The 136,614-nt window shown below is 41.4% G+C and overlaps 3 protein-coding genes and 1 long non-coding RNA gene across 10 annotated transcripts; 1 reads left to right on the forward strand and 3 right to left on the reverse strand.

Moving 5' to 3' along the window:
• Positions 1-374: 374 nt before the first annotated feature.
• Positions 375-8,960, reverse strand: LOC125962670 (uncharacterized). Its single transcript, XR_007474184.1, has 2 exons — positions 7,828-8,960; positions 375-6,987 (listed from the first exon to the last, which is right to left on the reverse strand). It is a non-coding gene; the product is annotated as an uncharacterized LOC125962670 (long non-coding RNA).
• A 48-nt stretch (positions 8,961-9,008) lies between these two features.
• On the reverse strand, positions 9,009-70,172 carry ZNF599 (zinc finger protein 599). Of its 3 annotated transcripts, XM_033413844.2 has the most exons (7): positions 69,671-70,163; positions 67,609-67,735; positions 65,537-65,632; positions 13,373-13,424; positions 12,800-12,909; positions 11,177-11,272; positions 9,009-9,250 (listed from the first exon to the last, which is right to left on the reverse strand). In XM_033413844.2, exons 1-5 carry the CDS (start codon positions 69,920-69,922, stop codon positions 12,900-12,902), a joined length of 537 nt encoding a protein of 178 aa, XP_033269735.1. In that variant the 5' UTR covers positions 69,923-70,163; the 3' UTR covers positions 9,009-9,250; positions 11,177-11,272; positions 12,800-12,899. The 3 variants fall into 3 exon arrangements, with proteins under 3 accessions (XP_033269735.1, XP_033269731.1, XP_004284225.1); XM_033413840.2 differs by lacking the exons at positions 9,009-9,250; positions 11,177-11,272; positions 12,800-12,909; positions 13,373-13,424 and adding an exon at positions 50,311-56,557 and having other exon boundaries at positions 70,041-70,172; XM_004284177.4 differs by lacking the exons at positions 9,009-9,250; positions 11,177-11,272; positions 12,800-12,909; positions 13,373-13,424 and adding an exon at positions 50,311-56,557 and having other exon boundaries at positions 69,671-70,156.
• Positions 30,745-40,514, forward strand: LOC101281636 (zinc finger protein 181). 5 transcript variants are annotated; one of them, XM_033413853.2, is made up of 5 exons: positions 30,745-31,356; positions 31,968-32,043; positions 36,283-36,403; positions 36,647-36,745; positions 38,271-40,514. In XM_033413853.2, exons 2-5 carry the CDS (start codon positions 32,035-32,037, stop codon positions 39,755-39,757), a joined length of 1,716 nt encoding a protein of 571 aa, XP_033269744.1. In that variant the 5' UTR covers positions 30,745-31,356; positions 31,968-32,034; the 3' UTR covers positions 39,758-40,514. The 5 variants fall into 5 exon arrangements, with proteins under 5 accessions (XP_033269744.1, XP_049558927.1, XP_049558926.1 ...); XM_049702970.1 differs by having other exon boundaries at positions 36,650-36,745; XM_049702969.1 differs by lacking the exon at positions 30,745-31,356 and having other exon boundaries at positions 31,897-32,043.
• A 16,853-nt stretch (positions 70,173-87,025) lies between the features above and the next one.
• LOC125962664 (zinc finger protein 550-like) lies at positions 87,026-107,539 on the reverse strand. The gene is made up of 4 exons (XM_049703071.1): positions 105,792-107,539; positions 104,214-104,284; positions 89,286-89,412; positions 87,026-87,121 (listed from the first exon to the last, which is right to left on the reverse strand). The coding sequence occupies exons 1-4, from the start codon at positions 105,823-105,825 to the stop codon at positions 87,039-87,041; spliced, it is 315 nt and encodes a 104-aa protein (XP_049559028.1). The 5' UTR covers positions 105,826-107,539; the 3' UTR covers positions 87,026-87,038.
• Positions 107,540-136,614: the final 29,075 nt, after the last annotated feature.

The following is a 136,614-nucleotide window of genomic DNA, read 5'->3' on the forward strand; positions in this document are numbered from 1 at the left end:
AGGCACCAGCTATGAACCAGGAATAAGGCCCTCACCAGAATGTGACCATGCTGGCACCTTGATCCTGGGCTTCCCAGCTTCCAAAACTCTGAGAAACAAATTTCTGTTTGTAAGCTACCCAGACTGTGGTACGTTGTCACAGCAGCCTGAATGACTAAGACATTACTATAGTCTTCTGATATAAGCTTTTAAAAAAGTCAGTGTTAAATAAGAATCACAATGTGTGCACTATAGCTTTCTTTCTTCTTGAAATATTCTGTTACACCAGTATATCACAGTATATTTATCAATTTTTGTGGACATTCACCTGTTTCCATAATTACACCCATAAATTCTGACTATACTGTTCAGTTAAAGATACTCACTTGTTTCCTTTTTATTTATTTATTTATTTTCAGTTATTTTTTGTGGTTACCCACCTTGCTGTTATATGCAGATTCTTTTTTAAAAAATTTAATTTTTTATACAGCAGGTTCTTACTAGTTATCTATTTTATACACATTACTGTGTATATGTCAATCCCAATCTCCCAATTCATCCCACCACCGGCCCCCCCAACCCCTGCTTTCCCCCCTTGGTGTCCATATGTTTGTTCTCTACATCTGTGTCTCTATTTCTGCCTTGCAAACCAGTTCATCTGTACCATTTCTCTAGATCCCACATATATGTGTTAGTATATGATATTCGTTTTTCTCTTTCTGACTGACTTCACTCTGTATACAGAGTCTCTAGGTCCATCCACATCTCTACAAATGACCAAATTTTGTTCCTTGTTATGGCTGAGTAATATTCCATTGTATATATGTACCACATCTTCTTTATCCATTTGTCTGTCAGTGGGCATTTAGGTTGCTTCCATGACCTGGCTATTGTAAACAGTGCTGCAGTGAACATTGGGGTGCATGCGTCTTTTTGAATTATGGTTTTCTCTGGGTATATGCCTAGTAGTGGGATTGCTGGGTCATATGGTAATTCTATTTTTTAGTTTTTTAAGGAACCTCCATACTGTTCTCCATAGTATCGATTTACATTCCCACCAACAATGCAAGAAGGTTCCCTTCTCTCCACACCCTCTCCAGCATTTGTTGTTTCTAGATTTTCTGATGATGCCCGTTCTACCGGTGTGAGGTAACACCTCACTGTAGCTTTGATTTCCATTTCTCTAATAATTAATGATGTTGAGCAGCTTTTCATATGCCTCTTGGCCATCTGTATGTCTTCTTGGAAATGTCTATTTAGCTCTTCTGCCCATTTTTGGATTGGGTTGTTTGTTTTTTGATATTGAGCTGCATGAGCTGCTTGTATATTTTGGAGATTAATCCTTTGTCAGCTGCTTCGTTTGCAAATATTTTCTCCCATTCTGAGGGTTGTCTTTTCGTCTTGTTTATGGTTTCCTTTGCTGTGCAAAAGCTCTTAAGTTTCATTAGGTCCCATTTATTTATTTTTTTTATTTCCATTTCTCTAGGAGGTGGGTCAAAAGGGATCTTGCTGTGATTTATGTCATAGAGTGTTCTTCTTATGTTTTCCTCTAAGAGTTTTATAGTGTCCAGTCTTACATTTAGGTCTTTAATCCATTTTGACTTTATTTTTGTGTATGGTGTTAGGGAGTGTTCTAATTTCATTCTTTTACATGTAGCTGTCCAGTTTTCCCAGCACCACTTATTGAAGAGACTGTCTTTTCTCCATTGTATACCCTTGTCTTCTTTGTCATAGGTTAGTTGACAATAGGTGCATGGGTTTATCTCTGGGCTTTCTATCTTGTTCCATTGGTCAATATTTCTGTTTTTGTGAAACTACCATACTGTCTTGATTACTGTAGTTTTGTAGTATAGTCTGAAGTCAGGGAGTTTGATTTCTCCAGCTCCGCTTTTTTCCCTCAAGATTGCTTTGGCTATTCGGGGTGTTTTGCGTCTCCATACAAATTTAAAGGTTTTTTCTTCTGGTTTTGTAAAAAAAAGCCATTGGTAATTTGATAGGGATTGCATTGAATCTGTAGATTGCTTTGGGTAGTATAGTCATTTTCACAATATTGATTCTTCCAATCCAAGAACATGGTATATCGCTCCATCTGTTTGTGTCATCTTTGTTTTCTTTCATCAGTGTCTTATAGTCTTCTGAGTACAGGTCTTTTACCTCCTTAGGTAGGTTTATTCCTAGGTATTTTATTCTTTTTGTTGCAGTGGTGACTGGGAGTGTTTCCTTAACTTCTCTTTCTGATCTTTCATTGTTAGTGTATAGGAATGCAAGAGATTTCTGTGCATTAATTTTGTATCCTGCTACTTTACCAAATTCATTGATTAGCTCTATTAGTTTTCTGGTAGCATCTTTAGGATTCTCTATGTATAGTATCATGTTATCTGCAAACAGTGACAGCTTTACTTCTTCCTTTCCAATTTGGATTCCTTTTATTTCTTTTTCTTCTCTGATTGCCATGGCTAGGACTTCCAAACTATGTTGAGTAATAGTGGCAACAGTGGACATCCTTGTCTTGTTCCTGATCTTAGAGGAAATGCTTTCAGTTTTTCACCACTGAGAATGATGTTTGCTGTGGGTTTGTTGTTTATGGCATATGGCCTTACTATGTTGAAGTAGGTTCCCTCTATGCCCACTTTCTGGAGTGTTTTTGTCATAAATGGGTGTTGAATTTTCTCAAAAGTTTTTTTTGCATCTATTGAGAAAAGCATGGTTTTTATTCTTCAATTTGTTAATATGGTGTATCACACTGATTGATTTACGTATATTGAAGAATCCTTGCATCTCTGGGATAAATCCCACTTGATCATGGTGTATGATCCTTTTAATGTGCTGTTGGATTCTGTTTGCTAGTATTTTGTTGAGGATTTTTGCATCTAGGTTCATCAGTGATATCAGTCTGTAATTTTCTTTTTCTGTAGTATCTTTGTCTGGTTTTGGTATCAGGGTGATGGTGGCCTTGCAGAATGAGTTTGGGAGTGTTCCATCCTCTGCAATTTTTTGGAAGAGTTTGAGAAGGATGGGTGTTAGGTCTTCTCTCTCTAAATGTTTGATTGAATTCACCTATGAAGCCATCTGGTCCTGGACTTTCATTTGTTGGAATGTTTTTTTCCTTTTTTGTATAAATTATTTTTTCTTTTTATTCTGAAGAAGTTACATATTTAACATATTGTGTGTCCTCACTTATGAACACGATGACTTCTCTCTCCATTTGAGGACATAGCGAGAAGGTGGCTCTCTGCAAGCCAGGAAACTGAACCCCATAGGAATCTTGATCTTGGACTTTCCTAACTCCAGAACTGAATATAGAAAAAAGACACAATATGTGGCAAAAACAGGAAAGTAAACAACTAGTGACAGTGAGAGGAAACAAGATGGTGGAGAAGGACCTTGTGTTAACTCTTCTCATGAGCACACCAAAATCACAACTAACTGCTGAACGACCATCGATAAAGATGACTGGAACCTACCAAAAAAAATTCTACAGCCAAAGACATAAAGAGGAAACCAGAGCGAGATGGTAGGAGGGGCACACTCACAATATAATCAAATCCCATACCTCCCAGGTGGGTGACACACAAACTGGAGAATACTGGAGGATAATTATATCACAGAAGTTCTGCCACAGGAGAGTTCTTAGCCCCACGTCAGGCTCCCCAGCGTGAGGGTCCAGCATCAGGAGGAGGAGCCCCAGAGCATTTGACTTTTGAAGGCCAACAGGGCTTGAATGCAGGAGCTCCACAGGACTGGGGAAAACAGAAACTCCACTCTTGGAGTGCACACACAGTCTCATGTACACTGGGACCTAGGGCAAAAGCAGTGACTTCATCGGAGTGTAGACCAGACCTACCTGCTGGTCTTGGAGGGTCTCCTGGGGAGGCAGGGGGCAGCTGTATCTCACCCTGGGGACGTACACACTGGAGGCGGAGATATTGGTGAGTATTCATCTACATTAACTTGTCACTGAAGGCAGAAGTCTTTCTGGGGTCATTAGCACCAAGACCTAACCCTACCCAAAAGCCTGTAGGCTCCCATGCTGCGATGCTTTAGACCAAACAGCCAACTTGGTGGGAACACAGCCCCACCCATCGGCAGATAGGCTGCCTAAAGACTTCCTCAGTCCACAGCCACCTCTAGAGACATCCCTTGACATGGCCCTGTTCACCAGAAAGCCAAAACCCAGCTCTACCCTCCAGTGGGTAGGCATCAGCCCCTCCCACCAGGAAGCCTGCACAAGCCTCTTGACCAGCCTCACTCACCAGGGGGCAGTCCATAAGCAAGAAAACTATGATCCCTAAGCTTGTGTAACTAAGTCCTTAAACACAGGTCAGAAACTACTGTAGGACCAGCTGTCCTCTGCCCCTTGGGTGATGAGAGGGGAGTATACTGCTGGGACAAATAGTCCATCCCCTAGAGAGGGCCACTTCTCCAAGGTTGAAAAACATAATGAACCTAACACACATAAAAATGCAAATAGAAATTCAGACAAAATGAGACAGCAAAGGAATATGTTCCAGATGAAGCAACAAGAAATAAACCCACAAGAACAACTAAATGAAGTGGAGATGGGCAATCTACCCAAGAAGAGTTAAGAGTAATGATCGTAAAGATGACCCAAGAATTCGGGAAAAGAAAGGATGCAGAGAAGTTTAAGTTACAAGAAGTTTTTAGCAAAGAGTTAGAAAATATAAAGAACAACCAAACAGAGTTGAAGAATACAATAACTGAAATGAAAAATACACTATAAAGGGATCAACAGCAGAATAAATGAGGCAGAAGAATGGGTCAGTGAACTGGAAGACAGTGGTGGAAATCGCTGCCACAGAACAAAGAAGAAAGAAAAGAAATGAGGACAGTTTAGAGATATCTGCGACAATATCAAACACACTAACATTCACGTTATAGGGTCCCAGAAGGAGAAGAGAGAAAGGGCCAAGAAAATACTTGAAGAGATAATAGCTGAAAACTTCCTTAACACGGGAAAGGTAACAGTCACCCCAAGTTCACAGGAAGTGCAGAGTCCCATACGGGATTAATCCAAGGAGGAACATGCCAAGACACATGGTAAGAAAGAAAATATTAAAAGCAACAAATAACATACAAGGGAATTCCCATAATGCTATCAGCTGACTTTCAGTAGAAACTCTGCAGGTCAGAAGGGAATGGCATGATATATTTAAAGTGATGAAAGGGGGAAACCTACAACCAAGAATACTCTACCCAGCGAGACTCTAGTCAGATTTTATGGAGAAATCAAAAGCTTTATAGACAAGCAAAAGCTAAAAGAATTCAGCACCACCAAACCAGCTTTACAACAAATGCTAAAGGATCTTCTGTAGGCAGAAAAGAAAAGGCCACAACTAGAAACAAGAAAATTATGAAATGGGAAAGCTCACCAGTAAAGGCGAATGTAAGTATAGGTAGGAAATCATCTACACACAAACTATGGAGGTTAAAGACAAAAGACAAAAGTAGTGGGACTTCCCTGGTGGCACAGAGGTTAATCTGCTTGCCAGTGCAGGGGATATGGGTTCAGGCCCTGGTCTGGGAAGATCCCACATGCCGTGAAGCAACTGAGCCCGTGTGCCACAAATACTGAGCCTGCACTCTAGAGCCCTCAAGCCACAAATACTGAGCCTGCATGCCAAAACTACTGAAGCCCACACACCTAGAGCCTGTGCTCCACAACAAGAGAAGCCACTGCAATGAGAAGCCTGCGCACCACAATGAAGAGTAGCCCCCACTCACTGCAACTAGATGAAAGCCCACGTGCAGCAGCGAAGACCCAACACCCCCAAAAATAAATAAAATATAAAAACATATAAAAAACTCCTTTTAAAAAAATAAAGTTCTTGGTGAAAATGAAAAATGTGTCTTTTATTTTTACTTAAAAACCAAAGGCACTTTTTGGCCAACCCAATATATATAAAACAGGAACAAGACTCATAGAGAACAAACTAGTGGTTACCAGTAGGGAGAGGTAAAGGAGGAGGGGCAAGATAGCTGTATGGGATTAAGAGGTATAAACTACTATGTATGAAATAGATAAGCAACAAGGATATACTGTACAGCACAGGGAAATAGAGCCATTGTTTTGTAAGTACTTTAAATGGAGTATAATTTATAAAAATATGGAATCACTATGTTGTACACATGAAACTAATATAATATTGTAAATCATCTATACTTCAATTAAAAAGTGGCTACTTCTGGGCTCTCTATTCTATTCCACAAGAACATACACACTGGCCAAAAAACTTTTAATGAGGAGTTCAACCTCAGTGGTAATGAGGTAAATGCCAGTGAAGACCAGAGTAAGAAACCAGTTAGCACCTATTCAACTGGAAGAAATTATAGAGCCCAAAAATATCATATGTGGGACAGGATGTGGTGTATGAAATCTCACATTCATTGCTGGTGAAGTTAACAAACTGATAACGTCACTTTAGAAAACACTGGGCAACATCTTGTAAAGTTGTTTTCCATCAGTCATTCCACTCATAAGAAGAATTACAACTAAAACTCCTGCACGTGTGTGCAGCAAGGTGGATAACCACCAAATAAAAAAAGAAAGAAAAAGGAAACAAGTATCTTTCATTGAACAAGGTAGTATAGTGAGAATTTTTGGATATAATTATGGAAATAGGTGAATGTCCACAAAAATCGATAAATACATTGTGATATATTGACGTAACAGAATATTTTGAGAAGAAGGAAAAAAAAACACTACAGCTCACACACAGTGATTCTTAGTAATTTAACACTGAATTCTTTAAAAGCATGTATCAGAAAACTACATCAATGTCTTGGTCCATTTGGGCTGCTGTAACATACCAAAGCCTGGGTAGCTTACAAACAACAGAAATTTGTTTCTCACAGTTCTGGAGGCTGGGGAGTCCAGGATCAAGGCGCCAGCATGGTCACGTTTTGGTGAGGGCATTCTTTCTGGTTCATAGCCAGTGCCTTCTTACTGTGTCCCCACATGGTGGAAGGGATGAGGGATCTCTCTGGAGCCTGTTGGATAAGACACTGAACGCTCATGACTTCTGCACCTCCCAACGGCCCCAACTCCTAATACCATCATCTTTGGAGATGAAGATTTCAACAAATGAAATGTGAGGGGTACACATTCAAGCCATAGCAATCAAGTATGATAACCATTTATCAGAAATTAAAAAACAGAAAACCATATAATACGCTGTTTAAGTATGCTTACAAACAGGTATGATACGATTTTAATTAAACCAATGAATTGACAACTAGATGAAATAGACAAACTGCTTGAAAGATGCAAAATAACAAATCCAGCACAAGAAACAGAAAATCTGAAAGCCACCACATCTACAAAAGAAATTCTATTTATAATATAAAACACTCCCACATATAAAGTAATGAAATTATGAAGGCAAGTTCAAGACAGTGATTATCTTTGTCAGGAAGGGAGAGGATGGGAAAGGGAGAAATATATAGATCAAGGTAGGATATTGGTTGGTAATACTCCTGTTCTTGCATTGGTTGATGGCGTTCACTATAATTTTTTTTTTTTTTAATCTTTTGGCCACGCTGCGCGGCATGTGGGATCTTAGTTCCCTGACCAGGGGTTGAACCCACATCCCTTGCTTTGGAAGCATGGAGTCTTAACCAATGGACCACCAGGGAAATTCCCACTGTAATCTTTTTAGGGGAAATAAATAAATGACTGGGAAAAGTTTAAAAATAAATTAAACATGATAGTACATTGCCAGATGATGAGTGTGTCATAAACCAAGGTTTATGATTAATATAAACGTATACAACTGTAGTCAAATATAAATGTTAGAAGCCAACAGAGTATTGTGTTTGACATCATGGTACCTAGGGAGAATCAGCCCAGGCTCAAATCCCAGCAACACCCCCTTGCTAGTTTTCTGACCTTCAGCAAGCCGTTCAACTTCCACAAGCTTCTGCTTCCTCACCTACAAATCAGAGTACAAGTAGAGTCTCAAAAAATCACTGTGAGGATGAATTGAAACAGTGTATATACAGTGTTTACAAGCACCAAAAAGCAATGAATACCTGTTAACTATCCTGCCTATATTGCGGCATGGATATGGGACACAACATGCATGAGCTGAAGAACTAAGAGTAGAGGCGGATCATTCTGGGAGACTAATTACAATAAAAAGAAAGGGCCATGAGATGTCAGGCAAAGCCAATATTGAGGAGGCGATCAGAGTAAGAGGCAGAGAACAATCCAGTCAGAACTGGAAAAGAGGGACCACTGGGACTAAGTGCTACCAAAGCTGAGGCACAGAAAAGTGGAACAGGTTTCTGCTGCATCGAAAACCAGTACAGCGTGGTGGTGAAGAATGTCACTTCAGTTCAAACCCTGCCTCTATGAAGCAGTCATCTTGACAGTTATTAACCACCTGTAAATCACCATTTCCTAACCTGAAACACTGGGAGATGCCCAGTTCCTAATTCACCAGCTGCCATGAGGGTTAACAAGACCACACCTGTAAAGTACTTAGCATAGTGCCTGGCACAGGTTGAATGTTCAGTATATCGTGGGCCATTATTCACTATCGTTAGTGCTGTTGTTGCATTTGGCAATTAGGATAAAAGCTATGACCTCATCAAGAATGGTTTCAGTGCTGTGGTTCTGAGCCACCTCACCACTGGGCCTCAGAAAGGAAAGGGGAAGACACCAAGTGCTGATGGGAATGTAGCAATGGGCACTCTCACACATGGCTCGTGGGAGCGTGAAAGGGTGCAGCCACTCTGTAAAACTGTCTGGCAGTTTCTGTTCAAGCTACACATATACATAGCCTAAGACCCAGTCATTCCTCTCTCTGTATATTCCCCACAAAAATGAGTACTATATTACATATACATAGTATATATCTCCAAAAATAACACGAACAAGAATGTTCATAATATCAGAAATAGGAAAAGAAACGGCAATCACAGGAGAATGGACATCCTTACAATGAGATACTGCTGAGTACAGAGAACAGAGTTGAACTATACAGAACCACAAGAATGACTCTCACAGGCATAACGAAGATCAAAAGAAGACAGACATGACAGAATAAACTGTGGGACTCCATTTACATCAAGTCAAGACAGTCAAAGCTAATCTATGGTGACAGAGTCTAAATACCGGTATTTAGTCTAAATACTTTCTAGGAGGAAGCATGAGAAGCCTCCGAAGTTGCAGGAGAAGGTGTGGTTTAGTCTCTGGTGCAGGAAGTAGCTACGGCAGGGGCGAGACCTCTTCCAAAGTTGGGAAGGGAAGCTACAGGTATGAGACAGATAAGAGATGCTCTGTAAGGTTGAGCAGCAAGAAAGAAGGCAATGAAGTAGGTTGTATGCTGAGACATCAGTGGCTCAGGGAGTGGTGAATGTTTGGATCAACGCTTGTATGGATGGCAGAGCTGGTGCAGGAGAGAGCTGATCAGAAGAAACACAGAGCAGATGTGAGCCAACCAGTTAGGAGTGTCTTGGCATCGTCCTGGCAAAAGATGATGAGCGCTTAAAGCAGGATGTTCGTGGTGCAGCTCACAGAGGTGGCGGAGGTGGTGGCTTTATCCAATATGAAAACCATAAAATAAGCAGGATGATAATGGCTGAATGTTGGGTTAGATGGAGGCAGAGTACTATGAGTTTGTACAAGGTCGTTTCCCACCTTCTCAACTGTCTGAATGACAAGGCCATCCACTGATACTGTGGAGGATGGAGGAGTGGGCAAGATCATGATTTCCTTCTAAGGTATGAAGAATTTGATGGAACATGTGGAATGTAATTGAAAGGTGAGTATTTGGAAGAGACTCCATCGGGCTGTGAAGGGGGCTAGAGACACACATGAACTGGCTGGGGAGTGCAAGGAAGCAGGAGAGGGGCAAGACCGTGACTGCAGTGGCACCAATCAACACACTTTGTGACTCTAACTGTTCTCAGCAGCCCAGATGTGGGCCAAACAAAGCCAAATACCATCTTGAGGCTCTACAGTAAAGGAGGGCCAGGAAGACAATGCAGCTAGGGATTGCTTCTGTCTGACAAACGGAAGGATAGATGAACAGGTGGAAAAGGGTGGGATGCAGCCTACGGGCAGAGATGGTAACATAAACTCTTTTATTCTGAGTCTAGGAGGACATGTGAGGGATTATGCATTGTGATTGTTATTATTACATGAAAGATCCTAACAGCTTTTTTTGAGCTTGTAACTATAACTCAGGCATGGTGCTAACTAATTTCATGCATCAAATGATTACATCTTCAAACAGCCCAATGAGTTAGAAATTATTATCACTTTCATTTTTCAGGAGTAGGCTGAGTGCAGCAGACTGGTTTGATGTAAACAAAACCCAGAAACCCATCTGCTCTTCTCCTTGGACACAGAGCTAAACCTCAGTTCCAGCTGCATCGAAAGAGGGATACAGACTCACAGACATAGAGAACAAGCTTGTGGCTGCCAAGGGGGAGGGCGGGGTGGGGGAGGGATGGATTGGGAATTTGGGATTAGTAGACGTAATCTATTATATATATGTATGACTGAATTGCTTTTCTGTACACCAGAAACTAACACAACATTGTAAATCAACTATACTTCAATAAAATAAATGGAAAAAAAAAAGGGATGGCCAACTGCCGAGTTCTTGTCAAGAGTGTGAGGGGAAATAATGTAGGTGTGACTTCCATACTTCCTCTCATTTCCCCTCTGCCAGTAGAATGATGCCAAGGTAACCATAAAGCCAGACAGGCGATACCTGGGTCTCTGAATAACCGTGTGATACAATCTTACACACTGACCCACACGAGCCCTGCCACGAGTGAGAAAAATCCTTCATGTGTTGAGCCACTCAGCTTTTGGAGACTATCTGTTACTGCAGTGAACATTAACAGCCTAAATTAACTAAAGGAGGCCCGACAAAATCATGCAACTTCCCTATTGCCACTGGGCTGGTGACTGGCAAAGGCAGGTTTTAATACCAAGCAGTTGGAGCCCAGAGCCTTGCCCTTATACATAAAACAGGTTCTTTACCCTGTGGCAGAAAAGAATCTGTTGAGGTGGGAGGACAAAGGGACTTCGAGACGGAGAGCTCTATCCTGACCCAGGCACCCAAGGAGGCCACAACAAGAAGCTTCCCACGGAATTCCAGAGGCAGTGGTCCCCTCAGTTAAGGTTGCCATGACCCCTCCTGCCCAACACTTGGTCACCCACCTGGACAGGCACTTTGGGAGAGGCTTCTCTTCACCACCCACAGCTCCTGCCTGTGCTTCAGTGGGTGGATTAGATCTGGTTTGGGAACCGGATATCCTGTTTGTGGAGAAAGAAATAAGATATTCGTATTTTTAGCAAAGACAAAAAGAAATGTTTCAGTCCTGTCTGGGACTTTGAGATGGAGAGGAGACCTCGGAATGAGGCTGCTCTTGTCCAAACTGATCTGTGACCTGGGAACCAAAGCCAAGAACGTTATCATTAGGCCCTAAAGGCTGAGTAGGGTAGTGCTAGCTGTCTAGGGTGATCCATCTCCCTAGTCCTGGAGGACCCCCCAAAACTGTCCAGATGCAGTCATGGGACCCAGATGCACTAGTGTTCATGGAACATTAATTATGACCATTGCTAACAACTGCCTTCCTTGACACTGACCCACTTTTTATTTAACTTTAATACATGTCTTCATATAGGGAATCTTGTGTCCATATAAGAAATGGAAAAACCAGTTTCATTTGCCACAAATGCAAAGTTACTGCAAGAAAATCAAAACAGAACTATCAAGTCTCAATGAACTCATGCTGCCTGCTCAGGGCTCTGAGTCTGAGGCTGTCCCTTCTGTTGAAGAGAGAAATTGCCAGCAGTCAAAAGGGCATTAAAAGACAGCATGAAACAGCAACAGGAAAAACAAGAGAAAAAGGAACGGCCTTCTCTGATTGTCCATCATTGCCACTTGCCATGTTTGTGCACCCTCTAAAATGATCTCCCATACCAAGAGACGATCATGGCCCAGACTTAAGTACACGAGGGATGAGCATGTAGGCATCAGGGGCCAAAAAAGCCTTTTAAAGGAGATTCTGTTTTTCAGAATGACTGCCAGTAGGACTCACACAGATGCCTCCTGATGTCCTGTCTGCTTCACTCACTTGCTGAACAACATGCCATTACCCAGGGGTTCTGCTGACTGGGCTATAAACCAATCAAGCTTGGCCACTCAGTCTCCATCTTGTAGGAATCTGGAGAAGGAACAAATTAGGGCCAGCCTGTGCTGAGCACTGGAGTAAGAGGTAAAAAGAAGTGTGGGCTCGGGTGGCTGTTTCCTGCCACTAGAACACCCATGCAGAGACAGCCAGACATAGAAAAAGACAGATATATGAGGAAAAAAAAAAGTACAGCAAGAAGCAGAGACAAGGAATTGAGAGGTTTCTTAGATCAAGGGTAGGGGGTGACCATTTCTGGCTATCAGCTCCCTGCAGCAGAAAAAGCCAATCTGCTGAGAATGGCACAAGGAGACCCAGAAATAGATCAGAAGACACCAAGGCCAGTATCTAATCAGGATTTCTTCCATTTCCTGACTTTAGTCTCTCATGGTGCCTGACTGGACCTCCTACCCCTCAATATTATAAGACACCCATATTTCCTCCAACAAATCCTTCTCCTCTGCCATCTGAGCCGTTGAGGGGAACTAGGTTTCTTGCTCCAAATTCCTTGTGGCAGACACAGGAGCCTGAAAATAAACCAATACATGTCAGGGCCGTGGGGAGGAGGGAGAGTGTCCTCAGAAGCCTCCTGAAAAGGGCAGCATGAAAGAGGTTGCAGGTCCCCACAGAAAGAGCAGTGAGGCCTTACCCACAGGTCTCCAGCATCACCTCCCAGTACAGGCTCCTCTGGGCAGCATCCAGCTAACCCCACTCGTCCTAGGTAAAGGTCACTGCCACGTCCTTGAAGGTCACGGATGCCTGGAAAGTCAAACAGAGGTAGCTTTGTTGGCCCTGGGACAGACAGATGTGATTAGAGCTCAACGTTCAGTCGTTGGTAAAGGACCAGAGGGCCCCAAAGTCAATAACACTCAGCACTTCCTGGGAGCCCAGTTCTGTGTCAGGCTCCAAGGCGAGGCAGATTAGAGCCAAAGGTCTTCTATGCTGAAATCATTCACAAAAGACATAAAACGATGCCAAGGCCGTGTGGCCTAAGAGACATGCAAGCATTCTGGCAATGAAGGGGAGGGAACAGATGACAGTGATCATAATACTAATCGGCAGTTGAGCATAATACTAATCAGCTGGTCCTCACCATGTGCCTACACCATGGCCTCTAATTCCCTGTGTGAGCGGGACCAAGAAGGGCGGCAACCAAAACGGGTCCTGTGGGCTCCCTCTAACCCCCCCACAAGGTCTTACAAGGCGCAGAGGTGGTTCCTACCTCTTTATGGTGATTCTCTCGGAAGTTCTGAAAGGTCGCGGGCAAGGGAAGCCTGTGAACACAAAAGAAACACGTTTCAAAAGAACTAACGCCCCCAGGACGCCGGAAGTCCAAGCCAACAACACAGGAAACGCCCGTTTTACCGTCCCTATTGGCCCAATTCTTACTGCTTCCTCCCAGCACAGACTTCTGGGTAGTGTAGTTTCTCTCCTGCAGGCAGCCTGGCCAAGAACCGGAAAGCCTTCGGGGAACCCTAGGCGGGGTGCTAGGAAATGATGGCCTGAGGCTCTTAGGAAGGGGCCGGGCCTCGCACCTTCTTAAAGGGGAAGTACACAGATTTATCCGCCACCTGTCACAGATAACTTTAAAGATTTCAGATGCTCCAAAGGTTACAAACCTAATTGGATACACCACACCAAACTATGACTCAGAAAGTGTGTGTCTGTATCTAAGAGGAAACATATGATATCTAGCTACTCTTCAAATACATGGAGATTGAAGCCTTAGAGTTGGTCCTGTGGACCAAAAAAAATGCACAACAGGGAGTTGTGAGTTAAGTTTTATTCGGGGCAAAATGAGGACTTTAGCCTGGGACACAGCGGCTCAGATAGCTCTGAGGAACTGCTCCAAAGAGGTGTGTGCGTGCGTGCGTGCGTGCGTGTGTGTGTGTGTGTGTGTGTGTGTCAGTATATATGTGGTTTTGGTGAAGAGAGATACATGCAACCAAGCATACATTTTTGCAGAATGTTGCCACTAGTCCTGAGGAGCAGATGTCTCCATTAATGATTTTAGTGCTTTTCTAGATATGAGAAGATGTAAGAAATTGGGCTGATAAAACCTTCTCCTGAAAATATCTAACTATCTAAAGGCCTGTTCTGCCAGTTTTTCCTAGAGCACAGAGTGCCTTATTCCTGATCTCTGCTCTGAACTCCTCTCAAGGTGTGTTGAAAGTCAGCAACTGCAGTGGCTAGTAATCTAATCCTTGTAGAGGCAGATGGCTAGTGACAATTTTTATTTGGCAGTTTTGTAAATTTCAGTATGTTTTGTTAGGGATAAGTGAGAAAAGTCTCCAGCAGGGATGGAAAGATGGAGGGGAGGGGAGGACTTTCAGAGGCTCTGAAGCTGGTGAACATGGGTGGCACTCTGCCTCTGGTTGCCTCAGAAAACGTCTGTCCTGTTGGTATAATCAGTGATGTGTCCAACCCAGCAAGCAACATTATTTTATCCAGATACTGTTTCCTAATCCACATCCTAAAACACATTCAATTTCTTTTAGGAATCTGGAAAGGAAAGCCACTTACACAATGTCATTTCCTGCCGGGAAAGAAGCTGTCACAACCCCTGCAAGTGTGCCAAAGGGGCCTCTGAAACCTGAGACAAATATTTGTGACTTCAGGGTCTCAATTCCTTACTAAGAAGTGATTATCGCTTCACCTGTAATTTCACAAACAGTAGTAACTGCATGCAGAGTGAGAGTATCACTGAAACACACTTGTAAATTATTTAAATTCCTGAAAGTCATTAATAATAATTAAGAATTCATTCAAAGATAGTGGCAGAAATACCCCTGGGAAAGCACATTGTGAGAAGTGAAAAAAGTTAATATCTTAAGGAACTTTGAGCACAAGAAACTGAAGTCTGAGGAGTAATAGTGTGAGAAGTAATAGCCTGTGCTATCCTACAAGTTTTACCACACTTGAGGATTTCTCTTTTAAACGTGTGCCTTTTTTATTCTTAACACACTGAGGCAAAACCCACTAGAAGAAAGTGGTAAAGAGGACATTTGGAAGGATTTTCCAGAACGGTGAAAATGAACAGGAAGGGGGGTTGTTGTCATGTTTATTCACTGCTCTAACCAATGTTCAGTGAGCAAATAATGGATTTTTGGGCACTATCATCAGTGTATGGGAGACAAAGGAAAGAAGAGACACAAAGAAACCTGCCCTCATGATACGTACATTCCATTTGAGAACGACAGGCAGGAAAAATGAAAAAAAAATACTAAATTAAATAGTATGTAAAACATGGTAGACAAAATGGGGAAAAGGAGAGAAGGTGAGGGTGCCAAGAAGGTGGTGGAACAAATGTTGAGTCAGGGAGTAAAGGAAAATAATTTTTCAAGTAGAAAATATGAATTAATGATGCCGTTTTTAAAAAGAGCTTATGTAGGTGTAGATAGAGTAGGAAGCACCAGGATTTTCTCTCCTCACATAGACAATTTCAGCAGAATCTGTCTAGTGTAAGTATTTTGGAACTCTGTAGTCTACTGCAGTCAAATTCCATAAGAAGACTTGGGCAGTAAATTGTGGCTAATGTTAGTCAATTTCAGCCCTTAGCACAGTAGCAGCTACCAGTCCTCCACCTCCAGCCCTGTGACAGACCACTGTGCATGTGTTCCTGGAGCAAGCTATGTATAGCTTGTGCGAACCAGGGCAAAAAGAACCCTGTCCTCGAAACATCAGGGATCTGTTCTTTGATTTCTGTTCTTGATTAGAGAGGAGCAGACAACTGAGGGCTGTAAGGTGCATTGTTCTTGCACCTCCCCTCATTGTTGAGCCCCTCCCACTCTGGCTGATGTGACTTCTGGGAGGATTTAAAGGGCTAGAACCCTTTTTTTCCTCCCTTCAGTTTTCTCATTTTCCCACTTTGGGAGCTAGAAATCAAGGACTAGGACAGTGAAAAGCAACTTGCAAATATGAGAAAAATTAGAAAGTGATGAGGGAAAGGTGCAGGCCCAGAAAACACCTGAGAAGACTGAAAGTTTAAACCTCAGGAGATCCTTCCCACAGAGTTAGCCTACAAAATGAAAATAAAATAAGCAAAAATACCAAGCCCTGGAAAAAGGGGAGAGTCTGATTTCCAGAATTACCACATTATTAGATTTAAATGTCCAGTGTTCAACAACAACAAAATAAAACAAAAAAGAGAAAGAAAGAAAAAACAGAGCCAAAGAGAACTGCTAGATACCATGTAGAAGACTAACACACATTACAGGACTCCCAGAAAAGGAGAGAGAGAAAGGGGAAGCGAGAATATTTGAAGAAACGTGGCTGAAATCTTTCCTAATTTGGTGAAAGGCATAATTATAAATATCTCAGAAGTTCAACAAACTCCAAGTAAGATGACTGCAAGGAGACCCACTACAAGACACAATATAATCAAATTTTGAAAGACAAAGACAAAAGAGAGAGTTTTGAAAGTAGCAAGAGAGTAGCAACTTATCACATGCAAGGGATCAACATTAATATCATCAGTCTATTTCTCATTGGAAACTTTGAGGGCCAGGAGGCAGTGGGCCAATACATTAAAATGCTAAAACAAACCAACAACAACAACAAAACAAACACCCACACCATCAACCAAGAATCCTCTATTTGGCAAAACTTGGAGCCAAGAAATTAAGACATTCCTACATAAATAAAAGCTGTGGCAGTTTGTTACCACTAGAGCTGTCCTGTGCGAAATGCTCAAGGGAGTCCTGCAGTCCTGAAATAAAGGGAAACTACACAGTAACTTGAAGACACATGAAGGAGTAAAGATCTCAATAAAGGTAAATACATGGGAAATTATAAAATCTAGTATTATTGTAACACCAGTTTCTAACTCCACTTTTTGATTTCTACATTACTTTTTAAAATTATTAGTCTAAAACTAGTACGATTGTAACTTTGGTTTGTAACTCTGCATTTTGTATCCTACATATCTTAGATACTAATGCACTTTAAAGAATTATTAGTTTATATTTTTAGTCACACAATGTAAAAGATATAATTTTATGATATCAAACACCAGGGTTGGGGACGGAGTTGTAAAACAGAGTTTTTGTATGTTATTGGTTACGCTGGATAAATTCAAATTAGAATGTAATGACTTTAGTATGTTAAATGTAATCCCATGGTAACCACAAAGAAACAGCTATAAAATATATACAACAGAAAATGAGAAAAGAATTTAGATGTTTCACTACAAAAAATAGACCAAACACAAAAGAATACAGTAATGCAGGAAGTTAGGAATAAAAGAGCTACATCTTTGTTTTCTTTAAGTTATGTAGAAAACAAAAAGCAAAATGACAGAAGGAACAAGATAAAACCCTAGAAGAAGAAGTGGAGATATGCAATCTACCCCATAGAGAATTCAAGGTAATGATGGTAAATATGTTTAAAGAACTTGGGAAAAGATTGGATGAACAGAGTGAGAAGTTAGAAGGTTTTAATGAGTTAGAAAATATAAATAAGAACCAAGCAGAGATGAAGAATACAATAACTGATATGAAAAATACACTAGAAGGAAGAAACATTAGATTAAATGATACAGAGGAATGGATCAATGAGCTGGAAGACAGAGTAGTGGAAATCACTGAAGCTGAACAGAAAAAGAAAAGAGAATAAGAAGAAATGAGGACAATTTAAGAGACGTCTTGAACAACATCAAGCATACTAACGTTCTCATTATAGGGGTCCCAGAAGGAGAAGAGAGAGAGAAAGGGGCATAGAACATATGTGAAGATATCATAGTCAAAAACTTCCCTAACCTGGAAAAGGAAACAGACATCCAGGTCCAGGTAGCATAGAGAGTCCCAAAAAGGATCAACCCAAAAAGGACCAAACCAAGACACACTGTAACTAAAATGGCAAAAATTAAAGATAAAGAGAAAATATTAAAAGCAGTAAGGGAAAAGCAACAAGTTACATACAGGGAACTCCCATAATGTTAACATCTGACTTTTCAGCAGAAATTCTGCAGACAAGAAGAGAATGGCATGATATAGTTAAAATGATGAAAGGGGAAAACCTACAACCAAGAATACTCTGCCCAGCAAGGACTTCATTCATATTTGATGGAAAGATCAAAAATTTTACAGAGAAGCAAATGCTAAAAGTGTTCAGCACCACCAAACCAGCTTTACAAGAAATGTTAAAGGGACTTCTCTAACTAAAAAAGAAATGGCCACAACTAGAAACATGAAAATTATAAAAGGAAAAATCTCATTGTAAAGGCAAATATATAGAAAAGGTAGTAAATCAACCACTTATAAAGCTAGTAGGAAGGTTAAAGACAAAAGTAGTAAAATAATCTATATCCACAATAAGTAGTTAAGGGATACAAAAAAACCCACAAAAAGATGTAAAATATGATGTCAAAACATTAAAAGTGGTGGGGAGGGCTTCCCTGGTGGCACAGTGGATGAGAATCTGCCTGCTAATGCAGGGGACATGGGTTCGAGCCCTGGTCTGGGAAGATCCCACATGCCGCGGAGCAACTAGGCCCATGAGCCACATCTACTGAGCCTGCGCGTCTGGAGCCTGTGCTCCACGACAAGAGAGGCTGCGATAGTGAGAGGCCTGCACACTGCGATGAAGAGTGGCCGCCGCTTGCCACAACTAGAGAAAGCCCTCGCACGGAAGTGAAGACCCAACACAGCCAAAAATAAATTAATTAATTAATTAAAAGTGGTGGGGAGAGTAAAAATGCAGGTTTGTTAAAGTACATTTGAACTTAAGACATCAGCAACTTAAAATAATTACATATCTATATTGCTATCTAGTTATAGATAAAGATATGGATATAAATTGTTATATGTAAACATCACAGTAACCACAAGCCAAAAATCTAAAACCGATAATACATACAGAAAAAAAGAAAGGAATTCAAACATAACAATAAAGATGGTCATTAAAGCACAAGGGAAGAGAACGAAGAAGAAAGGAACAAAAATAACTGCAAAAAGAACCCAAAAAACAATTAATAAAATGGTTATAAGTACATACCTATCAATAATTACTTTAAATGTAAATGGACTAAATGTCCCCATCAAAAGACATAGAGTGGCTGCATGACCCGTATATAAGCTGCCAAGAAGAGACTCACTTCAGACCTAAGACACACACAGACTGAAAGGGCATAGAAAAAGGTATTCCATGCAAATGGAAATTAAAAGAAAGCCAGGGTAGCAATACTTATATCAGATAGTATTATATCAATACTTATATCAGAAAATAGACTTTAAAACAAAGACTATACAAAGACAAAGAGGATATTCCATAATGATCAAGGGATCAATCCAAGAAGAAGCCATAACAATTGTAAATATATATTCACACAACATAGGAGCATCCAAATACATAAAGCAAATATTAACAGACATAAGGGGAGAAATCAACAGTAACACAATACTAGTAGGGGACTTTAACACCCCACTTATATCAATGGACAGACCACCCAGACAGAAAATCAGTAAGGAAACACTGGCCTTAAATGACATGTTAGATCAGGTGAATGTAATAGCTATATGGAGAACATTCCATCCAAAATCAACAGAATATAAATTCAAGTGCCCATGGAACATTCTCCAGGGTAGATCACATTCTAGGCCACAAAACAAGCATTGGTACATTTAAGAAAACTGAAATCATATCAAGCATCTTTTCTGACCACAATGCTATGAGACTAGAAATCAACCATAACTAAAAAACCCCTGCAAAAACCACAAACACATGGAGGCTAAAAAGTATGCTACTAACAACCTATGGGTCACTGAAGAAATCAAAAAGGAACTAAAAAAATAGCTGGACACAAAGAAAATGAAAACACAACACAAAATCTATGAGACACAGCAAAAGGAGTTCCAAGAGGGAAGTTTATAATGACACAAACTTACATCAGGATACAAGAAAAATCTCAAATAAACCACCTAACCTTACACCTAGTGGAATTAGAAAAAGAACAGACAAAACACAAAGTTAAAGAAGGAAAGAAATCATACCTCTCAGAGCAGAAATAAATGAAATAGGGACTAAAAAACCCACAATAGAATACATCATTGTAACTAAGAGCTGATTCTTTGAAAAGATAACAAAAATGGTAAACCCTTAGCCAGTATCATCAAGAACAAATGAGAGAGGGCACAAATAAATGAAATCTGAAGTGAAAGAGGAGAAGTTACAAATGATACCACAGAAATACAAAGGATCATAAGAGATTACTACATTTATATATATTTATATATTTATATACTAAAATTATATGCCAGTAAAATGGATAACCTAGAAGAAATGGACAAATTCCTACAAACCTACAATCTCCCAAGACTGGATCAGGAAGAAATAGAAAATATGAAAGAACCAATTACCAGTAATGAGATTGAATCAGTAATAAAACAACTCCCAACAAACAAAAGTTCAGGTCCAGATGGCTTCACAGTTGAATTCTACCAAAAATTTAGAAGACAGTTAACACCTATCCTTCTCAAACTATTCCAAAAAATTTCAGAGGGTGGAACACTCCCAAACTCCTTCTATGACACCAGCATCACCCTGATACCAAAACTAGACAAAGATATCACACAAAAAGAAAATAACAGGCCAATATCATTGACAAACACATATGCAAAAATCCTCCACAAAATATTAGCAAATGGAATCCAACAGTATATTAAAGGATCGTACACCATGATCACTGGGATTTATCCCAGGGATGCAAGGATGGTTCAATATCCACATATCAATCAATGTGATAAAACACATTAGCAAACTGAAGAATAAAAACCATATGATCATCTCAGTAGATGCAGAAAAAGCTTTTGACAAAATTCAACATCAATTTATGATAAAAACTCTCAACAAAGTGGGCATAGAGGGAACATACCTTGACATTATAAAGGCCATATATGAAAAGTCCATAGCTAACATCATATTCAATGGTGAAAAGCTGAAAGCATTTCCTCTAAGACCTGGAACAAGACAAGGATGCCCACTCTCACCACTTTTATTCAACATAGTATTGAAATTTCTAGCCATAACAGTCAGACAAGAAAAATAAATAAACGGCATCCAAATTGAAAACGAAGAAGTAAAATTGTCACTGTCTGCAGATGACACAATACTACATAATACATAGAAAATACTAAATATGCCACCAAAAAGCTACTAAAACTCCTCAATTAATTTGGTAAAGTTGCAGGACACAAAATTAATATATAGAAATCTGTTGTGTTTCAATATACTGATAATGAACTATCAGAAAGAGAAATTTAAAAAAACAGTCCCATTCACAATCACATCAAAAAGAATAAAATACCTGGGAATAAATCTAGCTAAGGAGGTAAAATACATGTACTCAGAAAACAATAAGACACCGACGAAAGAAGTTTAGGTTGACAATGCATATGGAAAGATATATTGTGCTCATGGATTGGAAGAATTAATATTGTTAAAATTTCCATACTACACAAGGCAATATAAGATATAATGCAATCCCTATCAAAATACCAATGGCATTTTTCACAGAACTAGAACAAAATAGTCTAAAATTTGTATGGGGACTTCGCTGGTGGCAGAGCGGTTAAGACTCTGCGCTCCCAATGCAGGGGGTCCGGGTTCAATCCCTCGTCAGGGAACTAGATCCCACGTGCATGCCGTTAACAACTAAGAGTTCGCATGCCACAACTAAGGAGCCTACGTGCCACAACTAAGGATCTGGTGAGCCTCAACTAAGGAGCCCTGGAGATGCAACTAAGACCCCATGCAACCAAATAAATAAATATTTAAAAAAATGAAATTTGTTTGGAAACACAAAAGAACTCACAAAGCTAGAGGTATCAAGCTTTCTGATATCAAACTATACCACAGAACTACAGTAATCTAAACAGTATGATACTGGTACAAAAACAGACACAGAGATCAATGAAACAAGATAGAGAGCCTGGAAATGAACCCACACTTATAAAGGCAATTAATGAATGACAAAGGAGGCAGGAATATAAAATGGGGGAAAGATAGACTCTTCAATGAGCGGTGTTAGGAAAACTGGACAGCTACATGCAAAAGAATCAAACTGGACTACTTTCTCACACCATATAAAAGATAAATTCAACATGGATTAAAGACTTGAATGTAAGACCTGAAACCATAAAATTTCTAGAAGAAAACATAGGCAATATGCTTTTTTACATTGTTCTTAGCAATATTTTTTGTATATGTTTCCTCAGGCAAGGGAAATAAAAGCAAAAAAAATAAACAGTTGAGACTACATCAAACTAAAAAGCTTTCTCACAGCAAAGAAGCCATGGTAGAAGATACTTGCAAATGATATATCCAATAAGGGGTTGATATCCAAAATATATAAATAACTCATATAACTCAAAAACAACAACAAAAACAAACAACTCAAAAAATGGGCAGACGAGTTGATTTGACATTTTTCCAAAGAAGACATACAGATGGCCAACAGGCACATGAAAAGATGCTCAGCATCGCTAATCACCAGGGAAATGCAAATCAAAACCACAATGAGGGCTTCCCTGGTGGCGCAGTGGTTGAGAGTCCGCCTGCCGATGCAGGGGACACGGGTTCGTGCCCCTGTCCGGGAAGATCCCACATGCCGCGGAGTGGCTGGGCCCGTGAGCCATGGCCGCTGAGCCTGCGCGTCCGGAGCCTGTGCTCCGCAGCGGGAGAGGCCACAACAGTGAGAGGCCCGCGTACCGCAAAAAAAAAAAAAAAAAAAAAAAAAAACCACAATGAGATGTCACCTCACATCTGTCAGGATGGCTATTACCAAAAAGACAAGAAATGACAAGTACTGGAGAGAATGTGGAGAAAAGGGAACACTTCTGCACTGTTTGTAGAAATGTAAATTGGTGCAGCCACTATAGAAAACAGTATGGAGATTCCTCAGAAAAAATTAAGAATACTACCATATGAAACATCTACGTCACTTATGGGTATTTATCCAAAGAATGTGAGAACACTAATCAAAAAAGATATGCGAACCCCCATGTTCATTGCAGCATTATTTACAATAGCCAAGACATGGAAACAACCTAAGTGCCCATCAAAGGATGAATGGATAATGAAGATGTGAGATACACGCACACAATGGAATATTCATACTACTCAGCCATAAAAAGATGAGATCTTCCCATTTGGGACAACATGGATGGACCTTGAGGGTATTATGCCAAGTGAAATAAGTCAGACAGAGAAAGACAAATACTGTATGACTTCACTCCTATGTGGAATAAAAAAACTAATAAACAAACAAAAACATAATAAATGAACAAACCAAATCAAACAAAAACAAATACATAATACTTAGAGAACAGAATAGTGGTTACCAGAAGGCACAAGGGGGAGGAAGGGCAAAATTGGTAAAAGGGATCAACAGTATGGGGACAAAGGGAAAATAAATGATTGCATTTATATGAAATTCCCAAAATAGACAAATCTATAGAATCTTAAAGTAGATTAGGGTGGGGAGGATGGGAAGATTGGATAGACTGGAAAATGAAGAAGCATATAAGATGCCTTTCTTTCTTCCTTTCTTCCTTTCCTTCCTTCCTTCCTTCCTTCCTTCCTTCCTTCCTTCCTTCCTTCCTTCCTCCCTCCCTCCCTCCCTCCCTCCCTCCCTTCCTTTCTTACTTATAAAGTACCTTCAGTACCCCAGTACTGATCTTCATGTTGGAGGTGCATTGGTGAAAAGAGACCTGTATTCTTTCAGTAAGTGTCAATCAAGTGCTTGCTGACAAATAATAAACAAACCATAGTGAATTACCATAGGAGTAACAAAAATTGATGAGTGTTGGGTGAATAATTAAAATAGGATGGTATACAGAGGGACTAGATGGCACCTGCAGAGAGAGTGGTGAGGAACGACCCATTTGAGAAGGTGACAATAGAGCAAGGATCTAGAAGACAAGATAGAACAGCAGTGAGGTCATGAGGAGGAGCCTCCAGGCAAAAGGCTTGTTTAAAGGCTTAAAGATGTATAAATGTGGCTTGTGAGAGGTAAAGAAGGCAGGTCACTGAATTAACATGTGTGTCCTTGTGAGCAAGGAGAAGCATGGAAGGAGGCAGAACCAAGTCAGGTAGGCCTGTATAAGCCAACATAAAGAATTTGGATTATATTCTTTGAGAGATCAGAAGATATTAAAAGATGTTACAAAATGGAATTCTATTTATGTAGTTTAGAAATCATCTAATTTCTGTATAGAGAATGGACTATATGGATGCAAGCGTGAAAGCACAGGACTGGTTAAGCAGTCCTTGCAGTGCTTCAGGTGAGAACTGGATGCAAATAAATGAAGGCTGAGGCCCCATCACTTTGAGGCAGCATTGAAAACAACACTGTCTGCTGGAATGAATGTGCAGGGAGGGTAAGTGAGGACAAAAGAGGGATACAGGAAAATGTCTGGATGTTCAGCTTTGTCTGGTGGGTGGATGGCGATTCCATTTGCTAAGTGTGGGGGCTTGAAAGAGGAGGAGAATAAGGAGAAAATCAAGATGTCTGTGTGGGCCCCATGAAGCATGTGGAGTTTGAGTTGACAATGAACAACCAAAATGAGCTGGGAGGTAAAGAGCTAGAGGTATGGATAGGGAGTTCCAGGGAGAGGCAAGGCTGGGTTATAGATAGACTTGGGAGGCTTTTTTTAAAGGATGAGTTATAAACACATGGAAATGCAAAAGAAAACATGTAGGAAATGTGGAAATGGAGGCCAAATATGGTCTTGGGTCCCTTTAACATTTAGAGATCAAAGGAGAGATGAAGAACAAGCAAAAGAAACTGAGAAGCAGCAGCCATTAAAATAAAAATTAAGAAAAATGTAGTGTCATAGAATCAAGAGAAGAGACTGAAGAATGAGGAGGTTGTCAATTGTGTCAAATGCTAACAGGTCAAGAAACATAGTGACAGAAGAGGGGCTCAGATTTAGCAATGTGGAGATCACTTTGACCTAGAGAAAAGCAGTCTCAGGAAAATAATAGGAATGTTCTCTGATAGGACATAGTTATGGAGAGATTGTGGAGTGAAAATTAAAGAAAATTAATATAGAAAAAATTTCCAAGAAGCTTTTCTACTGAGAATAGAAGTGGTGTACTTGCTGGAGGGGGTTTTGGGAAAAGAGAGGGTTTTTAAAAGGGGAACTATTCTAGGTGAACTATTTTAAGCATATTTTTAAAAGGTGAACTATTCTAAGCATATCTGAAAGATGATGGAAAAGATCTAGTAAAGGCAGAAAAAAATGTTGATTAAAGAGAGAGAAGGGATAATGGCAGGAAGCACATGTGTTCCTATGGATATTATTGTCTCGGGGTCAATAAAGGTTATTCTTAAGAAAGAATTTTCTAATAGTGATGACCCAGAGTAGTAAAGCTTGAATTATCAGTAGAGCATGGTGACACTCCATAGAATAAGCTCAGTGAGATGGCAGCTGTGTTTGTCAGGATTCTCCAGTGAAAACAGAACCAATAAGGGGTGTGCGTGTTTGTGTGTTTGTGTGTGTGTGTGTGTGTGTGTGTGTGTGTGTGTGTGTGTGTGTGTAGATCAGATAGGTAGATACTTAGTTAGACAGACAGAGACAGAGATACTTATTTTAATGGACTGAGTTTCACAACTGGGGGGGATGGCAAGCCTTAATTCTTGCCAGCAGGCTGGAGACCCAGGGAAGAGTTGAAGTTGCAGTTTGAGTCTGAAGGCAGAAATCCTTCTTCCTCAGGGTATCTCAGTCTTTTTCTCTTTGGATCTTTGACTGGTTGGATGAGGCCCACCCACATTATAGAGGGTAATCTGCTTTACTCGAAGTCTACAGATTTAATGTTATATGTTAATCTCATCTAAAAAATATCTTCACAGCAACATCTAGACTAGTGTTTGACCAAAAATCTGGGCACCATAGCCTAACCAAGTTGACACATAAAATTAACCATCAGAGCAGGGTACATATAACATTTACTGAGTACCAACTTTATGTCTGTCACAGAGGACATAAGACAGATCAAAGAATGTTACTGGGATTCCTCCTTCACTGAACACTGACGAAGGTGCTGTGGCAGAGAGGGTTCTGGAAATAGGACTGAGTTTAAGTTGGCAGGATCCTCTGACAGTGGAACCAAACGGGGGGTCCTCTAAAACTTGGACCAGGGCAGCTTCTCAAGGGCACTGATGAAGAACATTATGCTCAACTTCTTTCTGACAATGTCCTTGTGTCCTTTTCCCCACTTAAGGAATGTGCTGAACCAAAAGATGCCTCAGTCCCCCCTAGTGGGTACAGATCACTACAGCCTCAAAAGATGCACCAGAGGAATCTTTCATGCCTTTAGAATTGCCTTCAGAAGCACTTCTTAAATGACGGGACCCACTGGCAGCTCACAGGAAACACCCTTATTTCTGTTTGTGGCCCTAAATCCCCACTCAGTACAGGTAGCCCAGAGCCCCACATGCCCTTTCCCTCCTACAGTTTGGATGGAAGAGAATACACCGAAAAGGGGTTCCAGAAACAGGTAGGTCCCTTCACCAGTTACCTGAAATCTTGGAACTAGATTCTAAAAAGCTCCAGACTTCCTCCTAAGGCCAAAACATGGAATAGAATAGCCTTCATAGAGGCACTCTGTTGGTATGTATTAAAGAAGCCTAGAGACAGGTAAATTCTTTGACCAGTAGCATAGAATCTAGGGATTTACCACTTAAAAAAACCAAGTACATATGCAATGATGTATGTACAAGGATATTCTTCACAAATTTAAGTAAAAACTTGAGCACAAAGCAAATGTTCATCAAGGGGAGGGCACTTAAATCTATTACTGTTATGATTCCTGATATGGAACTGTGGACATTCTAATGATAATGTAGGTTGTATGTTGTTAGTATTGTAAGACATTCACAATGGATTGAGTGAAAAAGAATATGAGCGTACACGTAAAATAAATCTGTATTTTAAAATAAATGATACCTTTCAATAGATTAGCATGGTAAGTCACTTTCTATGGGTAAATAGAATGAGTTAAAATTTTCTTTTTCTAAATTTTGCAATAGTGTTTATTGAAGTTTTATAAAAAGAACAGTGACACTTTACTTCCATCCACATACTTTCCCAGACTAACATACATATTGGACTTCACCTCCCATAAGCCATTTTTTTTTGAGAAATCATGCAAAATCAATAGGAAAAACTTGAGCTCTCTACCTAGTAAGCCCCCGAGGGTATTCTCAGCCTTAAAGTCTAAATGAAACCCCTTCTTATGGAGCTAAAGCAAGACTTATTCCAATTCCTCCATAATCTAAGAGGGAGGAAAGGAAGTGAGATGGGCACCCTCCTCCCCATCATACCCAGACAGTACCCTTGATAGCCGTCCTTAGTTTTCCTCAGGGAACCCAGCCAACCTATCAAGCAAAGTCTTTATACTATTGTCAAACATATGCGCACCTGACACTTCATACTGAAGTGTCTGGTGTTACCTGATATTAGTCACATAAATAATCAGAGATGTGGGATATCAGAGGTCCTCTTGGACAGAAGGAGAGAACACAAACGTATTGTTGGAGGCTCTGCACAGGTTCTACATTGGGCATTCCAGGGTCAGGCTTAGGCCAGACTGGGAATGGATAGGTCTTCAAACCAGTGACAGGAGAACTAGGACTAGGCTCTTGGATTTACAACTTTGGTCCATAGTGGGATGTGTAGGCTTATTACAAAGTGATAGATGGAGAATGAGCCAGGAACAAGGACAAAGATTTCTAGCAGAGGTCTCAGCAGGAGTTTCTCCCTATGGCAAATACATATAATTTTTTTTTGATGTCTCTGGAAGCTTAGAGTTCCAAACTTCCTTATCACCCTGAGTCTTGGAACAGTTTCAGCATCAACATGAACTGGCTTTTCTTCTCCCAGTTCATATTCTTTTTTTTTTTAAATAAATTTTATTTATTTATTGGCAGCATTGGGTCTTCGTTGCTGTGCGTGGGCTTTCTCTAGTTGCAGTGAGTGGGGGCTACTCTTCGCTGTGGTGTGCAGGCTTCTCATTGCTGTGGCTTCTCTTGTTGCGGAGCATGGGCTCTAGGCACAAGGGCTTCAGTAGTTGTGGCACATGGGCTCAGTAGTTGTGGCTCATGGGCTGTAGAGCACAGGCTTAGTAGTTGTGGCGCATGGGCTTAGATGCTCCACAGCATGTGGGATCTCCCCGGACCAGGGATGGAACCCTTGTCCCCTGCATTGGCAGGCAGATTCTCAACCACTGTGCCACCAGGGAAGTCTCTCCCAGTTCATATTCTAAAATGCGCCCTTGAACAGATAAATTCCAATAGCAAAATCATTTATTGTAAATATTGCCTAATAGAAAAGGGAACGAAGGCAGCTCAGGGCTAGTGGAAGGGGGAGGGTTCAGCATGGCATGTAAAGTATTTTCCTGTCTCCTTATTGATCTCTCTTGGCCCTATTTTCTTTCTCAAGTGACTGGCGTATTTGTTTAAAACTGGTTTACTTATGCCCGAGTCCCCAGTCCATCTGCCCCTGGATTTCTTTTTCTTAGTCTTGCTATTCATCAGAGTGCCTCTATCCTTTCTGTTAAAAATGCAAATCATAAAGCACTCACATGTTAGGGGTTCAGCTTTGAAGTAATGTTCCTTAAGCACTGGTCATAAATAGCTACTGAAATAGAAGCTATTGAAATAGCTTCTCACCTCTGCCCCCAGTCACATCTAGTCCTTTAATGTTAACCCCCCTTCCCCATGAACTTAATTTATGTCCCAGACATCTGAGGACCCATAATGGGAAGGCGTCATAATTCTTCCAAGAAGCTCATGAGGAAAAGCAGCAACAATGAGGAATTCCTATATAAGATTTTCTGGAAGGACTAAGCAGGGACTTTATGTCTTGGATTTAGTTTAAAGTGGTTCCAGAGTGGTAGTAATCCCAGATCTTGTCTGAAAATAAAACTATATAATTTCTAGAAAAGAGAGGCACTTTCATCCAAGGATATTGGGGAGCCCAGTAAAATCTCTTTTCAAGACTGAGTGGCACACAGATAACCAACCAAAAAAGGAAACAAAGCAAACTGAGTAAAGAAATTAAAAAATAAATTTACAAAGGTTCATAAGATCCTCAATTATTGGTATTATCAAATGCATATTATGAATCAACTGTGCCTACCATGTTACAAAAATCTTTGAAAAACTGAAAATTAAAAAAAAAAATCCCCTGGAAAGGGAATTATGAATGTTAGATAAATAAGAATAAATCATCCAGATTGCAATACAGAGACTGAAAGATGGAAATTACAGAGGATAGAATGGAAAAACCTACCTAACAGCTAATTGGAGTTCACAAGAAGAGGAGGGGAGTAGAGGCAATGTATGGAGAAGAAAAATTTGCTGAGCACAAGAAGATGCCACTTCACAGATTCAAACTGCTCAACAATCCCAAGCAGGAGAAAAATCAAAGAATTTCACACTCAGAAACATTATGCAAAAACTGTAGAAAACATATTTGGTTACCGAATCCAGTTCAATGCCCAGGGTTCTCAGGGGAAAAATTTTAGTATCCTAGTCTCTGCATTCTCCCTTTAAAATCTTGCATTTTTCTGTGTAACTTGTATTTTAATATTAAAAAGGTCATTGTTCTAAAAGAACATTGACCAAGAGATGTGCAATTCTCAGAGAAGGAAATACTAAAGCCAACAGACACGTGAAAAGATTCTCAATCTTATTAACAATAAAAGAAATGCAAATTTAAGCCACAATGAGTTATAATTTGACACCTAGCAGATTTGTAAAATTTGAAAGTTTCACAAAAATCAAGTGCTGGCACTAACAGTTGCCAACCAAAATAACTATAAACTATGGCAGGAGTACAAATTGGTACAACTTTGAAAAAAATGTCACTGTTTAATAAAGACATAAAAAGACATAAATGGGAATATACTTTGCACTGGCAAACCTTTCCTTGTTACATACTCTAAGCCTTGAGAGGAATCCAGCTGATGCCACAATGTTTTTAAAAACCACTGCTGCTATAGGGACTGAATACCACACTCACAAGATATACCAAGGTGGAAGCATTACCTCGTGAATCTTATGCATATAAGTACTTGATATATGCAAGAAAATTCATAGTGATACTATTTATAATTTTTTAAAAATAAGTAAAATTTAACTTACTTAAAAAAAAAAGTAAAGGCAACAACACAAACTCACAACAGTAGAATGCTCTGGCCTAGATACATCTTTGTCCAGGGCCCGTGTGGGTGGGCTGGGCAGTCAGAGACTAAGAAGCGCTTCTGGGGCCGGAGGTCAGAGGAGTGTTTTTTCCCAGGATTGAGGGTCTTGGTCCTCAGTGCCCTCACTCGAGTCTGATAATCCTGAGTCCTTCGAGGACGTGTAATGCACATCACAGCGGCAGTCACTGTCGTAGCGAAGACGTGACCCCTCGAACTTCTGGGAAGTGTCACTGGTCCGCAGACACCTAATGTAACAGCCCGGACACAGGGCATTTGGGAAAATACAGTCCTGGGCAAGTGGGCGCCAAATACTCAAGACCTATACGAGCTGGACAGCGTGGCAGCAAAGTTTTGGATGAGAGGAGACCTTCGGCTGGTAGAGGCCACTTCGCGTCCCGCACTAGCAAGGCTGCCCTTCTCCGCGCCGGACAACATCTGTGCGAGCAGAGGAATGACCCGAAAGACGTTTCGCGGCCGCATAATATTCTGGGAAGTGTAGTTTCGCGGTTCGGGCGCCATTGTCTTCACAGTGCATGTAGACGGCTGCCGTTGGCTCCGGGAAGCAGAGTTCGCCAGAAACGACTGTTGTCCTCCCGGTACTTAGCGTGTGTGTCCGGTGGAGCAGCCCGACTGTGTAATTTCTCACACAGCCCAGGCTGTGGTCTCGCGGTGCGCCGAGATCGCGCGGTCGCAGTGCCTCCTGGGAAGTGTGGTTTTTTGGGAGGCGACCGTGCGACGCACCGGCAACTTTTGTATGTGACGCGTAGGAGTCTGAGAAGTGCAGCCGGCCGTGGACTCCGCTTTTGGCCCGCCCCACGGTCGTCTCCGGCCCTGCAGCGGAATTCTCGGTCCTGGAATCGCGGAGGACTCTGGGCAGCGCAGTTCCCGCAAGGCGGGGGGCAATTGTCCGCTGCAGCGATCCGGCGCGTTAGGTACAAGGAGGTGCCCACTGTGGACGGCCGCGCACGGCTTCGGTGCCGGCGGGCTCCGCTGAGGTTTAAGGCAAGTGTGGGTCCCGGGAGGGCCGCCGCAGGCCTCGGGCTGATGGCACCCGGGCGCTGGGCATGGCAGCCACAACGTCGCTGGTCCCAGGGCCTGCCCCGCGGTGTGAGCCCAAATAGGCCCCTAGCTTCTCTGGGCCTCTGTCATGCTTTGTAAAAGGGGAGTAAGGATGGCGCTTACCTCAGAGCTGTTGTGAAAAGGAAAAGGGAGAGCCAGTGTGCGTTGTACGCACTGAAAGAAAACGCCATCTACATTAAAAAAAAATCCAGTGTGTAAACCTTGAACAAATGGCTTTAATATCGCCGAGTTTCAGTTTTCTCAGAGTTTAAAAAAAGAAATCTGGAATAATGTGGATGCCTACTATGCATAGTGGTGAAGATCGAAAGAGCTCTTATTTAACAGTGTTATTACTGTTGTTTTATGAGTTTGTCACTTATGTATATGATAGTTGATTTACACGCAAATGGCACCTGGTTACCTCTTGCCTAGGGAAAGGTTAGAGCCCTAGAAAGTGATTCCCAGTGTGATTCTCCATGCAGGTGTGTCCAGAGCTGCAAGATAAGCCTGATTTTTCATGACTGCTTTTTCCTGTCCTTGATCTGCCTTTTCAGGCACTGCCCTTCTATAAGAAGAGAGCCTGGAAAGAGGACTGTGTTGACTTTTGGAAATTGCAGAGTCATGTTTCAGGTAAGTTGGTATGTCCCCAAATCTTCCTGAAACACCTACTTATCAGGACTCTTGAGTGTTTGCTTTGCCTTTCCTACCAGTTCCCACCTCACAGAGTCCTTTTAGGGACTGGATCTATGATTCCTTTCATTATAGCACAGGATGTAGACTGCAGAACTCCAAAGTACTGTCTTCTCTCAGTGCTTCTGTTTTCTACCAGTTTCCTGCTAGAAGCCTCTGAAGAGTCTTGAGCAAAACTTTTTTTTAAAATTACAATTCAAAGTTCAAGTTTGGAATTATTTGCTTTGTAGTTGTCCAAACTGTATCATGTGGTCTCAGTTAATGGTGTATGTCAGTCCTTTCAGTCGTTCAAGTCGAGAGGTTTGGAGTCATCCTTGAGATCTCCCTTTCTCTTATAACTAACATTCAGACACTCTAGTTGGATCTAAAATATACACAGTCTATCTACACAATCTGACCATTAGTTACCCCATCACTGCCACTACCACTGCCACCCTGGTACAAGCCACTTGTATTTTGCAGTAGTCACCTTGCTGGATTCCCTTCTTCTGCCCTTGACCCTCTTCAGTCTCTTCTCAATACAGCTGTCATAGAGATCCTCTTGTTATATAATATCCTGTCATTCCTCAGCTTAAAACTCTTTGGTGGCCCTAACTCATAATAGAAGTCAGAGTTGGGTCGTGACATAAAAAGCTTTGTACAGTTAGGCTCTCTTATTACCTCCCTGATCTCATCTTCCTTCTCTGTCTCTTTGTTCCCTGTGAGCTCCAGCCACACTGGCTACTGCCTCTAGGCCTTGGAATCTGCTGTACCATCTACTTGGAATATTCTTTCCCTGGATATACACAAGCTTGCATTCTTACCTCTGTATCTCTGCTCAGGGGTTACTTTCTCGGTAAAGCCTCCCTGAACACCTGTTTAAAATTGCAGTCACCTTCTCTCGACTGTCACTTCCACTCCTCCATCACTGTGTTTTCACAGCACCTATCACTCACTAGCTGATACACTGTGTGTTTAGTATATGCATACACTCATCGTTTGTCTCCTCCCACTGGAAGAGATTTTTTTTCTTTTTTGTTGACGGTTTTATCTTCAGTGTCCAGAGTGGTATCTGGCATAAAACAGATGCTTAGTAAATAGCTATTGAGTGAAAGAGTGATGAGAAAATGATGGGACAGAATCATGGCGTGGAAGTGAAGCCTGCACAGGAGAAGGTATGAGTGGCAGATGTGCGTGTTGGGCAGAGTCTGTTTCTTGGGTATATTAGATAATTAGAATTGAAAGAACTTTTTTTTTTTAAGTAAAAGCTAAAGTGAACTAATTGCCAAAATCACTCATGGATTCATTTTCTAAACACTTAATGAAGTACCTGTTAGGAAGACTCTTACATAGGTTTGGGTGTACACTGACATGCAGGATTTCATGATCTCGTGCAGTACTGTCCAAGAGAACTTTCTACAGTGGGGGTAGTGTTCTATTTGTGTACTGTCCAATGTGGTAGCCACCAGTGCCGTATGACTATTGAGTGCTACAGTGACTGAGGAACTGAATTTTTAATTTTATTTAAATTTTATTTTAATTAATTTAAATTTATATAGCCAAATATGGTGGCTACTGTACTGAGCAGTACAGGACTGGTAGAAAAGTAAGAAAGCATAAGAAATTAAGGTATTTATTTAATATCCTAAGTTCTGGGGACAAAGGTGAATTAACATCCCAGGCTGCTCAGGCAAATTGAAGGGGAAGAAAGAGTTGAAGCATCCCTGGGGAAGCAAGGCTGGAGTTGTTTCAGTGTCTCATAGTACCAGGGCGGCAGAGGTAGAAGTGAAGTTATACCAAACAGAAAACACCTTGCATGTAGGTAGAGAGGCCCAAGAGTCTTTCAAAGAAGTGCAAAAATTTTGTACAGCAGTGGTTTTCAAAATAGGGTGACTTTATCCCCCTTAGTCCCACTCATAAGGGACATTTGATAATGTCTAGAGACATTTTCAGTTGTTATAACTGGGGGTGGGGGTGGTTAAGGGGAGTTGCTACTGGCATCTAAAGGGTGGAGGCTAGGGATCCTACTAAACATCCTAAAATGCACAGGACAGCTCGCACAATAAAGAATTGTCCAGCCTAAAATGTCAGTAGTGCCAAGATTGAGAAACTCTGATTTAAATAAAGATCAAAGAGTATCTATTAGATTATGTGAGGTTTCTTCTCTAGACTATTAATACAATGATATTCATTAATATCAAAACTTAAAATGTAAAATATCTTTGCATTGGTGGAGTAAAACATAGTGTTTTATTCATTTAATGTAGTGTTGATTTTTTAATTTGGCTTATCATTTGGGATTTTTAAAAGCTAATCATTTAAAGACCACTGTGGGGGGCTTCCCTGGTGGTCCAGTGGTTAACTTCACCTTCCAGTGCAGGGGGTATGGGTTCAATCCCTGGTCAGCGAGCTAAGATCCCACATGCCTTGCGGCCAAAAAACCAAAACATAAAACAGAAGCAATATTATAACAAATTCAATAAAGACTTTAAAAATGGTCCACGTCAAAAAAAAAAATCTTAAAAAAGAAAAAGACCACTGTGGAAAATAGGAAAAGATGGAAATTTTCTCAGTTCATATGATAAGGCTAGCGTAACCCTAATACCTGGCTAAGAGTAAATACAAGTGGAAAAAAGAATTTTCCCTGGTGCCAAAAGAGAGACCTTCTCCCCCTCCCTTTTCTTAGAGTGTTTCCTTGAGAAAAATCTGTAATTGTATATCCTTTCCCTCTCCCTTTGAGATGCTTGTTCATCTTTTTCAAAGCTAAATAAGCCTCTGCCAGTTTTGCAAAGCATTAAAGTCTTTCTTAAGGGCCTTGGAGCCATCTCTTCAAAATGGAAACATGAAGGAAGATGCACCCCTATCTCCCTATCTGTATGGGAGTTTAGCCTAGACTCCTGGCTGCAGATTCTAACTACTTGCTTGTCATAAAGATATGAGTTTTAAAATTTTTCTTTGGGGTAAAGGCAGTTAACACAGATGACTACCCCAATTACCAGGTGAATTTAGGATGAACTATGTGTAGCAAATGATGCTGTCAAGTCCTTTTACTTAAGGACAAGTTATCATTTACTTTGAAAACATGTGTAATGGATTGTATCTGCCTGAGTTTATAAAAGGGTGAAATTTCTTTCTGTCCTTGGAGTCTCATTAGTGGTTACCTGTGAAGTGCATTATAGTCTGGTTTAATGCTTATTCAGTAATAAAACTGTTTTTTTTTTTTTACACTGTAGAGAGGATTTTCTGCTTGGTAGATTTGATTTTTAATTATTTCCCTAACACCTGATGAAGGTAAATTCCCTCTTTAAAACCAAAGACCAGTGTCACTGGTGAACATGTGTATTAATAAAATATCCAAATAAAGTAACAGAATATTGAATCTACACTTGGAGTGAAAAATTTACAATAGCCAAACAATGCCTATTTCACCAGTGAAAGGTAATAATAATGACATTTTAAATGCATACTTTGTTTGCACATATTTTAATTTGACTAACCAGTAAGCTATTATTAAACATTAAAAATTTTTCTAAAATTTTGCTATTTTAAATAATACTGTGAATGAGTACTATTGGGAAGAAATCTATTTTCTTAGAATATTTTCCTTGAAATGTGTCTTTTTTTTTTTTTCTTTGCCCTTCCTTTAAGGTTCTATTCAAGGACTACCTATGGCATGAAACCATCCTTCAGTCTTCTTGCCCAGGGGTCTCAAATTATTTTAATTATAGATTATGAATATGAGGTTTAATTATGTACCATAAATATTTTTGCTTTTTGTTTATAAATTGGTTATGAATGTGTCTATCTGTAATATAAAGGTGTCTTTTTATTATGAACCTATTGGATTCTTCTTTTTTTTTGAACCTTAATTCATGTTCTTTTACCTGGCACGTAAACTATAAAAAACAGAGCTAAGCACTTGACTATATGCCAAAAGTTGAATGCTGATTTTGAAAAATTTTATAATTCTATTCCTTACTCTCCTGAAGCAGAGCTTTTATATTTATCTCTTATCCTTATTGTATAACAATGCCAAGCACATAATTATCCAATTATTACTTAACTTAGATCAGATTCCTGATCATTGTCACAGCTGCTGAATCTTGTTCCCTTTCTTCCACCCCAGGGTAATTTTACCTCTTAACCAGTGACAAAAGAGGCCAGGGCTATGGTTGAGCCTAAATGTGTTTGCTATTTCAGGTGACATTTAGTGATGTGGCCATAGACTTCTCTCATGAAGAGTGGGGATGGCTAGATCCTACTCAGAGGAATTTATACAAGGATGTGATGGTACAGAATTATGAGAACCTGGTATCTCTAGGTAAGCATATCTCTGCCTCCACCCCAGTGAGGGAGATCTTTCTTCTGCCACTCCAAATTGCTAGAGATCCTCCTTAGTAAATGTTCTGAGGAAATGTATAGCTCTGTTGTGTCCTGCCTGAAGCTTATCTTCCCGTTTCAGTGAACATCCTTCAGACCTTTCTTCGGTCCCTTTTTTGATGATAGTCTCTCCTCCATGAAGGCCACAGCTTAAACAATGTTTGTTCTATATTTTTCCTGTAAGCAGGTCTTTCCATACCTAAGCCATACGTGATTGCTTTATTGGAGGATGGCAAAGAACCTTGGATGGTGGAGAAAAAGCTGTCAAAAAGTTTGTTTCCAGGTAAGTCATGGTGAATCAGGCAAAGGAGATCTTTGTTTAAAGATGCTTGTAGAAAGTATGGAGGCATTTTAGTATATTTTAGGGATACTGTCATCAGAGATTCCAAATGTAACAAAATTGAGGGATCCTTAGCTTAGATTTCAAAACAACCATTCCTCTATCCTAAATTATTATTTTTCTGTATTACTCATGTCATCTCATCAAAAGTGGAGGGTTTTGGCATCATAATAATTCAAATTGTGGGCTTCCCTGGTGGCGCAGTGTTTGAGAGTCCGCCTGCCAGTGCAGGGGATGCGGGTTCGTGCCCCGGTCCGGGAGGATCCCACATGCCGCGGAGCGGTTGAGCCCGTGAGCCATGGCCGCTGAGCCTGCGTGTCCGGAGCCTGTGCTCTGCAGCGGGAGAGGCCACAACGGTGAGAGGCCCACGTATGGCAAAAAAAAAAAAAAAAAAAAATAATAATAATAATAATTCAAATTGTTATTTATTTGAAATGAAAATAAGGCAATTATTCTTTTTGAGTCCACTTAAGGAAAAATATACAAATGGTTTTAGGCTGAAAAAGCAGAACTTCAAAGAACAAATATGAACATAAGTGTTAGAGGAAGTAAGGGATATATAAGAAGGTTTCTGAGAACAGTATTTTCTTTATTTTTTCTTCTGGCTGCTTTGGGTCTTCATTGCTGCATGTGGGCTTTTTCTAGTTGCGGTGAGCAGGGGCTACTCTTTGTTGTGGTGCACGGGCTTCTCATTGCGGTGGCTCCCCTTGTTGGGGAGCACAGGCTCTAGGGCATGCGGGCTTCAGTAGTTGTAGCGCACAGGCTGTAGAGCGCAGGTTCAGTAGTTGTGGTGCAAGGGTTAGTTGTTCTGCGGCATGTGGGATCTTCCCAGACCAGGGCTCGAACCTGTGTCCCCTGTATTGGCAGGTGGATTCTTAACCACTGTGCCACCAGGGAAGTCCAGAACAGTATTTTTTAATGTCAATAAATATGATTTCACACAGATCCTACATAAACTCACAAAGCTTAAATCTTTCTGAGCCATAAAGAGTATTTAGATTATTTTGTTTTCATTGTAGCTGTTTAGCACAGTGCTATATATTCTTCATATTAAGCATACTAATCTGACAGCAAATTTAGATTAATCAAAAGTTGGAGAACCAAGGCTGTGTGAGATAAAATGTAGTCTTTCAGATAAGTATAGCCACAAAATGTTGGCTTGGGATCCAGAATGCCTTCTGCATTTTCTTTCTGATAGTTTCCTTTTTTCCCCAAAAACTGATTGCCTATGTTAACCCATTTCCCTTATTATACTCTGTTCCTGCCCCTGTGAGCTGTCTGTATTCTCTGTGCTGCATTTGAACTTTGTTCAGAAATCATTGAATATATGAGAGTTGTCAGAGCCATGTGTCTTGGGGGTTAGAGGGGAATGACTTTATTTTTTATCCAGTTCTCCTATTTCTACCATAGACGTTTCTTTTCAAGAAGTTCAGTAAAAGCAGTGTTTTGCTGTCTTGATATATTACAGATTGGAAATCAAGATGGGAAAGCAAAGAATTATCAACGAAGGAAGATATTTATGATGAAGATTTTCCCCAAATGGTAATAATGGAAAAAACTATAAAACAAAGTCATGAATTTTCAAATTTTAACAAGGACTTGGATTATATAGAGAAGTTGGAGGGGAAGTGTGAAAATCAGGTAGAACATTTCAGACCAGTGACCCTCACCTTTAGAGAAAGTCCCACCAGGGAAAGTGTTTACAAATGTAGTAAGTTTAAAAGCATCTTGCCTTTAAAGTCTATTCTTTCTGAACCACAGAGAATTTCTGCTGAAGGGAAGTCACATAAACGTGATATATTTAAGAAGAGCTTACCAGCAAATTCAGTTATAAAAAATGAGAATATCAATGATGGAAAGAAACTTTTGAATTCTGATGAAAGTGTGGCAGCCTTCAGCCAAAGCAAATCTCTTACCCTTCACCAGACTTTTAATAGAGAGAAAATCTATACATGTAGTGAATGTGGGAAAGCCTTTGGGAAACAATCAATCCTTAATCGCCATTGGAGAATTCACACAGGAGAGAAACCCTATGAATGTCATGAATGTGGGAAGACTTTTAGCCATGGCTCATCCCTTACTCGACATCAAATTAGCCACAGTGGAGAGAAACCTTACAAATGTATTGAATGTGGGAAGGCCTTTAGCCATGTCTCATCACTTACTAATCATCAAAGCACTCACACTGGAGAGAAACCATATGAATGTATGAACTGTGGAAAGGCTTTTAGTCGTGTTTCACATCTCATTGAACATCTGAGAATTCATACTCAAGAAAAACTCTATGAATGTCGAATATGTGGGAAGGCCTTTATTCACAGGTCATCTCTCATTCACCATCAGAAAATTCACACTGGAGAGAAACCTTATGAATGTAGTGAATGTGGAAAAGCCTTTTGCTGTAGCTCACACCTTACTCGACATCAAAGAATTCACAGTATAGAGAAACAATTTGAATGCAACAAATGTCTGAAAGTCTTTAGCAGTCTCTCATTTCTTATTCAGCATCAGAGTATTCATACTGAAGAAAAACCCTTCGAATGTCAAAAATGCAGGAAATCCTTCAGCCAGCCTGAATCACTGAATATGCATTTGAGAAACCACACTAGATTGAAACCTTATGAATGTAGTATATGTGGGAAAGCCTTCAGTCATAGGGCATCCCTGTTTCAACATCACAGAATTCATACTGGAGAGAAACCCTATGAATGTATTAAATGTGGGAAGACCTTCAGCTGTAGTTCAAACCTTACTGTACATCAGAGAATTCATACTGGAGAAAAGCCATATAAATGTAATGAGTGTGGGAAAGCATTTAGCAAAGGCTCAAATCTTACTGCCCATCAAAGAGTACATAATGGAGAGAAACCCAGTAGTACAATAAGTGTGGAAAAGCCTTTAGGCCATATAAATCACTATACATGTGAAAGATCATATAAGAGAGAAACTGCATAAATGTAGAATGTGTCGTAATATACTGTAGCCATAGATCCTCCCTGATTCAAAATCAGAAAATCTATACTGGAGAAAATTCTTATGAATGTAATGAATATGGGAAACTCTTTAGCAATGATACAAGCCTTATTGTCTATCACAATTCACTCTGTAGAGAGACTATATGAAGGCAGTAAATGTGGGAAAGACTTTAGCCAGCATTAATCCCTTAATTGACATAAGTAAATCCACACTGGGGAAAAACCCTTTACATGTTACAAGTATGGGAAAGACATTAGGTGATATGAATCTCTTAAAAAACATTAAACACATACAGGAGAGAAGCAATATGAATATAAAAATTGTGGGAAGTCCAGTTAAAATGCATCCCTCATTTTACATCAAAGAACTCACACTGGAAAGACAGCTTATGTAAGAAATGTAGCAAAGTGTTCACTAAGCATTCTTAGCTTGCTAGACATCAGAAGATTAATGTTAGAAAAACCTGAAGGATTTAGGAATTATGTGTAAGTCTTTCTTTGCAATGATGCTAATTTGTAAACAATTCTACAGGAGAGCAAACAAGCATATTATAAATGAATATGCATATCTTATAGTAGCAGCATGCATTTTACTCAAGAGTCCTACATAGAAATTATCTTTAGCTAATGGGCATGTGAAGATATTTAGTCACCCAGTGGATCCAATAAATGTTATAATTGAAAATTAAAGTTGCAACAGAAGCAAAAAGTGGTGTGAATAAAATTTTTGGTCTCTAGTAAAATCATTTTGTATATATTGGACTCTTTCACTGACACACTGATATTTCTTACAAAATTTTCCACTACTTTCCTCTTGAAGAATTAGGATCAGCTTTCCTATATAGCCTTCAGTGGGAGACTAACAAACCTAGAAAAAAATGGCCTGATCTCTGAGCTAAGAATGTCTCTATTTTGATAAGGATAATCCACAGTCCATTTCCAGTTGGCTTAATTGACACATTTTAATTTTTATAAGTGCTGTGAGAACATAACCAAGAAACTATACATACTATGAGGGATTAGAGCAGAGAGGATGTGCTTTTTAATCCAAATCTAAGGAATGAGTCCTAATTACAGTGATCCTCCATAACTGCAGATTCTGCATCTGAAGATTCAACCACTCGCAGTTGGAAAATGTTAAAAAAAGTTTTTATCCAGAAAGTTCTAAAAAGAAAAACTTGAACTTACCGGCTGCAGGCAGTTATTTACATGGTATGTACATTGTGTTTACAACTACATGGCATTTACATTGTATTAGGTATTATAAGTAACCTAGGGATAATTTAAAGTATACAGGAGGATGTGTCTAGGTTATAGCAAATACTATGCCATTTTATGTAAGGGATTTGGAGCACCTGCAGATTTTTGTATCCATAGGGGGTGAGGGAGTATGTTGGTCCTGGAAACAGTCCCTCACAGATGCTGAGGACAACTGTATGTAAGGCACACACGCTCTTGGAGTTCATTCTAGGCAAAGCAGACAAGCAAGTTCTATCATGTTTTCTGCATCCGGAATACATTATTCAGTGTCTAGTTTCAAGTTTTGTGGCTTAGAGGTACTACTGTTGGCAGCAACACTAGTAACAGCAGCAGTCATTTCCCCAGCCCTTGGTCATTGTTATGGGAGGTTGGAATTTACTAGTCCAGAGCTGTTCCCATTACTTCTCCAGCCTGCTCACCAATTTTGAGAGCACTAGTATCCTGCAACATATCTTCTTAAAATAGTTTTTGTTTTCTACACTGAACCTTGACAGATAATTATAAGGGGGATGGCTTCAAATATAAGTTTCAGATAAGAAATGGAATAGCCTTACGGGCTTCACAGTTTCCTTTCTTGTGACTGGAAAGGTGATACAGATCAGTGATTAGGATTGTATGGACACAGTTGCAAGTAAAGGGCAGTTGTATAATTTATATTTCAGATTATGTTCTCTATGGCGTTTGATAGTTGTAAGACATTATTTTAAGGAAGAATATTATATTGCTGATATAATTCTGGTATGGAATGAGTAATAGGGTTTCCAACTTTAGACAAAATATTCCACTCTGGTACATATGCTACTTTTAACAGAAAGCTAAGAGGTGAAGGCACATAGCAATTCTCACCAGGTATAGTGGGTTTGGAATGGGATGGTGAAGTTTTAATATTAAGCAGAAATTTATCTTTCCTTTGATTTAGTTTTAGTTATAAGATTTATTTCAACATTCTATGGCATGTTGAAGGATCTTCAAGAGATTTATAATTAAAGGAGTATGGGATGGTATCAAACAAGGATAAGAACATTTATAATTATGGATAGACTGGCCCCTAGAAGTATATTTAGTTGTGCAATAATGGCGGTAGCTTTTTGTTTCTCCCGTGCTCTGTCCTCTGCTCTCCTAAGCACTGACACAGCAAAGATGAAGTAGTCCTTTAATCCCCCAGATTTTATTCGCTTTCACTACACATAGTTTTATGCCATCTTGTTATTTTGTTATGAGGATTCATCCAAATACTCATACTTTGTCATTTAAAAAGCATGAGCATACACGATAATGTTTTACTTTTCTTGATTTAAAGTGCCTTCACAATAATACTGAACTAGGAAAAGAAAGCCAGAGACTTAAATATTTGAGATAGTGACGGTTTTAAGAAAGCAGTAAGAGTATATACCTGAGATCATAATGATGTTATAATGTCACCAATGGAGAATCATGCTCAGTCTTATCTCTTAACCATTTCTTGATGTGTATGAAGAGCACAGGCTCTGGAGTCATGTTACCTGGGTATAAAACCAAGTTACGTGTATACTGGCTTTGTATGACCTTGGACAAATTACTTTGCTGCACCATGCCTAAGTTTCTCCATCTGTAAAATGATGATAATAAGATCTCAGGATTATTATGAAGATTAAGTGGGTTAATTGATGTAAGATGCTTATAATGCCTGGTACCTCAAAAGCACTAAAATAAATATTAGCTATTAATTTCATCATCATTATCATCACATGGCTGCTTCATCATTCTGGTCTCAAATGTCACATCTTCTAGTGGGTCTTCCTAATCACCTGTCACCCATCTACTTACTGTTTCACCTTTTGGGGGGCTCTTACAAGACACTCCCATTTGCTTCCAACAAATCTTCCTTTGGTATTTGAACCATCTTGCAGGGGAATATATTTATTATCCAAAATACTCTGAGGAGACACAAAGGACACTGGATAGGAAAAAGTGAGACAAGAACACAGCAGGGCTGCAGGAAGATGGGAGGGTGTACTACACATGTGTTTTGGAGAAAGAGCAGAATGAAGGAGGCTCCAGGTCCCTGTGGAGACGAAGTGAGGCTTTGCCCAGTGAGACCAGAAGCCTAAAGGTCTTCAGCATCACCTCTCAGTACAGGGTCCTTTGAAATGAGTGCAACTGCCCTCAGTGTTCCTGAATAGAGTTTACAACCATGTTATTGAAGGTCACTGATGCCTGGAAAGTTGGAGTAGCTTCAGTAGCCTTGGGCTAGTCATATGTTGCTGGAGACAATTGTGCAGTCATTCGTAAAAATCCTGAAAGAACCAAGGCACACATCACTGAGCACTTTGTGGGAGACTAGCTCTGTGTTGGGCACCGAAGGGGAGTCAGATGCTACCTTTTAAACAGGATGCAACTGTGTTAGAGAAAAAAATGCCTATGATTTCGTTGATGAAAGAATGACAAGGCTGTGTGGCTTGAGGGGCACAGAAAGTAAGTTCTGGCATTAAAGATGAATAGGGAAAAAATTATAATGGTAACAAACAATATCGCTAGCAGCAGTATTTTAGTCTCATGGCTGTATACAGTGCACTGTATACCTGCACTGTGTGCTGAGAACTTTGTATGCAGCATTCAAGCAGTTAAATATTCCCAGCTCTGGACCCAAATTCCCAGGTTTGAATCAGCCTATTGGTACTGACACTTGCTTTTCATTAATCTTAGAAAAGTTACTTCATTTCTCAAGCTTTGATTTCAGCATCAAAACAAAAATAATTCCCACTTCACCAGGTGGTTGTGAGAATTTATTTATTCATAAAGCAAACAACGGAGTGATTGGCACATGTAAGTTGTTTGGTGTGTTTTTCTTTTATTAATCCTCCCACAAATGCTATAATCTTTTCTATGGCACAGTCAGCAACCTGAGACTCAGGCAGCACTAGCAAATCTCCCAGAGTCACACATCTCAGGAACACAGGCTGAATTTGAACATCCAGTGAAAGACATACAGTTGCCTCCTGGCAATATTGTCTCTCAGAAGATCAAGTTTCTCTTTGCAATCTCACATGTCCTCTCATGCCTCCTTGAACAAAAAATATTCCCTTTGACCATGTGGTTCGTTCAGCCTAGAGTGTTTCCAATATCTATCAAGTTCACCTGCCAGAAGGACTACTGCCTACCTTACAAAGTTCACTTTAGGTGTCTGACAATAATTCCTCAGGCAAAAATGGAGAAAATGAGAGATTAAAAAAAAGTAATAAGGCACTTGGAAAACAAAGAGCAAGTTGACAGAAGTTCCTCCTTTCCAGTAATTACTTTAAATGTAAATGGATGAAACTCTCCAATCAAAAGACAGAGACTGGCAGAATGGATTAAAAAGCCAAACATTATCCAGCTACATGCTGTCTATAAGTGACTCACATTAGATCCAAAGACACAAATAGGTTGAAAGTGAAACAGTGGAAAAAGCTATTTTATGCAAATAGTAACAAAAAAAAGGAGCGGTGGTGTCTATACTAATACAAGACAAAACAGACTTTAAATCCAAGATTACAAGTGACAGGGCTTCCCTGGTGGCGCAGTGGTTGAGGGTCCGCCTGCCGATGCAGGGGACACGGGTTCGTGCCCCGGTCTGGGAAGATCCCATATGCCGTGGAGCGGCTGGGCCTGTGGGGCATGGCCGCTGGGCCTGCGCGTCCGGAGCCTGTGCTCCGCAGAGGGTTGAGGCCACAGCGACGAGAGGCCCGCGTACCGCAAAAAACAAAACAAAAAAAAAAAACAACCCCAAAAAAAAAACAAGTGACAAAGAAGGTCATTATATATTAATAAAATGGCAACACAGCAAGAAGATATCGCAATTATAAGCATTTACACATCTAATAACAGATCCATCAAAATATATAAAGCAAACATGGAAAGAATTGAATGGAGAAACAGTTCTACATTAATAATGGGAGATTTCAATACCCCACCTTCAATAATGGATAGATCAACCACATGGAAGGTAGGTAAAGAGACAGAGAACTCAAACAATACACGAACTACATCTAACAGATAAATGACACTCCACCCCCAAAGTGCAAAACACACATTCTTCTCAAGTGCATGTGAAACATTCTCCCAGGATAGATTATACATTAGGCCACAAAACAAGTATCAATAGATTTTAAATGATTGATATCATCATACAAAGTAACTTCCTTGACTACAGCCAAATGAAATTAGAAATTAATAGGAAAATTGGAAAATTCACAAATATGTGGAAATTAAACTGCACACTCTTAAACAACTGCTATGGTCTGAAAATTCGTATGTTGAAATCCTACTGCCCAATGTGATGGTATTAGGAGGTGGGGCATTTGAGAGTTGCTTAGGTTAGGAGGGTGGGGCCCTCATGAATTGGATTAGTGCTCTTATGAATGAGAGCCCACAGAACTTCCTAGCCCATTTTGCCATGTGAGGACTCAGTGAGAAGTCTGCAACCAGGAAGACAGCCTGACAATTCTGGCACCCTGATCTCAGACTTTCAGCCTCAAGAACTGTGAAAAATAAATTTCTGTTGCTTATAAGCTACCCATTCTCTTGTATTTTGTATAGCAGGCTGAATGGACTAAGACAAAAATCCATGTGTCAAAGAAGAAATCACAAATTGAATCAGAAAATACTTAGACTTATGAAAATGAAAACACAACATACCAAAATTTATGGTACACAGCAAAAACAGTGCTAGGAGGGAAATTTATAGCAGCAATCACCTACATAAAAAAGAGATCTGAAATCAATAATCTAACTTCACACCTTCACAAACTACAAAAAGGACAAACTAAACCAAAAGCTACAGAAAGTAAGAAATAACAAAAAACAGGGTAGAGATAAGCGAAATGGAAAAAAGAAAAACAACAGAGAAAATCAATGAAACCAAACGTTGGCTCTTTGAAAAGATCAACAAAATTATTAAACCTTTACCTAGACTAACAAAGAGGAAAAGAGAAAACACAAATAACCAAAATCAGAAATGAAATTAGAGATGTTACCACCAACCTTACAGAGATAAAGAGGATTATAGTACAATATTGTGAACAACTATACACCAACAAATTAGATAACCAAGCGAAAATGGAAAAATTCCTTGGAACAGAAATTACCTATACTGACTCAAGAAGAAATAAAATATTTCAAAAGACCTATAAGAAGTAAAGAGATTAAATCAATAATCAAAAACCTCCTGACAAAGAACAGTTCTGTACCAGACTGCTGCACCAGTGAATTCCACCAAACATTTAATGAAGAATTAACACCAGCCTTTCTCAAACTTCCAAGAAATTGAAGAGGAGGAAACACTCCATAACTTATTCTATGAGGCCAGTATTTTTCTGATACCAAAGCCAGATAAAGACATCACAGGGAAAGAAAATTACAGACCAATATCCTTTATGAATACAGATGTAAAAATCCTCAACAAAATATTAGCAAATTGAATCCAACAGCATATTAAAAGGTTTACTCCCCACGACCCAGCAATACAAGGGTGGTTCAACATAAGAAAATCAATGTAATCCTTCCCACTAATAAAATGAAGGAAAAAGCCCCCACATGATCATCTCAATTTATGCAGAAAAGGCATTTGACAAGATCCAACGAACTTTCAGGATAAAAATGCTCAGAAAACTAGGAATAGAGGGAAAATTCCTCAATATGATAAAGTTATTTGTGAAAAACCTACAGCTAACATCATACTCAAAGGTGAAAGACCGAAAAATCAGAAAAAGACAAGGAAGGAGACCTGCTTTCACAGTTGCTATTAAGCATTGTACTTGAAGTTCTACCCAGAGCTATAAGACCAGAAAAAAAAGTCATCCAAAGTGGAAAGGAAGTTGTAAAATGATCTCTTTTTTTTTTTTTGCAGATGACATTATCCTCCTATACATTAAAAATCCCCAAGAACTCACAAAAAATAATAAAGCTAGTAAATGGATTCAGCAAAGTTGCAGGGAAAATCAATACCCCAAAATCATTTGTGTATCTATAGTAGTGAACAACCCAAAAAGGAAATTAGGAAGCTCCTTCTATTTACAACAGTACCTACAAGGATAAAATATGTAGTAATAAATCTAACCAAGAAGGTGAAAGATTTGAATGCTGGAAACTAAAAATACACTGCTGAATGAAATTAAAGACCTAAATAAATGGAAAGATGTCTCATGTTCAAAATAAAATAGGAAGACTTAGCATTGTTAAGATATCAATATTACCCAAAGAGATAACAGATTTAATGCAATTCTTATCAAAATTCCAACAGCCCTTATTGCAGAAATGGGAAAGCCAATCCCCAAATTCATATGAAATTGCAAAGGCCCCCAAATAGCCAAAACAATCCTTTAAAAGAATAAAGTTGGAGGACTCATATTATCCAACTTCAAAACTTAACTGTGTGGCACTAATATAAGGACAGACATACAGACCAATGAAATAGATTAGAGATCCCAGAAATAAACTCTCACATATATGGTCAATTGATTTTCAACAAGGATGATAGGACCATTCAAGGGGAAAGGACAATCTCTGAAAAAACTGCAGAGGAGAAAACGCTTCCTCATTCTATAATGACAGAATTGCCTTGATACCAAAATCAGACAAAGACACCATAAGAACACAAAACCAAAACCAAAACTATAGACCAATATCCATTATGAATATGGATGCAAACATACTCAGAATACTAGCAATAGACACTTCTCCAAAGAATATAAATAAATGGCTAATAAGCACATGAAAAAATGGTTAGCATAATTAGTCATTAGAGAAATGCAAATCAAAACCTCAGTGAATTGCTTCTTGGCCTTTTGGCTAAGATCGAATGCAAAACCACGAGATACAAGTTAACACTGCCAGGATGGCTATAGTAGGAAAAAAAAAAGAAAAAGAAAAAAGAAAGAAAGGCAAGTAAGTGTTGGTGACGTTGTGGAGAAATTGGGACCCTTTGTGCATTGCTTGTGGGAATGTAAAATGGTACAGCCATTGTGGAAAACAGTATGGTGGTTCCTCAAGAAGTTAAATATATTTATAGAATTATATTTTTAAGCAGTTCCAATTCCAGATATACATTCAAAAGAGTTAAAAGCAAAAATAAAAACAAAAATTAAAAAAGAGCTGAAAGCACGTACCCAATTGCTTAGGACTCAGATAACTGCTCATGGATATTTATAGCAGCATTATTCACAGTATCCATAAAGGCAAAAAACAACCCAGATTTTCATCAACAGATGAATGGATAAACAAAATGTGGCATATACATACAATGGAATATTCTTCAACCTTAAAAGGAATGGAATTCTATACAGGCTACAATACAGATGAACCTTGGAAACATTATGCTAAGTGAGATAAGCCATACACAAAAGGACAAATGTTTTATGATTCTATTTATATGAGATAACTAGAATAGGCAAATTCATACAGACATAAAGTAGAATATAGGTTGCCAGAGACTGGGGACAGGGTGGGAAGGGGAGTTATTGTTTAATTGATACAGAGTTATTGTTTGGGATGATGAAAAGTTTCTGTAAATGGATAGTGCTGGTGGATGCACAACATTATGAATGTATCAATACTTAATACTATTTTTTTTTTTTTTTTTTTTTTTGTGGTACGCGGGCCTCTCACTGCCGTGGCCCCTCCCTTTGCGGAGCACAGGCTCCGGACGCGCAGGCTCAGCGGCCATGGCTCATGGGCCCAGCCACTCCGCGGCATGTGGGATCTTCCCGGACCGGGGCACGAACCCATGTCCCCTGCATCAGCAGGCGGACTCTCAACCACCGTTCCACCAGGGAAGCCCAATACTTAATACTATTAAATTGTACATTTAAAAATGGTTAAAATGGTAAAATTTATATTATATATCTTGCAATAAAAAATGAAAGGAAAAAAACCCCAATACACAATACACAGCTAGCCTTCTTTATTCTTGGGAAATTAGATGCTACATCTTAGATTCTAGCAGAAGTATGGCAAAAGGGAGAAGCCCAAGCAAATTATCTAAATCCCATATGAAATCATATATATTTCAGGGTAATTTTCAGAGTGCCACAAACCATACCTGCTAGCTTTTATCTCCAAAAGAGATAGATACTTTTGTAACTGAGCTAACCTATCTCTATTAGGACTCACTAGTAGACAAGTTAATGGAAATTACACACCAAAGCTGAACATGTAAAGAAAGAGGCAGAACAAAGTTTGTAAGTGGTCACCAATTACAGAGAAAAATCTTTCTAAAAGGGTGGCAGGTTCCAATATGTAATGACATTGCTTAATTGTTTATAGTTTTATTTCTCCTTTAAACTTATTTTTGTAAGAATAATAGTCTCATACAGGATTACTCATTAATAATTAGTATTTATGTGAGAAAACAACCAAGTCTGCAACCATTTGTTGATGACCTTAGTTTGCTATATTATATAATGATTTAAATTTTGTAATTGGTATGGACGATAACAACCCATTTCCTAGTTGTAAATCATGTGAGAATTGAGGCAGTAAAAATAAGGCCCAAGACAAGGACACAGGAAATGTTAGGATAATATGTGAATTTTTAAATAATTGAATGAATCGGTAGTTTACAACATGTGGCCCCTGGACCAGCAACATCAGCATTACCTGGAAACCTGGGAGAAAACTGAATTCTCAGGACATTGTTCCTGGCAGAGAGGAACATCTGAACATCTGATAACTGGATAGACTGGGCTTTAGGGAGAGAAAGAAGGTTTGTTGAGTAGAGGTAGTTTTGGGTGGCTGGGAGTATATTCATCAAAACAGAGCAGGGAGGGATTGGAGCATAAGGTATCTTTCCTGACATAACAGAGGTCTGGATTTCATCCTAAGAACAAAGGGGAACCTGGAAACAAAGGGGCACCTTCCTCATGCGCCAGGGACAGACTGGGTCAATAAGGGAACAAGTGCTGGGCATGGCTATGGTACACTGAAGAGTGGATTCCACCTCCAGGAGTTACTGTTGCAGGCACCCAGCTTCTACTACAAGGTCTTCCAGTTTCTGCAAAGAAGCCCAGGCTCAGAGACAGTGTAAAACTGCACAGATTCTCCATGGTGGGAACTGATTCATATTTTTTTAAAAAACAAACCCTTTGGGGAGCCTTAACCTACACCTCTAGGCCCCATGTAGACTCCCAGGTAGTACCTGGTTAAAGACAGAACTGAGGGGCTTGGTCCTACAAGCAATCCAGTTATGCTTCCATATATCAGACCAATGCAAATAGAAGAAACATGGATAGATTACTATTTGTAACTGTACAAATAGTGTAGCCTTGATAAGGTTTCATTTTATTAAAACATAAAAGTTGATCACAGTGATCACTTGAACCCCTAGGAGACATATATGAGGGCAGACCCACAGGTGCCTAAATGCAGAGAATTGAGAGAGGTCTTGATGGTCCTTCTGAGGACTCCATCTTTCACAAGCATTGTCGGAGTTGTCAGTTTACATTTGTTTATGTAATTTTTTTTGCAAGAATGCCAGTCTCCCTACTAGAATATTTACAGAAATACAAAAATATTCCCAAATCACAATGTCTGACATCCAATCAAAAATAAATAGTGATACACAGGAGCAGGAAAATATAACCCAAAATGAGAAGAAAAATCAATCACTTAAAACAGGCACAACATGAAAACATGCTCATCATCACTATTAGAGAAATGCAAATCAAAAGTACGAGGTACCACCTCACACTGGTCAGAATGGCCATCATTAAAAAGTCTACAAATAATAAATGCTGGAGAGGGTGTGGATAAAAGGGAACAATCTTACACTGTTGGTGGGAATATAAATTGGTGCAGCCACTATGGAAAACAGTATGGAGGTTCCTCAAAAAACTAAAAATAGAGCTACCATATGATACAGCAATCCCAATCCTGGGCATATTCCCAGACAAAACTATAATTTGAAAAGATGCATGCACCCCTATGTTCATAGCAGCACTATTTACGATAGCCAAGACATGGAAACAACCTAAATGTCCATCAACTGATGAATGGATAAAGATGTGGTATACACACACACACACACACACACACACACACACACACACACAATTCATAAAAAAGAATGAAATAATGCCATTTGCAGCAACATGGATGAACCTAGAGATTATCATACTAAGCGAAGTAAGTCAGAAAGACAAATATCATATACCACTTATATGTGGCATCTAAAATACAACACAAATGAACATACCTACAAAACAGAAACAGAGTCACATAGAGAACAGATTTGTGGGTGCCAAGGGAAAGGGGGGCGTGGAGGAGAGAAGGATTGGGAGTTTGAGATTAGCAGATGCAAAGTAGTATATATAGGATGGATAAACAGCAAGGTCCTACTGTATAGCACAGGGAACTATATTCACATCCTGTGATAAAACATAATGGAAAAGAATATGAAGGATATATATATGTATTACTGAATCACTGCTGAACAGCAGAAATTAACATTGTAAATCAACTATATTTCAATTAAAAAAAACAGGTGCAGAATGACAGATAGTAAAAGTAGAAGACATTAAAACAGAAAAATTTATTCCATATGTCCAAGAAGCTAGAAGAATGAACATGTGAAGTAGAGACATGAAAGACATAAGGAAGACCCTAATCCAACTAAAAGAGATAAAAACTATAAATTATGATATGAAATACACTGGATGGGATGAAGGGGAGAGTGCACATAGAAGAAAAGATTAGGAAACTGGAAGATGTAGCAGTAGAAACTATTCCAAATGAAGCCAAGAGAAAAAAAAAATAACAAAATTCATCAGTGATCTTTAATAAGCAATCCTCATTATTTGCGAATTCACCTATTCACTGAACTTTATTTGTAACTCCCAAATCAATACTCATAGCATTTTTGCAGTCATTTGCAGACATGTGCAGAGTGATAAAAAATTTGAAGTTGCCCATCATGCATGTTACCAGCTAAGGTCAAACACGGTGTCACTCTGCCTTCTGGCGTCAGCTTTCATATTATAAAGTGTCCTTTTCGCAATCTCTTTAGTGCCACACTTTTTTGAATTTTTGTGCTTTTTGGGTGATTTTGCTGTTGAAAATGGCCCCCAAGCACAGTGTTGAAGTGCTGTCTAGTGTTTGTAGTGCAAGAAGGCTATGATAGAGAAAATACACGTGTTAGATAAGCTTCATTCAGTCATGACTTATGCAGCTCTTGGCTGTGAGTTCAATGTTAATGAATCAACAATACGGCACATCCAAAACTAGGAAGAGGAAATTCACCAGTCTCTACATGTGGCCACTCCAGAAATGTTAAAAGTGTCAGGGGAAACTCTGACTGAAACTGACTGCCCTGGCCAGGCAAGATAGTAGCCACTTGTATGAGTTACAACAGGAGGTCCTGGTAAGGAATGCGGAATACCACCAGAATACCACCAACTGGAAGAATTCGGGAAAGGTCAAAAGGAGAAAGGAGACACCAGTCCATATGTCCTTCCAACCTCCCAGAATCCTTCTCACTGGAATCCATCTTGGCTGAGCAATGCATGTGCCAACAGGAAGGACCCTGAATCAGAATGACTGGCCAGAGACAACCCAGAAACTAACCCCATTTCGATAAAACCCAAGATTGCAAGCCACGTGGCAGAGCAGTTCTCCTGGTTTCCCTTACCCTGTTGCTCTCCACACGGGGAACCCCTTCCCAATAAAGTCTCTTGCTTTGTCAGCATGTGTGTCTCCTCAGACAACGCATTTCCAAGTGTTAGACAAGAGCCCACTCTCGGGCCCTGGAAGGGATCCCCCTTCCTGCAACAAAAGTAACATCTATAGTAGTGTAATGAATCTAAGAAAAAGATGGAAAAGTGGCAAAAGCTGTGGATTCATGAGATGAAGACCGACAAAAAAAACAAAACTGTACAAGACAGCATTGAAAATACCCACTCCAACCTAAACGATCTTTTCATACCCCTAAATACTACATGTTATCCAACCTCTCAATCAGGACATAATAAAAGCACAACATGAGGGAGCTTTTTAGCAAAGTTCTCAACACCAACAAAGAAACCACCATGGGACTTCCCTGGAAGTCCAGTGGTTAAGACTGTGTTTCCACTGCAGGGGGTGCGGGCTCAATCCCTGGTCAGGGAACTAAGATCCCACGTGGTGCATGGTGTGGCCTAAATAAATAAATAAATAAAAGAAACCACTATGATGGACTACTAGATGTCCGTCACCATATGCACTATTATTGTGTTGGCACAGCCTGGGATAATAACAAGCAGATTACTATCATTAACTGTTAGGAAAATGCTTGGCCAGACTGCCTGAAAAATTTCTAAGGCTTTGAAGGTGTTACAGAAAATATAAAGGACAGTGTCAAACACATAATGCATATCACATGGCATATAAGTAAAAAAGGCTTCAATGACATGACAGAAGACATGGAAGAAATTCTGGCAGAGAAGGAAGTGGAACCCACCAACAAAGACCTGGAAGAGATGGCAAAACAAGGCAACAACCTCTCCTTTGGTTTTCCTGGGTCAAGCCAAGGTCAGGAGATTAATCCACTCAGGGCACTGCCCCATCACACATCCTGCAGTTCTATCAAAATCAGAGTTTTAGTTAATGTTTTTAATTTTGGTTAATTTTTAATTGTTTCTAGGACTTTCTTTGCATGACTGTACTGTAGAGCAGTGTACTGTATAGTGTTTACATGTTTATTTTATATGAGTACTGCATATGTGTATTGTTTGTATGTGTGACTGAGTGAAAAAGTTAAAGCAGTACAGTAACAATACACAAAAATGATATAATTAAAATATTTTTTATTATAAGGAACTATTGGATGTAACATAAGAAACATTTATTAAATAAAGTGTCTTTAAAAACAGAAAATAATTCCATAAAAGATTATGTATTGGGACTTCCCTGGTGGTGCAGTGGTTAAGAATCCGCTGCCAATGCAGGGGACATGGGTTCAATCCCTGCTCCGGGAAAATCCCACATGCCGCAGAGCAACTAAGCCTGTATGCCACAACTACTGAGCCCGCATGCCACAACTACTGAAGCCTGCATGCCTAGAGCCCATGCTCCGCAACAATAGAAGCCACCACAATGAGAAGCCCATGCACTGCAACAAAGAGTAGCCCCCGCTTGCCACAACTAGAGAAAGCCCATGCACAGCAATGGAGACCCAATGCAGCCAAAAAAAAAAATTAAAAAAAAAATAAATAAAAAGATTATGTACTGATTGGTTGATGAAAATGTGAACAGAGGCTCACAGGAACTTAAACCTGTATTGCCACTAGGAGCAATGGTTCAGTATTCACTAGTTCAGTGTTTGTGGTGAATTTATAGAATATAACTACCATGAATTAGAAGAATTGACTGCATATGTAGGTGTGTATGTATATGTATTTCATGACTCAGGCCTTATATTCAAGGGTAGACATGACAGTGTTTTGTAACAAAGAACTTTTAATAAATGTTAGCAGAGCTGCCCCAATGGTCCAATTCTCCTGACTATGGATATATAAGAAAACACATAAAGGTGATGAGGCCTTTTGACCTCTCCCTCTTCATCCCCTCTGCATGTGCACAAACACAATTGACAAACTGTCATAGCCTGGCAGGGAAATCAGAAAGCAGCCACACATGCATTTCTCTTTCCTTTCTTCTGCATCTCTTTGTTCTTTTAAAATACTCTTGAGATGGATTTATAGTATAAACATAGGAAGAACTGTTGCTGACATTTTCCTCAAATGCATGACAACCACTGAGTCTCTCTCGTGGATGATTCTCAGGTGTAGTGTAGAGCTGCAGGCTGGGTCAATTTCTAGATGACCTGCCACAAAAAGCTTTCACAGAGATGAAAATTATGATGTTTCTCTTCAGATACTGAGTAAGATATTTCTCTGGCCAAAAGACTTCCCTGAATAGTTATACTCAAAAGGAAAGGTATTTCACCAGTATGAGTTCACTAAAATTGACTGAAGTGAACACATTTGCAAAAGGCCTTGTTACATCTTTTAAACTCTGGTGTGAATCTTTCGATGGTGAATGAAGGATGAACTATGGCTGAAGGCCTTCCCACATTCACCACATTCAAAGGGTTTCTCTCCAGTGTGAGTTCTCATGTGTTGAGTTAAGGCAAAGTTGTCACAAAAGGACTTTTCACATTCTTTGCACTCATAGGGTTTTTCTCCAGTGTGGATCCTATTATGCCGAACAAAATTTGCAGGTTGGGTAAAGGCCTTTCCACATTCTCTGCATACATAAGGCTTTTCTCCAGTGTGAATCCTCATGTGGCGAGTAAAGGAAGAGCTATAGTAAAATGCTTTTGCACACTCTTTACATTCCAAGGGTTTTTCTCCACTATGGGTCCTATTATGTCGGATAAAAACAGAATGGTGTGTAAAGGCCTTTCCACATTCACTGCACTCATAGGGCCTCTCACCAGTGTGAATCCTCATGTGTTGAATTAAGGAAGAGCTGTCACAAAAGGCTTTCCCACATTCTTTGCACTCAAAGGGCTTCTCTCCAGTATGGGTCCTCTTATGCCGAATGAAAGTGGAGCGGTGAGTAAAGGCCCTTCCACATTCGCTGCACTCATAGGGTTTCTCTCCAGTGTGAATCCTCATGTGTTGAGTGAAGGATGAGTTCAGGCAGAAAGCTTTTCCACATTCTTTGCACAAAAAGGGTTTTTCTCCTGTGTGGGTCATATTATGCTGGATAAAAGTGGAGCGGTGAGTAAAGGCCTTTCCACATTCACTGCACTTGTAAAGTTTCTTTCCAGTGTGAATCCTCATGTGTTGAGCAAAGGAAGAGCTGTAGTAAAAAGCTTTCCCACATTCTTTGCACAAAAAGGGCTTTTCTCTAGTGTGAGTCATATTATGCTGGATGAAAGAGGAGCGGTGGGTGAAAGCTTTACCACACTCTTTGCACTCATAGGGCTTGTCTCCAGTGTGAATACGCTGGTGCTCTGTGAGGTGAGACCTGCGTTTGAAGGCCTTCCCACACTCAATACACTTGTATGGCTTTTCCCCAGTATGAAACCTCATATGTCGAATGAAGTCTGCCATATAACGACAGGCTTTCCCACATTCACTGCATTCATAAGGCTTCACTCCAGCGTGAATCTGTTGATGCCGAACAAGGGCCCAATTCTTGCTAAAACCTTTTCCACATTCCTTGCATCTGTAGAGATTATTCCTTTCATCAATAACAGGGTCTCCTCTTGGTTCTTGGGAATCACGTTCATGCAGAGCATCTCGTGTAGTGACTCGCTCCTGTAAAACCCTTAAATAAAGACTATCATCTGTCTCAAAGTCATCATGTTTATGGCTTAACTTCCTAGGGCATGTCTCCTTGTGGATGTCTGTTCCTGGCCTCAAGTTCCCTTCCTGCATTTCTGACAGTTCTTCCTGATCCCTTGCTTGCTCCAGCCTGGAATGCCTTGAGGCTCCATGTGTCACTTGTTCCTCAAAAGGGGCTCCCTCAGTGAGGACCAGGTGAGAAGCAGTAAGCTCTGTGATCTCAGGTTTTGCTTTTTCACCTGAAGGAAATCCAATATAAGAAAGGTGCCTATTAGTGATGTCAACACAGAACAAAATAAATTATCACTTTAGTGGAAGAATGAAGGTGAAAATAAAGCCTCTACTGTCTATGGCATTTTTACATCTTTTAAACCCAGGCTTAAAATTTCTTTCTTTACTGATCCTTGGACTCTTGACATCTTTAAAAGGTAACCCAGGAGGAAAATCTGGTACAGATAGAAAATCTGGAGTGGAGACTCCTCCTCACTCTCCAGAATGGGGTAGGGTGGACAGAGTAATGATAATGACTGTGTTCCAACATCTCATAGTGCTATGACAGCACAGGGAAGGTGGACCTAACTTGGCCCAGATGGAAGACAGAAAGAGGTCAGTGGAGGCTACCTGGACAAGGTGCTACATGAGCTTATTTCTAAAGATGAGTAGGAATTCCCTGACAGAGGGATTAGGAGAAAAATTGTAGCAGATGACTGAAAGTACAAAGGTTCGGGGTTTTGAGAGAATGTTGAATGCCAGGCAAAGAGAAGAGGATGACAGGATGGTGGAGAGGGAGGCAGGGAAAGAGGAGAAACAAAATCTTAGGATTCTGGAGTGTGTGAAAGTTGGGCAGGGGCAGTGATAAGCAACTGGGTGCAAATATTGAGTCTATTATATCTAGTAAAGACTAGGTGAACAAACTCAAAATAGATAACATTTAGATGAAGTAAACCAGAAAACATATCACGTTAATGAAGATTTATATGAGAAGAGATTAATAATAAAAAGTTGCCAATTTCCCTCAAATTCATCTATAAATTTAATACAACTTCAGATAAATCCCAGTAGGGTTTTTCATGGTTATTGGCAAGCTGATTGTGGAATTTATATAAAATAACAGAGAGCCCAGGATATCTCTGAAGAAGAATAAAGCAAGGGGACTTGCCCTTTGAGGAATTAGGATTATGATGAAATCATATACACCAAGGCAGTGTGATGTAGCATAGATATAAGATAAGCTGTCAAATTGTCAAAGGAAAAAACAGAATTGGGAGCTCAGAAATGTATATATGGAACTTTGATATATGACAAAAGCAGCAGAGACACCAGTGGAAAAAGGAAGGAATACAGGAAGTCCCCTATATACGAACTTTCAAGTTGTGAACTTTCAAAGATGCGAACAAGGAGCTTACTAATGAAGACTGGATGGAATTGGAGGCTCAGAGAAAGAATGAAGAGAGACAACAGGAAGAAGAAGTAACTGAAGAACCAAAGAGATTCATGACGCAGGAAATGGCAAGGGAATTTTCTTTATTTGAGGAGGCACTGTTAGTCTTTGAGGCACAGGACCCAAACGTAAACAGTACACAAAGGTTGCAGCAGCCATTCAGAATGCAATCCAGTGCTACTGTGTCATCTATGACAAGAAAAAAATAGCTACTATCCAGACATCATTGGATCATTTTTTTCAAGAGGTAGACAGAATTGAATCCAGCACGGAACCAGAACCTGTGCCATCAACGTCAGGTGTGAGTGAAATTGCAGCTTGCTCTTCTCCTATTGCTGATGATCCTTCAGCTCTACCATCTCCCACCTCCTCCAGTCAGTAACTCTTCTTGCCAGTTCACTCTATGCCAGCTCCTGTATACCAGCTGTTGTACTATACTACTGTACTTTTCAAGGTACTGTACCGTAAGATTAAAAATGCTTTCTTTATTTTTTGTTTGTGTTTGTTTTTTATGTATTAGTTGTGTGAGAAGTCTTGTAAACCTATTACAGTACAGTGCTATATAGCTAATTGTGTTAGTTGGGTACCTAGGCTAACTTTGTCGGACTTACAAATTGGACTTATGAACGTGCTCTTGGAACAGAACTTGGTCATATGTAGGGGGCTTGACTGTATTCAATAAATGAATGTAGAAAAATTATTTGCCACAATGGAAGAAAATGAAATTGTATTTCTATCTTGTACAAAACAAAAAATTAATTCCAGACTGATTAAGACTTAACTGTTAGAAGCTAAAGATTAAAAACTTTTAACAAATAGTGAAAATGACTATCTTTTAGATCTTGGGGAAAAGGAGGATTTCATAAACATACAGAAGCATTCTTTATAAAAGACTAATCAATCTGACTAAACTAAATATAATTTTTAAAAAGGTAAAGAAAGAAAGATGGCTATATTAACATCAGGACTATATTAACAGACTGCAGAGCAAAGAAAATGGGACAAAGAGGGACATTATATAATGATAAAAAGATTAATCCACCAGGAAGACATAACAATCCTAAATCTGTATGTACCAAATATAAGAGCCTCAAAACATACAAACCAAAAACTGCGTTGAAAGGAGAAATAGAAAAAACTACAATGACAGCTGGGGACTTCAACACTCCACACCCAAAATGAAAACTGAACGTATTATGAACTGATATTTCACAGATGTATATTGGCCAATCAACATATGAAGAGGTAACTCAAATTTCTTAGATATGAGGGAAGGGCAAATTAAGACTACAGTGAGAGACCATTTTATATTCACCTGATTGAAAAAACTTATCAAGTGTTAGAGAGGGTATGGATCCATGGAATTGTTCATACAAGGCAGGTGAAGTGTAAGTGGGTATAAATAACCATTTTCGAAAACAACAGGGCATCATCTAGTAAAGTTCTCCTTTTGCTTAACTTATAATCCCCAAATTCTAGTCCTAGGAATATTACTAAGAGAAATTCCTACACGTTTGTGAGAACACATGCATGTGAATTTTCATGGCTGTATTGTCTGTGGGTACAAAAAATTAGAAACAAGAAAATTCCCATGAAAATGGATGAATACATTGTGTTATACTCATATAAATGACCATAGAAGAAAAAAATGAGTAAACTATAGCTTCATGCATCATGAATCTTAGTAATGTACTGTTAAATGAAAAGTACAAATCCTATACAACAACATAAATGGATACTTTTTATAGTATTCAAATAAAAAAGCAAACCATACACACACAAGTACGATGAACAATCTTTATTTTTTTGAGAATGTCAGTTGTTTTTTTTTTTTTTTTTGCGGTACGCGGGCCTCTCACTGTTGTGGCCTCTCCCATTGCAGAGCACAGGCTCTGGACGCGCAGGCTCAGTGGCCATGGCTCACGGTCCTAGCTGCTCTGCGGCATGTGGGATCTTCCCAGACCGGGGCACGAACCCGTGTCCCCTGCATCGGCAGGCAGACTCTCAACCACTGAGCCACCAGGGAAGCCCAAGAATGTCAGTTTTTAATGGCATTATAAAAATGATACGTACAATACATACCTAAAATTTAAATTGTGGTAAAATATACATAACATAAAATTTACCATTTTGAGATGAAACCATCTTAAAAAGTAATGGATAGAATAATTAGATGAAGTGGACAAATTCCTTAAAAGATTCAAATGACCAAAACTGATACAAGAAAAAACAGAATATCTGAATAGCCCTGTATTTACTCAAAAAACAAATTTTGGTATGGACTGAATGTTTGTGTTCCACCAAAATTCATGTGTTGAAGCCCGAACCTCCAATGTGTATTTGGAGATAGGGACTTTACAGAAGTAATTAAGGTTAAATGAGGTCATAAGGGTAGGGACCTGAGAGGATTAGTATCCTTATAAGAAGATACACCAAGGGACTTCCCTGGTGGTCCAGTGGTTAAGACTCCTCACTCCCAATGCAGGGGGCCCGGGTTCGATCCCTAGTCAAGGAACTAGATCTCGCATGCTACAATGAAAGATCCCTCATGTCGTAACTAAAGATCCCTCATGCTGTAACTAAAGATCCCACACGCCACAACTAAAGATTCTGCATGCCACAACTAAAAGATTCCCACGTGCCGGAACTAAAGATCCCGCATGCTGCAACGAAGATCCTGCACGCGGCAACGAAGATGCTGCGTGCCGCAACTAAGACCCAACACAGCCAAATAAATAAATAAATAAATAAATATTTAAAAAAAAAAAAAAAAGAAGAGACACCAGAGAACTCTCCTCTTCCCCACCACCCCCAGTACAACACACCACACCTAGGAAAGGCCATGGTCTCTTTGTCTTCATATAAGAACACTAATCCCATCATGGGTGCTCCATCCTCACGACCTCATCTAAACCCAATCACCTTCCAAAGGCCCCACATCTTAATTTCATCACATTGGGGTGTTAGAGATTCAACATACAAATTTTGGGAGGACACAGACATTCAGTTCATAACAAGGTTACATGAGAAAATGTAAATCAATCATCACAGTGCATGGCAAGTGTTCTGTAAATTTTAGACCACTGTCTCCTATCATTATCACAGTTGTTGCATTTGTCCATCAGAATGTCAACAATAACCTGTAAGAACATTTTTAGTACTGTGGTGCTGAGAAATACCCCTACTCAAAGAGTAAAGGGGCAGATACCACCTGCTCACTAGTATCTGAAGCAATGAGGACTCTTACACATGGCCGGTGGTAATGTGAAACGGTGCAGTCACTTTGAAACTGATTGATGGCTTCTTTTAAAGCTAATCATGTAACTACACCATGATCCAGCCAGTCCACTCGTATGTATACTCCCAACAGAAATGCATGCTTATAGCCAACAAAAAATATGATCAAGAATATTCATAGCAGCATTCTTCATAATATTCCAAAAATGGAGAACAGTCAAATGTCCATCAACAGGAAAACAGGTATATATAATCTATTAATTCATTGAGATATTGCACAGCGAGAAACTAACTCCAAATATATGCAACCACATGGGTAAATTCCAGAGTCATAATGATTATCAAAAGAAGACAGATAGCAATATTGTGTACTGTGGAGTTCCATTTATAAACCTTCAAAACTAATCTATGGTGACAGAGTCTAAACACTGGTTACTTTTGTAGAAGGGGATATTAATAAGGAGAGAAGTACAAAAAGCCTGAGAGGTGCTGGAAATACTATATTTCTAATCCTGTGTGGTGGATACTCTGGCTTATATATATGTAAAATTTCATGATGATGAACTTTAAGATTTGTACATTCATTATGTGTAAATTACCCCTCAGTACAAAAATTACAGAAAATAGTAAAGGGGAGGTCTGTGTAGATGTCTCTTCTGAGAATGAGAAAAGTCCTTGAAAAAGCTTGGTAGTTCAGCTGAAATAGAGTCAACAACTTTTGGAGGGCACTGGAGAGCCAAGAGCATTTATTTTTTAAAATGTTTCCCTCAAGTGTCAGAAACTTGACCACATTTTTTTTTTTATTTTTTTTTATTTTTAATGACTTATTAGAACAAATACCTATAGATATCATTATATATATGATATATAAATTAATTATACAATATATCATGTATTAATTATTAAAACATACTCTGGTAAATATTATATATTCAATATGAAACAGGAGGAAAGGGGGCAGGGCACAACCTTTAAAAGAATTACATAGCCCGAGGACACAACATAAACTGATTAGAACAAAATAGGTCCAAGATGGCGGACGAGTCTACTTCCACTAGACCTTGAGCCTCAGTATACACTCATTGTAACACATCAGCAAGCTAAGCGACACACCCACAGGTGCCACGACAGTTCCAAGGATGACCATAAAGGTCAAAAAGTGGGCGGTGGCTCAATTCCTAGAAATCCCCACCCCTTCCCCAAAATAGCTGGAATACTCCTCCCACTCATCAGCGTATGAAATTACTCACCCCTATAAAACTAACAACCCCATACCCTGGTGCTGCCCTCGCCTTCTTTTTTTTTTTATTTTTTTTTTATTTTTTTTTATAGGTATACCTGGATTTAATTCTCACTTCTACCGCTTGGTAGCTGGATAGCCTTAGGCAAGTTTCATACCTCCCTGAAATTCACTTAATTCAGTCTGTAAAATGGCATAATAACTTATTATAGCATCCTTTTAGGAATTTTAAATCAGTTCTTGAAATAAAAGTACACAATATATAGACAAGTATGGATTCCTCAATAGATGTTTGACCTTTCATTTCTCCAGTATCCCACCCACATCAAATAAAGAAAAATACTTTTTAAAATTTACGAATATTTCATTGTTGTAAAGTTAAAGCCATAAAAATAATCAAATGGCCTACTATCATACCGTTAGAAGAAAAAAAAAAGGTGTTCATGAGAGTTCCATATTAGAATACAAGTTTTCCTTAGGCACCTGTTTATGTATGCTATTCTGCTCTTTGCAATAAATAATTAAATTTAAAAGACTTAATTCCTCACTTTTAAGACCTTATTAGTTTACAAATTACATATTGACCTATGCTAAATTTTATACCGGCCCATGCTAATGAATTCAGTACAGAAAACAAAAAACACTGCACTCAAGCAAACTACATATATATATATATATATATATATATATATATATATATATATATATATATATATATATATATATATATAACTTATATGAGAATTGCTACTCCAGCTTTCTTTTGGTTTCCATTTGCATGAAATACCTTTTTCCATCCCCCTACTTTCAGTCTGTATGTGTCTCTAGGTCTGAAGTGGGTCTCTTGTAGACAGCAAATATATGGGTCTTGTTTTTGTATCCATTCAGCCAATCTGTGTCTTTTGGTGGGAGCATTTAGTCCATTTACATTTAAGGTAATTATCGATATGTGTGTTCCCATTCCCATTTTCTTAATTGTTTGGGGTTGACCACATTTTTTATGTTGAGTAGAGAGAAGATGGAGATATACAAGAGGTAGGAAATAAATGAAGATGCACATTCCCTGATGCAGTGGACAGACTCATGTATGGTTCCCCATAATCCCTGCCTCATGGTGTTCACACAGTTTTGATAACCTCTGCCTGAATCCTAGTAGGACCTTGATTTACTTCTAAAGAATAGAATATAACAAAGGTGACAGAATGTAAGATGTAAGAGATAAAGTATATGTGTAAGATCTCTCTTGCTGGAGTCTCTCACACCATTACTTGATTTGAAGAAGTAAGCTGACATGCTGCAAGCGGCCTACGATTGCAGCTTTGCAGAGGACCCAGCTAAGCTGTGCCTGGATTTCTGGTCCACAGATGAGAGAGAATACATGAGTGATATTTTAATATTAAATAATGAGTGATTTTTAATATTGCTATATAGCAACAGATAACTAATACACCTGAGAAGGTAAGTGAAGGTATGACCTAGATGCTGCTTGGGGAATTAGCCATGGCTGGGGATGAGAACTCTTCTGAGAGGTGAGAAGGAACCCACAGGGATAAATCAGTAAGGGTTAGAAGGCAAGAAAAACAAGTGAATGGCCTTTATTTTCAAAATGAACTAGGCATATGCTGAGATCTCAGTGGCTAGGGAGGTGGCGATATTTGGAATAAGGTGTGAGTAGACGGGGAAGTGGATGTAAGACATAAAGCTGATCAGAGGCACAGAGCAGATATGGGGGGGACCAGTTAGCAATCTGTTAGCATCATGCAGGCAAAAGATGATTATAGCCTGGACTAGGGTGATAGTGCTGGAACTGATGGAATTGGTGGAGACGATGGATTCAGGAGAAACGTATGATGAAATATGATCAAGATTCAGGGATGGCTGGATATTGGGAATGATGAAAATGGAGGTATTGAGGGGTTGTTCAAGTTTGTTTTTGGCTTTCTCATCTTAGCGAATGGCAAGGCCATGAATTGAAATGGGGAGACGAGAGGAATGGGCAAGATCATGAGGTCCTTTTTAGGCATGATGGGTGTGAAGTGCCTTTGAAACATTCAAGTGAAGGTGGAGAACTGCGGGAAGGAGTGAAGGCTTGAGACAGACTCAGCAGGGCTGAGGAGGTGCTGGCCAGAGATACTCACTGGCTGGCTGAGCAGCCTGAAGGAACCCTAGTGGGGAGAGATCATGAATCTGCGTCAGTGCTATCCACACACTTGAAGTGGAGCTGACAAAGGCAAATGTCCCCTTGAGGTTTTACAAGACAGGAGGGTAGGAAGATGACAAGGCTAGGGACTGCTTCTGAACATCTCATTTACAAATGGAAGGATGGATGCATGCAGGAATGTATAGATAAATAAATGATTGGATGCAGGTAGAAAAGAGTGGGAATGCAAAATATAGTTGGAGATAGTAATCTGCAGAAAAAGAAAGGACTGTCTTTTCTGAATCTGGAAGGAAGTTTGAGATATCATTGTTCTCTATTCATTATGAGTAATAATATATGAATATTACTAGTAGGTAAATTTATTAAGCCACTAACTTTGGGTCAGGCAATGTCCTAATAAGCAGTTTCAAGTTATCTAATTACATTCCCAAACAATACAGTGATGCAGAAACTATTATTACTCTATCTTTTTCTAATATAGGCTAAGTTTAGCAAACTGAGTATATGTTCATCATATCCCTGGTATTTTGTCCTTGGGCACAAGGTTAAACCACATTTCTATGACAAAACACGTAGCCTAATGCCCAGTTCTTGTCAATGGAATGTGAATGGAAGTGACTGTGTATGCAAGTGGATATGACTACTCCCCTTCTCTCCTGTTCCTCTTGGCCAGCTGGATGATGCCAGGGCCACCTTACAGCCACATACTGACAATAGAATACACCTGGGTCCCTGAATAGATATGTGGTACAGAGCTCCCCTGCTGACCCACATTATACCATGGCACAAATGAGAAACAGTCTTAACCAGTTGACCCACCAAGATTTTGGAGTTATCTCTTACAGCAGGTAGCACCAACTCAGCCTTGAGTTGACATCAAAGGCACAGGGAGATCATGCAACTTCCCCAGGGTCATGAGGCTAGTAAGTGGCCAAGTTTACAGCCCATCTCTTACCCAGTATACCACATTTCAACCCTAGTAAAGGCAAAGAGTGTGATGGGATTGGGAAGACAGAGGAAACACAGTTCAAAGTGCTTCATGACCACCTAAGACCCCAGGAAGGCTGCAAAAAGAAACTGCCCATGGAATTTCAGACACAGTCATTCCCTGGTAGTCTGCCAGCTGCCATGCCACCCACCTGTACAAGTGCTTCTGGAGAGGCCTCTCTTCACTGTCCTTAGTTCTTGCCCATGCTCCAGTAGGTGAATCAGCTCTGGTTTGGGAACAGGATGCCCTGTGCATGGAGAAATAAATGGGGCATGGGTATATAGGTAAAGACAAAAGGAAAACTCTCAAGTATACTGGAGTGTACACCTTTAACACACCACCATGAAACCCCAGAAAGGGGATGACTCCTTCCAGAAGGTTTTCCCTAATTAAATCAATAAGATTCAACCTTCCCATGCATCAGAACTACTTAGACATGCCTGGTTCTAAACACAGAACAAATTAAACCAAATCTCTGGGCATAAAAACTGAGCTCTGGTTGTTTTCAAAGCTCCCCAGGTGATTCTGGTGCCCAAGGATGGCTAAAAACACTAGACTAACTCAACTGATAGTCAGTTATCTGAGGTAGGCCATGACCTAAATTGCTACCCATTCTTAAGAAAAAGCCTTCAATCCAGGCTGGGAAGACAGGGCTGAATGTGGGGACCTGCTGCCTTACTTGCTGCTGCATCATCCTGTGGCCACTTCAAGGATGCTGGCCTGATGATCTGGGCCAAGGAGAGAAAGCAGACAAACAGAGACAACTGGGTTGGTAGATACCAACCCAGGAGCCAGCACCACCTCAGGGCTTCTCATTAGGTGAAGTAATAAACTTTTTTCAGGGTGAAACCTGTATGAGGTGGTTTTCTGGTACGTGCAGCCAAATATATTTTGCCAAATTCGAAGGCTAAGGGACAGGAGGACTCTGGAGAGAAGTCAATGACTTAGAAACCAGGACCACAGAAACTCTGATTAGAAAATCCTGTACTGCAAGCCAGAGTGCACCCAGCTGTCACTGAGCAAATGTTCACTGATGTCTGCCATACGCCTGGCACCAAGCTCAGTGATGGGGCCGTGGAAAAGGAGAACCAGATATTCCTTCGCCTCTGTTGGACCTGAGCTCCCTGACCCCTCAGGGACTTGGCTCGTGTTGGTCCCTCCACCTGGAATACTATTCCCCAGATGTCTCCTTTCAACAACTAATCACAATTGTCATAAAATAACACTGGATTTACTTCACTGATGACTGACCTCCTGGGAGAGACTATGTGGACACAAGGCTGGGAGAGCCCTGTCAGAGGTAACCATTTCTGGATAAAGTGGACATTTAAGGTTTAGGTGGGAGAACACTTGGGATTTATTAATTTATTATATATAACAAATGCATGTGTGGCACTTGCTGTGTTCCCAGTTCTATTCTAAGCACTTTACAGATACTAGTTCACTGGGGCTAAGTGGAAGGTTACTATAAAAATATGATAAAACAAAAATAATCATGGTCCCAGCAAGCTCATGCTGCCGACTCAAGTCTGTGAGTCCTGCGACTGTTCTTTCTGCTGAAGGGGAATCAGCCAACAGCCATGTGAACGCTGAAGACTCAGCACTAAGCCCAGACTCTCTCAACAACAGTCAAGAGGCAGGAAAGAAGGGAAAAAGAAATAGCCTTCTCAGACGCCCATCAATGCCATTTGAAAATATGTCTGTGTACTCTCTAAAATTAACTCCCATAGCCTCAGAGAAGCAAGGCACAGGCCTTAGGACGTAAGGGGCGACTGTGCAGGTACCAGGGGTCAAAGAAGTCTTTTAGCTGAGATTGTGTTGCTTAGAAAGATACCAGTAGCACTGATGACAAATAGCTTCCTGTCTGTCTAATTCACCATGTTCTTGGAGAACGTCCCATTAACCACAGGTCCTGTTAACTGGGCTCTGAGGACATTTGACCCAATCAAGCTGAATTCCAGATCATGGGAATCTGGAATAAGAATGTCAGATTGAGGTCAGCTTATGTTGGACACTTGGGTAAAAGTGTTGAGAAGAATTGCGTTTGTTGTACAACAATCCTTGATGCAGACAAGGAAACCAAGCAAGAGGAGGTTAGATAAGAACATGCTGGGGCTGGAGGGAGAAGGGAAGGCAGGTTCCTCAGGTCTTCTCAACCAGCCATGCTTAGAGAGAGAGAATGGAATGAAAGAGGCTGTGGGTACCACACAGGTGAGGCCTTACCCAGTGAGACCAGGAGGCCACAAGTCTCCAGCATCACCTCCTGGTATAAGGTCCTCTGGGCCAGGTCCAGATGTCTCCATTCCTCCCCAGTGAAGGTTACAGCCACATCTTCAAATGATACCAATGCCTGGAAAGTCAAACAGAAGTGGTGGGGTGCCTGTATGAGTCTACTGCTTGGTTAGTGGCAAAAGTCCAGAGAGACCCAAGGCCTGAATCACTGAGTATCTCCTGAGAACCAAGGTCTGTGCTGGGCTCAGGAGGGAGGTAGATGGTGCCTTTGACAGAATACAAAGGTGCAGGAGAGAAAAGCCACCTATATGGGAATCCACTGGGGAGTGACACAAACAGTGGTAATCTTGTGTGGACTGTGAGTCCATTACTGTAATTCAAGTAATGATAACACAGCAGCAGCTGAGCCTCACTGGTCTGCACTGTTTGCCTGCACCTAAGGGCTTTAGATGCTGTGTTAAAGCAACTAAAAGTCTCTAGATCTGGAGCTAGACTTCCTGGGGCTTAAATCCAGCCTTTTGATGCTAATTTCTTTGAGCCTCAATTTCCACATTACCAACTTCACCATGTTGTTGTGGGAATTTAAGTGAAAATGTTCATAAAGCAAACACTGCAGTGCCCAGCACATGTCAGTGCTCAGTGTGTATTTGTGAATTTCATTAATCCTCCTGCAGCCCATGGGGTAAACACCATCACTGTCTCCATTTCACACTCAGCAAATGGGGACTCAAAGTCAAGCTGCCCAGAGTCATAGGTCTAATGAGAAGGGGCAAGATTTGAAACCAGGTCCCTCTGGTTCAGCCACAGTGGGGGAGTTAGATTTAAGTATGATGGGAGCCCCAGACGGTAGAATCTTTCATTCATCAACTGCTTACTGAACACCTGGTACAGGCCCAGCACTCTTCTAAGCCTGGGGATAAAGCAGAGAACAGGACTCACACTCTTGTCAAGGAAAGATCCTTGACAAGAAACTAAATAAATGATCAAGATAAAGTCATATGGCCCTAAGGGCTCCGAAAAAAACCCCAAAAGTGAGTGAGATGACTACAAAGATTATGGGAGACTTTATGATACGGGAGACTTTAGATGGGGCAACTGGGGAAGACCTCTCTGAGTGGATGTGGAACAAGGCTGGAATGAAGTTAGGGAGCAAGTCAGGTGAGGAAAATGGGTAAATAAGAGAAGTTCTGAAGGTGATCTGAGCTATGATGAGAGCAAACAAGGTGGCATGCTGAAGAATAATTTAAGGCCTGTCCATGTGTTTACATGCCTTGAGAAACAACATTCCTATGCACTGTCATTAAGGAATACTGTAATGGATTCACTTTTCAAATATAAGTAAATGTGCTAGGAAAATGGGTTCACTGCCATAAGTGGCAAGCCAGCTTCACTTGTAGTACCCAGATGGCATCTGCAAAGATAAATTCAGTGACTGGCTTGTCTTCTGGTCTGTCCAGGGAACTTCTACTCCTATTAGAGGAGCAGCAATTCCAAAAACGCTGCTCCCACCTCACCTCTGCTCTAGAGGCTCTCTCATCCCAGTCTCCCAGCTTTCAGCTGGGTTGAGGCCCGAGGCAGGGAGGCCTGAGGGTCAGACTCCACCTGGGTGTGAGACTAAGATAATAGCAGGACCAGGAGAGTCCCTCTCTGGAAACCACATCGAGAGTGATGCTCTCTGGGTCCTGCTGAGCACTGAAGGTCACACGTCACACGCATATCCTCTCCAGTTCCCTCAACCGAAAGAGAAAAATAGTTAATAGTCCAATTTTAGACCCGAGGGAATGGAGGCCAAGGAAATGGAGGCCAATCGACAAGCTCAAGGTTAGAGCCAGAAATGGGTGCCTCTCCACACCTGAACCCCTGGCCCGGATTCAGAAGCCTGGATTGGAAGTGATTAGCACTGTCGTTCCCATACCCCATTCTCACTGGACCTCCAGATCCGACAGTATTAAGAGGAAAAGGCGAAAGGTCCCAGGATTCCCTATATCATAGCGAGTGGAACTGTGCTGACAGCGACCCCAGCGCACATGGGCCTGCGGAACCCTCCACTCACCAGCTCCGGCGCCGCCATGGGGCCCAGTGGGCAGAGTGGGACGACAAGAGGCGGCGACGAAAGCCGGTCCAGCGGGCTCAGCCGACTCCTCAGGCCAGCCCTGGGCGGGGGCACCTGGGACCTGAGTGTCCGCGGTGTGGGGTGAGCACAAGGCCCCGGGAGCCGCCTCCGGGACCTGCGGAGACCGAAAGCTGGGAACGAGCTCGGAGAGTGCTCGGCTGACAACCCGCTCGAGACGGGGTCACGGCTCATACAAAAGCGTAGAGGTGGGTCCCATTCTCCTCGCGGTCCTTTGCTCGGTCTTGAAGACCTTTTTCTAAGAAGCGGCCAATGCCCAGTGCTCCAGCCAGAAAGGCCAGTAAGGACATACCGGCCACTTCCAAACGACGTCCTAAGCCCCGACGCCAGAAGCTCCGCCCAAGCTGCAGCAGGGAATACCGGCCTCCGCCGTCAGTCATTGAGTCAGCGCCCGCCGCCGACGTTCGGGGCACTGCCTTGTGGGTAACGTAATTTCTGACTGCATCCGGTGAACTGGAGAGCTCACTTCCTGTTTTCTGTGAAAACTGTACCCTGAGGTTCCAAAGAGGGGGCGCGGCCTCGTTTCTTCTTAAAGGCACGCAGATTTCCTTGTCCCTTCAGGCAATGCCCTGCCCTTAAAGGTCTGTAACACGTGACCCATGCCTTGACCTTCCGCACTGTACTCCTGCCCCAGCGTTTCACCTCTCTGAGCCAGGATTTACAATGAAAAATGAAGATTATTCTTTAAGATAGTAATTTAAAGTGTTCCCCTAATCCGTGGTTTCCAACCCACAGACCACATCAGCATTACCTGGGAATTTGTTACAAATACAAGGCCTCAGACCCCACTTCAGACATACTGAATCATGTACTCTTGGGTGGGGCCCTCATACCTGTGCTTAAGCCCTCCACGGGATTTTAATGCTCCAACACAGTTAAGAACCGGACTCTTTAAATTCCAGTGAATGAGACAAAACTATCTACTTCCTGGGAGATAACTAAAAAGTGCTTAGCACTAGGCCTAACATAATGATAAGTACTTAAGAGCTTTTGCTGTCATTTTATTATTATTTTATATTAGTATTATTGGCAATGCCTTCACAAGGATATGGCATACACTGCTGTGAGAATAAGTCTGATATACTTCTTTGCAGAGTCATTGGTGATATTTGTCAAAACATGAAATATATTGACTCTCTGGCTCAATAAGAAGCCTCCTAAGTAGTGTTTAAGACTTCTACATAATACAGTGTTGTACCATTTGGCTCACGTCATTTTGTTTTTTTTTTAATGGTCCATGCAGCAGAGTTTCATAATATAGGTAAATCTATTTCCCAAGGGATACTTCCTTACAGGCCACATGATTCAAAATTTAGCATCACCAGGAGTAATTGCCTGCAGGCCTAAGTGAAGAGTAAAGTTGACATGGTTTCTAGTTTGTTGGTTAAGATGACGTTATTTTTCATCTTTAATTCATAGGAACCAGGACCTCACCCTTCCAGCCCTCAGGGCAGCCAGGCACAAATGAATGGTCGTGAGACAGCCAAGTCTAACACTCAGGGTCTCAGGGTCACCAAGTCTTGTTCTCATCAAGGGACTGTCAACCCATCACCCAAATTTAGAGTCCACAAGATGATGGCAGTAAATCCTGGGGGTTGTGAGAAGTGAAAGCATTAAGTCCAAAGAGGCATTCCGAGGATGGAGCAGAAATGAGAAAACATAATGATGACAGCTTCACAATCACTTCTGCCCATATTCCATTACCCACAACTCATTCACATGGTCCCCAAATGGATTGATGACCACCCAGCCATTTTCTAGCACAATCCTTTAATTTGGTCATCAGGTATCCTTTTTATTATTTATCCTCTACATTCCACACTCTCACTTACTCCTTAATGTGACAAGCCAAAACCCTGTCCTGTCTCTGACCTCATCTAAATTTTAGAATCTCAGAGTGATGTGTCATATTACGCATCTGGTCCAGATTTTGTTCCTCTAAGATCAGGAAGCTCAAAACAAAGCTAAATGTGGCTTCTACCCAGACCTGATGCGCAACTGCCAATCAAAGACATGATGGAAGGACATAAACTACTGGGAAAAATACCCCTGCCAGCTGAAATTTCTATGCACAGCAAAGTACCTTCCAAGAACAGTGTGAAATAAGACCATTTAAGGCCAAAAATGTGAAATGAATGGAAAAATAACCCTCACAAAATGACAATCTAAAGATCATGTTTAAGGTCAAAGTAATTCCAGTTGAAAATTCTGCAATGATAAAGGGAATAAGTATACAAGAAAGGTGTGTTTGTGCATTTATACAACCACTCATTAGCTATATGAAATCATTATATTTCCTTTTCGAGTTAGAAAGATGAACTTACCATATATATCCTCAATAACACATAATTTAATATGGGGAAATTGTTCTAAATCCATTATATTGTCCAAATGGAAGTAATTTATAAATCTATACTTTAATATGTTAAAGATGTAAATAGATGGAAAGATATTTTGTGTTAATGAATTGGAAGACAACACAGTAAGGATGTCAAATCTCCCCAGACTGATAAATAGGTTTAATATAATTCCTATCAAACTAACAGACAGGGCAGGGTAAACAATTTATAATTCAACTAGTTTGAATAATTTCAATGGGCTCTAAGTTATAGGTGTGGTAGCTGGTTGCCTGGTACCTGGCCCTGGAATGATTAAGGCAGAGGAATATTGCTTCCTGGGGCACACAGGCAGATAGAGGAGGTAGAGCTCTGGATTGATTAGTTTGCATGTTCTGGGCTGAGTCCTTTGCTATCCTCAAGAATTGGCTAGCCCTGGGAGGGCTAGTCTCTCCCCAGTCAGAGCTGCCCCTTCTAGGGCTAGCCAATTCTTTTTTTTTTTTTTGCGGTATGCGGGCCTCTCACTGTTGTGGCCTCTCCCGTTGCGGAGCACAGGCTCTGGACGCGCAGGCTCAGCGGCCATGGATCACGGGCCTAGCCACTCCGCGGCATGTGGGATCTTCCCGGACTGGGGCACGAACCCATGTCCCCTGCATTAGCAGGTGGACTCTCAACCACTGCGCCACCAGGGAAGCCCTAGGGCTAGCCAATTCTTAAGGGCAGCCATACCTCCTGAATATACATTGTTTACCCTGCTCTGTCTTGCCTTTCTCATGGAAACTCCAATAGTCTGTGGCCTAAACCTATCTCTTGCTCTTGCTTCTGTTTTCTGACCAAAATCTCCTGTGGCCCTGCATGGCATGCCATTCCTCTTGTTTCCAGGGGAACTGAGTGACATTATAAGCTCCTTTCAGTGGCATTGAGAGAGAGAGAGGAGAGGGAGAGAGAGGAGGAGAGACTATAAAGGGATAAAGGGATATCATGAGGGAGATTTTCACGGAGATAGGATGGTTCTGTATCTTGATTGCAGTGGTGGTTACACAATTCTTCACATGATGCAATGATGTAGTATTACATGTACACACATTGTATGAGGATTAAATTCCTGGTTTTGATATTCTAATAATTACCTAAGAAGTAACCATTGGGGAGAAACTGAGTGAAGGGTAACATGACTTCTCTACTATCTTTATGACTTATTTTGAATCTATAATTATTTCAAAAACAGATCATGTCACTATCCTACTGAAAACCTCCTATGGACTCCCAGAGCACTTAACATAAAATCCAAATTTCTCATCATGACCTATGAAGACTTATGCCCCAGCCCCCTGTGCCCTGTATCTCACTGCCTTGCACTTTCTTCCTTCAGCCACATTGGCTTCACTTGCTTTCTTCACTAGACCAAGCTCTTTTCAGCCCAGGGGTTTTGGCACATGCTAGTTCCTTTATCAGGAATGCTGTTCCCCACCTTTGAACCTGGTGAGACTATTCCGTCCTGCAGGGGACTGCATGATGTCAGCTTCTGTTTACTCTGCTGTCCATCCTGAAGTTTGTACCTTAATGTCCATTGTCCCTCTTTTACCAATGAGAACACTGAGAAGTGATATTAGCAGGAAATGACAGATCAATATCCCTTACGAATATATCAATAGATACAAAAATCTTCAAAAAAATATTAGAAAACCAAATCCAACATCATTTAAAAATTTATAAAGGGTTATACACCACAACCAAGTGGATTTATCCCAGGAATGCAAGAGTGGTTCAATATAAGAATATCAAGTGGGGACTTCCCTGGTGGCGCAGTGGTTAAGAATCTGCCTGCCAATGCAGGGGACATGGGTTCAAGCCCTGGTCCGGGAAGATCCCACATGCTGTGGAACAACTAAGCCCGTGCGCCACAACTACTGAGCCTGTGCTCTAGAGCCCGCGAGCCACAACTACTGAGCCCATGTGCTGCAACTACTGAAGCCTGAATGCCTAGAGCCAGTGATCCACAACAAGAGAAGCCACTGCAATGAGAAGCCTGTGCACCGCAACAAAGAGTAGCCCCTGCTCGCCGCAACTAGAGAAAGTCCGCGTGCAGCAATGAAGACCCAATGCAGCCAAAAATAAATAAAATAAAATAACATTAAAAACAGAAAAAATAAAATCAATAGACCACATTAATAAACAGAAAAAGACATGATAATCTTAATTGACAAAGAAAATGCATTTGATAAAGTCCAACACCTTTTTATAATAACAATAATAGTAATAAACACTCAGAAAACTAGAGATAGAGGAAAAATTTCTCAATGTGATAAGTGGTATTTACAAGAAAGCCACTGTTAAAATTATACTCGATAGTGAAAGACTGAAAGCTTTCTCCCCAAGATTAGGAACAAGACAAGGATTCCTGCTTTTAGCACTATCATTCAACAATGTACTAGAAGTTTTAGCCAGAAATTAGGCAAGAAAAAGAAACAAAAAGCATTAAATTTGGAAAGGAAAAAGTAAAACTACCTCTATGCACAGGTGACATGATTCTAAATATAGAAAGTCTCATAGAATCTACCAGAAAAACTACATGTATTCAGAAAAGTTGCAGGGTACAATATCAACATGCAAAAATCAGTACATTATTGGTGGGAATGTAAAATGGGTCAGCTGCTGTGGAAAAAGAGTTTGGTGGTTCCTCAAAAAGTTAAGCATAGAACTACCACATGGCATATGATTCCATGGCTAGGTATACACCTCAGAGAATTGAAAACAAGTACTTCAACAAATACTTTCACACAGTGTTAATAGCAGCACTATTCACAATAGCCAAAAGGTGGAAATAATTGAAATTTCTGTCAATGGATGGATAAACAATGTGTGCTATAAACATACAACAGAATGTTATTCAGCTATAAAAAGGAATGACACAAGGAATTATACAATGTGGATGAACCTGGAAAACTATGAAAGATTTATAGAAAAATAGAGAAAATGGTGAAGCCTAGATAAAGAATTCTTAGACATGATTGCACAGGACAGAAGGGAAAAAACTGATAAATGAGACTTTATCAATTTTAAAGCTATTTGTTCTGTGAAAGTATTTTGAACTGAATGGAAATGAAGACACAACATATCAAAATTTGTGGGAGGCAGCTAAAAGAGTATTTAAAGGGAAATGTATCACATTAAACACATTTTAAAAAGGAAACGTCTTAAATCATGGAACTCAGTTTCCACATTAAGAAATTAGAAAAATAAGAGAAACCAGGAAAAGGATATAATAAAGATCAAAATGGAAACCAGTGAAACAAAGAAACAAAACTAGAGAAAATCATTGAAACTAAAAGCCTTAAGATATGTAAAATTGATAAACCTCTAGCCAAATTTTATCAAGAAATAGAGAATACACAAATTATGAAATCAAGAATGAGAGCGTGAACAGACATCACCACAGATTCTATGGATATTAAATGTTAATGCGGGAATATTGTGAACGTCTTTTATGGCATTAATTGAAAAACTTAAATGAAATGGACAATTTCCTTTAAAGACACAAACCATGAAAGCTCATTTAACTTATTTAGCCCTATATCTATTATAGAAATTAAATTTCTATTTAGAAACATTCCCACAAGGCAAATTGCAGGCTTAAATGGCTTCACTGTGAATTCTACCAAACACTTAAGGAAGAAGTAATAATTCTACACAAACTCTTCTAAAAAGTGGAAGAGTAGGGAATGTTTAACCAATATATTCTGTGAACTTAGCATTCTGTTGATACCACAACCAGACTAAGGCATTACAAGAAAAATGCAGACCAACATTCCTTATGAACAGCCATGCAGAAATCCCAATAAGATTTTAGCAAATCAAATCGAGCAATATATGAAAAGGATTGTGCATCAAGACAGAGAGGAGTTTATTTCGGAAACGTAAGGTTTGCTTTGCCACTTTCACTGCACTCATAGCTCAACTCTTCATTGTCAGCTCTTTGATGAGCAATGAGAGTGGAGGTCTGTCTAAAGAATTCCCCACACCACGTCACTCATAAGGCCTTTCTCCAATATGGATTCTCTGGTGCTGGCCAAGTGTGAAATTGTAGCTGAAGGTTTCTCCAAATTCACTTCACTTGTAATGCCTTTGCACAGTGGGAAAGGCCACTGCACACTTGATGCTCCTGTGAGGTTTCTCCCCTTTCTGGTCATTCCCTGGTGAGTGACCTGACACTGGAGAAAGCCTGATGTGACCAAGCAGTCCTTCCCAACCTCCCTGCATCTGAAAGGTTTCTCTGATGTGTCATCTCTACAGCTCTTTACAAAAGAGCCCCTTCCCTCCTCCCAAAATTCTGATGGACTTCTTGACATTCTGCTGCATCTGTTGCCGGTGAATTTTTACACTAAAACAGAACCCTCTCCGCATGCCACACGAGTGTGTGGTCTCTGCCCTGGGTGTATGGCTTGGTATCCAGCCAGGTGCAAAATGTTTTTCAAGAGTAGACCATGCATGTCACAGGGGTAGGTCTTCTGAGTGGAAGGACCTAACTGAGTGGGATTCCTAACATGCGACACTCCTACTATGCTCAGAAGGGGACCCCTCACCCTCCACTCCGTGCCAGAACACTGAAAGCTGAGACATGCTGGAGAAATTATTGTTAACTTTTGTGGGAAGAAACAGCCCATCACAAACATATGCCTGACCCAGGAATGAGGGCATGGGATTGTTGGGAAGATGAAGGTGTTGAGGTCAGGGTAAGGAAGGCATGCTGTGCACTAGTAAGCCTCTAAAGGTTACAGAGTCTAGGGGCAGCCTTAAGAGTGCCACATACTCACCAAAGCCAAGAATACAAGGATGGGACACGGAACTGGATGGAGAGGCAGGGTTCTCAGGTTACTTCTCTGTAAACACTTTTTAGCAAGGCCTTGGCTGCCGGTAACACACGAACCCTGTGCAGAACCAGGCCCCAGGAAAATCTGATTACAGCTGAGTTGCTGGTGTCCAGGGGCTATTAACAGAAATGTGCACAAGTCACAACACATTAATCATAGGCCACGTGGGAGAGCCCTGAGGAGTAGTGGAGAGGGTGAGATGTGGAGACTGCAGGGGGATGGGGAGTGCAGCCAGGGACCCACAGTCAGAGTAGAAATAACAAGTGGTCAAGTTTCAAGAATGGGGAAGGAATGATGTAGAGGAGGTATGGCCATTAGCTTTGGAACACAATAGTAAACAGGAGACATGTCGCTGGTGTGATTTGAACCTAGTCCTGACGTCATGCCGTCCCCCAGCTCCCACTCAGCAAGGCCGGACCACCTTGAGCACCTCTTGCCAGAGCACCAGTTGCAGTAATGTTTGCTCTGCTCGGGCACATAGGGCTCTTCCTTCAACTCCAGTTGGGGACTTAGAAGATGAGAGTCCTAAGGGAAAGATATGGTAGGTAAAGTTGCCCAGGTGAACTACTCTACCATAGACTACAGGAAAGAAAACCTAAATGAAACAAAATAAAACAAACAAACCCCTCTGAGGAATGTCTGGCAGGAATAATCCAGTGGTCCCAGACAGATAGTGCCTATGTCAGTGTCTATAATTCCTGGCACAGCCAGAACCCAGGAAATGTCAGCTGAAAGGGGCGGCAGAACCCAAATCACAGAACTGTCCCAGAACTGGACAACCATCTAAGGAGGGACTGGCTAAGCCAGATGGGATCCACCAGGCTGACCTCAAGATTAATGACTCTCGCCCCTTAGGTGCAGGGCTTCAGGGTGGCAGCTGTTGGGGCTGATAGAGGACTATACTGCTTAGAGTAGTGCATACAGCTCAGCCCTGGAACCCTGGCACATAGGCCAGGGAGGTGGGAAGGAAGACGTGCCCATGCTCCAGCTGTGGGAATGAGAGCTGCCTCTGGGGAGAAGGGGACAGGCAGAAACCAGCTCAGGTCACTGGGGTAGATGTGAAGGCCTTATGCAGTGAAGCTATACGTGCAAAGTTGTCCAGCACCACTTCCCAGTACAGGATTGTCTGAGCCTCATCAAGCTGTCCTCACTGCCCCCAGGGAAAACTAAATGGCAATATCCTCAAAGGTCATACAGCACTTTGTGTGGGGGCAGTTCATTCCATGATCGGCAGGGCCCCAGTCCATCCTCCCATAATCCATCCCATGCTCAACTTCTTCCCCAACTTCGCAATTCAGAGGAGATACCAGACACTGGTGCTCACTCTCAACTAATACCCCACTGATCGCTGTGTTAACCCACAGTGACAACAGACAGGCAGGCAGATAGACAACAACTAAGCTCTGGGCCTTGTAGGCAGGGTATTTTAAGATGTACCTGGGGTTTGTTTTTATCAGGTACGGTAAGATGACAGACATGGAGAAAACTGTCTTTGAAAGAAGAGTTTATTACTTACAACTCCCAAGAGGAAGGAGCACAGCAGGCCATGCTGGACCACATGGGGAGGCACCAGGATTGGTCAGGAGACAGAGGAGTGAGAAGAAAACAGGCGCCAGAGACCATTGTGGTTTTTGCAGGAAGGAATGGGCAAAGCAGGGTAGGCAAGCTGAGCAGGTTTAGGATTGGAGAGTTTGAATAATTTTGGTAAGTTCTGGGCTATTAGGTGGCATCTAGTTGTCCAGCACCTGGCCCTGGGGCACTTTAGGGCAGGGGGATAGTGTCCTAGGCTGCAGGAGCCTGATAAAAGGAGGTGGGTGGGGGTATGGACCCAGATTGTTTGGTTTGCATATCAAAGACTTGCTCACAGGTAACTTTTTTACTGCCTCTAGGAGCTAGCTGGCTCTGGGAGGGGCAGTCTCTCCAGGATCAGCAAGGCCCCCAAGACGTCAACCCATCATGAATGCAGAAAATAAAAAGACATGATGAATACACAAGGCCCAACCCCATCTCCTGGTGGTACCAAGATCATAACTCAGTCTTCTTCAATCCCCAAAACCAGGGCCCTGGAGCCAACAGTTAACACTTCCTCCCTACATGCATATCACTCTTTAGACCCCCCTTCCCCATGAACCCCCAACACCACTGCTACCCAATCCCTGGCCCACACCCTAGCCTTCTCCATAGACTCCCCACAAATCACTCTGCACCTGGCATTCAGAGAGCGTTTTGCAAATGCAACCAGGATCTCATCCTGCCCAAGACCTTCTGTATTAGTTTTCTTTTTTTTTAAATTAATTGATTTTTTTTTGGCTGTGTTTGGTCTTTGTTGCTGTGCGCAGGCTTTCTCTAGTTGCAGCGAGCGGGGGCTACTCTTTGTTACAGCATGCAGGCTTCTAATTGCGGTGGCTTCTCTTGTTGTGGAGCACAGGCTCTAGACACGTGGGCTTCAGTAGTTGTGGCACGTGGGCTCAGTAGTTGTGGCTCGTGGGCTCTAGAGCGCAGGCTCAGTAGTTGTGGTACATGGGCTTAGTTGCTCCACAGCATGTGGGATCTTCCCGGACCAGGGATCGAACCCGTGTCCCCCACACTGGCAGGCGGATTCTTAACCACTGCGCTATCAAGGAAGTCCCTGTATTAGTTTTCTAGTGCTGCTGTAACCGAGTACCACATACTGAACAACAGAAATTTGTTATCTCCAGTTCTGGAAGCTAGAAGTCTGAAATCAAGGTGTCGGCAGCACCATGCTGTCTAACGGCTCTAGGGGAGAATGCTTCCTTGCCTTGTCTAGCTTCTGGTGTTTGCTGGCAGTCCCTGGTGTTCCTTGGTTTGTAGATGTACTGCTCCAGTCACCTGGCCATTTTCTGTGTGTCTTCACATCATCTTCCCTTTGTGAGTATCTGTCTCTGTGTCCATTTTCCCCTTTTTCTGAGGACACCAGGCATATTGGATTCAGGCCCAGTTTAATGACCTCATTTTAGCTTAATTACCTCTATAAAGACTAATTACAAGTGAGGTCACATCCTGAGGTGCTGCATGTTAGCACTTCCACATATATTTTAGGGGAGACATGACTTAAGCCACTGGCAAGGGCGGCACCCAATCCTGCTCTGACGGCCTCCCACCGGACTCTGTTCCTGGCTTCAACCTCAGTCATAACTACACACAGATGTCTGATACCCTCGATCATTTTCTCATCTGTGTTGCACATTCTGTCCCTTCATCACCAGTGGTCACCAGGTCAAAAGCCTGGTATGTCCACAGAGGGGTGAATAAGCATTAGGCCAGGCCCTATTGTATTTTACTTCCATTCCTGCTAAACCTCAGTGTCTATCTAAAATCCATTCCCCCTTGGAATGTTTGGCTACCTGCTAGGCCCTGATCTTCCTGCAGGCACCCCTCACGGTCACTGTATTCCCTCTCCTGTCCGTGTGATGCCCACCATCCTCACTCATTTGCCCGAGCAAGATAACCGGTCCTCGGGCCCCACCCTCTCCTTTCTTTCCTTGCATTTTGGTTGCCACCATGACCAGAAGACTCCACCTCCTAAATCTAACCCACAATTCCATACTCATCCATACACCAGATGCCACGTTTTGGATGCTTATAACCTGAAAGGCCCCCCAGCACACCATAATTGTGTGTCTAGTTCTGCCTATTCATAACCTCCACTCAGGGGTCTCTGCAACGTCAGACTCAACATGACTAAAACCTAATTTGCAGCATTTGGCTCCTTTAAAATTTTTTATTCTTAAAAATAGATCACGAAGAAGGGTTTCATAACTATAGGCAGGCCTATTGCCTAACAGACGAATTCTTACAAGGCCAAATGATTCAACACTTGACAACATCATGTCTAACTGCCCCTCAGGCCAAAGCTGGAGTGGAAGTGATGTGATTTCAAGAGTGTGACAGCAGTTGACAAGTCACCGTTCATCTCTAATTCTCAGGAGCTTCACCTGGCTCCTGCCTCCCCTCTGGCTCTCAAAGCAGCCACACCTAGGTACATATGTTTGACCAGGAGATGGCACAGCCTGATGACCAGTGACTCATAGACACCAGGGACTGCCCTCATCAAGACTTTGTCAGTCCATCACCTGAACCTGCCATCTGCAAGCGAGCACCAATTAAGTGTAAGGGAACCTGGGTGTCCAGGAAGAGAAAAAGGGATTGCTGAGCACCTAGCCAGTTTCTACACGATCAATCAATTTGGCCACGAGATACCTGTTATATTATTTCTCTCACACCCTCAGCACGCTCATCCTTTTTATGTGACAACCCCACAGCCCATTCAATCACTGCCTCCATCGATGTTAGAATTTCTGTTCCTAACCTAACCTCAGACCTGGAGACTACAAACATATAGTTGTGGTTCAGAGACACAGTGGAAGGGACCTATTCAAACTGCTGAAGAAATAACTACTAACCTAGCTTTCTAAACAACTCAATAGTGCTTCTGAATCAAGAGTATGAAATAAACTACTCCACATCATAAATGAGAAATTTAATGTAAAATTAACCTGCAGAAAACAAAATTCTTCTTTAAGGATTTTCTATTTAATGATGAAAAATGATCCCAGGTGAAAGATCTGCGATGATAGAAGAAATGAGGATCCATGGAGAGGTGCATCTGTGGATTTAAAAAGTGCTCATTATCTGTGTAAAACATGAATAATATTCCGTTATGAAGTTAGAATGATAGCATTACCATGTATAGCCTCAATAACATGTATATATATATATATATATATATATTTAAATTGAAAACCAATATTTTATATTTTAATAATATGTATAAGGGCTTCCCTGGTGGCACAGTGGTTGAGAGTCCGCCTGCCGATGCAGGGGACATGGGTTCGTGCCCCTGTCCGGGAAGATTCCCACATGCCGCGGAGCGGCTAGGCCCGTGAGCCATGGCCGCCGAGCCTGCGCATCCGGAGCCTGTGCTCCACAACAGGAGAGGCCACAACGGTGAGAGGCCCACGTACCGCAAAAAAAAAAAAAAAAAAAAAAAAGTATATATTGAGATGGGACAAATTGGTTAATGTTCTAAGTCTCTTAATATGGCGGAGGAGGAAGGTAAAGTGTTTGAACTTCCTTGTTCTATTATGTTAAATAAGTTTGTAATTTTTAGATTAAGCAATATGTAATTTTTAGATTAAACAATACTAAGAATCAGGGTATACACTTCCGAACTAGAAGAAAGAAAATTTGGATTGTAAATAAGTAATCAATGGAAACTTTATAAAAAATGACCACCTAAAGAACAGTGAGGCAAAGAAATCTACAAAATAAAAGAATATATTTAAAGCCAAATACATCAACTGTTACATTAAGTGAATATGAGAGAAATGTTCAAATTAGCAGTCAGTGATCTTTATTGGCCCAAAATACCCTGTATGAGGGATTTAATTTTCGGTGAATTTAAATTTTCATTCGAAGTACGACTAATTCCATGGCATCCTCAGCCACCACCAGTGGAAAAGGAGCCAGAGCGTGGGTAGGGATGTCCTACGTTTGGCTGGAGAGGTGCCAAGATCTTATGTTGAAGGTCATCAGGGTCACAGCCAAGGTACGTTAAGGCCTAAAGCCAGCTGAGATGTCATTGGGAAACTGTAGTACGTGTGCTTTTATTCAGAAAATCCCTAGGTCAGCAGCATTCTCTGGTGAGGGAGATGGGGGTGGGGAAAGGACAGTACAAAGGAGGAAAACTGTGATAGTAATTACAAAAATAGCTGCCCTTTATTAAACATGTTCATATATCAAGCATACATATGTGTACAGACTCTGTATCCTTTAATCTACACAGCAGCCTGGAGAGGTGATCTGTCCAGTTTACAGAGAAGGAAATCAAGACTTAGAGATCCCTGAGTTGCCCTCAGTGATGCTTGGTAAGTAGCTGGGAATGGTGCCCCACAGAGTTGCAGCTCTGCCCACCACCCACATGGTCTCCTTCCCAGTATCATCTAATCCGGGCAGGGCCAAGGCCCGTCTGTGTGAGAGAAACAAAGGCATAGAAAAATGAACTGCCCAAGTAACCCTCCTGGGCACAGGGAAGAGTCTTGCTTTTTCTATGCCCCAGAAATGGCAGCCTTTGGCTTCACTCACTCAACCTGTTACTGTGTACTGATTGAGAAATCTAAACATGAGAATAGGACACGCCCTGCAGTCCCATGTATGCAGTGGGTTTTTACGAGATGGGAAAAGTCATTCCCTGGGGTTCACCCCCTTATCTCAACCACCCATACATCCATATATCCTGTTAGTTCTGCTTCCTAACATGTCCCTGGTCATACTCTTCCCCCTAAGCTTAACACTGCAGTCCTGAGCCAGTCCACCATCAACACACTCCTGGATTATACTGCGGCTTGGCCACAAGCCCTGCATCCGTTCTTGGCTCTACTAAGTACCTTCCTCACACACTAGTTAGAGGGAGATTTAAAAACAAATCAGATCATGTCTTTGTCCTAGTGAAACCCTCCCACAGCCTCCCAGAGCAATTAGGATAAAATCTACATTCCTCACATGGCCTACAAAAACCTGTGTGTCCATCTCTGCATCCCACTCCATTTCATGCCTGCGACTCTCCTCCTCTCCACACTGGCCCAGCTCTTGGCAGCCTCAAAATCTTGGCCCATGCTATTGTCTTTTGCAGGAATACTATGCCTTATCTTTGAACCTGGCTTCCACGCCTACAAAGGAGTCTGCATGAAACCTATTCTGCTCTCCTTATTGTGCTTTATAATTTAGTGATCATCTTCCCATTTCTACTGACAAGAATGCTAAAGCCTGGGGAAAAGAGACTTGTCAAAGTCTGGTGATGGGAGTAGCTCAGAAGTGCTGGAATTCCAATCTATACTCAGTATCCAAGCCCTTAGCAACCAGCAACTAGACTACTCTTGCCCCTGTACATCTTTCCTCCAAGACCCAAGTTTTGAACCTACTCTTCTTTATGCCTTTGGGGGCCCTGGACAGGTTTCTACTGTAGCAGCAGAGTTGTTTTACTGCACCTGTTTTCATGTGTGTTTCCCACACTAGACGGCGAGTTCTCTTCCTGCTCAAGAGCCAAGTCTTGGTCACCCACGTGTCTTTACTACCCGTGATGTGTCAAGGGCACAGTGTGTGGTAATGTGGATGAAGGATGACTCATGACTCTTGCTTACACCAGCAAGAACATACCAGACCCCTTTGGACACAGAAGTGAAGACTGAATGAGAGAACTGAACCCCAGCGTGTCCTTCCTCCATTGGACTGTGCATCATTCCTGCTTTGGAACAACTGGAGGCTCGTGTTTTTGTGTGAGCCATGTTATAGCACAGATCTTCCTGGTGAGGAACCAAGGTGTGATCTAGGAGAGGAGGACCTTCAACCTCTGTGATGCAGGGGTTCAGCTACCTGAGGCAGCTGAACCCCTGCATAGCTACAGCAGAGACTGTGTACCTGAGGGATGATAGGGTTTCTCTTCAATATGAATTCTCAGATGTTGAGTAAGATTATTCCACTGACTGAGCAATTTGCCACAGTGGTTGTATTCAAAAGGCATTTTTGTACTATGAGTCCTCTGAAGTAGACCGAGGTTTGCCCATGCGTGAAAGATCTACCCACGTTTCTCATACTCATCGGGTTTCTCTCCACTATGAATCCCTCAGTGGCTAGTGAGGGATGAACTAAGGCTTACAACTTTTCCACATTCACTGCACTCATAGGGCTTCTCCCCAGTGAAGAAGACCTCACACGTCTAGTTGAGGATAGCTTGTCACAAAAGGCTTTCCTACATTCTTTACAGTAAAAAGGGCTTTCCTCCGGGGTGGGTCCTATGATGCAGATAAAATCAGAGTGGTAACTGAAAGTCTTTCCATATTCACTGCATTTATAGAACTTCTTTCCAGCATGAATCCATGTATGTCAAGTTAAGGAAGAGCTGTCACAAAAGGCTTTTCTACGTTCTTCGCCCTCCAGGAGTTTTTCCCCACTGGATAAAATCAGAGTGGTCTACAAAGGTATTTCCACATTCACTGTACCCATAGGCTTTCTGTCCAGTGTGAATATGCTGGTTCTCTGTGAGGTGTGACCTGTGATTGAAGGCCTCCTCACACTCAATGCATTCATATGGCTTCTCCCCAATGTGGATGCTGTAGTGTTGAGTGAGGCCAGCCCTCTTGAGAAGGGTTTTCCCATATTAATCACATTAACAGGGCTTCACTCCAGGTTGAGTCCACTGATGTTGAAGATGGAAGCAATTATATTTTTAACATGGATTTGGTTATTTACTGAGACTTCAGCAACTGCGAATTTGTAATAAGGTCTGAGTGGCTGGGGAAGCTGATGCAGGAGAGGGAGCTGACCAGAGGCACAAAGCAGATGTGCAGAGATCAGGTGGGAATCTGCCAGCATCATGCAGGCGAGAGATGATGATAGCATGGACAAGGTGTTAGTGGTGGAGCTGATGAGCTGATGGATTCAGGAGATGTGTATGATGTAGAATGGACAGACCTCAGGATGGCTAGATGTTGGGCTTGATGGTGATAGAGGTGTTGGGCTGTTGCCTGTGTTTCCTGCCTTCTCAACTTTCTAGATGGCAGGGTCATTCACTACAGCTAGGGAGGTAGGAGGAGTGGTCAAGATCATGAGTTCCTTCTCAGGCATGATGAATATGAAATGCCTTTGAGACATTCACGTGGAGACGTGGGATTGAGGAGAGGGGTGAAATTTTGGAACAAACTCCAAGGAGCTGAGGAGGGGTTGGGCAGAAACATGTAGCTGGCTGTGCAGCCAGAGGGACTACCAAAGAGAGACCATCACTCTCATATGGTGCCAGTCAACACAGTGATGGCTTCTGGTGCTCTCAGCAGCCCAGCTGTGGGACAGGCAAGGTCAAAGACACCTAAACGTTTTACAGAACAGAAGGGATGACATGGGGAAAGGATTGCTTCTGAGTGTCTGATTGACAAACAGAAAAATGTATGCATATATGGAGAGATAAATGGATAAAGAAGGTAGGAAATGGTGGGATGCAGAGTATAAATGGAGGTATTAATAGTAGAGAAAGAAAGGCTCTTTTCATCTGAGCTCTGAAGGAAATGTATGATATTACTCTTATTCATTACGATTAATGTCATTACATACATGATATCAATATCAATATCAAAGCTAACTTTTTGTGAGGCACTATGTGTCAGGTATTATACTAAGTTTACATATTTTCTAGTTAGATCCTCAAACAATCCAATGGGATAAAATGAGATAATATTGGGTTAGCCAAAATGTTCGTTCGGGCTTTTCTGTAAGATGTTTCATTTGGAAAAACACAAATGAACTTTTTTGGCCAACCCAGTATTATTACTATCATTTTCTAACTGTAGGCTGAGTGTAGCAGACTAAGTAGAGGTTCACCAAACCCATTTTCTCTTCTCCTTGGGCACACAGCTAAGCCATTTCCTAGCTCTGAGAATACAGGTGTGGCCAAATGCCCAGGTTTCATTAGTGGGATGTCAGTGCAGTGGTGATGGCAATGTTATGTGTACAAGTGGGTATGACTTCTTTCATTCCTCTCTCATTTCCCCTCTGCTGGACAGAGAATGCCAGGAAAGCCTAAATTAAGCCACATGTTGACAATAAAAGGTACCTTGTTCCCTGAATAGCTGTGTGGTACAGAGCTTCCCACTGACTTACGCAGATCTTGACATGAATGAGGAAAAGAAAAAGACAAAAACAAAACTCCCTGTGCTGAGCTGCTGAGATTATAGTTTCTAGCATTAATTTAAATAAGCTGGCATTAACTTAGCTTATTTCTAACAATGATGAGATCACTCAACATCCCCATGGTCACAAAGCTGAAGAGAGACAAAGCCAGGTGTTAATCTCAAAGATATGAAGCCTACAGTCTGACATTTACCTGAGACAACCTACTCCTCCCCAAGTAATGGGGAAGAGTGTAACTGGGTGAGAGGACAGGCCAAAGGGCTCCATGGCCGCTGGGCCCCCAGGGAGGTCACAACAAGAGGCTTCCCAGTGGTCCCCTACTGGTCTGCAGGGTGCACTGACCCACCACCTGCTGGCTATTGGTCACCCACCTGGACAGGAACTTTAGGCGAGGTCTCTCTTCAGCATGCATAGATTTTGCTCATTCTTCAGCAGGTGGATCAGTTCTGGTTTTGGAATAGGATACTCTGATCATGGAAAAACAGGACAGCAGTGTTTGAGTAAAGGCACAAATGAACCTCTCTTATTCAGTATGATATTCAAAGATGGGATCTTGGAATGAGGCTGCTCCCACACCTGCAAAGGAAGTGCTGACCTGTGAGTGACCTGGAAACCAAGAGCACAAACATCCTTGGACCAAAGGTCTATAGAGGGTAGTGATGGCTGTCTACCTAACACCCATTCCCCCCGATCTCCATCCCACAGAGTCAAATTCAAGGGTACCCTTTCCTTTATACACAGCCATGGGACCCCAGGAAGGTGACACCCTCATCTTGGAAGCTATTTTCAGTGTTCCAACCTCCCTGGGCATCAGAAGCACTTGGGAATGCCAGGTTTTGACCATGAGCCAAATGGAACGAAATTTCTGGGGAAGAAGCCTGGACAAGAATGCCTTAAAAGCTCTCCAAGTCACTCTGATTCACTCCGTTATAAAGCAGAAACTAACATACCATTATGAAGCAATCATACTCCAATAAAAATGTTTAAAAAAATAAAAAATAAAAAATGAATAAAGCTGTTAAAACAAGTGATCCAGGTACCCAGGGAGGACTGAAAAGTATAAGTCAACTGATGCCTGACTGTCTGACCTCTTTCTGTTTCATTTGGGAAATGTTGAGTGTTCTGCTATTCTGGAGCTATGATTTGTGATGGTGCAAAGTGAAGCAAAGGGAATCTGTATAAACCAGAAGACATCTGCATCAACAGTCTCAGGACAGAAGTTAATCCTTGTACTATGAATCTCACAAAAAAGGATGTTGAGTGAAAGACTCCGAACATAAAGCAGTGTACACTGTGTGATTCCATTCATATAATGTTCAGGAACGGGCCAATCCAATCTCTGGGTGTGGAGGTCAGCAGAGTGGTGTCTTTGGTGGGGAACTGACTGAGAGACTGGGGAAAACCTGCTTTGGGGCAAAAAATGCTCCACAACTTGATCCAGGTGGAAGTCATATGAGTGGGTACACGGATATATGTACAGTTGAGCTAGACACTGAAGACTGTACATTTTATTGAATATAAGTTATACCTCAAATAAGCATATTCAAATAATAACTCATGCTAAAAACTGTCATAGATGTCTTTGGGCAGCAGCTTCCTGGAGGGGAGAGAACTGGGTTCAGAATGAGCAAAAGATACTGTGAGAATTAGTGGAGTAGCAACAGTCATGTCAGGAGCAGGGCCTGCCATGGGGTGTGAGTGACCAGGGAGCATTAGCTGTGTCCACTATTATAAACTGATTTTTTAAAAACAGTTGACCCATATTTTGTTTACTTAAATTGATTTCTTCAGAAGGGGAATCTTGTATCACTTGTAAATGGTAAAAATAGATTCCCTTTTCACAAATAGGTTACCATCAAAATATAACAATGAAAGCAGAATAATGTTGTAAGTTCCAGCAAGCTTATGTGGCCTTCCCTGCAGTATGAGTCAGGGGCTGCTCCTTGTGTTGAAAAGGAAAATTAGCCAAAGTTACGGGAGACATCAATGATTTCTCACTAAACTAAGACTCTCCTGACAAGAATCAGAGGCAGGAAAGAGAAGGGGAAAAGGAACGGCTTTCTCAGGTATCCATCAACGCCAGCTGATATTGTCTGCACACCCTCGAACATCATCTTCTGTACCAGCAGAGGATTGTGGCCTAGGCCTTAGGAAGCAAGGGACGATCATGCAGGCATCTGGGAAAATAGCCTTTAAACCGAGATTGTGTAGTTTCACTGTTGCTGGGTGGCCTGCCTGACCCATGGACGTTTTGGAAAATGGTATTTCATCTCTAACCCCTGCTCACTGGGTTATGGGGACACCTAATCCAACAAAGCTTGACCATTCAGTTTCGCTCCAGTGAGAATCTGGAATAAGGGCCTGAGACTAAGGCCAGCCTGTACTAGGTATTGGAGTGAAGGTGGGCTTCATTTAGTTCTTGATTTTACTTCCTGTTTTTTGGCCCTTCATCGTGCTTGGCTGGACACAGGGAGACCAGGAAAGAGGAGGTGGGACAGGAACACAGCAGGAGTTATGGGTGGGAGGGAGGGTGGACTCCAGGGGCCTTGTCTACCAGTCAGGCCTGGAGTAAGAGGGTAAAATGAAGAAAGAGGCTGCGGGTTCCCCACACGGGAGGGAGGTCATCCTTACCCAGTAAGACCAGAAGACTGAAGGTCTCCAGCATTACCTCCTGATACAGGGTCTTCTGTGCCAGATCCAATTGCCCCCACTCCTCCCAAGTGAAGGTCATGGCCAAGTACCTGAAGGTCATCGATACCTGGAAAGTCAAACGGAGACAGCCACCTTGACTTTGGGACTGTTAGATGAGATTAGAGTCTGTTGCTTGCTCACTGCTAAAGATACAGAGAGACTCAAGGCCTTAATCACCAAGCACATCTAGTGAGCCAAGCTCTTTAATGTGTTCAGTGTGGAGGCTGATGCTGCCTTTGACATAATGCAGTTGTGCCAGAGAGAAATGCCATCAATGGGGGAAGCCATTGGAGAATGACACAAGGTTAGGACAAGTCCATAGGACTATAAGGTGCAGACAGTAAGTGCTCTGGTGTGTCAGAGAATGGGAAAATAAGATAAAAATTCCAATAATAATGGCAGCAGCAGCTGAGCCTCACTGTGTATCAGCACCATGCCAAGGGCTTCATATGGTCTGTTAAAGTGTCTAAAGTCCCAGGTCTGGACCCAGATTCCTAGGTTTCAGTCCATTCTTTAGAAACAAAAATTTGCCAGGTACATGACCTTGGGGAAAGCACTTCATTTTTTTTTTAACCCTCTTAACAAAAATTATTTTAAATTAATTTTTATTGGAGTATAGTTGCTTTACAATGTTGTGTTAGTTTCTACTGTACAGCAAAATGAATCAGCTATACATATACATATATCCCTTTCTTTTTTGATTTCCTTCCCATTTAGGTCACCACAGTGCATTAAGTAGAGTTGCCTGTGCTCTACAGTAGGTTCTTATTAGTTATCTATTTTATACATAGTATCAATAGTGTATATGTGTCAATCCCAATTTCCCAACTCCTCCCACCCTCCCTCCCACCTTGGTATCCATACAGTTGTTCTCTATGTCTGTGTCTCTATTTCTGCCTTGCAAATAAGATCATCCATACCATTTTTCTTTTTTTTTTTTTTCAGTACGCGGGCCTCTCACTATTGTGGCCTCTCCCGTTGCGGAGCACAGGCTCCGGACAGGCAGGCTCAGCGGCCATGGCTCACGAGCCCAGCCACTCCGCGGCATGTGGGATCTTCCTGGACCAGGGCACGAACCCGTGTCCCCTGCATCGGCAGGTGGACTCTCAACCACTACGCCACCAGGGAAACCCCCATCCATACCATTTTTCTAAATTCCACATATATGCATTAATATATGATATTTATTTTTCTCTGACTTACTTCACTCTGTATGACACTCTCTAGGTCCATCCACATCTCTACAAATGACCCAATTTTGTTCCTTTTTATGGCTGAGTAATATTCCATTGTATATATGTACCACATATTCTTTATCCATTCCTCTGTTGATGGACATTTAGGTTGCTTTCATGTCCTGGATATTGTAAATAGTGCTGCTATGAACATTGGGATGCAAGTGTCTTTTTGAATTATGATTTTCTCTGGGTATATGCCCAGCAGTGGTATTGTTGGGTCATATGGTAGTTCTATTTTTAGTTTTTTAAGGAACCTCCAAACTGTTTTTCATAGTGGCTGTATCAATTTACATTCCCACCAACAGTGCATGAGGGTTCCCTTTTCTCCACACCCTCTCCAGCATTTCCTGTTTGTAGATTTTTGGATGATGGCCGTTCTGATTGGTATGAGGTGATACCTCAGGGAAGTTTTGATTTGAGTCTCTCTAACAATTAGTGATGTTGAACATCTTTTCATGTGTTTGTTGGCTGTCTGTATGTCTTCTTTGGAGAAATATCTATTTAGGTCTTCCACCCATGTTTTGATTGGGTTGTTTGTTTTTTTGATACTGAGCTGCATGAGCTGCTTGTATATTCTGGAGATTAATCCTTTGTCAGTTGCTTCGTTTGCAAATATTTTCTCCCATTCTGAGGGTTGTCTTTTCCTCTTGTTTATGGTTTCCTTTGCTGTGCAAAAGTTTTAAGTTTAATTAGGCCCCAATTGTTTATTTTTGTTTTTATTTTCATCACTCTAGGAGGTGGGTCAAAAAAGATCTTGCTGCAATTTATGTCAAAGAGTGTTCTGCCTATGTTTTCCTCTAAGAGTTTTATAGTGTCCTTACATTTAGGCCTTACATTTAGGTCTTTAATCCATTTTGAGTTTATTTTTGTGTACGGTGTTAGGAAGTGTTCTAATTTCATTCTTTTACGTGTAGCTGCCCAGTTTTCCCAGCACCATTTATTGAAGAGGCTGTCTTTTCTCCATTGTATATTTTTGCCTCCTTTGTCATAGATTAGGTGATCATAGGTGCATGGGTTTGTCTCTGGGCTTTCTATCCTGTTCCATTGATCTATATTTCTGTTTTTGTGCCAGTATCATAGTGTCTTGATTACTGTAGCTTTGTAGTATAGTCTGAAGTCAGGGAGCCTGATTCCTCCAGCTCCGTTTTCCTTTCTCAAGATTGCTTTGGCTATTCGGCGTCTTTTGTGTTTCCATACAAATTATAAAAATTTTTGTTGTAGTTCTGTGAAAAATGCCATTGGTAATTTAATAGGGATTGCATTGAATCTGTAGATTGCTTTGGTAATATAGTCATTTTCACAATATTGATTCTTCCAATCCAGGGACATGGTATATCTCTCCATCTGTTTGTGTCATCTTTGATTTCTTTCATCAGTATCTTATAGTTTTCTGTGTACACGTCTTTTGCCTCCTTAGGTAGGTTTATTCCTAGGTATTTTATTCTTTTTGTTGCAGTGGTAAATAGGATTGTTTCCTTAAATTCTCTTTCTGATCTCTCGCTGTTAATGTATAGGAATGCAAGAGATTTCTGTGTATTAATTTTGTATCCTATGACTACTAAATTCATTGATTAGCTCTAGTAGTTTTCTGGGGGCATCTTTATAATTTTCTATGTATAATGTCATAATTTTCTATGTATAATGTCATGTCATCTGCAAACAGTGACAGTTTTACTTCTTCTTTTCCAAGTTGGACTCTTTTATTTCTTTTTCTTCTCTGATTGCCATGGCTAGGACTTCCAAAACTATGTTGAATAATAGTGGCGAGAGTGGACACCCTTGTCTTATTCCTGATCTTAGAGGAAATGCTTTCAGTTTTTCACCATTGAGAATAATGTTTACTGTGGGTTTGTCATATGTGGCCTTTATTATGTTGAGGTAGTTTCCCTCTATGCCCACTTTCTGGAGAGTTTTTTTTTTAAAACATAAATGGGTATTGAATTTTGTTGAAAGCTTTTTCTGCATCTATTGAGATGATCATATGGTTTTTCTCCTTCAATTTGTTAATATGGTGTGTCACATTGATTGATTTGCATGTACTGAAGAATCCTAACATCCCTGGGATAAATCCCATTTGATCATGGTGTATGATCCTTTTAATGGGCTGTTGGATTTGGTTTGCTAGTATTTTATGTCTATGTTCATCAGTGATATTGGCTTGTAATTTTCTTTTTTTTGTGATATCTTTGTCTGGTTTTGGTATCAGGGTGATGATGGCCCCGTAAAATGAGTTTGGAAGTATTCCACCCTCAAGCACTTCATTTCTTTGAGCCTCAACTTCCCCATAGATATAGTAATAGTTACCACATCACTAGGTTGTTCTGAGAATTAAAGAAAAAATGTTGCAAAAGCAAACACTGGAGTGAACGGCTTATGTAAGGACTGAGAGTGTGTGTGTGTGTGTGTGTGTGTGTGTGTGTGTGTGTGTGTGTGTAAGAGTTTGGAAGTTTCTTTCTTCTTTTTTTGTAATTACTAGTAATTATATTTCTTAGAACCATATCAGATTTACAGAAAAAGTCAGCAGATAATAGAGAATTCCCATATTTACCACTTCCCTCCCCAGTTTCTCCTATTATTAACATCTTACATTAGTATGGTATATTTGTTACAATTAATGAAACAGTATTGATAAATTATTATTAACTGAAGTCCATAGTTCATTCTGACTACCTCAGTATTTATCTAATGTCATTTTTCTATTCTAGAACCCCATCCAAGATACCACACTGCATTAGTTATGCCTCCTTAGGCTCTTCTTGGCTGTGACAGTTTCTCAGACTTTGCTTGTTTTTGATGATCTTGACAGTTTGGGTCAGGTATATTGTAGGATGCCCCTCTATTGGAACTTAACTGTTGTTTTTTTTTCATGATTGTGGGACTTGTCTAATGGGCCTATCGTTGTGGGGGAGGAAGATCACAGATGTAGAATGCCATTTTTACCACATCATAGGAAGGGTACATACTATCAACATGATTTATGGCTGCCTATTGATGTTCACTTTGATTACTTGGCTGAAGTAGTGTTCATCAGGGTTCCCCACTGTCCATACTGTACTCTTAGAAAGTAAGTCACTATGCACTGCCCATACTTGAGGAGTGGGGAGTTATACTCCCTCTCCCTTAGTGTGGAGTATCTACTAAGTTTTTTAGAATTCTTCAGCACAGGTGATTTGTCTTTTATTCCCCATTTATTAACTTACTCAATAATCTATTTGTATCAATATGTATTCATATACTGTTGTACTTTGAGGTCTAATTATATATATATATATATATATATATACACACACACACACACAGATTATATATATATATATATATATATATAGTTACTCAAATTTTTCCATCTTTGGCTAATGGGAGCTCTTTCAGTTGGTTCCCTGTGTCTCTTTGACATACTTCCATAATTGTGTGTTTTTTTAGAGAACTTCCTTACTTTCTGGCATTACTAGATTGACCCAGTCCTAGACTCAGCCACTTCTCCAAGGAGCCTTGATTCATTTTATTAGAGAATTGTATTAGAATTAAGATCTGAGCACTAGGTGTGCTCACTGTTACTTGGGATGTCATTGCTTTCAGGCCCTCTCAGCTATAAAACAAAGAAATATGTGTATACACTAATCTGTATCTGTATAGACCATCTGTATCTATATAAAATTAAACATGAGTTCTTACTGATGCCTCCACTCTAATCCACTACCACATGGATCATTCTAGTCTCCTTTCTTTACTTATCTGTAAATTCCTGCTCCAACAGTGAGACACCTGGCTCCTACCACCCACCATCCATTTACTTAATAGTTCATTTCCAGGGTACATATATAGCACTATCAGAATTGTTAACCTGTACTCCTGCGGGGACAACTTTATCAATTAAAGTGCATATTTGCAGTTCAATTTGCCTTTAGTCTTATAGATCCCATTCATTTCCAAAGTTACTTAGATCAGCACCTTTTCCCCATTCCCTCTGTGAGGCTCTTTCATACATTCATAATACAGTTAGATTCTCCAGTTGCAGTATGCTTTATTTTCTGGGATCTCTCAATCTCCTAAATTGTTATTTTAATTTGCACACATTAGGTTCACTTTTTGTATTGTACAGTTCTATAGGTTTTGACAAATATATAACAGTATCAGAGAATAATTTCACAGCCATAAAAATCCCCTGTGCTTTATATATTCATCCCTCCAACCTTCCCTCTAACCCCTAGCAACCACTGATCTTACTGTATCTATAGTTTTGCCTTTTACCGAATGTCATATAATTAGAATCATACAGTTGCCTTTCCAGACTAGCTTCTTTCACTTAGCAATTGCATATAAGAATACACATTAAAAAGAAGAATTTAATGAGTCCCCACATACAGATCACTCAGTTTCGACATTTATCCTAATTTTTGCTACTCTTGTTTCATCTGTCCCCTCTTTTTTTTCCTGGTTGGAGCAGTTTAAGGAAAATCCTATAATTACTTCAGTATGCATCTCCCACAGATAAGAACATTTAAAAAATATAACCATGCCAATATCATACCTAAAAAATGTAAAAAGATTCCTTAATACTCAGTTTGTACTTAAAATTTCCTGATTATATCAAAGATGGCATTTTATTGTTGGTTTGTTCAGTTCATCATCCAAACAAGACCAGTCTCTCTCTCTCTCCCTCTCTCTCTCTCTCCCTCTCTCTTTCAATCTCATAAAGAAGAAAAATCTTTTGTCATCACAAATGAGATGTTGGGCAATAGAATAAACTCTTACATCAAGCTAATTTTGGTGTTGTTTACAAATATAAACATCAAGAGATTTTTTTTCAGAGAGCCCAAGAGAGAGTAGATATTAATTAGAATGAAATTTCAGCAAAGCAAGCTGAATTTTGTTTTATTTTGTCCTGGTGTTGCATTATTTCTGCACCATATCCACTTAACATGAACAGAAGTAAGAAGAACTACAATCCTGCAACCTGTGGAACAAAAACCACATTCACAGAAAGACAGACAAGATGAAAAGGCAGAGGGCTATGTACCAGATGAAAGAACAAGATAAAACCCCAGAAAAACAACTAAATGAAGTGGAGATAGGCAACCTTCCAGAAAAAGAATTCAGAATAATGATGGTGAAGATGATCCAGGACCTCGGAAAAAGAATGGAGGCAAAGGTCGAGAAGATGCAAGAAATATTTAACAAAGACCTAGAAGAATTAAAGAACAAACAAACAGAGATGAACAGTACAATAACTGAAATGAAAAATACACTAGAAGGAATCAACAGAATAACTGAGGCAGAAGAATGGATAAATGACCTGGAAGACAGAATGGTGGAATTCACTGCTGTGGGACAGAGTAAAGAAAAAAGAATGAAAAGAAATGAAGACAGCCTAAGAGACCTCTGGGACAACATTAAATGCAACAACATTTGCATTATAGGGGTCCCAGAAGGAGAAGAGAGAGAGAAAGGACCCGAGAAAATATTTGAAGAGATTATAGTCAAAACCTTCCCTAACATGGGAAAGGAAATAGCCACCCAAGTCCAGAAAGTGCAGAGAGTCCCATACAGGATAAACCCAAGGAGAAACACGCCAAGACACATAGTAATCAAATTGGCAAAAATTAAAGACAAAGAAAAATTATTGAAAGCAGCAAGGGAAAAACGACAAATAACATACAAGGGAACTCCCATAAGGTTAACAGCTGATTTCTCCGCAGAAACTCTACAAGCCAGAAGGGAGTGGCAAGACATATTTAAAGTGATGAAAGGGAAGAACCTACAACCAAGATTACTCTACCCGGCAAGGATCTCATTCAGATTCAATGGAGAAATCAAAAGCTTTACAGACAAGCAAAAGCTAAGAGAATTCAGCATCACCAAACCAGCTCTACAACAAATGCTAAAGGAACTTTTCTAACTGGGAAACACAAGAGAAGAAAAGGACCTACAAAAACAAACCCAAAACAATTAAGAAAATGGTAATAGGAACATACATATCGATAATTACCTTAAACGTGAATGGATTAAATGCTCCAACCAAAAGACACAGGATCGCTGAATGGATACAAAAACAAGACCCATATATATGCTGTCTACAAGAGACCCCCTTCAGACCTAGGGACACATACAGACTGAAAGTGAAGGGATGGAAAAAGATATTCCATGCAAATGGACATCAAAAGACAGCTGGAGTAGCAATACTCATAACAGATAAAATAGACTTTAAAATAAAGAATGTTACAAGAGACAAGGAAGGACACTACATAATGATCAAGGGATCAATCCAAGAAGAAGATATAACAATTATAAATATATATGCACCCAACATAGGAGCACCTCAATACATAAGGCAACTGCTAACAGCTATAAAAGAGGAAATCAACAGTAACACAATAATAGTGGGAGACTTTAACACCTCACTTACACCAATGGACAGATCATCTAAACAGAAAATTAATAAGGAAACACAAGTTTTAAATGACACAATACACCGGACAGATTTAGTTGGTATTTATAGGACATTCCATCCAAAAACAGCAGATTACACTTTCTTCTCAAGTACACACAGAACATTCTCCAGGATAGATCACATCTTGGGTCACAAATCAAGCCTCAGTAAATTTAAGAAAATTGAAATCATATCAAGTATCTTTTCTGACCACAACGCTATGAGATTAGAAATCAATTACAGGGAGAAAAACGTAAAAAAACACAAACACATGGAGGCTAAACAATATGTTACTAAATAACCAAGAGATCACTGAAGAAATCAAAGAGGAAATCAAAAAATACCTAGAGACAAATGACAATGAAAACACAATGATCCAAAACCTATGGGATGCAGCAAAAGCAGTTCTAAGAGGGAAGTTTATAGCAATACAATCCTACCTCAAGAAACAACAAACATCTCAAATAAACAACCTAACCTTACACCTAAAGGAACTGGAGAAAGAAGAACAAACAAAACCCAGAGTTAGTAGACGGAAAGAAATCATAAAGATCAGAGCAGAAATAAATGAAATAGAAACAAAGAAGACAATATCCACTTAGCACTTCCACCTGTGCAGAAAATAATCTATGCAAATAGTTGGTCTACAGAAGTCATGCTCAAAGTGTGAAGCAGAGACTACTGAAGCAGAGACTCTGGCAATGGAGCCCAGCAATCTCTGTGTTAACAAGCCCTCCAGGTGATTCTTTGCTTAAAAAATAAGTTTCTGGTGTATAGCATTATAATTCAGTATCTGTACAAACTGCAAAGTGATCACCACCACAAGTCTACCATCCATTACCATACAGTTGACCCCCTTTGTTTTTGCCCATTCCTCATCCCCATTCCCCTCTGCTAATGACTAATCTGATCTCTGCATCTATGAGTTTTATTTCACTTGTTTGTTTGCTTTTAGAGTCCACATATGAGCGATATGAGTGATAAGTGATACATTCCAATATATGTAAAGAACTCATACAAGTCAACAACAAAAAAACAAACAATCCAATGTAAAAAATGGGGAGAGGATCTGAATATTTTTCTTAAAAAGACATACAGATGGCCAATTCAGGCACATGAAAAGATGTTCAACGTCACTAATTATGGAAAATGCAAATCAAAACCACAAAGAAAAAGGTATATGTAGGGCAAACAAAATGAAAAAAAAACCCCCACAATGAGACATCACCTCACACTGTTAAAATGGTTATCATTGAAAAGATAGGAAATAACAAATGTTGGAGAGGGTGTGGAGAAAAGGGAACCCTAGTACACTGTTGGGACTGTAAATTGGTGCAGCCACCATGGAAAACAGTATGGAGATTCCTCTTAAAAATAGAGCTACCATATGACCCAGCTATTCCATTCCTGGGTACTTATCCAAAAAACACAAAAATACTAATTTGAAAAGATATATGCACCTATATGTTCATTGCAGCACTATGTACAACAGCCAAGATACAGAAACAACCTAAATTCCATCAATGGATGAATGGATAAAGAATATGTATATATACACAATGGAATACTACTCAGACATAAAAAAGAATAGAATCCTGTCATTTGCAACATGAATGGTATTATTATGCTAAGTGAAAAAAGCAGATGGAGAAAGACAAATATTTCCATGTCTTTTGTGAATTGACAGCTCATTTTAAAAAATCACTGAGGGGCTTCCCTGGTGGCGCAGTGGTTGAGAGTCCACCTGCCGATGCAGGGGACATGGGTTCGTGCCCCAGTCCGGGAGGATCCCACATGCCGCGGAGCAGCTGGGCCCGTGAGCCATGGCCGCTGAGCCTGCGCGTCCGGAGCCTGTGCTCCGCAACGGGAGAGGCCACAACAGTGAGAGGCCTGTGTACTGCAAAAAAAAAAAAATCACTGAATTCCATTGTATGTATATACCACAATTTTGTTTTGTTCGTTTTGTTTTGTGTGTGTGTGTTATCGCTGTTGTTGTTTTAGTCCAGTCACATATAGAATGACATCTTGCTTTTGGTTTTGGGAAATTATGAATAAGGCTGGATTCATGTGCAAGTTTTTGTGTGGACATAAGTTTTCAACTCAATAGAGTAAATACATAGCAGCATGACTGCTGGATCATATGGCAAGACAAGTTTAACTTTTTAAGAAATTGCCAAACTGTCTTGCAAAGTGGCTGCATTAGTCGGCTCGGGCTACCATAACAAAATACCACAGACTGGGTGGCTTAAACAACAAAAATTTATTTCCTCACACCCCTGGGGGCTGGAATTCCAAGATCAAGACATCAGAAAATTCAGTTTCTATAAGAGCTCTCTCCCTGGCTTGCAGATGGCTGCCTTCTTGTTCTGTGCTCACATGGCCTTCCTCTGTGTGCACACATAGAGAGGGAGAGAGACAGATCTGGTATCTCTTCCTCTTTTAATATAGACACCAGTCCTATTGGATTAGTGCCCTACCCTTCTGCCCTCATTTAACTTTAATTAGCTCCTTAAAGACCCTGTCTCCCAATACAGTCACACTGGGGGTTAGGGCTTTAATACATGATTTGCGGGGGGAGGGGACCCATAACAATAGCTATACCATTTTGCATTCCCAGTAGCAATGAATGAGAGTTCCTGTTGCACTACATACTTGCCAGAATTAGGTATTATCAGGTTTTTAAAAATTTATTCAGTCTAATAGACGTGTGTGGGTATCTCATTAATTTCTTAATTTACAATTCCCTAATGACATCTGATGTACATCTTTTTATATGCTTGTTTGCCCTATCTATATCTTCTTTGGTAAGGTATTTGTTCAGATCTTTTGCCCATTTTTCAACTGGGTTGTTTGTTTTCTTACTGTTGAGTTTAAGTGTTCTTTACCTCACATATTTTGAAGCTCTGTTGTTAGGAACATCCACGTTAAGGGTTGTTATATCTTCTTAGAGAATTGACTTCTTTATCATTATGTAATACCTCCCTGAAAAATTCCCTTGCTTTGAAGACTGATATTAATATAGCTACTCCTACTTTCTTTTGATTAGTGATAATATGGTGTAGCTTTCTCTATCCCTTAACTTTTAACCTGTCAATGTCTTTATATTTAAAGTGGGTTTCTTGTAGATAATATACAGTTGGGTCTTTTTTTTTTAAATCCACTCTGAAGTTTCCATCTCTACAGTTAGTATATTTAGGTCATTCACATTTAAAGTAATTATTGATATAGTTGGATTAATAACGTATTTATAACTGTTTTCTACTTGTTCTTTTCTTAATATTTCCCTCTTTTTCCTGCCTTCTCTGCTTTTAATTGAACATTTTATATCATTATTACAGCTCCTGAGCTGTAAATACCTTTACCTCTCTTCCCAAGACCTGTTCATGCCCCCATTTAGGCTGGGACTCCCAGATTCCTCTCCTGCGCAGATTATCTGCTGCGCCTCAGACCATTAATTAACCACATTGTAACATCTCTACCTTGGACTCCCTAGCCCCTCTTCTATGAGGGGCCCTTTCTGAAAACTTTCTACCCTCACTTGAAAGCTGTTTCCATGGATGGGGTCACCACCTCCAGGGCATCCCTAACAGGGCCAATGGTGTCACCCAGATGCACCCCTTGCTCTCATTGCCACATGCAATGATTCATCTCCAAGGTCCTGTTGGTCATCCCTCAAATGCCAGTTCAGGGTACCCCCCGCCATGTCTCAATATTCAGCTGTCACTTCATTATCACTGTTAATATTGTGCATGTTGGGAGAGGCCCTGAAGGATTGAGAATTTTCAATGTGGCCCTCATATGTGTGGGTACCTCCATGTACCTTCTTGCATGTGACCTTAGCCCTGATTGCTAATACCTACCCCTCTGGGTAAAATGCAAAATGCCCAACAATGACTGCTAATCCACAAGAACATTCCCTACCTCTCCTAGAACCACCTTTGACCAATGATTCCCAAACTGGCTGAATGCAGGCTGACTCTTCCTGTAAGACCTGTAAAGTCCTTGCCCTACTGCCCTGGTCAGATTGCTACTTCCAGGCCTTCCCAGCAGGCATTTCAAAGCAAAGGCTTCTGCTACTTGGTTCAAGCTATTCTCTTCCCACCATGTGTCCCATTGTGCTCACATCCAATCATCAAATATGGGCAAGTCTCTAGGTTGTGCCGAGATGTGCACTCTGGCTCCCTGTTCTGACCCCCATCAGTGCATCATGATGGAGGGAGATTTGTTCTCTCCAAGCCAGGGGGTTCCTGTCTTATCACACTCAATCCATGAAAACTGTGTGATGGCAGCATGTGGCCTATACACCAGGCATTGGGGCACCCCTATCACATGGCTGTCTCACAAGTCTCCATAGAGTATTTGTGTCACCATACTTGCTGTGGTGTGTCAGTACCTCCATCCTGTCTCACAGATCACTGGTGTGTTTTGCCTGTCAGTTGAATGTGTCTCATGTCTGTCACACATCTTTTCTTTATGGATGTGGTATATGTGTCTGGGTCCTGGCTGTGTTGAAGAGTGTTAACATCCCAACATGTCACACAGTGTCCCAAGGGTATGTGGGAAGATTCCAAGGTTGTATTTAGGTATTCACAAACCCATCACACACAATCCCCAAATATATGTGTATGACTCTAGATTGTGCTGCAGTATCACTACACACCTGGTACATTTAGTACCTGACATATTTGTGTGTTTCTAGACTGTGCTTCAGTGTGCTAGCAAAACACACTGTCACACCACATTTCCAGGTGTGTCACCCTCACACATCTGTCATATTTGTGTATCTCCAAGTGTTACCATTACATGCCTGTCTGCCAGGAGCAGACCCCAATTATCCATCTCTTCAATATTTAGTTTACAGGAAAGATGGGAGAAGGGTAAGTACACTAAATCAGAAAGGTGCAAGAAACCAAATCTAGAATGAGATCTATTCTAATGGACAAGTGACCCAGCAACTTCAACAAATAAATAAGAATAAAAGGAGGTAAATAGCAGCTATTGGTTAGCAGACTTATGAAACATACCTATTAAAAGTCATATGGATACATTTTGGATGCTAATCACAATGAATTACCTTAAAAAACAAACATATTTTGGAAACAATTGAGAAAACTGAGTACTGAAAACATATCTTATAAGATTTTAAAGTATTTTTATTTTGTGTGATAAAGCCCTTACATTTTGGAAACACATCATGAAGAGGTTATGAATTAAATGACATGATGTGTATGATTATAAATAACTCAGTAATAAGCATGGGGATAGATGAATCAAGAATGGCCATGCAATGATAAATAATGGAAGACTGGGGAATAGTTCATGAGGCTTCATAACAGTCCTGTCCAGTTTTATATATATATATGTATATATATATATAAAATACCTATTGCAAAAGGGAGATTATATCTTTGTAGTAATAATTTTATGTTAATAAGAATAGGTTAAAAAGAGCAGAAGGAAATATTTTGGTTTCAGGAGTGTAAGCATATATCAAAAACATCAAACTGTACACTCTATGTGCAGTTTAACTGAATCATACCCAATAAAGCTGTTAAAAAACCAAAGGTACTAAATACTCAAAACTTGTCCTTCCTAGTCATTTTACTGTTATCTGTGTTCTTGGGTTTATTTATCGCAACTCTATCAGTATGGTGGAAAAAAATATAATGATGAGCTACTGTGCCTCTCTTCTCATTCCATGTTCAGTGACATCATGTTGGAATCTTGAAATTGGCCACTGTGGGGACCTGCCAGGTGTAAAGGTGAGATGGCTTCTACAACAGAAACTTGCAGTGACATATCTGGCAAGGGACCTGGACAGGCTAGCAAGTGCAAGACAGCTCCTGAAAGCTTGCCACAAACTTGGAACTTATGGAGAATCTCCTCACTGTGGATGTTCATTTATAAAAGGTTCAACATCAGGCAGATGTCTTCCTCACAAAGGCTCTCCTCCAGTGTCACTATATTGAACAAAGAGATTGCATATTCCCTGTATGTGTATAGTGACTCCTCTCTGTGAATTTCCTGCTGCCTAATGAGGTCAAACTATCATCTGAAGGTTTTCCTACATTCACTATACTCACAAGGTCTTTCTGTAGTGTGGACTTTTCTGGTGCTGAACGAGGTTAGACCTTTAGATGAAGATTTTCTTAATTCACTGTACTCATAAAGCCTATCTGATTGAATACTTGGTGCTGAATCAGAGAAGACCTTTGACTGAAGGCTTTCCCACATTCACGGCACTTGTAAAACCTTTCTCCACTGTGGATTTTCTCATGCTGAACAAGGACAGACCTTTGGCCTAAAGTTTTCTCTTCAGACAAGCTTTCAGTGATAAATCAGAGCAGATCTTGAACTGAAAGCTTCTCCACATTTGCTCTATTTCATGAGGCCTTTTTCTAGGGTGCAATCTCCAGTGCTGAATAAGGTGGGTGCTTTGGCTAAAGAATTCCCCACATTCTTTACATTCATAAGGCCTTCCTCTAACGTGAACTATCCAATATTTAATGAGGCTGAAGCTTTCCTAGAGACTCTCCCATACTCATTGCATTCAGAAGGTCTTTCTCCAGTGTGAAATCTCTGGTGTTCAATAAGGCTGGAGCTTTGGCTAAAGGATTTCCCATATTCATTTCATTAATAAGGCCTTTCTCCAGTGAATTCACTGGTGAGAACAGGTCTGTATTTGCAAGCTGAAGACTTCCCCACATTTGTGGAAAGCCTAAGTCCTTTTTCCATTGTGGACTCTCTGGTGCTAAACAAGCGTGTGTTTGTGGTTGAAGGCTTTCCTGAAGTTGTCACACTTCTAATCATTTTTCCTACTGTGAACAGCCACCTCACACTCAGTGCTGCTGTGTGGCTTCTTCTGTTTTAAGTGGGCTGTGTGCTACAAGAGGCCCAAACTGACCAGGAAGCACTTCCCAACTTTGTTACAGGTGAAGGAATTCCTTGGCACATGGAATGTGTAGCTCTTCACAAATGAGGCCCTGCCACATCACTTCTGAAAGTTTTTCTCTACAGTGCTGCTTCTGGTGAAGGTTTACACTAAAAGAATTGTGTCCCACATGCTCCATAAGTGTATGGTTTTTGTCTGGGATGTGTGCCTCTTTCCTCAGCCAAGTGCAAAATGTCTTTCAAGACAGAGACACATGTCTCACAGGGGTGGGCTTTCTGGGGAAAGGGACCTGCTTCGGGAGTCCTGACCTGTGATATTTTTTCTACAGAAACACTCTGCTCAGAAGGTGCCTCCTCATCTTCCACTCCATGCCAATAACCTGAAATCAAAGAAATACAGGTGAAGTGCAGTTGGCTCTGGTGGGAAGGGGCAACCCCAATCACAAATGTGCATCTGATACACTAATGAACGACTGTATGTGAGTCCATAGGATTATTGTCAGGAGGAGGGAATTAGAGTCAGGTTGAGAAGTAGCTGCTGTGCAGTAATGGTCCTCTAAAGGTCACAGCATGGGGGAAATGAAGGATACAGTGAAGGACCAAGTGAAGGAGAAAGGATGGGGTGCAGCACGAAGAGAAGAGCCAGGTCTACAACTCACTCTGAATCGTTTTCAGCACTTGCCTGCTGATGACACAGGAGTGCTGTGCAGAAGGATGTATATGGGCCCAAGAAAACACAATTGCATCCGAGTAGCTCTTGTTCAAAGACTACTTAAAGATATGTGCACATCTCACAACATAATACGTGTGGTGCAATGGTGGAGAACACTGTGAGATGGAGCAGTGGAGAAGAATGGGTGAGAGGTGGAATCCACTGTGAGAACTGAGGATTCACCCTGGGCTGAGAGTCAGTGTAGAAATGACAAGTTGGCAAAGTGTCAAGAATGAAGAAGGAAAGGTAGAAATGAGGTGTGGCCACTGGCACCAAAATAGTAATGGAAACAGAACGGAGTTATGGTATGAAGTGAACACAGCCCTGATGTCACATCCTCTTACCTGCTACTCAATAGGGCCAGGGACCCTCTGAGCCCATTTTGTGGAGCTGGAATCATGCCCACCCTAAGAAGCACCCATAGCTCTTCCCCTATCCCCAGGGGAACATAGTACCTGGATGATGCAAGTTCTAAGGAGAAGACTGGACAGGTGAGTGGTCAGCACTGGCCAGAGCAACTCATAGGAAAGAAAACTCAACATTACCAAAAAACCCTCAGAGGAGGATCTTGCAAGAATAGCCCGTGGGGGACTTCCCTTGTGGCGCAGTGGTTAAGACTCTGCACTCCCAGTGCAGCGGGCCCGGGTTCGATCCCTGGTCAGGGAAGTAGATCCCACATGCATGCTGCAACTATGAGTTCACATGCCACAACTAAGGAGCCAGCGAACCGCAACTAAGGAGCTCACCTACTGCAACTAAGACCCAGTGCAACCAAATAAATAAATAAAATAAATATTTAAAAAAAAGAATAGCCCATGGGCCACAAAAGTAGCGACCATGTCAGTGACTGCGATTACTAGCATAGGCAGATATAAGGATACATCAGCTCGGGGAAGGGAGTAGACCCTAGGGCAGAGGCGTCACCTGGCCAGAGAAAGGGAAAGCAAGGTGAGGTCCCAAAGGCTAACTTCAAGACTCCTGACTCCTTCCCTGCAAGGCTTTGGGGCAGCAGGTATTGGGGCTAAGTGGGAAAAGGACAGTACAAACAGCTCAGCCCTAGCAACCAGAGCACCTACCCGGGGAACTGGGGAAGAAAGCAGTGCCCATGGTCCTGATGTGAGACAGACTAATCTGTTCCTGGGGAAAAGGTATTGGGGCAGGTATGAGGGCCTTACCTACAGAGGCCATAAGTGCAAAGTTCTCCAGCATCACATCGCAGTATAGGAGTTTCTGAGCCTCATTAAGGAGAGCCCATTCCTCCCAGGAGAAGTAAACTGCCACGTCCTCAAAGGTTATACTGCCCTGCCATGATGAGGAGAGAGGAAACCATGAACAGCCTCTATCTCAAGGACCTCCAATCCATACCCCCACATATCCAGCCCACACTCACACTTCTCCCCAGCTCCACAACTCAGATGAGGTATCGGACCCTGGTGCCATTTGTGCCTACTCTCTCCTCATGGCCCCGTTAATTACTGTGTCTAGCCCTTGGCAACATTAGGCAGGTGGGCACATGGATGCCATTAATATCTGGACCTGCCATGCAGGAAGTCTCCCAGATGGTGCTTCCCAAGCACCACCTGGGCCCAAACTTGGGTCCACCTTCATCCTTCAGTCCCCAATACCAGGACCCTGGCGACATCAATTCATACTTCTTCTCCACATGCACATCGTTCTTTAAACTGTGCCTCTCCCGTATCTCCAGACCCCACAGCCACTACCACCACCTCCCTGCCCCATGCACGTGGGGAGACGATAAATCTCTCCCTGGCTTCCCCACGTGTTACTTCCCTCATGGCATCAAGATTATGCAAATGCAAACAGGATTCAGTACTACTCCAGACCCTCAATGGCTCCTGCTGCCAGGGCAGCCTTGAATCCTGCTATGAAAGCCTCAATTTCTGGTTTATTGCTTGTGTCACCCCCCGGCCATTCAGAACCATATGCAGACTTCAGATCCCACTGGTCCTCTTCCACTTCTGTGTTGCACTTGCTGTCCCTTTATTAGTCACAACACTCCTTTCTCAACCTAACCCTCATTCAGAGACCAACCTCAGGGCTCCCCTCCCCCAGCTTAGTGACTCTATCAGACAACCACATTTTCCCCTGAGCTAATCCACCAGCCTGACTGAAACACTCCAGTGTCACCAAAAATCCTGGTAAGTCCATAGATATGTGAATAGGAATCAGCCTCAGCCTCATGTTTCCTCAATTATACCTAGGCCTCTTCATCCGTCTCAGTGTCTACCCTACCCTTGGAAGTCTTGACCCCCTGTCAGACCATCCTCTTCTCAAATCCCCTTTCATGGCCGGTTCTCTCCCTCAACTGTGCTTGTGACGCATACCACCCCTAACCAGGTGCTCTAACAAGAGACCCAGTCCTGGGGCGCCACCTTCCCTTTCCTGGACTGCTAATAGCATTACCCCCATAACCTGAAGATTCCTCCTCCCAAGTGTGATCCACAGCTCCATCTCCTCTTTTTTTAATTAATTAATTAATTTTTGGCTGTGTTGGATCTTCGTTGATGCGTGCAGGCTTTTTCAAGTTGCGGCGAGCTGGGGCTACTCCCCAATGCAGTGCGCAGGCCTCTCATTGCGGTGGCTTCTCTTTGTTGCAGAGCAACAGCTCTAGAGCGCAGGCTCAGTAGTTGTGGTGCATGGGCTTAGGTACTCTGCAGCATGTGGGATCTTCCCGGAACAGGGCTCAAACCCGTGTCCCCTGCATTGGCAGGCGGATTCTTTTTTTTTTTTTTTAACATCTTTATTGGAGTATAATTGCTTTAAATGGTGTGTTAGTTTCTGCTGTATAACCACGTGAATCAGCTATACATATACATATATCCCCATATCCCCTCCCTCTTGCATCTCCCTCCCACCCTCCCTATCCCACCCCTCTAGGTGGTCACAAAGTACTGAGCTGATCTCCCTGCACTATGCGGCTGCTTCCCACTAGCTATCTGTCTATTTTACGTTTGGTAGTGTATATATGTCCATGCCATTCTCTCACTTTGTCCCAGCTTACCCTTCCCCCTCCCCATGTTCTCAAGTCCATTCTCTACGTCTGCGTCTTTATTCCTGTCCTGCCCCTAGGTTCCTCAGAACCATTTTTAAAAAAATATTCCATATATATGTGTCAGCATACGGTATTTTGTTTTTCTCTTTCTGACTTACTTCACTCTGTATGACAGTCTCTAGGTCGATCCACCTCACTACAAATAACTCAATTTCGTTTCTTTTTATGGCTGAGTAATATTCCAATTGTATATATGTGCCACATCTTTATCCATTCATCTGTTGATGGACACTTAGGTTGCTTCCATGTCTGGCAGGCGGATTCTTAACCACTGCGCCACCAGGGAATTCCCTCCACCTCCTCTTGGATACACAGAGTAGCCACCACCATTTGGATGTCTCCACCCTGAACCATTCCCTGGAGTTTCAGACATTTATGTCCAGCTGCCAACTTGATGCCTTCAAGCAGTATTCTCTGAAACATCTCAGATTCTTAACATGGCTAATAAAACCTCAAACTCCAAATAGTCCCATTAAAAATTATCGCCAGCCTTCCTTTTTTCCTTCCAAAACCTCAGGGTAATCCCTGACTCCTACCTTTTTCTCTTTCACCCTCAACATTAGAAAATCCAGTCAGCCATACACAAAAACAGATCCAGAATCCAAACACTTCTCCCACTTCCATGGCCACCACACTGTCCAGTCACCACCAATACTCATCTGGACTATTGCAGTAGCCTCATCCCTGGTCTTCCTGCTTCCTCCCTCACTCCCTCAAATCTGTTCTCCACTCTGCAGCCAGAGAGAGCCTGCTAAGACCCGAGTCACATAATCTCATTGTTCTCATCCCATTGCTCCCATCCCTCCAGGAAAACATCCAGCTTCTCAGGCTACCATTCCAGGCCTGACTCTTCCTCTCCTGACTGCCACAAAGGAAAGAGAAACACCGAACGCTCCCAGCTCAGCCTCACCTTCAAGCACTTGGACATGCTGCTACCTGTGCCTGGGATAAACTACCACACCTCATTCCCGTGGGTGCCAGACATAGGAATTATTTCATATAAACTCTGGCCTAAGGTTTGGCATTTCTCAAGAGTCCCCAGGCCAAAGGGCTAGGAGAGTGGCAGTCTGAGTCCTAGAGCACCACAATCCCAGAGAACATGTGTGTGTGAGGAGGTTGGGACTGGTGAGAGCCCACTCACCTGTGTAGGGTCCTTAAGCACTTCTATGGCCATGGAACCTGTGGGAAGAGGGAAACTGTGAGAAGCAAGCCACCATGGAAGGGCTCCATGGGCTCAGGCCTCCCTTGTGCCCTTGCATAGCCCTGGAACCAAGTGACCTTGGGCTTACTGTACCCTGGCCTTCAGTAATGCCTCTTGCCAGTTGTGTGACTTTGGAGAAGGACTCACACTTCCTGTGACTCACTGTCCTCATCACCCCTTTTCCAGTTTGGGGGAAACTTTACAAACCCTGACTCAGACCATGGTCCTCCTTTGTTCACAAGCCTTCTTGGTTCTAAGCACCGTAAGAACCTAGGTACACCTCCTCCACCTGCCATTCCAGGCGTGACTCCCCTTCACACTCTGTTCTGTACAGACACAACATGAAGCCCAGGTTTCCCCAACAGTCCTGGACCAGGAGCCCCTCCAAGCCTTTGCAGATGCTGATCCCTCTGCTTGTAACACTCCCACACCTCATCGCACTGACTTTCAGAAACGGGGACATCACCCACAAGGGCCCCCCTCTCACACCCCTGCAGGTGCTGGATGCTCAGGCCTAGGCTTCAGTGATCTGAACAGGCTCCCAGTATTTGGGGCTTTAGGATTCAAAAGTGGGGGTGGTTCGGGTGAAGGCCTGAAGGTCTCAGCACCAACTTGTGTCAGGTCCATCAGTGACGCTTCTGAGAACTGAGCCTGTGGGCGGACAGTGACGGGAGTGACGGGTGACCAGGGTGGGGACTCCAACACCACCACTTCCAGCCCAGCCCCAACGTGTAGTCCCCCTCCGAGCCTCAGATTCACCTCTTTGCAGTGAGGACAACACTTTCTCTCGACCTTTCAGCCTCCCGTTGCCGCCAACCTAACCCAGCGATCGAGAGCTACCGATCAAGTAAACCAGACCGAAGCCAGTCAAAATGACCGCCACAAAGAGAGACCGGAAGTCCCGCCCCTATCTTTCACGCCAAGCACGATTGCCCCTGTCCTGTGCCTTCATTGGATCAGCGCTGCTGCCGCTCTGCGCAGAGCGCTCTGGGTAATATAGTCGCAGCTCCTAATGCGGTAAAGGGCGCGTGCCTCATCCCCTACAAGCCACGGAAAAGGCGTTTTGCTTTTTCTCAAAGGGAAGGCGCCCGGATTTCTGGGCAGTGTTGTCAGCAATCGAGCCAACGCCAAAGTGTCGATACATATTATTTAATAGTCCATCAAGCTCAGCATGCTCCTAGAGGCTAAACGTATTATTTCCAATGCTCCAAAGGCTACAAATCCAAATGGAATTATCATTCCATGGTGTCACTGAGACCCAAAGTGCTTCCACACCTAGCTGTTATCTAGGATGTTCCACACCTAGGATAGGATGTTATCTCCAAATGTGATTCTTTTTCATTCTTGAAAATACTGAGCATTCCCTTCCAGCTTAGAGGGAAAACTGAAGAGGACATGTAGAGTTACCAAAATGGTGAAAATGAACAGGGATCTATGATGGCATGTTCATTCACTGCTCTAACAAATGTTCAGTGGACATCTGTTCTAGGCACATAGGAGACATCATGAAACAATTGAGACAAAACCTCCTGCCCTCACGGGGCTTATATTATTTTTGAGGAAGACAGGCAACATGAAAGAAGAAATACTAAGTTATATAATAAGTAGAATGTAGTAGGTAGAATGGATAGGAGTGATTGTGTGCTGAGAAGCAGGGAGATAGGCTGTAATATTACACAGTGCAGTAAGGGAGGTCTCTTTAGTAAGAGGATAATTGAGTAAACACTAGAAGGAGGTGAGGAATGAGCCATGTAGGGTTTTTTGTTTTCTTTTTAAGTTCCAGGCAGAAGAAACAAGTGGCTTGGGGCCTTCTGTGGGTGGAGCTTGGCCGGGGTTTGTGATTACCTGCATCCTGGGGCTTCCTCACAGGGTCCCTTAGCAGTGGAGGGACTAGGACCCCCAGGTGGCCATTTCTCTGTTTTACACACTGCAGAGACCTTCAGGAATGTCGGTGAGAAGGCTGGGGTCTGCCCCTTGGAGTGAGCAAACCTCCAGCCCTGTGGACTGGGGCCTGGCACAGCATGCAGCATTGCCTTTCCTGGAACACTGCTTCTCTGAGTTTGATCTTTGAACCAGAGGCAACCGCATCACATGGGAACTCTTTAGAAGTGAAACTTCTCATTTGTGAACCCAGAACTACTGAATCAGACACTCTGGGGTTAAGGAGAAGTCACAAGTCAGGATGGCTGCTGCTGGCAGGCTGGCCCCTCCTCAGGCGCCTCCTGGCGGCCGCTGGTCAAGGTTGGGACTCGGCCTAGGAGCCAGCATGGAGCACTCGGCCTGTGGAGGGAGAAGTGGAGGCAACCTCTGGAGCCAAAGGTCAGGACTTAGTCCCCTGGGCGGAAAGCGGGACGCAGCTCCTGACCAACTGAGTGATGGGGACTCAGCTTCTGAGACCAGGTGCTGAGAGGAGCCAGGGACTTAGGCTGGTTTCCTACCCTGGGAAAGCGCCCTTGAGAGGACTAAGCATCCTCTCAGGGGCCTGTCGGTTCTCCCTACTAGCAGGAGACCGATTAGCTACAAGAACTGACAGGGAAAGTTAAAAAGAACTTTAAAACGAGTTGAAGAGAAAGTTTCCATCTGCTGTGGGTCAGCTGTGCCTGTGACAAGTTCCTCTGAACCCCTCTACCAGCAGCCACCGGCCCTCTGGAGAAGGGGCATGCATGCTGGGGCACAGGGTTACTTCTAAGGTATGGTCTCTCTGGAGTCTCCACTGAACACCCAGGGTGTTCAGGGAGGAGGGCTCTCCCCTCTGGCTGCTCAGGATTCAAATGAATCTCACACTGTAGACCTCTGCAACCCCCATTCGGTGCTCAGCCCCCAGCAACCGTTCTCACCAGGTCTTATAGAATCTTGTCCAGGGAATTCCCTGGCGGGCCAGTGGTTAGGACTCTGTGCTTCCAGTGTAGGGGCATGGGTTTGATCCCTGGTCGTAGAATTAAGATCCCACAAGCAGAGTGGCCAAAAAAAAAGCCAGGGGAACCCATACAGATTTCTGTGGCTGCTTCTCTATGCATATCCCATTTTATGGGAGGCCTACACGCAATTGCCTGAGCAGCCTGAAGCTCTGATCTCTGTTGATTCCACCCTATCCTCTCTGGCCTGCACTTCCAGGAATAGTTGTTTTGGAAAATGGGGAACCGGGTGGGAAGAGTAACCGATTGCTTTGATTTGACCAGATTGTCTTGCTTTTAGCACTGAAAGTCCCAGGTACTGGGAACACTCTTCCCATGACAAAAGTCTCAGTGTTCAGTGATTGGTACAGGAGTTTATAGCAAAGTACAAAACTCATACAGTGGCCAAAAAATATGGGCTGAAAGCAAAAGTTTTTTTTTTTTTTTTTTTGTATTGTTTTTTTTTTTGCAGTACACGGGCCTCTCACTGTTGTGGCCTCTCCCTTTGCGGAGCACAGGCTCCGGACGCGCAGGCTCAGCGGCCATGGCTCACGCGCCCAGCCGCTCCGTGGCGTGTGGGATCTTCCCGGACCGGGGCACGAACCCGTGTCCCCTGCATCGGCAGGCAGACCCCCAACCACTGCGCCACCAGGGAAGCCCCGTAAAAGTGTTTTTAATGTCAAATAGATATGGTATAGATGATCTGTTTTCTGTAGTTGCTGTAGCTGACCCAGTTCACACCTGAATAATTTTATGGTGAAGCATCATATATGAATTATACCGTAACTTCATTATACCTAATGTATATAATTAATCAATGAAGCCACAGAAAATGAAGCAGTTTCCTTATCCACATTGATCCCACCCCATCTCACAGTCAGCACGACCTCACAGAGCAGCGAGCATTCGCTGACCTGCTCTAAATTCTGTCTCAGTTCTTTCTTCTTGTGTGTCTGTCCCTGTATTTGTTTTCTATCATTGCTGTACAATAAAATTACCACGAACTTAGCAGCTTAAAACAACACATCTTTCACAGTCTCTGTAGATCACAAGTTCGAGGGCTCAACTAGGTCTTCCGCATAGGGTCTCACAAGACCAAAAATCAAGGTATTGGCTAGGATGGCAGTTTTCATCTGGGGCCCTGGGTGCTCTTCCAGGATCATTGTTTTTGTTTTGTAGCATTCGTTTCCTGCGCATGGTTTCCATGTGATCTCCTTGATGTTCAAATTAGCAACAGTGGGTTGAGTGCTTCTCTCATGCTTTGACTCTCTTTTTTTCCTCTTTTACCACCAGCCAAAGTTACCTGCTTCTAAGGGTTCATGAGATTAGAATAGGCCCACCCAGACAATCTAGGAAAATCTCCTTATTTGAAGGTCAGTTGATTAGTAATTTTACTTACATATGCAAAGTCTCATTACCATGTTACCTAATATATTCATGGGAGTAACACCAAGAGGCAAAAGATAATAGGTTCCAAAATTCTGCCTACCGCAGTTCCCTTTTATCTGTAAGCTCATCTGTATCTATATATCCATATCTATCTATAGGTTCTATAGCAGATTTTATATTTTCTTTACAGTAGGTCTGGAATTATTTATATGAATTTAGTAACAATTTATCCACACAACTCAGCTTTCCTCATGTCAATTTAGAACATGAGAAAACTTATTATTACAGGCTCTGGATGCCAGCCACCACTGCACAGCACAACCTGACTCAAATTATGGTTTGTTGGACTTTCAGACAATGGTCTTAATCATAATAGTTTGCTTCCAAGTAATTCTGATTATTCCTGGTTTTGAAAACAAATGAATCATTTTGGGGAAAGTTTTAATTTTATTTCACTCACTTTTATGGATTTATCTTTCTACTTTACCTAATATTCCCCTGGGGCTTCATATGCTGGGTCTGTGAGGAATTAATACTGACTTCTGTTGACATCTCACTCCTGTCCATGATGACGAACAGACCTGGGACTTAAGCCTAATACCCAGTCTTTTTTTCTTTTTAATCAACGTTCCATTTGCACAACTATTTTCTTCGTGATTTCATTGCAGTAAGTCAGGTATTTTTTTTTAGCTGCATTAAAATTCACACGTTCTGTCTGTTTTCATATGGTGGTTGCACTTAATGTAAGAACCACACTTACATTTATCCCAATTTTTCCCTTAAAGAAAACTTAGTATGTGCATTAGTTTGCCAGGGCTGCCATAACAAAGTACCACATATTGGGTGGTTTAACCAACAGAAATTTATTTTTTCACAGTTTCTGGAGCCTGGAAGTCCAATATTAAGGTATTGGAAGGTCGGTTACTTTGGCAGCGTCTCCTTGGCTCTCTGTGTCCTCACGTGGTTGTCCCTCAGTCCATGTTGTCTGCGTCCCAATCTCCTCTTCTTATAGGGACACCAGTCATATTGGAGTAGGGCCCACCCCTATGACCTCATTTTACCTTAATTATCTCTTTAAAAACCCTATCTCCAAATACAGTCCCATTCTGAGGTACTAAGGGTTAGGACTTCCAATATATGAATTTGGGGGAAACACAATTTCACCCATAGCATTGTGAATTGGGCATAAACATAGGAAATTTTAAAATATTTATGTAGGCTTTAATGAATCTTTCTAAAGTTGATACCTATGTAACTAACTACCACTAAAGACAATACAAAAGAATATTAGCAGTGCCCATAGTCCTGAGTGATCCATTCCAGTCACAATGGGATCTTCCCCCAGCACCAAGAGGAATCCCATATCCTAATTTGAAAAGTGGGTATTACCTGACTTTTGAATAGTTCTTACTATGGCTTATGAGTCCTAAAAATAGAATTTGATTGTGGCTGTTATTGATCTTTATATGAATGGAATCATATATTATGTGTTCTGTTTGCCCTTATATCTTCTTCACAATAAATGCTTTTAAGATTTGCCCATGTTGGGACTTTCCTGATGGCACAGTGACTGGGAACCTCCCTACCAGTGCCGGGGACAGGGGTTCGATCCCTGGTCTGGGAAGATCCCACATGCAGCGGCACAACTAAGCTCATGCGCCATAACTACTGAGCCTGTGCCCTAGAGCCTGAGAGCCACAACTACTGGGCCTGTGCGCCACAACTACTGAAGCCCGCATGCCATGGAGTCCGAGGGCCGCAGCTGTGGAGCCCAAGTGCCACAACTACTGGAGCCCCTGTGCTCTGGGGCCTGCATACCACAACTGCTGAGCTCACGTGCTGCAACTGCTGAGGCCTGCACGCCTGGAACCTGTGCTCTGCCACGATGAGAGGCCTGCACACTGCAGTGAGGAGTGACCCCCACTCGCCGCAACTAGGGAAAGCCCCTGTGCAGCAAGGAAAACCCAACGCAGCCAAAATAAATAAATAAATAAAGATTTGCCCATGTTATTCCATGTACCTGTGTATCATCCATTTAAACTGCTGTTGAGCAAGCAATTTATCTATCCATGCTACTGCTGATGCACCTTTGTATTGCTTTCAGTTACCAGTAATCAAAAGGATGCTGCTGTGAAAGTTTCTGTCCATGTATTCTGGTGCACATAAAAAAATGCATTTTTTACAGCAGAAGACACACTTTTCTTAAGGACTCTTCATTGGGAAGATATAAATATCTTAAATATTTATGAACTTAATAGAGGAACTTAAGGCAAAATAAATAAGGCAATAAATAAGGCAAAATAAATGATAATATACAAATTACAATCATAATTGGAGATGTTAACATTTCTTTCTCATGAATAGTTAGAACAAGTAGACAAAAACCAAATGAGTACAGAAATTTTATCTTGATTTAATTGCATTTGTAAACAACATACCCAAAATTATTTGAACACACATTCTTTTTCAAGCGAACATAGACTATTCCTAAAGATAGGCATATACTGTGTGAAAAAATAAGTCTCAGCAAATTTCAAAAGATTGAACACACACAATGGAATTAAAGTAGAAACCAAAAACTAATGTATCTAGAAAGTCCTTAAGTATATATATATATATTTTTTACATCTTTATTGGAGTATAATTGCTTTACAATGGTGTGTTAGTTTCTGCTTTATAACAAACTGAATCAGTTATACATATACATATGTTTCCATATCTCTTCCCTCTTGCATCTCCCTCCCTCCCACCCTCCCTATCCCACCCTCTAGGTGGTCACAAACCATCGAGCTGATCTCCCTGTGCTATGCGGCTGCTTCCCACTAGCTATCTATTTTACGTTTGGTAGTATATATATGTCCATGCCACTCTCTTGCTTTGTCACAGCTTACCCTTCCCCCTCCCCATATCCTCAAGTCCATTCTCTAGTAGGTCTGTGTCTTTATTCCTGTCTTACCCCTAGGTTCTTCATGACATTTTTTTTTCTTAAATTCCATATACATGTGTTAGCATATGGTATTTGTCTTTCTCTTTCTGACTTACTTCACTCTGTATGACAGCCCCTAGGTCCATCCACCTCATTACAAATAGCTCAATTTCGTTTCTTTTTATGGCTGAGTAATATTCCATTGTATATATGTGCCACATCTTCTTTATCCATTCATCTGATGATGGACACTTAGGTTGTTTCCATCTCGTGGCTATTGTACATAGAGCTGCAATGAACATTTTGGTACATGACTCTTTCTGAATTATGGTTTTCTCGGGGTATATGCCCAGTAGTGGGATTGCTGGGTCATATGGTAGTTCTATTTGTAGTTTTTTAAGGAACCTCCATACTGTTCTCCATAGTGGCTGTACCAATTCACATTCCCACCAGCAGTGCAAGAGTGTTCCCTTTTCTCCACACCCTCTCCAGCATTTATTGTTTCTAGATTTTTTGATGATGGCCATTCTGACCGGTGTGAGATGATATCTCATTGTAGTTTTGATTTGAATTTCTCTAATGATTAAAGATGTTGAGCATTCTTTCATGTGTTTGTTGGCAGTCTGTATATCTTCTTTGGAGAAATGTCTATTTAGGTCTTCTGCCCATTTTTGGATTGGGTTGTTTGTTAGTATTTGCCTTATGTATTGAGGTGCTCCTATGTTGGGTGCATAAATATTTATATAAATGTTATATCTTCTTCTTGGACTGATCCCTTGATCATTATGTAGTGTCCTTCCTTATCTCTTCTAACAGTCTTTATTTTAAAGTCTATTTTATCTGATATGAGTATTGCTACTCCAGCTTTCTTTTGATTTCCATTTGCATGGAATATCTTTTTCCATCCCTTCACTTTCAGTCTGTGTGTGTCCCTATGTCTGAAGTGGGTCTCTTGTAGACAGCGTATATATGGGTCTTGTTTTTTATCCATTTAACTAGTGTGTGTCTTTTGGTTGGAGCATTTAATCCATTTACATTCAAGGTTATTATCAATATGTGTGTTCCTATTACCGTTTTCTTAATTTTGGGGGGTTTGTTTTTGTAAGTCTTCTTCTTCTGTTGTGTTTCCCACCTAGAGAAGTTCCTTTAGCATTTGCTGTAAAGCTGGTTTGGTGGTGCTGAATTCTCTTAGCTTTTGCTTGTCTGAAAAGCTTTTGATTTCTCTGTTGAATCTGAATGAGATCCTTGCTGTGTAGAATAATCTTGGTTGTAGGTTTTTCTCTTTCATCACTTTAAGTATATCATGTCACTCCCTTCTGGCCTGCAGCGTTTCTGCTGAAAAATCGGCTGATAACCTTATGGGGATTCCTTTGTATGTTATTTTTTGCTTTTCCCTTGATGTTTTATATTTTTTCTTTGAATTTAATTTTTGTTAGCTTGATTAATGTGTCTTGGTGTGTTTCTCCTAGGGTTTATCCTGTACGGGACTCTCTGTGCTTCCTGGACTTAGGTGAGTATTTCCTTTCCCATGGTAGGGAAGTTTTCCACTCTAATCTCTTCAAATATTTTCTCAGACCCTTTCTTTTTCTCTTCTTCTTCTGGGACCCCTATAATTTGAATGTTGGTGCATTTAGTGTTGTCCTAGAGGTCTCTGAGATTGTCTTCAATTATTTTCATTCTTTTTTCTTTATTCTGCTCCTTGGCAGTTATTTCCACAATTCTGTCTTCCAGCTCACTTATTCGTTCTTTTGCCTCAGTTATTCTATTGGTTCCTTCTAGTGTATCTTTCATTTCCGTTATTGTGTTGTTCATCTCTGTTTGTTCTTTAGTTCTTCTAGATCTTTGTTAAACATTTATTGTATTTTCTCAAACTGTGCCTCCATTCTATTTCTGAGATTCTGGATCATGTTTACTGTCACTACTCTGAATTCTTTTTCAGGTAGGCTGCCTATTTCCTCTTCATTTATTTGGTCTTGTCGGTTTTTACCTTGCTCCTTCATCTGTGACATAGTTTCTTGTCATTTGGTTTTTTTTGTTTGTTTTTTGTTTTTTTTTGATGGGTGGGACTGTGTTCCTGTCTTACTGGTTGTTTGGCCTGAGGCTTCCAGCACTGGAGTTTGTAGGCCAGTCACTCAGGGGTTCCTCCCATCTCCTTGGGCATCGAGGTCACCCACCAGCGTCTGGCAGGTGCCCTAGTTGTGGGGAGATGCGAACTCCATGTCCTCCCCCATTGCCATCTTGACCTATAGACAGCAGATATTGTTTTGAGAATGGTTGGTGGTGTCCTTGAGTCTGTTACAGTTCAGTAAACCTCAAGTTCTCTGTAATGCAGGAACACATCTGAAACCACATCAGTAATGGCCAACCCCCTCCATTTTGACTGCATGTACCACAGTTACTCCATTTTGATTTTTTTGTGTGTGTGTGTGTGTGATATGCGGGCCTCTCACTGCTGTGGCATCTCCTGCTGCGGAGCACAGGCTCCGGACGCGCAGGCTCAGCGGCCATGGCTCACAGGCCCAGCCGCTCCGTGGCATGTGGGATCTTCCCAGACTGGGGCATGAACCCACATCCCCTGCATTTGCAGGCGGACTCTCAACCACTGCACCACCAGGGAAGCCCTCCATTTTGATTTTTAAATACATTATTTTCTTTAATGGTGAAAGCAGATCTACAATGCATGTTTGACAGACCTCAAAATAGGATGTTCTAGTTAGCATAAAGTTCAAGCTAAATCTCATATAAGCTAGAATGACTTCCCATACCTCAATATGTGAAAATTGCTTCCATCACCTTCTGCTTTGGAGGAGTGATCCAGGTGCTTTCTGGCTCAGCCTCAGTGGGCTGCCAGAGAGTTCAGCAAAGGAAGAGCTTCATGAAGGTCATTGGCCAGTTCTCCAACCTCACTGAAAACAGAGAAGAGGCAGGGAAGAAAGGTGTTAGATATGCTGTCAGGAATTCTCTACCCACATCTCCAGTTGTAGGCTCTGTAAACAAAATTCCAATGTTCCTATTGCTGCCACTGCCACTGCCATTGTTTTGGGGTCCAGGTGAGCTGTCCCAACCTCCTAAGCTTCTTTGAAAGCTTCTTTGATGAATTGAAATGGATATAATATCTGGACAATACAAAGGAGAGGCAACATTATAAAGAGTATACAAAATATATAGACAACGAAATATAACAGCTAGACATACTTTAATAAAAAGAAAGTATGTGCATGCACACACACACACACACACACACACATACACACACACACTGGACCTGAGATCTTCTTCCACCCATAGGCACTAACCAGACTGTAGGGAATAATCTGTGCAGAGATATGTCTCAATTAGTGGGGATAGGAACCAATGGAGAAATAGCCTAGCCTTCCCACCCCTTGGTGGGAAAATTCTGAGGATGTTCCTCTTGATATCTCAAAGGGTCCTTTGCATGTGGGGCACACCAAGGAATACTGTATTGGCTTATATGCTGGGTGGCACAGAAGGTTGCCAGATCTGAATGGGACCTAGAGCTTAGCAGCAGATCCAGCAGATCCTATTTTGTTGGAAATATCAGTGTTGGGAAAAAATGCAGTCTGGTTTTGATGCCACGACCCAGTGGAAGAATCACAATGCAGATCCCTGACTCTGGAGCAAGGCCATGCCTTCTATAGCAGAGAATTAGAAACCTTTTTAGAAACAGCTTCTGGTGTATTACTAAGCCCTAGTAAAAATGTATTGCCTGACCATGGGGCACTAATTGACCATGCATCTGGAACTGCCTTTTGTGAACTAGCGTTCTGTTCAACAAACGTGAAGAGACCCAGCAGGTGTTCATCATAAAATGGAAATGGCACATTCAGGATTGAGCCTGAGCAAGATCAGAGTTCAAAAATAAGTTACATAAGCAGGTAGCATATATAACACATGTCCACAAAAGCCACCATATTTGCATCCCTAACTCAGTTCACTCCTATAGCCTTAGAAGGGGCCTCTATGACCAGCTGAAGAAAGTGAATGGGACATTTCCATGTGTAGATGCATTACAGCCATATTCTGAAACAGCACTGAAAGACAGTGAAGAGAAAAAAATCCCATTTAGTTGAGCTGTAAACAGAGCACCTGGTCATCCACTTTATGAGGAAGAAGTGGCCTGAAGTAAGGATGTATATAGATTCCTGGGCAGTGGCTAATGGCCTGGATGTCTGGTCAGAAACCTTGAAAGAAAAGAACTGGATGACTGGAGACTGGAAGTTTTGGATAGAGTCATACAGCTGAAATATGGAAGTGAGTATGAAATGTAAAGATTTTTGTATCACAGTTTAACATCCATTGAAAGCATCCACTATGGAGCAGACAATGAACAAACAAATAGATAAAATGACTCAGCCAGTGACAGTAATCTACATCAACTGCAGCTCTGTAACTAGCACAATGGGCACATGAATGAAGTGCCCAACACAGTAGAGATGGAGTCTAGACCATCAGCCCAATAACATCAACATATGCGTATCAAGTTAGCTACTACTGCTAATGGCCAACTCAAGACAAGTCCCTGAGGAGGCAAAATGGCCACTTTGTGGAAAGTTGTCTATATGTGACCCCTTCCATTCTGGAAGAGTGACCACTTCATCCTCAAAAGAATATGTACCTAGGCAGAACACTCTGTGACATAAATCACAGCAAGATCCTTTTTGACCCACCTCCTAGAGAAATGGAAATTAAAAACAAAAATAAACAAATGGGACCTAATGAAACTTAAAAGCTTTTGCACAGCAAAGGAAAACATAAACAAGATGAAAAGACAACCCTCAGAATGGGAGAAAATATTTGCAAATGAAGCAACTGACAAAGGATTAATCTCCAAAGTTTACAAGCAGCTTATGCAGCTCAGTATCAAAACAACAAACAACCCAATCCAAAAATGGGCAGAAGACCTAAATAGACATTTCTCCAAAGAAGATATATAGATTGCCAACAAACACATGAAAGGATACTCAACATCACTAATCATTAGAGAAATGCAATCAAAACTACAATGAGGTATCACCTCACACCAGTCAGAATGGCCATCATCAAAAAATCTACAAACAATAAATGCTGGAGAGGGTGTGGAGAAAAAGGAACCCTCTTGCACTGTTGGTGGGAATGTAAATTGATACAACCACTATGGAGAACAGTATGGAGGTTCCTTAAAAATCTAAAAATAGAACTACCATACAACACAGCAATCCCACTACTGGACATGTACCCTGAGAAAACCATAATTCAAAAAGAGTCATGTACCACAATGTTCGTTGCAACATTATTTACAATAGCCAGGATATGGAAGCAACCTAAGTGCCCATCGACAGATAAATGGATAAAGAAGATGTAGCACATATGTACAATGGACTATTACTCAGCCATAAAAAGAAACAAAATTGAGTTATTTGTAGTGAGGTGGATGGACCTAGAGTCTGTCATACAGAGTGAAGTAAGTCAGAAAGAGAAAAATAAATACCATATGCTAACACATATATATGAAATCTAAAAAGAAAAATGTTCTGAAGAAACTAGGGGCAGGACAGGAATAAAGACGCAGACGTAGAGAATGGACTTGAGGACACAGGGAGGGGGAAGGGTACGCTGGGATGAAGTGAGAGAGTGACATGGACATATATACATTACCAAATGTAAAATAGTTAGCTAGTGGGAAGCAGCCACATAGCACAGGGAGATCAGCTCGGTGCTTTGTGACCACCTAGAGGGGTGGGATGGGGAGGGTGGGAGGGAGATGCAAGAGGGAGGAGATATCGGGATATATATACATGTAGAGCTGATTCACTTTGTTATAAAGCAGAAACTAACACACCATTGTAAAGCAATTATACTCCAATAAAAATGTTAACAACAACAAAAAAGAATATGTACCTATCCCAGGGATGGGTTTGTTTTCCTGCTCACAGACCGTCTGCCGGCACCACTATCTGTGGCACGTGGAATGTCTCATCTACAGGTATGGAATCCTACACCACATAACATCTGACCAAAGACCTCTTACAGTGCAGGGGTTGAGGAAGTGGACCCAGTACTGTGGAACTTACTGGTCATTTCACATACCATACCTTTAAGAAGAAGCTGTCCCTAAGTTACTGGAATGGTCTACTGAAATCACAGCTGAAGCACCAGCTCAGAGGCCATACTTTGGGATACAATATATGCATTAACTCAGTGATATTTCTATGTGGTTCCATGTCCCTATCAGGAATAATACATAGGTCTGGGAACCAAGGACTAGAAGCAGAAATGACCCTACTTACTATCATCAATCCCAATGGTCCACTTGGGAGCTTTTTGCTTACAGTACCCACATGTTTAGGATCTTTTTCGTTAGTTGTCCTAATTCTAAAAGAGGTCACTATTGACTGGGATACAGCATGGATCCCTTTGAACTATGAGTTATGGCTGCACCCAGGGAACTTTGGATTCCTTGTGTCCAAGGAATAGCAAGCAGGAATAGTAGTGATTAACTCAGCAGAGGTAATTCATCTTGATGAGCAGAGGAAGGTAGGACTTCTTTTTTACAATGAAGGGGGGAAAAGAATGTGTGTAACTCCAGGGATCACTTAGGTAGCTCTTGATACACCTTGCCCAAATGTTACTGTGAATGGACATGTGAAGAAACCTCAGCCTGTGAAGCGTATGATTACTAAGGGCTCATTCCCCTTTAGAATAAAGAGTTGGGTCACACCCACCACTAAGTTTGCCACCAAGCCCTGCTGAGGTGATAGCAGAGGGTGAACAAAATGTAAAGTGGATATTAGAAGAGTGAGTACCACTTGTGACCCCCAGACATATAACAGTAATGGTGTCTGTGGTTCTTTTCATCAACTCAGGAATGGAGGTCCTCAGGAACAATGGAGGAACTGTTCATGAATGTACATGGACAAGTGGATCTATGCAGCACCAGCGTAGCCATGGAAGTGCCCTGCTCAGATATCCCTTCAAGAGATCCTCTTGGGGCTGGAGCACAACTGATTGACAGCCTCCAGGTGCTGTGCTCTTAGATCCACCAGAATTTGTTCTAGGTCTAACTTCCCCTGGGATGTTCCCATCTAATGATATGCATCACAGAGGTATGAGAACCTTGCCCTTCCTGCCCAGTGGGATAATCTTCTAGAGGGTAAATATGGCCCCAGCATCCCCTATTGTCTTGGTCAAGAATTTCTCCTAACTGTGCTGAGGTGTGAGGTATTTTCTACCCAATCCTTCCTTCTCTCTCTCCTTTCTCATGTGTTCCACATGCATTGAGTTCTGAAAGCTCTGTGTTCCTCTTGTTCCCCTTTATCCTTTGAAGATGTGTTGCCCCCACAAATCTCTTGCAAGTCTCATCCTGTCGTGGTATCTTCTCCTTGGGGGACACTTGCACTGATGTAGCATGTTATATGATGGTTTTGGACAAAATATTATTTCTAGTTATGGTGCTTATACATACTTTACTACCACCATAGCATTTGAAGAAAAATCCTTTCTTCATATTTTTAAAGTACCTGCCCACTTCCACTTGGAAACTGAACAGCATCAGTGGCAATCTGGCAGTTTTAGAAAGTGAACTTCTAGATCTAAAATGTTTTCATAGATAAGCCATCAATGCTCTTGTTATCTACTATTAGCTTTTAAAACATTTCTGATTTCCTCCAAAAAATTTGCATATGGAAATCTACAGTTAGATTTGCTACCTGCCACCAGTGGCAGCCCTCACTTCACTATCTGAAAGAGCCCAGAAGATCTCATCTCCTTAGTCTAAATCGATCTATTTCTTAAATGATTAATTCAGGAACTCTTCTCTCAGATGAAAGGCACTATGTTATAGTTCTATTGTATCAATGCTTTAAAATTCAATTTATGGGTCTACCTCTGAACCTCCAGTATATACAATTTTCTGCTATCTCCGTTTCTGATAGCTTATTCCTGTATTTTCTTACTCTCTTCCTTTACATAGATTGTTTGATTTAATTCAACCAAGTATGCGGTAATATCAAATTAATCTAACTGTCTGGGTTCTCAGGGAAGCAGACACTGAGATGGCAATGGCCACACAAGACATTTATTTGGAATGGTAGCTGTGGGAGGCAGAGGAAGTAAAAGAAATAGATAATCTGAACAGATCAATACTAGCAATGAAATTGAATCAGTAATCAAATACTCACAACAAATAAAAGACCAGGACCATACAGTTTCACAGGGGAATTCTACCAAACACCTAGAGAAGAGTTAATACCTATCCTTTTCAAACTACTTTTAAAAACTGTAAAGGAGGGAACACTTCCAAACTCATTCTACAAGGCCAGCATGACCCTATACCAAACCAGACAAAGACACTACAAAAAAAAGAAAACTACAGGACAATATCTCTGATGAATATAGGAACAAAAATCCTCAACAAAATATTAGTAAACCATATTCAACAATATATAAAAAGGTTCATACACCATGATTAACTGGATTTATTCCAGAGATGCAAGGATGGTTCAATACCTGTAAGTCAATCAATGTGACACACCACATTAACAAAAGCTACAGTAATCAAAACGGTATAGTACTGGCACAGAAACAGACACATAGGTCAATGGAACAGAATAGAGAACCCAGAAATAAACTCACGCACTTATGGATAGTTAATCTATAACAAAGAATACACAATGGGAAAAAAGTCTCTTCAATAAGTGGTGGTGGGAAAACTAGACAGTTACATGTAAGAGAATGAATTTAGAACATTCTCTAAGATCATATAGCAAAATAAACTCAAAATGGATCAAAGACCTAAATTTAAGACCAGAAACCATAAAACTCTTAGAAGAGTTAACCCTGGTGGCACAGTGGTTAAGACTCCATGCTCCCAATGCAAGAGGCTCAGGTTTGAACCCTGGTCAGAGAACTAGATCCCACATGCATGCCGCAACTAAGAGTTCACATGCCACAACTAAGGAGCCCACCTGCCACAACTAAGACCCAGTGCGACCAAATAAATAAATAAATAAATATTTGAAAAAAGAAACCATCAACAAAATGAAAAGACAACTTACAGAATGGGAAAAATATTGCAAATGATATGTCCAATGAGGGGTTAATATACAAAATATATAAACAGCTCATACAACTCAATATCCAAAAAAGAACCTGATTAAAAAATGGACAGAAAACCTGAGTAGACATTTTTCCAAATAAAACACACAGATGGCCAATAGGCACATGAAAAAATGCTCAACATCGCTAAACATCAGAGAAATGCAAACCAAAATCACAAGAAGTTGGACTTCCCTGGTGGTGCAGTGGTTAAGAATCCGCCTGCCAATGCAGGGGACACAGGTTTGAGCCCTGGTTGGGGAAGATTCCACTTGCCGCGGAGCAACTAAGCCCGTGTGCCACAACTACTGAGCCTGCACTCTAGAGCCCGCGAGCCACAACTACTGAGACCATGTGCCACAACTACTGAAGGCCATGCCCCTAGAGCCCGTGCTCCGCGACAAGAGAAGCCAGTGCAATGAGAAGCCCGTGCACCGCCACGAAGAGTAGCCCCACTCACCGCAACCAGAGAAAAGCCCACGCACACCAACAAAGACCCAACGCAGCCAAAAATAAAATTAAATAAATAAATACATTTTATTTTAAAAAAACCACACACACACACACACACACACAAGAAGAGATCACCTCACAGCTGTCAGAATCGCTATCAACAAAAAGACCAAAAATAATAAATGTAGACGAAGATGTGGAGAAAAGGGTACCCTTGTACACTATTGATGAGAATTGGTGCAGCCACTATGGTAAACAGTAGGGAGGTTTCTCAAAAACCTAAAATTAGAATTACTATATGATCCAGCAATTCCACTCCTGGGAATGTATCCAAAGAAAAAAAAACATTAGTTCAAAAAGATACATGCACTCTAATGTTCATAGCATTATTTATAACAGGAAAGATATGGAAGTAACCTAAGTGTCCATCAACAGATGAATGGATAATGAAGATGTGATATATATATATATATATATATATATATAAAATATAATATTACTCAGCCATAAAAAAGGATGAAATTCTACCATTTGTGACAACATGGATGGCCATGGAGGGTTTTATGCTTAGTGAAATGTCAGACAGAGAAAGCCAAATACTGTATGTTATCAGTTATGTGGAATCTAAGCAATAAAAAAAAAGAATGAATATAACAAAACAAACAGACTTATAGAAATCAAACTAGTGGTTACTTGTAGGGAGAGGGAAGGGGGAGGGGCAGAGTAGGGGTAGGGGATTAAGAGGTATGAATTACTGTGTATAAAATAAATAAGCTACAAGGGTATATTGTATAGAACAGGGAATATAGCCAATATTTTATAATAACTTTAAGTGGAGGATAGGGACTTCCCTGGCGGTCCAATGGTTAAGACTCCTTGCTTCCACTGCAGGGGGTACCGATCCTACCCCTGGTCAGGGAACTAAGATCCTGCAAGCCACACAACACAGCCAAAAAAAAAAAAAAAGATGATAATCTATAAAAATATTAAATCACTATGTTGTGCACTTGAAACTAGTATAATATTGTATACTTCAATGAAAAAAATCCAAGGAAGAAAAATGTTTTGTGTGTGCAGGTAATTTATTATATTACATTCTAGAGCATATAATAATCAGAAGCTCCTGAGCTAACTTAGAGAACGAACTTATGGTTACCAGGGGAGAAGGATGGGGGGGAAGGGATAGTTAGGGAGTTTGGGATCGACATGTACACACTGCTGTATTTAAAATGGATAACAGCAAGGACTTACTGTATAGCACAGGGAACACTGCTCAGTGTTATGTTATGCAGCCTGGATGGGAGGAGAGTTTGGGGGAGAATGGGTACATGTATATGTATGGCTGAGTCCCTTTGCTGTGCACCTGAAACTATCACAACATCGTTAATTGGCTATACTCCAATATAAAATAAAAAGTTAAAAAAAAAAGCTCCTGAGATAATCTGACTCTAAAAAGGAAAATAAGTAAAGTAAAACATTATTTTATTGACAGAATAGAATAACTCACCACCATCCAAATATCATAATTGTGGTGACTGAATTAAATTGGAGAGTGCTTATTTTATTAGATTGGACAAAATTAAATTGCAAATATTTGACCAGTGTTGACTTAGAGGAATGACAATTTCATATAGTTCAAACTAAGATAAAGTTTGTGAAAAAAGCATAATGCTACAGTCTACACTGTCATTTCAGTGGGAAACTGTGATATGATTTCATGTAAGTTTGTGAACAAAGGCAGGATGGGAAATAGCAAAATGTAAATGTAACTGGTTCAACTGTAGTTGGAATTTTTTCTTAGAAAAAGTGTTTGTTCCGTTATTGTATATTATTCTCCATCTTAGAAAGATGCATTCATTCCATAACTGCTATTTGGAAAAAGGTGAACACTCCAATTTGTATTTCATTTATGTGGGCTACGTAGGATACTGAGTGTTTTCCTTACTTAAATCCTTTTGCTATTAAGAGGTGGAGAAAAGACTCCCTTAAAGTTGGTAATTCACCAGAGACATGAGGTCAGAGAGCAGAGAACAGAGTGCTGAATGTATAGGAGGAAAAATAAAATGTGTTAACCGGTAACAAAATTAATGGATTGTACTAGTAACTGGCTAGATGTTCATCAATTTCTTTTCTGTTTTTAGATCCCTGGGAGGACAGCACATCTCAGATTCTCTTACACTTAACTTGGACCATGCAAATGACTTGGTGCCAATGGGAAATGGGCAGAGGTAATTATGAAATTCTGTCTTCATTAGGCTTTCTCATTTGTGCTTCTTCCCAGGGTGGCCTTCTTATTCCTCAGTGGTTCCAGTTTTCCCACCTTCCCTGGATTTAGTACTCTCTTGGAGGTTGCAGGTTCCAGTGATGGGCAGAAAGTGTTTTGGTTAGGATGGGACCCTGAGCCACTGGACATCAGGCTGGTCATCTCATGTTCACACATTTGTGCCTGGGTCTGGCTGCCATAAAGACTGGAAGGGAAGCAGGGGCAACTGGTTCCTGAGAATAAGACATGAATGACAGCATGTCAGCTTATGTCACAAACTTGAAACCATATCAACTGCACTCTCCACTTTGGCCTGAAGCCACTAATTCCAGATGCTCTCAAGGGCTGAGTCACGTGGCCTACGAGAATACATCCTTGCATAATTGGTCTATCTTTAATTTTTGAAACTTCCTGCATGTGCTGTTTTAAAAATTTAACGTGTCAAATGGTACAGAAGTGTACATTTTGTAAAAATTTTAAACATTACCTATGAAGCCGCTTGCTGAGGCAGGAGTGGTATTTTATGTTTTGACAAATATCACCAGCGACACTGCAAACACTTATTTCTGCCCCACCCTGTGACAGGAGGATATTCAACACCCATGTGGTTATAGTACTGATAATAACAGTTAAATAACAGCACTAAGTGTGGGCCAGACCCTGGGCTTTTCATATCACCTCCCATGAAGTAAGTTTCCCATTTTAGCCACTGGAATCTTAGAGTCAGTTCTAAAACTTGAGTGAACATCAGAAAGCCCTTAAGGGCATAAAGCAGAGTGCTGGGCTCCCCCAGAGTTTTGACTCAGTTGGTGTGGGGTGGAGCCCAAGAACTTGCATTTCTTACAAGTTGCCAGGTGAGGTTGATGCTGCTCTTTCAGGAACTACATTTAAGAACTCCTGAACTGGAGGAAAATTTGCTGTCCTACTAGTGCCCTGGAGTGAGGTATTATCTTTACAAGTCAGTCTCCAGAGTCTCAGAGAAGTTCATTTTCTTGTCCAGGACCACACAGACTGGAAGGACAGAGGCTTGATGTAGAGACCGTGACCACCCAAAACCCATCAGGACTTGTGTGTCCAAGGTGCAGGTCACTGGTGGAGACTTGGAGGCCCGGTGTGGCCCACAGTGGCCCGGAAAATCTGGGTATGACCCTTTAAGGGGAAGCAAAGCCTCACTCTAGGTGTAATCGAGAGACATTTTCCCCAGGGACCCTCCTGGTGCCTGCTGGCCTTTTCCAGAAACTACAAGTTCTCGCCTAGTGAAACTGTACAGGACCCCGGGGTACAAAAGCCTTTCCACATCCCAATTTCTTTTTTTTCCCAATTTCTTGTTTGTAGAAAAAGGCTTTAGTCTCCTAGGCCTTCCCTGAATTCCAAAGAACAAAGTCAAACTGTTACTAACCAGGGAAGTGAGACAATGCAGAAACAAAGGAAAAGCAAGCCCAACATAGTCTTTCCATGATTGTTAGCTGAAACAAATGCCTTGATTTATGACCCCAAACTGCTAAGATAACATCCTGTGGCTTTAACCAGCTGCCCCCAAGTGGACTTAAAATTGATGACACCAGGAGTGTCAATCAAGAACTGAAAACTCCTGAACCATCAGGAAGGCTCTAAGTGAATAATAAAATGCCTCAACCATTGCTTTTGCTCTCTCCTAGAAAGAAGGGATCACAAGACCATGATCTACTAGTTTGCTTTGCAGGAGCACATAGATCAATTATATTCACCAGTAACACATGGAGTCACAAGACAGTCCTGGGAAGTCTGCAAATGAGGTCTTATCAGGAAGCTGAACTCACAAAGACTCCCTGCCCTTTACCTTTTTGCCTTTAAAAATGTTGTACCCTTGGGCTTCCCTGGTGGCGCAGTGGTTGAGAGTCCGCCTGACGATGTAGGGGACACAGGTTCGTGCCCCGGTCCGGGAAGATCCCACATGCCGCGGAGCAGCTGGGCCCGTGAGCCATGGCCGCGGAGCCTGCGCGTCCGGAGCCTGCGCGTGCGGAGCCTGTGCTCCGCAACGGGAAAGAAACCTTGCGCCCTAGCCAGCCAGCAAGATGGATTTGAGACGAGTGTAGGTCTCCCATCTTCAGAGTTGGCACCTCCTCGACTAATGAACCTTTCTCTGCTCCAAATTCTAGCCTTTTGTTTGGCCTCACTGCGTCTGGCAACACATAGCTTGGTAGGATGCCCCGCAAAAACTGCATTCCTAAGAATCCTGGGCATCGACCTGGGTGTGGACCAATCATAGCCCAGATGGGGAGTGTATTTTTGTAGCCTGTAGGAGTGGGGATGGGACTTCTGGCATTTAGGTCATTTAGCTGGGGACTGGTGGGTCTACACCTGCTGTGGGGACAGGAGAGCTGGGCTGGGTAACGCAGATGAGACCCATCACTACGCCCCCGTACAAACAATATACCCCAGTGACGTCTTCAGTTTCCTGAGACTCTTGACCCCTGACTGGGTTGAGCTCCCTTCTTCCTCCTCCCCCTCCCCCCTGTCCACCACCCCTGCCCCTGGGTGGCCCCCTGAGTCTTGTGTGAATCTTTTTTTAAAAAAATTAATTTATTTTATTTATTTATTTTTGACTGTGTTGGGTCTTCGTTGCTGCACACAGGCTTTCTCTAGTTGTGGCGAGCGGGGGGCTACTCTTCATTGCAGTGCACGGGCTTCTCATTGCGGTGGCTTCTCTTGTTGCAGAGCACAGGCTCTAGGCACGTGGGCTTCAGTAGTTGTGGCACGTGGGCTCAGTAGTTGTGGCTCACGGGCTTAGTTGCTCTGCAGCATGTGGGATCTTCCCAGACCAGGGCTTGAACCCGTGTCCGCTGCATTGGCAGGCGGATTCTTAACCACTGCACCACCAGGGAAGCCCATCTTGTGTGAATCTTAATCTTAGTGGAGCAGGGGCACTGAGACTCCCATCCAGAGCAGGGATGAAGTGGTCTGTTGAGTTGAAGGACCTGCTCCATTCGCCTGCCTCTCACTACCTCATTCTGCCCACAAGGTCCCTCACACTCTTGAGCTCCCACTTTCTTGGTCCTGGTGCACAGTATAGGGATTTATGCTGTCTGAGACTTCCCCTCTCCCTGTTCTTGTTGAATAGAAACAAATACAGACTTCAATAAGGAGAGACTATTCAAAAAGATTGCCCAGTGATAGAGAGAACTCGATCTCAGAAATCTGCAAGCAGGGACTTCCTTGGTGGTGCAGTGGTTAGGACTCTGTGCTCCCAATGCAGGGGGCCTGGGTTTGATCCCTGGTCAGGGAAGTAGATACCACGTGCATGCCACAACTAAGGAGGCTGCCTGCTGCAACTAAGACCCGGCACAACCAAACACAAATAAATAAATAAATAAATATACATATAGAAGTCTGCAAGCATCTGAACAGAATAAAAGCTTTTCTTTTATAGGGAGGGGTAAGCAAAAGCAGAAAATTTAAAGGGACATTGGGCAAGCAAGGGGAAGCATGGTCAGCAGCAGTTTGATAGGAAAGTTGTCTTGCTCTTCTCAGTTGATTCTCAGGATAAGCTGATGGGGGTGGGGGCAAGTGCAGGGGTACATATTCCGCCTTCTAGTGCTTGCTAATGGCTGGAGGTTGAACCAGAGTTTAAAGGCCAGTGGGTGGAGAAAAGCCTGATTAAAGCTTGGTCCAGACAAAGCAGAAGATAAGAAGTGGGCACTCAGAAACATTTGATGAGTCTGGAGACCTGGGAAGGGCATCACTCCTGCCCAGGGTCCTGAATCCAGGGGGTGTATGGAGAGGTCCCTATTGCTGGTTCTAATCTTAAGTCCTCTTGCTGCCTTTAGACTCCATTTTCTTCGGTCTAACAAGGAAATAGTGACAATTCCTTCTCCTGGGTTGAGGGGACCTGATAAAATGACACATGTGATTTATGTTCCCAGTGCCCAGTGAATCCCAGGGAGCATCGGTCTTCATGCTTTTCCAAGGGAACAGCTTCTCGGAGGACTTCAATGAACTAGGGCTCATCTGGGGAAGAATCCTGTCCTGGGGCCTTCTTGGGCTGGGAGAATTGGCAAAACCCTCAAGGGCAAAGGCACAGTAGGAGAAGCAGCATCTTTAGAATTGTTGCATCTCTGCTGGAGCAGGAGGGCCCCTGGGTAGTCTGGAAGTCAAGAAATTTACTGGATTTATCTTTGTAGTTGCCATCTATTTATGGCAAATGGATATGGCTTCCCAATGACGGAGAATCCACATTTATTTTATTATAAGACATTTATTTACATTTGAAAAGTTAGCCTTTTAAAATACTCCATAATGATAGTATGTAGAAGTATTCTGTCCCATAGAGTATAAACACATAACAGGACCTGGGTTACTCTCTAGCACAAAGCCCTGTTGATATTCATCATAGCCATGATCATCATCAAGACCTTTTCTTTTTGTTTATTTATCTTCCATTTGGCTCCCTCACTTTAATCCCTGCCTTGTTCTAGCATCCCATCCTCAAAGAGGCCTTCCCTGGTTGCCCCATGCAGAGTCACTCCAGGTCTCTTTAATCTCTTCACTCTATTTGGTTGTCTTCAGAACCTTTATGGTCATCTGATATTATCTTGGTCATTTATTTAGTTCCTTTTTGTGGCTCTGTCTTCAACCCTGGAACATGAGCTACTCTTCACCACTCTGTCTGCAAGACTAGAACAGGCAGGCCCGCAGCAGATGTTCAATAAGTGGTTGATGAATGCATGACGCTACCTATGTGGACTCCAACTTCGATTTCACAAGTTCATACTGCCTCCGTGATTTAATGCCATTTTCCCTGAGAAAAAGAGGCTTAACTTCCATTGACATCCAGTATGCTTCAGAGTGTTTAAAAATGATGGGCATTTCAGACATGAGTAGCATACACAGTTAACTTACAAATGTAAAGCAGTGGTCCCCAACATTTTTGGCACCAGGGACTGTTTTCATGGAAGACAATTTTTCCACAGACCGGGGTGGGGGGTGTGGTTTCAGGATGATTCAAGTGCATTACATTTATTGTGCACTTTATTTCTATCATTATTACATTGTAGTATATAATGAAATAATTATACAACTCACCATAATGCTGAGAGGAGGCGGAGCTCAGGCGGTAACGTGAGCGATGGGGAGTTGTTGGGGAGTTGTAAATACAGATGAAGCTTTGCTCCCTAGCACGCTGCTCACCTCCTGCTGTGTGGCCCCGTGCCTAACAGGCCACGGACCCTACTGGTCAGTGGCCCAGGGGTTGGGGACTGCTGATGTAAAGGCTCTGGCCAGCAAACAGTTACTTGACCAAAAAAGCCTGTAGATACAGAGTGGAAGGACACTTTTGGAGCACTGGAAACTAAGTAAAATCCTAAGTATTCCATATGCAAATACTTTGTTGAGATGATATTTTGCTTGATGTCATAACATTGGGTTGACGGCAAGAATGAGTGTCACGCGGGCTTGATAAGACCAAATCTGCAAGTCAAAGTGAGTTTTATGTTTGACTGTACTCAGTTTTACCGCTGCATAAAAGGAAAGAAGAATGTCATAAAGGCTACAGGTAGTTAGAGAAGTTGCACTGGAAAAAGAAACAGAAAGAGTAAAAATATCTTAATGTACCATGGAACAGAAAGAAACATTTCTTTTAAATAAAGATGACATCTGTTTAATTAGCCCAACACTTAAATTTTCTTACATTTATGAGTCTAAAGAATACATAGGGAGTTCCATAGTGGCCTAGTGTTTAGGATTCTGGACTTTCACTGCTGTGACCCGGGTTCAGTCCCTGGTTGGGGAACTGAGATCCTGCAAGCCGTGCAGCCAATAAGTAAATAAATATATATATACACACACATAATACAGTGTACAAAATTTAAATATCTAATATCTAATAAATAGTTAAAATGCTGTATCAGAGGACAGAACAATTTGTCTCACACACCTGTTTAATCCGTCTTACTATTATTACTAATTGCCACTATTAGTTCTACTGATGTTCTATTTAATAATAGCATTTCTGTAATGGAAAAGTAAACAATACAGAACGATAAGTAATTTCAAATACCTATTTTTCATATTTTTATGTTAAAGTAATAACACATTTTAGTATATATTATTATGGTTTGGGGGGGTCTGGTATGGTAATGTCCTGGGTTGGCTCTCTTCTTTAGGCTTCAAGCGATCGTCAACTCCTGTGTCCTCAACTCCGCCTTCCCTGGAGTACAATTCTCCTTCTTCACTCCGGGAGGACCAACCCATTAAACCCAGCCTCTAAGGTGGGCAGAGTCAGGGCCTGGTGTCAGCCTGTGCCTGCGAACTCCCACTACCGATGGGGCGCGGGATTAGCGGTTGTCGTAGGCGGCGGGCCGCGCACGTACTCAGGTTTCACCACTCCGGACTACATTTTCCACAGGCCGCCGGGGCCATCTAGACCTCTGCCTTTCCCCCTATCGTTTGTGATTGTCGGCGCGGCAGCGAGCTGTGGACTTCTGTAAGGAAAAAGTCAGAGCCCGGCCTCGGGGGAGAGCTCTGCAGACTCGGACCAGCACCACCGGGTAACTGGGTTCCGGGAAGGGAAGCAGTGAGTGCGGGGCGTGCGGGCCGGTGCGGACCCCGGACCCTGCCAGGCGGGCAGTGGGAGGGTGGACGAGGCGCTCCTGGCTTGGAGGCAGGGCTGCTCCGGTCAGGGGAGGGAGCGTAATTTGTGAGAGAGAGTGCGGGTGTGAGACTGGAGCCAGGACCTCCCTGTGAACTTGGATTCTCAGCTGAGAGGTGTGCCACTGGGACCCGTGTTGCAGGTGCCTGCTGCCACCTGCCCCATTCCCCTCCCAGCCACAAGGGTCTAGCCCCAGACAGCTGGTCCCCAGAAGGAGGTCGGTTACTGAGCCCCTGTATGAAGTTTCCCGGCAGGAAGGCACATAATTGATCTGGAGATTGGAATTTTAGAGCAGGAAAAATGACTTCCAAGGATCTGTTGTTCAAATTACTTTTCCAGTGATAATTTTATATAAGAAAAGAGAATAAGATGATATTGGCTCTAACCATTTACATCAGTCTCCGTATTGCTCAGAAAGAACGAGATTCAACCTTTGTGAATTATTGTAGTTTTGCATCTTATTGCAGAATGGTGCCTCTCTCTGTAATTTCTACGAAGAAATTAAAGGGGAAATTTAAATGTCAGAGAATATTTTCTGCTATTTTTTAAAAGAAGAGTTGCATTCCTAAGGCCAGGCTCTAAATGTTTTAGATAGAATACAAGACAGCTTGTCATTCTGACTGCTGATTCATGGATTTGTTGGAATGCGCGTGTGGATTGCATCTCTGTGAACAGTTATTTTAAATATGTCAGAATTGTCCCTAGAAGATTTCCTAAAGAAAAGCTGATTCCAATCAATTAAAAAAAAAAAAAAGCATGCCAGAGATAAGCAAAAATTGGAAACAAAGTTTTACTTTTATAAAAATGAGGGAGTTCCCTGGCACTCCAGTGGTTAGGACTCAGCCCTTTCGCTGGCAAGGCCTAAGTTCAATCCTTGGTCGGGGAACTAGGATCCCGCAGGCTGTGCTGCGCGGCCAAAACAAACAAAAAAGGCGATACTTCCAACTTAGTTGTCAGATTGAGCAAATAAAAATACAGAATGTTCATTAAAAATAAAAATAAAAATGAAATAAGAGGCATGTAATGTTCTTAAATAGCTAACCCGTGTTAAGCAATTATTCTATTCTAGTACGTGTTTTAACTGAATTTTCTTATTATTCTGCAAGATAACCATATGTAGTAGCTGATATTCTTATCCCTATTTTAATGATGAGAAAACTGAGCCACTGAGATGTTTATAAATGTCAGATCAATATCATCTATATTTTCCCTCTCAGGTGGTTTATCTTATCCTGAAGCCACAAAGGAAGTTCTGGTTTGGGTGATATGGTCTCTTTTTTGGTTAGAATGTAGGAATGGAGGGAGGAGAATCTGTTCACAACAGAACTGTGCAGCCCAATCTTACCATCCACATGAGCCTTCCCAAAATGGAGGCTTAGCCAGAAAACCTACGGAAGTGTCTGATTCTGGCTTCACTGAAGAAGTGCTGTTGTTCTGCAACCAGCTGTTTACAGCTTGGTTCACTGGGTTTAGATTTATCCGGAATCCCTCTGTTCTTCCACAAAATGTTATGTGAGGGCGGTTGTGTCATAGTTTGGAAGCTGAAATGGGGGGACAAGTTTTATTGGCCGAAGTTATGGGGAACACTAAAGCCTCCTTTTCGTCTCTCAGCTCTGAATTTTCTAGAATTTGAACCCTTCGGATAGAAGAAGCCCAAGGAAGACTGATCAGTTCTTACATTTCTGATAACATGGCCCAAGTAAGTTGTTGTTTCTCCTTGAAATATTGGGATTTTTAGATTACATAGATAATTGTCATTCATTAACCTACAGTGTTCTTCCTAATAGAGCGCCATCTAATTACCCGCTTCCTGATTCCTCCTAGTGAAACAGTGCCAAATAACTGCTTCCTCCTTATGAGATGTCCTTTTCTAATTGGTGTTCATGAATTCACTGAGCAAATTACTGAACAGGTCCTATGTGATATGTCTTTGCTGAAGGGCTGTGATGGAGCAGTGAAAATATGAAGTCCCATGAGAAAATTATTTGAGCTTCTTATGTCAGTCTCTGGTTTGGTGAGTTCGAGATACTGGCCTCATTTTTACCATACATCAGAAAATTAAACATTTTTCACAGACCTGA

Source organism: Orcinus orca, chromosome 20, assembly GCF_937001465.1.
Source record: "Orcinus orca chromosome 20, mOrcOrc1.1, whole genome shotgun sequence".
NCBI lineage: Eukaryota > Metazoa > Chordata > Mammalia > Artiodactyla > Delphinidae > Orcinus > Orcinus orca.

What these genes read in the sequence shown, in the direction of transcription:
- LOC101281636 (XM_033413853.2), top strand. An exon ending in TGAGAACCTGGTATCTCTAG is followed by an intron (nt 36,404 to 36,646) that starts GTAAGCATATCT and finishes TTTTCCTGTAAG; the next exon opens with CAGGTCTTTCCATACCTAAG. An exon ending in GTCAAAAAGTTTGTTTCCAG is followed by an intron (nt 36,746 to 38,270) that starts GTAAGTCATGGT and finishes GATATATTACAG; the next exon opens with ATTGGAAATCAAGATGGGAA.
- ZNF599 (XM_004284177.4), bottom strand. Translation starts at nt 69,922, where the DNA reads ATGAGCCGTGACCCCGTCTCGAGCGGGTTGTCAGCCGAGCACTCTCCG. An exon ending in TGGCCTCCTGGTCTCACTGG is followed by an intron (nt 65,633 to 67,608) that starts GTAAGGCCTCAC and finishes CTCCATGCACAG; the next exon opens with GGCATCCTGTTCCCAAACCA. An exon ending in CTCCAGAAGCACTTGTACAG is followed by an intron (nt 56,558 to 65,536) that starts GTGGGTGGCATG and finishes GATTTCCTTCAG; the next exon opens with GTGAAAAAGCAAAACCTGAG.
- LOC125962664 (XM_049703071.1), bottom strand. Translation starts at nt 105,825, where the DNA reads ATGCTGGAGAACTTTGCACTTATGGCCTCTGTAG. An exon ending in TGCACTTATGGCCTCTGTAG is followed by an intron (nt 104,285 to 105,791) that starts GTAAGGCCCTCA and finishes CTTTGATTTCAG; the next exon opens with GTTATTGGCATGGAGTGGAA. An exon ending in CTGTAGAAAAAATATCACAG is followed by an intron (nt 89,413 to 104,213) that starts GTCAGGACTCCC and finishes TTGACTTTCCAG; the next exon opens with GTATCGATGACCTTCAGGTA.